The following is a 143048-nucleotide window of genomic DNA, read 5'->3' as shown; positions in this document are numbered from 1 at the left end:
TCCTTTTGTTAGGATCATAGATTTGGAGCTGGTAAGGACCTTAAGAGACCATCAAGTATGATGTCCTCAGATGAGGAAACTGAGGCAGAGAGTCAATGACCTGTCCAACACCACATAGCTAGAAATGCCTGAGGCAGGTTTCAAACACATTTTCCTAGCTCCAAGGACAATCCCTCTATCAGCTGCTCTACTTTATCTGACTATAGTTTTCATTTTTTAAAAACTTATTGTTAATTTATGGAATAAAACAAGCATTTCCATAACACGGTATAGTAGAAAAGATGATTGCCCATGAAACTACAAATCTACTATGCATAACTTGCTATTCCTTTCAAATATACAACAAAATCACTATGTAAATTTCTTTTTTTTCCTCTTTTCTTCCCTACCCCCCTTTCATTTTATCTTTTGTCATTTCCTAATATGCCCTACCCCTGTCTGTTTCAAGTCACCTTTCCCTTGTAGCAACAACAATAACAAAAAAGTGAAAAACTCACCTGAAATCAATTCCAGCTGTGGTCTAGTGAGCTCGATTCGGAGTCAGAAGGTCTAGGTTCGAGCCCTCCCTTTCTTCTTCTTACGAGGTGTGTAAACTTAGGCAAACCACTCTTAGGAGCTATGGGATAGTAGAAAAGGCACCAGATTTGGAACTAGAAAACCCAGGCCCCAAAACAGGCTCTCCTATATACGATGCGACTTTGAGCAAGTCATTTAACCAACCTGGCCTTAGTTTCCACATCTGTAAAAGGGGTTAGACTAGGTCATGTCTAAGCTCCCTTCCAGATCTAGATCTGTGATCCTTGAGCCTGTGGATCTGTTTTTTCAACTGTTAAGAAATAAAAAGGCAGGGCAGCTAGGTGGCGCAGTGTATAGAGCTCTGGCCTTGGAGTCAGGAGGGCCTGAGTTCAAATGCGGCCTCAGACACTTGACACTTACTAGCTGTGTGACCCTGGGCAAGTCACTTCAACCTGATTGTCTCACCAAAAGAAAAGAAAAGAAAAGAAAAGAAATAAAAAGGGACAGCAAGGAGTCTGGGGAGGAACCTTATTATGTTGAAATAAAATATTATTATGAGGATTCACTGAGGTAATAGGGTAGGAAAGTCACTTTTACTGGGTGTCAGTTGTTATCACCATGGGGTTATCAGCCTAAACATTTTCCTATTCAGGGTCAACCCTCTGGCACGATAGAGAAAGACAGAAATTTCTCCTTCCTTCCTTTTCTGTACTCAGCCTGTTCTACTCCTGCCTCCAGGGTCTATCTTAAGTTCTTCCTGGGCTTGCCTCGGCCCAGCATTAATATTTCTCTCTTACGACTCAGACTGTTAAAGGTTCAAGGTGTGGCTGCACTATAGCCAGAGCCTCTCCTCAGGAAAGTCTTCAAGACTCGTAGGAGAGACTCTAACGATGAAATATTCAGGTACTCTGCCAGACAGTGAGGGAGATTTTGTGGGACAAAGACTTCCTGGTACTCCTTAAAACACATGATGTAGATAGCTCTATATGCAGTGCAGCAGAAAAACTACATCATATCTAAACAAAATAGTTTGTGGACTATAGCAAAAGGGCTTACAGAGGCTGAGTTACCATTTTGCCATATGTCCCCTCTAAGCTTGAGAACACTTTCTTTACCCTGGACACTCTCTCTCTCTCTCTCTCTCTCTCTCTCTCTCTCTCTCTCTCTCTCTCTCTCTCTCTCTCTCTCTCCTCCCCCGTGTGTGTGTATGTGACTGATTTTGAGAGGATGTTTTGTACCAACTATTCTTACCAACTTAGTAAATACCCTTTTCTAAAAATTAGTTGAGTCTGGCTAACTGATATCAGCAAATAATCATGGTTGGAGGGGATATACTGGTGGGGGTTCATGAGTTATGGGGGTGGGAGAGGTGGGGGAACCAATCTTCAACTCTTCAGAGCTAGCCTTAGATCCCCTGAGGGAAGATGCAACAGCCATGTTCTGGTGACCCAGCCTGCCAGTGTGAATGTGGCCTGGGAGAGTAGTTTCTGATCTTCTCTAAATCTTCAGCAGCTGTGGCTAAAGCACCACAGATGTGGCTCCCAGGCCACGTTGCCACAGTAGTTGCTTCCTGAGATGATGGTTGTGGATCAGGACCAGGACTCTGCCAGGTGCTGCCACTGTAAGCCCACGGATGGCAGTTGGTGGCATTAAGGAGGATGGGCCCCTCTGTCACAATGATCATTCTTCTCACTGACGGCTGTGCAGCCTGGGCTGGAAGCAGGGCCAGAGGTCTGGAGACCACTGTCATTCCCAAGGCTCTTGGATGCAGCGTCTTTGGTCAGAGGGGAGGTGTTGACTGAGGTTTTAACTTGCCTGGCCTGAGCTGCCTCCCATCTCTCCCTCCACATGACTCGGTGCTTTAACCAAGCTGGCTGGAATGCCCCACAGGTAGATTTGGAGAAGGGAAGGGAGTTGTTTCTCCCTCTTCTCCCATTAGAACGTGAGTTTTCATTTTTGTCTTGTAGCCTAGCAATGCACCTTGCTCCAAATACCAGAGAACAATACCAGAGATTTAGAGCTGGCAGGATGCCTAGTCCAACACCCTCATCCTAGAGGTGAGGAAGCTGGGCCCCAGAGAGGTGAAAGGACATACAGGTAGTAAGTGGCCAGGCCAGGTGTGGCTCCTTAATGCCTTTCAAATCAAGTCCAAACCACTCTGATTGGCATTTTCTTTTTTTTTGGAGGCAATTGGGGTTAAGTGACTTGCCCAGGGTCACACAGCTAGTAAACGTCTGAGGCTGGATAATAACTCAGATCCTCCTGATTCCAGGGCCAGAGCTCTATCCACTTCACCACCTAGTTGCCCCTTCTGATTGGCATTTAAAGCTCTTTACAGCCTGCCTCCAACCTACCTTTCCACGGCTATTATACATGCAATGAGGGCTGATTCATGCACTTATCATGAAGTATCATTGTGGGACTAAAAGGGAAGCAGAGTTGACACCTCTGGCCTCTTTTCCCCTCCCCCTTCTTTAAGGGAGACTTCAATAATTCCTGCCAGGAATGGAAGCAGGAGGTGGAGGCCAGAGGCCATTCTGTTCTCCTCAGAGGGAGGGGATGTTGGGCTAGAATCATATCTGTCTGCTCCCTTACCTATTGTTAGAATGGGTGACGGGATTTTCAGTTTCAAGCTAACTTCTGACTAAGGTTTAATTATTGGGGAAAGCAGGAAGACCCATGATTTCTATCCAAGCATTGACTCCTTTCCCAGCAAACATCAGTTCCACAATGTACGCGCCTAGTAGGTAGCCAAGAAACCCATTTATCCAAATTATAGCAAAACCAAAATCAGAGAAAGTGTACATGGGGAAATATGTACCAGACAATACAGAATGAAGAGCTCTCCCATTGGGAACAATGTCATTCAGCCCAGCCGAAAGAAAGCCTCCAATCTCACTCAAGCAGAAATTCCTAGTGTCCGGTGTAGTGAGCTGGGGATATGGACACAAGGGAGACTAACAGAGTCTTTTCCTTCAGCAAACGGACATGGCGTCGGCCTCATCCATCTTCTCTCCTGAAGCTGAACATCAGCAGTGCATGAATCCTGAAGATTACTCAAAAGACTGGAGCCTCTCCTCTTCCCGTCTAGACAACTCCACCCAGGTGCTCACACAGGTGTAGAGCATCGATCTCCGCCAGGGCAGAGAGTCCTATACCAGCGCACTTTGGGACTTGGGTTACCTCCATTATTCCCCTTTTCAATAAATCTGTCCTTCCTCCAGTTGCTGACACACAACATTATTCCCCATGCCTGGAATGCACTATCCCCCGCTCTCCCCTCCAAAGGTCTTTAAGTAGAGCTCACTGAGAGTAGGAAGTGTCCCATTCTTTGTATTCACTTCCCAGCGCTTAGTATGGTTCCTGGAATACAGTAGGTGTTTAATAAATGCTTGCCAGTTGATTGATTATAGTGAGAATTCCTTTTGGATATGGATTGGACTAGATAGCCACCAAGATTCCTTCTGACTCTTAAACATTCCATGACTCTGTGGTTCCTAGAATCTGTAGCTTCCTTCAAGGCTGAGCTCAAGAATGACCTCTGACATGAGACCTCTCCTGATTGTTTCCAGCTGCTAGTGCCTCCCACTGAAATTATGATAGACAGACAGAGACAGACACACAGACAGATAGATAGATAGATAGATAGATAGATAGATAGATAGATAGATAGATAGATAGATAGATAGATAGATAGATGGATGGATAGGTAGACAGGTAGATGGATAGATGGATGGATAGATGGATGAGTGAATGAACAGATAGAGATAGAGATATATACACATATGTGTATATATATATTGCATATACTGATATATGTACATGTTTCTCCTATAGAATCTCATTTCCTTCAGGACAGGAACTATCTGACTTTTATAGCTCCTTTCCATAATTCATAGATGATGCTATACTTCTAGTAGATGTTTAATGAATTCTGTTTGAATGAATTGAGCTCCACTGGCCTGGATGTGGAGAGCCCAGGATTTTTAGGGGAGTCTCGATAGGGACAAGAACAGGAACTGGATTTGGGATTTCATTAGGAACTCCCAGGTGAGAAAATTCCTTCTACCAGTGTAGGTTGGCATCTACTCTGCAACTTATGGTATTAGGAAATTGCCTGGAGTTCTGAGAAGGAAAGTGACTTGCCCAGGGTCATGCAACCAGGATATGTCAGGCATTGGACTTGAGTCCAGATTTCCTGGTTTGGGGGGAGTCTCTATACCTACCCCAGCGATCATCTCCAATGCTCTGGGGAGAAGAGAGGGGTCTTTTGGACCTTGAGATGCCCAGTCCAGGGGCTGACCCCCTGTCCAAATAGCCCAGAGCTCTGCCGTCACAGTCCCTGGGTCAGGGCATTTGACCCCTGAGATCCCCAGTTCTCTGCATTTTTGGGAAATTGGCTAAAAGGCTAGCTGATGGATGGAGAGACCAAACCAAACCATAGCAAAAGTACATGGGAGAAAAAATGGTTAAGCATGCCTACAGAAGCTCCCAGCAGCCAAGGCATTAATTATCCCCGCCACGCTAAGCCAGTGGCAGTGACGTACTTAGGCTTGTTTTTTTTTAAGCCCACAGCTCTGCTGTGAAAAACCAAATTTTCCATGTGAAGTTGAGTGGGAGACACTGAATCCAGTGACTGTGTTTCTGGGACCAGATCTTCAGGCCAAGATGCTTAGCTGAGATGTTAAAGAAAACCTGAATTTGGCTAATTTGGATTGTTCAGGGCCTTTGACTGGAGTGAGGAGAGTATGGACTTGGAGTCAGCTTGGGTTTGAATCCTAGCTCTGACCCTTGGGCAGATCATTTCACCTCTCAATCTCCCCATCTGGAAAATGGGGAGAATAATCCTTGGGCTACTTATCCTATAGGGCTATTGTGATGAAAGGCAGAGGAGTACAGTGGAAAGGGGGCAGCTAGGTGGCACTGGAGTGGTTAGAGACCTGGGCCTGGAATCAGGAAGACCTGAGTTCAAATTCAGCCTCAGACATATACTAGCTGTGTGACCTTGGTCAAGTCACTTAACCCTGTTTACCTCAATTTCTTCATCTGTAAAATGAGCTGGAGAAGGAAATGGCAAAGCACTCCCAGTATCTTTGCCAGGAAAACCCCAAATGGGGTCAGAAGAGTCAAACCTGACCAAATACAGTGGAAAGAGGAACTGGAGTCAGAAGATCTGAGTTTGAATCTGGTTTTGCCACTTACTGTGTGATTCGGGCAAGTCCCTGTGCTTCAGTTTTTTCATCTGTAGAATGAGGATTTCTGAGGTTTCTTTGCACTTCTCCCTCTAACATCTTATGATCACTAGTTTGTGACCTTGAGCAAATCACATAATGTCTCTAACTTCAGTTTTCTCAAATGTAAAATGTTGGGGTTGGGGAGGCAGCTAGGTGGTGTAGTAGATAGAGTTCCAGCCTTGGAGTCAGGAGGACCCGAGTTCAAATCTTGCCTCAGACACTTAACACTTACTAGCTGTGTGACCTTGGACAAGTCACTTAACCTCAACTGCCTCACCAAAGATAGATAGATAGATAGATAGATAGATAGATAGATAGATAGATATAGATAGATAGATAAACCATTTGAAAAAAAATTCAAATGTAAAATGGGGGTATTGGACCAGGTGGCCCTTGAGATGCCTTCCAGACCTAGATTTATAAGTCTATGATGTCTGAAGTCCTTTCCACTTCTAAAACTAGAATCTTAGGAAATCCCTCTTTTAAAAAAAGATAGTTTACTGATGCCTTTTGTCTTCATGTTATAGTTATTTCCCAGAGTGCTCCAGATGGAACCCACCCTTGTGACAATGGAAAAAAATAAGCCAAAATGTCCAATACAGAGACTATGTCTGACATTGTATAGAATAGAAAGTTGGATAGGGTGACCCAGGTCAGATTGAAGCACTTTATTGGGTCTATTTGCTTAATTTTTTCTCTTTGTCAGGATGGGGATCGGGGAGAAGAAGGGGTCAGAATAGAATCCAAAACAAGCCTTCTTCACCTTCTTTGTGTCATGGACCCCTCTGTTTGTCTGGTGAAGCCCTTCTCAGAAAGATTTTTTGTCCACATTCATAATGGAAAGAAATACTCAATTTCAGTTAGAGGTTAGTGAAAATTAAGGTGTCATTTTTGTTCATATCTAAGGTCACAGATGCCCTGAAATCTATGAGGAGGGGGAGGTCTGTTGACATCAGGTTAAGAATTTTTGATCTAAAAAGAAGAGCCCTCACACAGACACTTTTCCTGCCCCAGAAATAGCTGTGACAAAAATATAAATGGTTCTGATAAAACTTTTTAAAAATTATTTTTAATGAGGGGTTTGGAATCAGTAATGCCTAAGGTCCCTTCAGCTCTCAATCTGTGATCCTACGGTCCTTTGGATGAAAATGTCCCCCTTCTGTGGAATACCCAAGTCATGATTTCTTCCTTTAAAACTTGCTGACTGGGACAGCTTTTTGGTAAGGCAGCAGAGGGAGTGAAGTTAGTCACTTTTGGTTAACTCTGGAAAAAGAATTCTGGGATGTCAGAGCAAATCTGGGTCAAAGGAAGACCTGGCAGGTGGAGGATGGGGGAGTGGGGAGTGTGCCCTGGGTTATCACTTTTCCAGTCTGTGCCTGATCTTCCTTAACCTGGACAGTTGAGTCCTGAGTAACATTAGGTTGGTGTGATGCCAATCTTCAATGATCTCAAAGCACTCTGAGGGCAGAGCTCACCTCAGTATGAAAGGGAGTGGGGGCCGAGGGAAAGGGTCATCTTCTATATTTTACAAAGGATGTAAATGAAGGCCTTAGAGGAATAATAATAATGTTAGACCGTGGTTTGCAGTGAGCCAGTGACTTACCCCTAGAGATCTCCAGATGACCTTCATGAAGGCTAGGTCAGTCCCTCTGACCCACTGTCAGGGGCTCAGGTCGCAGCTGCTCCCAGGCCTCCTTTGGAAAGAGGCAAAAAATGGAGATGGTCACCACCCCTCTTTTCCCCACAGTGCTCTGGACACATGCTCTATCATCCTCCAAGGGAATCTGGCCAACTTAGGGATGAATAATATAATGTCCCCTTCAGCACAGCCTTTCCCCAAGTTCTACCATCTCTTTCTCTCTGAATGTGAAAGAGTAATGCCTGCCATAACAGCAAACATCGGCCTTTCAGATCCCTCTGGAATGGCGCTACATAAGGGCCATGTTGTTATTGTTGGGCTTACGCCACCATCCTTATCATCTCAAAGGCATCGGAGGAGAGATGAGCAGGATGAGAACCATTAAGAGGAGGACGAGTCTGGGAATTGGAAGACCTGGGGTTGGGCCTCAGCCCTGCCTCCAACCCTGTGTGACCTTGGACTAATCCCTCCCCTTCTCTAAGCATCTTTTTCTTCTTCTGGAAATTTAGGATTTGGGCAAAGATCACAGGATCCAGGATCTGGGCCTCACAGGCCATCCAACCAAATGCTCTCACTTTACAGATTAGGAAGCTGAGGCTCACTAAAGTGAAGTCACTTAAGGCCCTGGGATCATAGCTTCAGGTCAGAAAAGGGCTCAAAGGCCACCTGGTCCAGTCCCTTCATTTTACCAGGCAGTGATGTGCTGTCACAAAGGTAGGAATTGTCAGGAGCAAGATTTGAACCAGGTCCTCTGCCTCTACAACCAGGGCCCTTGTCCCTGTATCACTGAGCTCCCTTCTGCCTCTGACACTTTTGAGTTCATAAATATAAGATGGAAAACTGGGGGAAGATTTTATAACCCAAGAGAGGAAACAAATAATCCAGGCTGCCAAAAGGGATAGGCATAGTGCAAGAGAGGGAAAGTCAATCAACTGGGGAGTCGATAAACATGTGTTGAGTACCTACTATGTGCCAGGCACTATTATAAAGCTACCTGAAGAGCCCTTCAAGGACATACCACACGCTTCATTAATGGCCATTTGGGTAGAGCCAGAGTGACTCCAACGCACTATATGGAAAGATGAAGAAGTTGGAGGATGGAAAAAAATCCATTTTAACCAAAGTATTTTGATTATCTTCCCCCTCCCTCCCCACTCAAATCCTCCTCTGAGGCCTCTTCCTTTCATGAAGGTCAGCCTGGGTTCTGGAAGGCAAAATTGACAGAACGCTAACTCGGGGAAGTCCAGAAAGGCTTAGCATAGGGGCCCAGTGACAGATGTCTGTTGACCAAGGACAGTTGTAGTTAAGTGCAGAAGGGCTCATCACCAGATTATCCACAGGGTGAAGATCTAACTATGGCAAGGCTACTCAGTCCCAGGAGGGTTGCAATCTGTATTGGTAGAGAGAGTACCCATACTGAGAAGATCATAAATTCTTAAAGTTTGGTGGTTAGATACGGTTTGGTGCAAGGTCCAGTTTTGAGGTCAAAATGGGACCTTCCTGACCCTATTGAAGCTGAGTAGTTTAGCATATTTTTTCCTTTTCTTTCCTAAATATTGCTAATTTTATTTTTTAAATGTTGCTAATGAAATTACCAACAGTCATCTGGAAAAAATGCTCAAAATCACATACGGTTGGGAAAATGCAAATTAAAACAACTCCGCAGTATCATCTCACAGCCATCAAATTGTCAAAGAAGGGGAAAGATGAAAAAAATTCACCAGTATTGGCGTGGTGGGAAGACAGACACACTCATACACTCAGTGAGCAGTGCGCATTTAGTCCCAGCCATTGGAGAGTACAAGAAAAATTATAAACAAAAAATTATAAAATAATAAAATTCTATATAAAAATTATTTTAAAAATTATAATAAGTAATTCCAATCATTCCACTTTGGAGTGGAAACTGTTTGTTTGTCTTGCCCATCCTTTGATTTTGTTGCTATTGGGAGCTCCCAGTAAGGATCCATGATCTTGGACAAGTCCTCAGTTTCCTCATCTGTAAAATGAAGGGTTGAACTAGATGTCCTCCAAAGTCTTTTCTAGATCTAAGTTTATGTGTGACCTGAGCAAGTCACATAACTGTGCCTCAGTTTCCTCATCTATAAAATAAGGAAATTGAGCTAACAAGATGACTTCTAAGGTCCCTTCCAGCTCCAGAGCTATAAGCCCATGAACATTATCTACCAAGGCAGACAGGTAGTTCTGCAATTAGAGAACTGGGGAGTGGGTATGGTTGTGGGAGAAGGAGCGGGGAGGCGGCATTGAGAGATTCACCTGATTATATCAAGGGAGAGACTCAGACCCAAAGCTCTCTGTCTACTCCATCCCACAGGTTCCCAAAGAGGGACCTGGAGGTCACTGGAAGGGTCTAGTGGGGGAGGTAGCAGCCTTTGGTGCAATTGGAAGGCATTGAATAAAAGTAAGGGAGCGGTGGAAGCATAAAGAAAGAAGAAAAGAGAAGAAAATTTTGAAAAACCATTTGTACATGTTTCATTTGTGTGTAACAGAGTTAAAGTCTTAGTAATTACACTATTTTCCAAATAAAAACACAAAATGCAAGTTATTAACAGATCAGCGGTCAAGTCTTCAGACAGGTCTTAACAAGCAAGTGCTTGGCATGGTCAGCAAGTCTGGCATGCATGGGCGGGCATATGTTCCTGCGATGACTTGTTTACAATACTCTACGGTTACATGATGCAATATTGCATCATCAAAGTTTCACTGCAGGAAAAAACAAATTTACAATAAATTGCTAACTTTAAGATGAGTCATTTAAAAAATGTTTATTTTTTTTAAATGACACAATTTTTAAAAAATCATTAAAGATATAGAGCACCGGCCCTGAAGTCAGGAGGACCTGAGTTCAAATCTAGTGTGACCCTGGGCAAATCACTTAACCCCAATTGCCTAAAAAAAAAAAGCAAAAAAAAAATCATTAAAGAGTTTAAAAAAGTAGATTTCCAGGGGCACTGAGGAATTATTTTTTTGAAAAGGGGGCGGTAGGCCGAATAAGTTTGGGAACCTCTGGTCTACACTACATCAGCATTGCTTATCAAGAATGCAAAAAAGATTACTGGTAATAGAAGATCCATCTGTCTAAAAATAGAGTAACACTTTGGATAATAACAGTGTTAGAAATCAACTTTGTATGTAACGGTACCAACCGTGGTATCTGAATGCAGTTAAATATGACTTTGCCACAAGCAGAGACAAGAATTCAAAATAACGTGGAAAGAGAGGCATGAAATGGGCAGAAGGAAGAAAGAGGAGCACGGAACGATGACTACAACCTGATAAATAAAATCAACTCAGGTTGAATGCAAAAGGGAACAAGGATGGCTACTACAATAACTTGCAAAGTTTCATCGGTTACAGTCAGTTACAATCACTCCGTTACAGTGCTTTGGGCAACAATTTTGGGGATCTTTCGGATCGCAGAGATAGAACCGGAACGAACCCTGGAGATCATGCCATGGAGTGGTTCTCAGTGGACTCACAATGATGTCTAAGTGGGGGAGGGGTGGGGTGGCAATAAAAACTCTTGAATGGCACCTTAAGCAATAAATAATTGCAGAATATTGGGAGTAGTACATCAAATCAGGTCAGCTAGTGATGCAACGGAGAGAGTGTTGGGGCCAGGAGTCAGGAAGACTCATCTTCCTAATTTCAAATCTGGCCTCAGATACATACTAGCTGTGTGACCCTGGGCAAATCACTTCACCCTGTTTGTCTCAGTTTCCTCACCTGTCAAGTAAGCTGGAGAAGGAAATGGCAAACCACTCCAGTATCTCTGCCAAGAAAACCCTAAATTGGGTCATGGAAAGTCGAATTATACACTAGGTAGGAATCAAGGGGAAAAATAAAAGGTCGCCAGTGCCTTTAGACATTGTTTTCTGTTCAGTCGTGTCCAACTCTTTGTGATCCCATTTGGGGTTTTCTTGGCTAAGATACTGGAGTGGTTTGCCCTTTCCTTCTCCAGTCCATTTGACAGATGAAGAAACTGAGGCAAACAGGGCTAAGTGACTTGTCCAGGGTCACACAGCTAGTAAGTATCTGAGGCTGGATTTGAACTCAGGCCTTCTGGACTCCAGACCTGGTGCTCTATCCACTGTATCAAATGTTAAAAAGTGTCAGTTTGCTGTTCTTTCTTTAGAGCCATTTTTTTTTCAGGTATTTGGAGGGATTTGGGGGAGGGCTCAAGCAAGTCGCTGCTTTTATTCCACCATCTTGGCTCTGCCCCTGAGAAAGAAATTTCTTCTGTTCTGTCTTAATCACTAAATAATTGCATCCATTTCAGTCATGCTACAAGGTTTAAAACACTATCATGGCAACATGGGGAGGTTAGAAGCACAAGTATCACCCCCCAAATACAGATGAGGAAACTGAGGCTTAATCAATGAGTCAATAAGTATTTTTTTTTGTCTAGGCAATGGGGTTAAGTGACTTGCCCACAGTCATACAGCTAGTAAGTGTTATGTGTCTGAATTCAGATTTGAACTCAGGTCCTCCTGAATTCAGCACTGGTGCTCTAACCACTGTGCCACCTAGCTGCTCCCAATAAGCATTTCTTAGACACCTACTGCATACCAGGCAAATTCAAGGAGATAACAGGATAAAAATGAAACAATACCTGACCCTGAGGAATTTACAGTCTAGCCAGGGGAGACAGCCCGGTTACTTATAAGAAAATATAAAACACAGACTTGGGGGGGAAGACACGAGCAGATAGGGGGTCAGGAAAGGCTTCAAATATGGTTGCTTCAGCCACTTGAAGGAAAGAAGAGAACACAACAGGTGGATGTGAGAAGGAAGCACATTTGACCCGTGCAAAATTAAGATAAATGAGGTAAGTTGCTTGGGCCCATCTAGTCAGTAAGCGTCAAAGGGGAGATTCAAAATCTGGTCTCTTGGCAATCCAGGACTTGTTCTTTTATGCCTCACCCACAGGCAGCTAGGTGGTGCAGTGGATAGAGCGCTGGGCCTAGAATCTGGAAGACCTAAATTCAAATTCAGCCTCAGACACTTACTATCTGTGGGACCCTGGGGTAGTCACTGAGCCAGTCTCTGCCTCAGTTTCCTCATCTGTCAAATGAACTGGAGAAGGAAATGGCAAACCACTCCAGTATCTTTGCCAAGAAAATCCCAAATGGGGCCACAGAGTCAGACACAACTGAAATAACTGAACAGTATGTGCCGATCTATCTGCAGGGTAGCTCCCAAAAGGCCACACGCTAAACATTTACAGCTGGGTTTTCTCGGGATCCCAGATCTAGAGTTAGAAGTGACCTCAGAGGCCATCTAGTCCAACCTCCTCATTTTACAGATAAGGAAACTGAGGCCCAGCAGGGGAAGAGACTTGCCCAAGGTCTCAAGAAATGCCACAGACAGGTGGGTATGGCTATGTACAATACAGCGGCAAGCATGCATTGATCTCCGGTTGTCAAATAACTGTGGGAAGCACTCTCGGTGTTTCTAGGAGAAATCGAGGGAGGCTTTCCCAGACCAGAACAAACCGTGTTGTGTGTGTATGGGTGTGGCCTACAGAGAGCACAAATGCAGAGAAAACGACCTCTTTGCCAATCCTCAGCCGCCTCCAGAAGCCATCCGAGGGCTCGTGCCTGACGATAGAGTGCAGCCTTCAGCACATCACCGCCTCTTCCACCCTGGCTCAGCACTCTGTCAGGCTGTCCCTCGAGGGGCAGCCTGATTGGGGCCCAGACAAGAAATGGATGCGTGTTTTACACCGTGTTTTCTCCACATGCTCCATTCTGGCACCATCTCCCTCCAAGCCAGCGATCGATCAATCTGACAGTAATCCTCCCAACTGCCCCTCCCCTCCTCCAGTCTGACACTCATACCTTGAACTCTGAGCCCCTTCACACTTTTCTTTCTCTTGTTCTATGGCAGAACAGACGCCTGGGTCTGGGGAGGACTTCTGAATCTTTCTAATCCAACCCCATCATTTACAAATAAATGAACTGAGGCCAAGTGAGGATTGATTCATGGGCCTCTAGGACCAGAGCTAGAAGGGATCTCGGAAGTCCTCTTGCCCACCACGGTTTACAAAGGAAGAAGCTGAGGACCAGGGAAATTAGGTGACTTACCCAGGAGCACACAAGTAAGAAATCTCAGAAGCAGCATTTGAACCCAGGTCGTCTCCCTTCCCACCACAGCCTCTCCTTACCCTGGCTATCTTGGCTAGCCACAAAATGGAGAGGCCCAAGTTGAACCAAACTCTATGGATGAAAGAAACAGAGAGAGAGATGGGATGGAGAGGATCTGGGATAAGTCTACCTCTGAGCTGGTTGACCTTGACACTGCCCAAAACTTAACAGCTGCGTTTTTGAAGGGACCATTTGTTCTGTTACGACTGATTGTTTGTGACCCCATTTGGGGTTTTCTTGGCAAAAATACTGGAATGGTTTGCTGTTTCCTTCTCCTGCTGAAAGAATCATAACTCCCTCATTTTACAGATAAGGAAACTGAGACCCGGAGAAATAAAATGACTTGCCCCCAGGTCACAGTGAAAATAAGGGCCAGAGGAAAAGTCAAAGCCTGCTTCTCTGACTTGGAAGCCAGCGCCCTTTCCACTGTGAGCAAAAGAATGTGTAAGCATGCCTGGCTGGGGGAAGATTTGTGTGAGGGGAGATGGAAGGAATCATGAATGTCTCAGGGAACAGCTATAACCTGTCATGTATCGTTCATAGATTGCTTCACATGTGCTCAGTTCCCCTACTAGACCATAAGCTTCTCAGGACAAAATCTGGACCCATCTTCTCTTATCGACCCCAGCTGTGGCTCTCAAAGGCCTGGACACAAGAGATGCAGAGGAAAGACTCAACTGTATACCCAGTATAAGGCAAATGGGGCTTTGTACTAGGGTGCCTACATCTGGGGGCAAGGATGGGGAGACACTTCCTTTCCAGGGTGGGGGAATAGTTCACTTCTTCCTCATAGTGTCTATTGTCAATGAATTTTGCTTAGTGGCTTTCTACTGGTTTGCACCACTATTTGATTCAACCAAGCCCAGGACACTCCCTTTCACCCTCTCCAGAGATCACCTTCTTCCCATCCCCAAGGAAGTTAAGGGTGGACTTTGAAGGGGATGGACCACTTCTTTTCTAGATTGTAGAACCATAAATGTAGAAGTGGAAGGGTCCTTAAAGGAGGAATCCAACTGTTCTCCATGCTAGCACCCCTCTGCCCATTTCCCCTATCCCCCACAGGTGGATTTTTCCCAACCATAAAAATTCATAGGTATATGCCTCAATGGTTCATAATTCATTGGTTCTGGAGTCAAAGTTTCTGGATTCAAGTGTCAACTCTGCCATTTACTTTCGATGTGACCTTGGGCCCTCCCAGGGTCATACACAATTATGGCTCCTTGGATGACTGACCACTTCTGGGTCTCAGTTTTCCCATCTGTAAAATGGAGCAGCTGGACCCTCTGACCCCCTTTCAACTCTAGCTTCATAAACCTAGCAAAACTAAGTGGGATTCTTTCAGGGATAAGCACCCTTCATTGGGGGGAATGGGACAATTTCCCCCGTCTCTAGGTGGAAGGCAATCTATCTTCTCCCACTTTCCTGTGGTGGAGGTGGGAACGAAAGTGCCCTGAGTCTTTCAGAAATGCTGCCCTGGCCCCAGCATCCTCAGGCCTTGCTCAGTCCACTTGAGGGCTATCCCAAACCCCCAGTTTTACTAGCATGGCACTCCTTCCTTTCACAGAACTTTCCTCACCCCAAGAAGTCAGGGGGTTGAGTCTGAGGTCCAGCCAACACTCCCACTCCCTGGGGCCTGCTGTCCTGTCAGCAATCGGACTTGCCAGTTAGTGATCCGACTGCGCGGATGTCCATCCAGCTGAGGCAGGTTTCTAACAGACAGCTGTTGAGGCTGCTGGGTGGCAGCAGAGGCTGGGGTGTCTATCAGGGCTCTAGCAAAGCACATCCCTGGGGCTGGGGGGAGCAGTACCCACAGGCTCCCGTGACAGATTTTCCCCAGGAGAGCTCGACATTAGAGGCAGTATCTGCTCCTTAATGACATTCCGGCTCCAGCTTATTTTTTAAACTCAATTTTCCAGCTGGACTGAGGGAGCCAAGAGGTCAAGAGCCTGCTCAAGGTCATACCCAGTGATGGATCCTTATTACCGTCCATTTCCACTGAGCTCTGTGAGGGCCAGAAGGATGAGAGGGGAGATTTGGGCAAAGAAACCGCCTGCCAAAAACCTCCGGCCCGGGACTAATCATCTGGGACTAAAGGGACTCTGAGGGGGCATCTCCACTCTGTTTTACAGAAAGATAAATCAAGGCAAGAAAGGTCCCATACAGAGCAAACCGAAGAAGCACGAACTAGAGGAATGACTGAACAAATTAGTATCTATGAAGGTAAGGGAACATGACAATGCTGTCTGAAATGACAAACTGAGGGATTCAGAGAAGCGGGAGAAAAAGGAGCAGAAGTGGCTTGGCCCAGTGAGAAAAGCCCTAGGTTTGGAGTAAAAACCTGAGTTCAAATCCTGCTCTGCCACTTCCTGACTATGTGACCCTGGATGAGTCACTAAAACTCCTTGGGCTTCACTTTCCTCATCTGTAAAATGGGGAAGTTGCAATGCGTGACCTGTAAGGTCCCTTCTAATGCTGTCTGCAATCCTGAGATCTATGATAAGACTTGTATGTGGAGAGAGTGCTGGGGTTGGAGTCCTGAAGAACTATGTTCAAATCCAACCTCAGACACTTCCGAGCTCTGTGATCCTGGGCGAGCCACTTAACCTCATTTAGCCTCAGTTTACTCATCTGTAAAATGGGGGAAATAATAGCACTTATTTCACAGTGTTAATGTGAAAATCAAATGATTGAGATATATATATATATACATATATATACATATATATACATACTTACACATACACACACACACATAGAGAGAGAGAGAGAGAGAGAGAGAGAGAGATAAGAGAAAAGGGGAGAAAGAAAAGAAAGCGCAGAGGGCAGCTAGATAGTGCAGTGGTTAGAGCACCACCCTAGAGTCAGGAAGACCTGGATTCAAATCCGGCCTCAGACACTTACTAGCTAGCTGTGTGACCCTGGGCAAGTCACTTAATTGTCATTGCCTCCAAAAAAAAAAAAACCTACAAAAAGAAAAGAGAGAGCAGAGAGAAAAGAAAAAAAGAAAGGAAGGAAAAAGAGAGAGCTCACGCTTTTCAAAACTTTATGTCCCAGCTATTATTATATGAAGTAACCTGTACATGCTAGCTAATATTATATGAACTAATAGAGTAGAGAAAAGTAGCCCTAAAGGAGATACTCTATAATCAGCAAGTGAAGACAAAGCAAAAATGCAAAACTCAGACCAGAAGCAATGACGTGACTGGTTGCAGATGACAGACGTTGGAAGCCACTTTTTTTTTCTTGGGAGAGAGGTGGCAGGCGGGGACAGAAATGCATGTACTCTTGTCAGTCAGTCACTGTATCAAACATTTTTGTTTTAATTGAAGGGTTATCGTCATAAGGAAAAGTACTATGGCAGTGAGGGGGATTATGGAAAAGTAATTAAGGTATAAGAAACAAGGTGTATTTTTCAAACAAGTCAAAGATTGCTATAATTGGGGAGAGGCTAGCACTGGATATCACCCAGAGCTGGAATTCCTGATGGATTTATATCACAGAGTAAAAAACATGTCAGTGAGAGCAAGGTTTGCAAAGAAGCAGCAGAGTTCATGGGACAGGCTTACTGCCCCAGGATATTGAGGCCCTATCCCAACACACGATTTACTCTACAAGCTGGGGGGCTTGCCCACCAAGAGTTAAATCCATTTGGCCCCTTGTGAAGACTCTCTGGCCCGTTTCCTGTTTCCTTTTGCATTGACTCTCTCCCCCCACCACTGCCCTGCACCCTTCATCTCCAAAGAGGCCAGGGCCCCCTCTCTGTTTCCTTGCTGATTCCTCTCCGTTGCCCAGTAATTCATCCCAGATGTTGGTCACCTCATTCTAGCCGCCTTCTTCCTCACAACAGGAAGACACACCAGGTCCAAAGCCCCTTCAACATTGTCCCAGAGGTTCGGCATCTAATGTCCTCAAGATGCACTTTCCGTGTCTCCTCTCTCTAAAGCAACAGCAGAATTCTACTGCAGCAATCCCACCCACCCAGCTAGACCCATTCTCCTTAGCCCCAGATGGTCTGTCAAAAAGAAGAAAGCACCGACTTGCTCTGTGTCTAACAGATTTTCCAACCAAGAACATTCTTTCCCAGGAAAGCGTCTGCCTTTTAGTAGAGACGCCGCAATCCAGCCTTGGAATGCCATCCCTGAGAAAATGTATACATCTTGAGTGGAATATAAATAGAGCTGGCCTTGAGGATGCTGACCCAGGATGCCAGATTTGGGAGTTTGGCCAAGCTCTGCTCTGAATGTGCTGGGTGATGGGGCCGAAGTCTCAGATCTTCATCTTCCCTATTTGAACTCTTCAGACCCTCTCCTTCCATCCCAATAGAGGGGGAGGCCAAGTTTCACCTATGAGCCAGCTGGAACAAGCTAGAACCAAGGATTCGTAAGGAGGATGACCACAGCAATTGAGAATTTTTGGCAGAGCAGAAAGAGCCCTGAATCTGGGGATTTGGAATCCTGGCATCACCTGTTGCCTCAGTTTCCTCATCTGTAAATACAGGTAATAATCCTTGTACCTCTCACTTCACAGAGGTGTCGGGAGAAAGGTGAGGGGGACAACTTCAACTATATTCCACCTCTTGTCTCCTTGATGGTGATCTGAGTTCAAATCTGGCCTCAGACACTAGCTGTGTGACCCTGAGCAAGTCAACCCTGTTTGCCTCAGTTTCCTCATCTGTCAAATGAGCTGGAGAAGGAAATGGCAAACCACTCCAATATCTCTGCCAAGAAAATCCCAAATGGGGTCACAAAGCAGGAAATGATTGAACAACAATTATATTACATAAATATGTATTTATACATACCAATACATATAGACACACACAAATACATACACATACATATATAAGAGGTGATATGGCATAATGGACAGAGACTGCCTGGGAGTCAAGAAGATTTATGTGTCACATGTGGTGGTACGTACTAGCTGTGTGACCCTGGGCAAATCACTCCAACTCCCAGGAAGCCTCCTAAGATTATAAATTACAGAAGATCTGTATCCATGGAGGCAGTTTCCACACTGGTGAAATCCCAAGTCTGAACCCTCGTTATCACACCTTCCTCATAGGGCTGTTATGAAAAATAGATGGGATAACAGAGTGTAGAATGTTTTGAAACCATCTATAAACTACAGAGGGGCATAGATCTAAAGGTGGCAGGCTCTTCAGAAGCCATCTAACCCAACTCCATCATTTTACAGATGAGGAAACTGAGGCCAGAGGAGGTTAAATGACTTTTGAGGCATCTAGGTGGCTCAATGGATAGAGGACTGGTCCTGGAATCTGGAAGACCCAAGTTCAAATTCAGCCTCAGATACTTACTAGCTAAGTGACCCTGGGTAAGTCATGTAACCACTATCTACCTCAGTTTCCTCATCTGTTAAAATGAGGATCATAATAGCATCAACCTTACGAAGCTGATGTGAGGATCAAATGAGATAATATTTGTGAAGCGTTTTATAAATGCTGCCAATTATTAATGCGTGCTCAAGGTGACACAAGCTGAACATGTTACAGACAGGATTTGAAAGCCAGTGCTCTGTTCACTGCTGCACGTTAGCAAAGCACCATCCCCCTCAGCCTCATCACCCTGGGCGTTTTCATGGGTTGACACCCTCTGAATGGCCTGGCTCGAGGAGAGAGACTAGGGTAAAGACAACCTCCGATCATGAGACTCTGATGCTGACACGGACGTGGAAATTGATGCCTGGTTTCCTATCTCCCATCCTTTAGGCCTCCAGCTCAGAAAGACAAGGGAGCGCACAGTCAGACCCTCTCACTTGCCGGGTCCAGCCTCAGCGCCTTTGAAATATCACCCAGGAGGTAACAGCAACCAAAGCACTAAATTGTCTGTGGTCCCTGCAGACAGCCGAGGGTTTCCTCCCTTCCTGGCTCCAATAGAGAAGTTCATATTTAATTCATGAAAATTGAGGCCCTGGGAGGCCTCAGCACAAACTGGAAGTAAATATTTAGGGGGGGAGGGAGAGGAATGTTTGACTAGAAGTAGGTTATAAACTGATCTACGATGGGGATCTGAAGAAAAACATTCCACCCCCTCCAGCTCTTTTATAGGAAGAGGATCCTGGGCTGGGGTGCTGCCAGGAGGCAGGCGCCAGGATGCAAGTGTGAATGTATTGGATGCCAGAGGAAACTGACTTCACCTGTCCGAGTAGCCCTCACCTCCCGTGGCTAAAATGCCCTCATCCCCTCATAGTGTATTTTACAACAAATCTCTAAGATGTATGGCATTGTCTCTGCTTGCTAACCCTACCCTCCCTCCACCTGTTGGAGTGCCTTCCTTGGGGCCCCCATCTCCCTGCACAAAAGTGATGTCTCTCTCCCCTCAGCTCCCTTAGCAGCTTGTCTGCTCTCTCTCATGCAGCTACTTATTTTGTTTTGCCATAGAGAGATAGCTAGAAAGATAGATGGGTGTCTAGATAAAGGGCAGGTGAGCAGATAGATGATTGATAGATAAATGGATAGATGATAGATCTGATAGATAGAGGGCAAGTAAGAAGGAAGAAAAGAAAGAAGAAAGGAAAGAAAGATAGATAATAGAGGGCAGACAAATAGAAAGGAAGAAAGAAAAAAGAAGGAAAAGAGGGAAAGAAAGAAGGAAGAGTGAAAGACAGATAAATAGATAATAGAGGGCAGGTAAATAGAAAGATAGATGATAGATTAGAAGGCAGACAAGTAGAAAGGAAGGAAAGAAGAAAAAAGGAAGGAAGGAAGGAAGGAAGGAAGGAGGTAATAGAGGACAGGTAAGTAGAAAGATGATAGCTAACAGAAGGCAGACAAGTAGAGAGGAAGGAAACGAGAAAGAGTAAGAAAGATAGATAGATAATAGAGGACAGGTAAATAGAATGATAGATGATAGTTAATAGAGAACAGACAAGAAGAAGGAAAGAAAGGAAGGAAGAAAGGAAGAAAGAAAGAAAGAAAGAAAGAAAGAAAGAAAGAAAGAAAGAAAGAAAGAAAGAAAGAAAGAAAGAAAGAAAGAGGAAGGGAAGAAGGAAGAAAGGAAGGAAAGAAGAAAGGAAAGAAAGATAGATAATAGAAGGCAGACAAATAGAAAGGAAGAAAGAAAAAAGAAGGAAAAGAGGGAAAGAAAGAAGGAAGAGTGAAAGAAAGATAAATAGATAATAGAGGGCAGGTAAATAGAAAGATAGATGATAGATTAGAAGGCAGACAAGTAGAAAGGAAGGAAGGAAGAAAAAAGAAAGGAAGGAAGGAAGGAAGGAAGGAAGGAAGGAAGGAAGGAAGGAAGGAAGGAAGGAAGGAAATAGAGGGCAGGTAAGTAGAAAGATGATAGCTAACAGAAGGCAGACAAGTAGAGAGGAAGGAAAGGAGAAAGAGAAAGAAAGATAGATAGATAATAGAGGGCAGGTAAATAGAATGATAGATGATAGTTAATAGATAGAGAGCAGGCAAGAAGAAGGAAAGAAAGGAAGGAAGAGAGAAAGAAAGAAAGAAAGAAAGAAAGAAAGAAAGAAAGAAAGAAAGAAAGAAAGAAAGAAAGAAAGAAAGAAAGAAGGAAGGAATAGAGAAAGGAAGGAAGGAAAGAAAGGTGAAACATCTGTGAAGTACCTTCTCTGTATCACGCACTGTACTAATTACTAAGTTCTGGGGATACAAAGCAAGCAGGTAGAGACGGTCGCCATTCTCAAAGACTTATATTCTAATAGAACAAAACGATGTCTAACAGATCTGACAAGGGGGTGTGAGTAGGATCACACTGCTGGTGAGGAGGCGGACAAGTCCAGAGAGTGAAGAGTGTAGCTGGGACTGAAGCGAACATCGCCTGGGTGACTCATTTAGTGGTGCTCTTCGCCACCATCCTTATTATTGATAGAGACTCACTAACGAGGAGAAGGGGCTTTAAGGGAGAGGCGTCTCCAGGGTGGGAAGGAGGGTAGTGAGTGGATGGAAAAATCTGGAGAACAAGGGCTGAAGCCAGGACATTTGGCCACGTGTTTTACGAATAGCGCATGTCTCTCTTGCTTGCATGACATGGTCCCCTTGCCATCTGCCCTACTGCAGCTCCCTGAGCCACAGAACTGCCAAAGAGTGTGCCCTGAGGCAGTTACTCCACTTAGATGTGGAACTCATGGGAGCATAGATTTAGAGCTGCAGGGGACCTTACTTGAGTCTAACTCTCTCATTTTAAGAAGAGAAACTGAGGCCCAAGAGGCCTCAAGTCATAAAGGTAGGATCTGAACCCAGAGCCTCTGATCACAAAGCCACCACAGCTGTGGCTGGGCTGCCCTGATGGATGAGTGAGTGAGTGCAGCAAGGAGTCGGCGATCTCTCACCAGCCTCCCTATCGCATCCAGCCATCCATACCAACCACCTACTCACCATCTACTCTAGTAGGGCACCGCTCCCCTCCACCATTTTCCTACTTCTGCTTTGTTCGTTGTGGTTCAATTGTTCCCACTGTGTCTGACTCTCCATGACCCCATTTGGGGTTTTCTTAGCAGAGATACTGGAATGCTTTGCCATTTCCTTCTCCAGCCTGTTTTACGGATGAGGAAACTGAGGCAAATGGGATGAAGGGACTTGCCCAAGGTCACACAGCTAGTAAGGGTCTGAGGCCAGATTTGAATGCAAATTAATCTTTTTGTTTCTCTTTGAGAATGAGGGTTTTTAAAATTAATTTATTTTTAGTTTTCAACATTCACTTCCATAAGATTTTGAGTTCCAAATTTTCTCCCCATCTCTTCCCTCCTCCTACCCCAAGATGGGGTGCAATCTGATATAGGCTCTACATATACATTCATAATGAACCTATTTTCACATTTGTCATGTTGTAAAGAAGAATTAGAACCAATGGGAGAAACCACAAGAAAGAAGAAACAAAGAAAAAAAAAGAGATCAAATAATGTGCTTTGCTCGGCATTCAGATTCCATAGTTCTTTCTCTGGATGTGGATAGCATTTTCCATCATGAGACATTTGGAGATGTCTTAGATCCTTGCTTTGCTGAGAAGGGTTAAGTCTATCAACATTAGTCATCACACAATGTGGCTTTTACTGTGTACAACATTTTCCTGGCTCTGCTCACTTCACTCAGCATCAGACCATACAAGTCTTTCTAGGTTTTTCTGAAGTCTGCCTGCTCATCATTTCTTATGGAAAAATACCATTCCATCACATTCATATACCACAACTTGTTCAGCCATTCCCCAATTGGTGGGCATCCTCTAAATTTCCAATTCTTTGCCACCACAAAAAGAGCCGCTATAAATATTTTTGTACATATGGGTCCTTTTCCCATTTGTATGATCCCTTTGGGATACAGCTCTAGAATTGCTATGCTGGGTCAAAGGCTATGCACATTTTTGTAGCCCTTTGGGCATAGTTCCAAATTGCTCTCTGGAATGGTTGGATCAGTTCACAACTCCACCAACAATGCATTATTGTTGTTCCAATTTTCCTACATCTTCTCTAGCATTTATTCTTTTCTTTTCTTTTTTTTTTTGTCATGTTAGCCAATCTGATAGGTGTGATGTGGTACCTCAGAGATATTTTGTTTTGCATTTCTCTAATCAATAGTGATTTACAGCATTTTCTCATATGACTACAGTTAGCTTTAATTTCTTCATTTGAAAACTGCCTGTTCATATCCTTTGACCATTTATCAATTGGGGAATGACTTGTATTTTTATAAATTTGACTCAGTTCTCTATATATTTTAGAAATGAGGCCTTTATCAAAGGCACTGGTTGTAAAAATTCTTTCCCAGTTTTCTGCTTCCCTCCTAATCTTAATTGCATTGACTTTGTGCAAAAGCCTTTCAATTTAATGTAATCAAAGTTATCCATTTTGCATTTCATAATGTTCTCTATCTCCTGTTTGGTCATAAATTCTTCTGTTCTCCATAAATCTGACAGGTAAACTATTCCTTGGTCTCCCAGTTTGCTTATAGTATCAGCCTTTATATCTAAATCGTGTACCCATTTTGACTTTATTTTGGTATAGGGTGTGAGATTTGGGTCTATGCCTAGTCTCTGCTATACTTTTTTTCCAGTTTTCCCAGCAGTTTTTGTCAAACAGTGAGTTCTTATCCAGAAGCTGGAGTCTTTGGGTTTATCAAACAGTAGATTACTGTAGCCATGGACTGTTGTGTCTTGTGTACCTAACCTATTCCACCGATCCACCACTCTATTTCTTAGCCAGTACCAAGCAGCTTTGATGATTGCTGCTTTATGATTCAGCTTAAGATCTGGTACGCTAGGCCACCCTCCCCTGCATTTCTTTTCATTAATTCCCTTGATAGTCTGGACCTTTTGTTCTTCCAGATGAATTTTGTTATTATTTTTCTAGCTCCATAAAATAATTTTTGATAGTCTGATTGGTATGGCACTGAATAAGTAAATTAATTTAAGTAGAATTGTCATTTTTATTATATTAGCTCGACCCACCCAGATGAGTCTTCCTGATTCCAGGCCCAGCCTCTTTCCACTGTTGCCTACCACTTAGCACTAAATAAATGCTTTCCGCTCATCATTAGCTAGCAGTTATGCAGCCCTTCGGGGTTTGCAAGGGCACTTTACATACATCATCTCATTTGATCCTCATAACCTGTGGGGTGGGTACTATTAGCTAGGAAGTGTCCCAGGCAAGATTTGAACTCTGGTCTTCCTGAAGCCCTCCTGCTCTCTATCTAGCTGTCCTGTTCATTCATTCATTCCTTAAATGCTCCAGGAGAGAAGGGAATTTTTTCTATTTAACTTTGTAAACAATCATCTATGCACAAAGGTCTTGTCTTTCACTAACTTCTCTATTTAAAAAATTTTCCTCTTGTCATCAAAGGATGTTTCAACTCCTGATTCATCCCATCATTTAAGGCCCTTCATAATCAGACTCCGGCCCCCCTTCCTAGATTTATCCCTTACTGCTCCTTTCATGTGTTGTCAACCAGCTAAATTGGATTACTCTGTCCCCTTTCCTCATCCAGCCATCCCCTACAACAAGACCCTTTATCCTCAATATCCTCCACGTCTGGAAGAACCTCTCTCCCTTCTTTCACTTCCTTTGTGGTCCAGCTCAGCAGATTCCTTCTCCATGAAACCTTCCTTCCCTCCCCTGCCTCCCTATTACCCTCCCTGTAAGTGGCAATGATCCCTCCCAGCTCCAGATCTGTGACCCTTTGATACTAACTCTGTGACCCCAATTGAGCAAATCACTCCCTAGTCCTTGTTTTCCCATTCTATAAAATGAGAGGTGGACAGGACTGGCCTCCAAGGTCCCTTCCACTCTGGACCTATGGTCCTGTGAGCTCTGATCACCTGATAAGTTAAGGAGTTTGGTGTGTTACTTTAGAGGCAATCCCCGAAAGTTTCCAAGAAGGGGAGCGCTGTGCTCAGACCTTGACATCAGGAAGATGATTGTGGCAGCTGTTTTGAAGGATGGAACAGAAAGGAGAGGCTGGAGGCAGAGAGGCCAGCTAAGGGGCAAGAGGTAAAGAAGATCCCAACGAGAGTGATGACTGAGTAAGAAGGGACGAGCCGTTTAAATGAGCAAGACTCAGCAACAGAGGGAATGTGGGGATGGAGGCAGAGGGAAGGGTTAAGGTTGACTTGCAGGGTCTAAGATTTAGTGCCAAAAGACCTTGGAAGCATCTTATCCAGCTACCCCCATCACCTTCATTTAACCCGATGAGGAAACTGAGGCCCAGAGAAGTAACTCGGCCAAGGTCATGCAGCTAAGAAGCTTCAGAGGCTCAATTTGAGCCCAGGTCCCCTGCCTCCATTCTTTCTACCATTCCATGACCTCTCAGGTGTGGCTGAGAAAGTTATAGACCTGGATGACTAGGAGTATGGTTGAGCCCCCAGTGGAAATAGAGACATTTATGGGAGAAGATAATAAGTTCAATTTTGGACCTCCTTCCAAGAGATACCCAACAGGCACTTGGGTGACTCAGGACCAGGGCCCAGGAGAGATGAGGGCAACGTGTTGTAGACCTGGAGTCACCTGCAAAGGGATGATCATTCAATGAATACACGGGCTGAGATGAAATCAGGAAGTGAGAAGGTATAAAGAGAAAAGAGCAAAGCACCTCGGCCAGAGCCTGGTGGGGTAGTCCGTGCTAGGGGAGGCAGTGTGGGACAATGGGTTCAAATCTCACCAACAATGCTCAAGCTGCCTGTGTGGCCTTGGGCAAATCACTTCCCTGACCCTCAGTGTTCTTCATTTATAAAATGAGAGAGTTAGACTAGATGACCTCGTTGGCCCCTTCCCCCTCTGAGTTTAGATCCTACCTATGGGTGGGAAGAGGAGGAGACAGCAGAGCAACAAATAGTAGGCAGGCGGAAACAGAATTGCTGGAGACTAGGGCCCCAGAAGCTCAGGAAGGAGAAGGTTTGTGAATCGCAGCGAGGAGAAGTCATCTGAGTTAGCGTTTGGGAGCGCAGTGGGAGCCTTCGAGGGAGGACTACCCAGATGTGCCCATCCCAGACCTCTGGGACTCAGAAATGAATAGGTAGGGGGTGAGCAAGCGGAGACAGCCAGTGTAGAAGGCCGTTTCCTCGGTGAAGAGAGGAGCTAGGGGAGGGTTAGCTGGAGGGGACGGCAGGGTCGAGGGAGCATAATTACAGATGGGGCCAAAGCCAGTAAGCTGTCTGATTACCTTCGAAGCCATCGTGAGGAAGAGCAAGATTCTGTGCTATTCTAATTTCTGCAGCAGACCAAGTATCAGAAAAGTATATGTAAAATGAATGTTTGTAAATCCACTGGAATTTGAAACGTATTAAAACAGCCTGATATTTAAGGAAGTCTTTCTTTTTTTGAACCAGAGCTTTAATCTATAAAGCAAGCCATCACCACGACCCCTAACTTACATATTTTTGGTGCAAATCCAAATTTCCAGTACAACGACACCTCCGCCCTTGTCTTTGTGTTACCAGGAGGTGGCTAGGCAGAGCAGTGGATAGATCCCTTGGCTGGAAGTCATGAACACCTGAATTCCAAATCTGGCCTCAGACACTGATTAGCTGCGTGACCCTGGGCAAGTCACATAACCTGTCTGCCTCAGTTTACTCAACTATAAAATGGGAATTCATAATAGCACATTTCCCAGGATTGCTGTGAGGATCAGATGAGATAATGTCTGTAAAGTGCTTAGCACAGTGCCTGGCACACAGTAGGTGCTTACTATCTCCTGGTTCCCTTCCTCTTTCCTCCTCCAACCCAGCGTCTGGCACACACTAGGCACTTAATAAATGTTGTTGGTTGACTGATTGAGGGCAGAAACTATTTTTATTTTTGTATCACCAGCATAGTGCCCAGCACACATAATTGCATAATAATTGCTTGTTGTTTGAGGAGGAAGAGAATACTAATCAAGAAGGTCAGGAGACACTTCTCAGAGCAGGTGACACTAGGTTGATTTATGGTGTTGCAAAGCCGCCTGGGGCATGGAGAGATTACACAGCTAGTATGGCTAAAAGGCAGGATTCGAACCCAGGTCTTTCTTGTGCCAAGGGCTAGTCCTCTATACCATGCCATCTATCTCTCCCTTTCCAGTTTTATTATCTCTGAAACTCACAGTTAATAAGGTCCAGAGGATGAGGACCAAGTGTTACCCATCTTTTCATTCCCCAAGCCCCATGCCCCCAAGATGGTGCCTGGAAAGTAACAGTAGTCACTCTTGATCTCCTGTTGAGCAAATGAATAAAGAGTGCGCGCACCAAAGCCAACAATCTGTGGACAAGGGAGAGACGAACAAAATGTAACATGGTACATGGGTATAATGGAATATATGAAGAAACAATGGGGGCAGCTAGGTGGTGCAATGGATAGAGCACCAGCCCTGGAGTCAGGAGGACCTGAGGTTCAAATCTGGCCTCAGATACATAACACTAGTTATGTGACTCTGGGCAAGTCACTTAACCCCAATTGCCTTAAAAAGAGAGACAGACAGACAGACAGACAGACAGACAGACAGACAGACAGAAAAGGAGACAATGAATAGGAAGACAACAGAAAAGCATGGGAAAGCTTATATGAACAGATGCTGAGGAAAAGAGGCAGACCCAGGGAAAGAGGAAACATGTCAACAGCAAGGACAATATAAGGAAGCTAAAGGGTTTGTAACTGTCATGATCAATCCTGACCTGGAAAAGAGGGGGACACATCTCTGTCCTTTCAATGGAGAGAGAGAGGTGGGTGGTTATGGCTTTGGACTATCACTTGTGCTGTTGGCTGGTTTTTGCTAAAATAAATTTTTGAAAGATTTTTGGTTCAAGGGAAGGCTGGGGGGAGGACTATATTCCAAAACGAACTTGATATCACAACAGTGTTATTCCCCGATAGATAAATGCTCAAAAGATATAGAGGCAGTTCTCAAGCGAAGAAATCCTAGTTATTAATAACCATATGAAAAAGTACTCTGAAATCACTAATACTTAAATGTAAATTCAAGTAGTGGTGAAGTCCCACCTGATACTGGTTAAATTAGCAACAGCAAAAAGGGAAATAAAGTTGTTGGGGTGGGGCTTTGGGGAAAACAAGCATATTAATGTACTGTTAATGGAGATGTGAATTAATCCAACACTCTGAAAAGTAGTTTGGAACTCTGCCCCAAAAGGTGGCTAAAGGCAACCCAGTGCTACTGTTAAGAGGCCGATACCCACAAGAGACCAAAGAAAGGAGAAGAGAACCCATCTGGAAAGATGTCTTTATAGCAGCTCTTTTTGTTAACAGCAAAGAACTGGGAAGTAGGTGCCCGTCAGCGGGAGAATGGCTGAACAAATTACTTCACATGAATGTGATAGAACACTGCGATGCCATAAGAAATGATGAAAGGCATGGCTTCTGAGAAACCTAGGAAGACCTTTATGAACTGACGCAAAGTAAGGTAAATGAGCAGAACCAGGAGAATCAATTCGACAGTGACAACGACATTGTAAAGAAAAGCACCTTTGAAACTCCGAGCCGGGCAACAGCTAATCACAGCTTGAAACAACAGTAATGATGTCATAACACTCAAGTCCCGTCAGAGGGATTTGAACCCAGACCCTCTTCTTGCAGAGCCAATGCTCTGACCGTATTGCTTCCCTTACTACTTTACCATCTTAAGGTGCAGAATGAGATCTGTGTTTTCAGACACAGCCGGCGGGGAAATCTGTGTGACTTGACTACACATATTTGTGACAAGGGTTTGGGCTTTTCTTTGTTTTCAATTTGGAGCAGAGTGGGGTGGCAGTGGAGAGAAGCCAGCAATAAGGGTCCCTGTCCCACCTTCCCAAAAAAGGAAGAAAAGGAAAAGAAAGAAAACCAGGAGAAAAGCAGAAGGCCAGATGGAAACAGACAAACAGCTTTGAAAAGCTTTGAAAGCCTTGTTAAGTCAACAAGCATTTATTAAGTGCCTGCTGTATGCCAGGCACTGTGCTAAACACTAGTTGAATTTATGATATACTTAGAACGAAAAGCAAGATGTGTATAATAGAGATTCACCCTCTCATATACAATCTCTTTTTTCCCATTCTACTCTGTATGTGGAAATGCTCATTTTATTTGGTGTTGGCTCAGTTCAGAATAGTTTCTTCAAAAATATGTAAATAAAGGAACTGAGTCTGTGGCTTTTGCTTAACTATTCCAAGGGAAGGCTCCCTGGGAGAGTTGGGGAAGGGGGTACAGAATAGTGAGAAATGAGTGTTATGTCAAAACAAAAGGCTCCAATAAAAATGTTGTGTATATATGTTGTTTTTTAGTCAATTAGTTGTGTCTGATTTGTGACCCTATTTGGGATTTTCTTGGCAAAGATACTGGAGTGGTTTGCCATTTTCTTTTCCAGCTCATTTTACAGATGAGGAAAGTGAGGCAAACAGGAGTAAATGACTTTCCCAGGGTCACACAGCTAATAAGTGTCTGAGGCTGGATTTGAACTTGGGTCTTCCTGACTCCAGGCCCAAGGCTCTATCGACTAAGCCACCTAGCTACCCCTGTGAGTATATGAGTGTGTGTGTGTGTGTGTGTGTGTGTGTGTGTGTGTGTGTGTGTGTGTATAAATACACATGGCACCTAGGTGGTTCAGTGGATAGAACGCTGGGCTTGGGTTCAGGAAGACTTGTCCTTCTGAGTTTAAATCTGGCCTTAGACACTTCCTAGCTGTGTGACCCTGGGCAAGTCACTCAGCCCTGTCTGCCTCAGTCTCCTCATCTATAGAATGAGCTGGAGAAGGACATGACAAACCACTGCAGGATCTCTGCCAAGAAAACCCCAGATGGGGTCAGACATGACTGAAAATGACTCGGCAACACATGCACATACATGTATATGCACATGTATGTGTAGACATGTGTATATGTTTGTGTGTATGTGTGTGTATGTGTATATACGAATATGTGGAAGGTCAGCAAATGTGGACTTCTGCAACCCAAGACAGGCAGGGGTTTCTACTAGGAGAACTCTCCACAGAAAATGCCTTACACCTCCAGAGAGGCATCCTGGAAAGAGCAATGAATGAGGGAGCAACGGCTCTAGGGACCTGGGTTCGAATCCCAGCTCTGGTGCTCTCAGGGATGAAGTCACTTGCTCAGGGTCATGCAACCCATATGCGGCAGAAGAAAAGAGATTTGAACCCGGGTTTCTTTTACTTGGAGGGTGTCTCTCTATCCATTATACTGGGTATGCAAAGTCAATACCAAGGAATGGACGGTGAGAGGGTGTCACTGGCAGGAGATGGTACCTCAGCTGAGCCTTAAAAATAGCTTAGGGGGGCAGCTAGGTGGTGAAGTGGATAGAGCACTAGCCCTGGAATCAGGAGGACCTGAGTTCAAATCTGGCCTCAGACACTTACTAGCTGTGTGATCCTGGGCAAGTCACTTAACCCCAATTGCCTAAAAAAAAAAAAGCTTAGGGGTCTAGGACGTGGAGGTGACAAGGGAGAGGATTCCCAGTACGGGAGACACCTTTGCACAGATACAGAATTAGAATAAGGAATACTGTGTGCTGGGAGCAAGCCAGCCAGTTTGCATGGAATCTAAAATACATGGGGGAGAGTAACGCATGAGCAGCCTGCAAGATCAGAACCAGATTGTGTGGGGCATGAAATGACAAGCAGAGGAATGTGCGTGTCACCTGCGAGGCAACAGACAGTCACTGAGGTTCAGAAGGAGCAGGGCGTTCGAAGGCCAGACCTGGTGGGTAGAGCAGAGGAGAGGTGGAACCCAGGCCTCTGCTGCATCCAAGCCCAAGGCTTCCTTGGCCCCCCGCCCCAGTCTTGCTGCCTCTGAAGCCCACTGCCCCCTCAGGCTCTCATCCCTTGCCCTTCCCTTCCCTTCCCTCCCTAGTCATCTTTCGTTCACTGTCTCCATTTCACCCTCCTACACATACTCACCACTCAATTTCCCCTCCTGGCTTCCATCCAGTACATTTTGCTTTGTAGGACAACACAGTCCAGACCAGTCTTGTCTCCCCTGGGGCCGTTATCCAGCTGCTCACCTCGCCATCTTCTTCCCCTCCATCCTGCCCCCTCTGGGGCACAGGGCCTCCAAAGACCATGCCAAGATTTGGAACTCACCACATTATAGCTGTAGAGCTGGAAGGACACCTTACCCATTTTACAGACAAGGAAGGCGAGGCGCAGAGGGGTTGAGTGACTCACCTAGAGTCCCACGTTTGGTACGTGTGAGGCAGGATTCCGGGGCTGGTCCATCTGGCTGCCTTATCTTCCCCCATACTTGACTCTCTTTTGAACCCCTCAATTTATCGAAGGCTCTGCCTCCCAGATGAAATTTCAGAGTTATCTGACTCCTCCCTCTTCCTCATTCTTCCCATTCCATCACTTGTCAAGGCCATGTGGTTCAGAGGAAGGGGCAAGCTGGTTCTCAAGTCAGAAGACCCAGGTTCAAAGCCTGCCTCTGACGCCTGCTGAGCAATCATGTGACCTCCCTAGGTCTTGGTTTCATGATTTACAAAAATGACCCGGGAGCCTATGATCCTACAGGTGCTTTCACAAGCCTTGTATCTGGAGGAAATTTTCAGCTTTTCTTGTTGCCCCCACTCTGGAAGTCCAGCGTGGTCACTGACTGCTGCCCTGAGATCAGCACCTTACATGGCGAGCCCACCATCCACACATAAGACAACAGGAGAAAATAAGAAAGCGGTAGATAACATAGGAGTCTCTGAATGAGAAAGTATTGATCCCGAAGATGAGGGGAAAACCTCTAGGGCCTCTTGTAGAATCCCTAGCTGTTACTGTTTGTCCTTTGTTTTTGAAGAGGACCAAAGCCATCCCGGGGTGGTGGCTTGACTCGTGAGTGAATTGGATTTAAATGAGTATGAATAGTATGGCAGCGGGAGGTTCTCTCTCTGTCTCTCTCTGTCTCTCTGTCTCTCCCTCCCTTTCTCTCTCTCTCTCTCTCTCTCCTTTCCTCTCTCCTCACTCTCCTTTCCCCTCTCTTTCTCCCTCTGTCTTGCTCCCTCTCTCTCCCTCTTCTTCTCCCCCAACTCTTTACTACTCTATCTTCAGAAGGCTTTCTAGCACTGCCACTCAGTGCCTCAGTTTCTCAGTCCAGGCTCGGGCAAGTCTGATGCTAGCCCTCCAGTCTTTGATGCCATCTCCCTACTGCAAGATGAGGGCACACACACACACAGAAACACACCCAGACATACACACACAGAGACACACACATACACACAGAGACACAGACACACAAACACATGCACGCGCACACACACACACACACACACACACACACACACACAACATGCCCTCTGGAGTCTTTCACTGATGCCCTGTTGCCTTCCCCCTCCTCCACAGGCCTGTCTTCCTCCCCACCATCTTCAGTGTCTCCTAGGGAGCAGCCCAACCCATCAGTAAGTATGTCCCTTGGGGCAAACACACCCCATTTTCTCCAGTTAATCAAATGGGAAACATCTCAGCACTAGCTGCGCTTTGACAATAAAATCTCCCACATCTGAACCTTCCTCTCTCGACTTTCTTTACCAGCCACCCTGTTCAGACCCTCAGTCCTTCTTACCTAACCTATGGCACACGACCCCCTCCCCAACACTGCTGCCTCTAGATCCCCTTTGGCCTGGTCTGTGAGCTTGTTTGTTTTTTAACATTTTGATAACTGTATTTCAACAGCTTTAGTCAGCTGTGCTTTCTGTTGTTACAGCCAAAGAAATGGAAGCTGGATGGTTGTAGTCTCAGTGGATTTTGAGACCCATGAGCAAGCGTTGATTTTAAGTGAAATGAAATAAAATTTAAATTTAAATCCCCCTTTTAATTTGTTGTTGTTCAGTCATTTCAGTCGTGTTTAATTCTTCGTGACCCCATTTGGGGTTTTGTTGACAAAGATACTGCAGTGGTTTGTCATTTCCTTCTCCAGCTCATTTTACAGATGAGGAAACTGAGGCAAACAGGGTGACGTGACTCACCCAGGGTCACACAGCTATGAAGCGTCTGAGGTAGATTTGAGCTCAGGAAGATGAGTCTTCCTGACTCCAAGCCCGGCTCTTTAACCACTTTGCCACCTACCTACACAGTGGGGGAGACAATACACCTACAAATGTATACCAAGCTAGCTATATACAGGCTAAACAGTAAACAATTATGAGACAGAAGGCCCAAGAATTAAGAAGGATTGAGGAAGTCTTCCTGTAGAAGACAGGATTTTAGCTGGGACTTTGAGGAAACAAGGCTTCGTTTGCCCCTTGCAAAGGGTGAGCCCTTTGTAGATTTGAGTGGTACCTTGGGTAAAACTTGGTACTTTGTAAAGGATGTGAAGTATGAGCAGCTCATTGGCATATAACAAAGCCAGGAAATCTGCTGAACCCCTAGACTCGGCTTGAACTTGCCTGAAGAGCACACAACTCCCTTAGACTTTCCCCTAGCCACTCATTTGCATTGACAAACGAGAGCTTAGAGTTTAAAACATGAGAACCCTGAACCCTGGAACCATTTGGTGATTATTGGGTAAATAGCTATTGCCTACTTATAGCTTAGCCTTCAGAGATAAAGATGTGCGAAACCTGTTGGCAGCCACCATAGCCCTGTTCCACGAAGAGGGAAGACTGAGCCTAAAGGTCTCTAGCCTTGAAGGTGACAAGCTTTAGATCCCCACTCTTTCTGAAAGAATTCAGCAGCTCCCCAGCCACAGCTTTCAGCAGAACCTGAAGCTAGAGGTGGTGGAGATTCCAGCTGCCCATTCAAGCCCATTCACATAGGTCCAAGCTGAAGCAGGACTCACAGAGGAATGCAGCTCCTCAAGAGATGTGAAGAAGACCCGCAGGTCATCTAGAGAAAGGGAGGGCGTTAAGCCGTGTGCAGCTGGGAAATTCAGAAGCCTGGGCAGCTGCCACAAAGTGTGGGGCCAGGACTCATCAAGCAGTGCTGTTTGGGGCTTATCCAGCATGAATCAGGATAGATGCTGCGTGTTTATGTCACCTTCCCTTACAGACCTCAGGGAGGTAATTCTGCATCGCCTCGCCTCGTTCCCCTAGAATTCCCTCCTGGAAGACAAACCTTTCCCTCGGGACACGAGAATTTATCTTTATAAATAAAATACTCACCGCAAGCCTTTACTAGTCTGGATATACTTACTAGAAATACGATTGTTGTTCGTCCCTAATTTTCAAAGAGGACCAGTGAAATGTGATAGGGAAGAAGCGATTGAGGGAGAGAGAGATCTAGCAGAGATCTCTCCCAGGCGGAGAGACAAAACAGGCAGAGAACAAGAGAAAGACAGACGAGATCTAACGCTGAAATGCTATTGCCAGAACTCTTTCTCTGACTGGGGGCTTATAGCTAAGATAAAGAGAATTATATATCATTTGATATAACTTCTCAGAGCTGAGGAAGAATATTTATATTCTGCATCCCAGCTAGGTGATGAATTGCAGTAGCATGAGGGAGGAAAAAAATAGAACTAGTTGAATGAATGGGTGGAAGGACGGATGTAGAGTTGCCTGAGGTTCTGATAAGTTAGATGACTTGCCAGCAGTCACAAAGTCATCAGCTGTGGGAAGTGAGACATGAGCCTAAGTCTTTCTGATTCCAGGTCCAGCCCTCTCTCCACTATAACACTCCCTCTCAATAATAAATAAAAGATACTTGAGAAGAGAAATAGTCCCAACAATCAAGGGGATCAGCTAAGGTTTCCTGTAAGCAACTGTGTGGAGCCCTGAAGGAAGCTAGGATTCCCAAGAGTATTTCTAAGAACACTTGGGAAGCCTCTGAATATAGAAAACTCAATTTGTAACATCATAGAGGGGTTAAAGCCAGAGCCAGAGAGCTCAGGGTTTGACCACCTTCTAGTGCTTTGTCCAACCAGATTCAGTCAAAGGACCTGGGTTTGAATCTTGAATTTGCTAGTTATGACTGGTGTGACTTTAGAAAGGTCAGCTCCCCTCTTTGGACCTCCGTTTCCTCATCTGTAAAATGCATAGGCTGGAGTAAATGTTTTTTAAGGTTCTTTCCAACTGACGGTGTTTTATGCATTTGGGGACATACTGGCCCGTGTCAAAGAATGCTGGGACTGTGATTCCTTCTTGACTTCCTGCTCTCCCAGAGGAGGATGACCCGGGTCAGGCTCTCTCCCTGCAAAGGTCTTTGCAGTGCCGCAGGCCTGCTTCAGGACTCTCTGGGCTGCCCACTCCCAGAGGCGGACAGGCAGGCAGGAAGAGAGGAAAGCAGAGGGGCCTGCAGCCTATTTCTGTGCCTTGTCTGCCCCTTTAGACTGTGAACCCCCAGGGCAGGGATCATTTTGTTTGTTTTTTTATTTTCTTCGTACCCCCAGCACTTAGCAGGTGTACCAGGCATACAGTAAGCATCAAAAGAATAATAACAATAATAATAATGATGCTTGTTGATGACAGAAGGGCAGCAGACAGACAGAAAAGAATCTGATGGACACAGGACGGCAGATAGGCTGCAGGGTAGGCTGTGTGTGTGTGCGTGTGTGTGTGTGTGTGTGTGTGTGTGTGTGTGTGCGTGTGTGTGTGTGTGTGTGTGTTATCTAAAAATAAATAGAAACAAGGGGAATTTTTTTTCAAAACTAAATCAAATTTTTTTGTTTTTATTTCACCTTAATTTCTCTCCATATACATCCATGTCCCTGCAGTCCCAGAGAACCATCCCTTATAACAAAGAATTTTTAAAAAGAGATTAAAAAGCAGTTTAGCAGACTGCACCAACAATGAAGTGATCCATACCCGTAGCAACACGTGGCCTCGTTTACCTTTTACACACACACACACACACACAGAGCCTAATTTCCCCTCCCTGCTCTCCCTCCTCCCTCCCTTCTGTTTCCTTTCTCTTCCTGGTCCCGGCTCCTCTGTTCTCCACTGCGCATGTGCACAAGGAGGAGGGGCCTGCGCCTTGGGCGCGCACGCTCTGTCGTCCGGGAGGGGGCGGGGCACGTCGGGTGACATCACCACGCCGGCACAGGCCGGTGGCGGGAAGGGGCCTGAGTGGTAATGGAGGTGGAGGCGAACGGAGCTGCCCCGGCCTCGGCCACGGGCTCGGCCTCAGCCACGGGCTCGGCTCCGGGCAAGGCCCCCGGAACTCACTACGAGCTGCCCTGGTGAGCGAAGGCCGGGCCGGGGGGTGGGGGCCCTCGGGAAGAGGGAGCGAGCATCCACCAGTCAATCAGCAAACACGCATTGATTAGGCGCCCTTCCTATGCACAGCTGTGGGCGGGGCCCTGGGGACTTAACTCTGAACTCCACGCCCTTGTGCGGAATGCTCAATCATGCAAGAAAAATGGGAGGGAGGGGCAGTCAGGAAAGGCTTCTTGTAGGGGGCTGCCCTGGAGGACCGCGGGGATTTTACGGGGTGGTGTGGGGAGGACGGCATTCCAGGCAGGGGGCCAAGGCTTGGAGATGGCTGCCGCTCTGCAAGGAGGGCCACGGCGGATCGAGGCGGGGTGTGGGGAGGGAGAGCCCTCAGAGCCCAGGGGGGGCCGGAACACCCTAGCTCTGGAGCTGGGAGGGACTTCAGAGCCCATCTAGCCCATTTGACAGATGAGGAAACTGAGGCCGAGAGGGAGGAGACTGGCAAGGCCCTCCAGCTAGTGGGGGTGGGGGTGTTTGCCCCTGAAAACGTCATTTCTGGCACCTTTGCACATACTGGTCTGCGTGCGTTTCCGGTCCGAGTGTAAGCTCCCGGAGGGCAGGGACAGTCTTCTGCCTGTGTTCGTATCCCCAGAGCTCGGTACGGCCCCTGGCACACAGTAGGTGTCGGATGAACGTTCATTACCAGTGACCACCTACCGTGTGCCAGGGGCCGTGCCGAGCACTTCGCAGGGATCTCTCAGTCGGGCTTTGGGATGAGAGCGGGACGTGGACGCTGCCATCATTCCCATCCTACCGATGAGGCAGACGGAGGTGAAGTGACTTGCCCGGGGTCCCCAGCTAGTGTTTGAGGTGCCGTTCTTATCCCCGTCTTACAGATGAACGTGTCAGACTTAAAACCCGCTTCCAGCCAGCTCCTTGCTTTGTAAGGGCGGGCTGAGAAGTCAGAAGACCTGGCTTCAAGTGCCTTTGTGCGACCTTGGGCTAGTCAGAGAACCTCTTGGACCTCGGTTTCCTCATCTGTAAAATAGGGGGATTGGACAGATGAGGTGCTTTCCTTCTGGCTGTGAGTGGGAACGTGAGAGCGTGTGATAATTTTTCTTGTATTTCTGGGCAGGGTGGAAAAATACAGGCCCATGAAACTGCATGAAATTGTGGGGAATGAAGACACCGTGAGCCGCCTGGAGGTGAGGCACACGAGGGAGGGCCTCGAGGCTGCAGACCTTGACCCACTGGAAGGGGCCAGGCGGTGGGGGAGGGGGCAGTTGGATGAAGGCGTCCTCCCTTCTGGTTACAAGAGTGTGCTCTTCCAGAGGGTTCACCAGGACCCTGGGTGGGAGTCACGAAGCCACAGCCTCGAGCTGGATGTCTAAGGAAGAACTCAGCCCTCTGGCCTCAGGGTGTCTGGGGGCTCCCCTCACAGCTGAGCATTCAGACCCACGTGGCTTCTTGGGGGGAGATTCCTGTTTGAGAGATGGAACAAGATAAGCTCTGGGGTGCCTTTGAACTCTTAAGATTCTCTTTAAAGACGCCATTGCCATCGTCAATCAGCCAGTCGAGGAGCATTTTTCTATTTACTATTTTATTTTTTCCTCAATTACATGTACAAACAATTTGTAACATTTATTTTAAAAAATTTTTAAGTTCCAAATTCTCCACCTCCCTCCTTCCCCTCTGCTCCTCATTGAGAAGGAAAGCAATTTGATATAGGCTATATGTGTGCAGTCCCATGAAACATTCCACGTTAGTCATTTTGTGAAAGAAAACACAGACAAAAAAAAAGAAAGTGACAGAAAGCACTCCATCAGTGCTCTCTCTGGAGGGGGACAGCGTTGTTCGGCATTCAGATTTGTCTTGGGTCGTCGAATTGCTGAGAAGAGCCACGTCGCTCACAGCTGATCATGGCACAGTGTTGCTGTCGCTGTGTGCAGTGTGCCCCTGGTTCTGTTCCCTTCACCTTTCATTGGTTCCTGTAAGTCTCTCCAGGTTTACTAGAAATCCGCCTGCTCGTGTTTCTTGTGGCCCAGCTGTATTCCATCACAAGCACGTACACAAGCTTGTTCAGCTGTTCCCCAGTCGATGGGCATCCCCTCAATTCCCAGTTCTTTGCCACGAGCATTTTTAAGTGCCAAGTGCTGTACTTAGGTGCTGGGGATCCGAAGACGAGGTCAGGTCATGTCAACAACCGTTTATTTGCACTAATGGGTTTTTGTGAATGACTTTTTTTTTACATATATATACATAAACCATTGCTGATTTATCTTCTGTAAGATTTTTTCCCCATTCACCTGCTTCCCTTCTTATCTTAGGTGCATTGATGTTGTCTGTGCAGAAGCTTTTCAGTCTCATGTAATCAGATCTCTCTTATGGTCTGTGGCTGCCTCTACCCCTGTTTGGTTGGAAATGCATCTGCCCCCAACCCCAAGCATTTATTAAGCCGCCTACTGTGTGCCCTCGTTCACTCGGGAATGCTGACTTGGTGCCGAGGAGGTCCTGGGGTGGATGGGGTCGGGAGGATGGGCTCAGCCCCTGACTCTTGGGAATCTGTACCCTAACTGGCTTAATTCTGTTTTTTCCCCATAGGTCTTTGCAAGGGAAGGGAATGTGCCCAATATTATCATTTCTGTAAGTACATACTTCTGGGCCTCTTCAGTCTCATTTTCCGTTAAATGAAGCCGAGAAAGCCCCATAGGAGTCCGTGGGCATTTATTGAGCACTTGCTGTGTGCTGGCTAAGCCCCGGGCATTCAATGACAGGCAAAGCTGAGGGCTGTGTTTAGGGAACCTAGGTTCTGGTGGGTGAGACAGCATGGGGGTAACTGAAGAGAGGGTGTGATCCCCCGAGGGGAACTCTGGCAACTGGGTGGGGGGGTGCTCGGAGATTCTGGCAGAAAGTGGGATTGGAGCTGAGCTAGGAGGAGGCCAGAAGGGAGAGTGTTCTAGGAGTGTGGGAAGAGCCCCGGGGTTCTCATTCTGACCCAACCACTCAGGGAGAGGGGCAAGAGGCAGTGAGGCAAGTCATTGCCCTGGACCTCAGTTTCCTCATCTGGAAAGTGGGGGAGTACCCTGCAGTACTTCCTGCCCTGGGTCACCTGTGAGGCCCTGCACTGGGTTGTGACCTGGAACGTCCAGTGGGCACGTAAGCAACCTTGGAGTGGCCCTCAGGAAGGACAAAGGGAAGGGGTGGGGTCCTTCTCATGCCTGAAGTGCTCACGGGAGTCTGTTTCTAGGGTCCACCAGGAACTGGCAAAACGACCAGCATTCTGTGCTTGGCGAGGGCTTTGCTGGGCCCCTCTCTGAAGGATGCCATTCTGGAGCTGAATGCCTCCAACGACAGGTAGGTCCCGGCCCCTGGGCAGTGCCAAGGGTCGGCACCCTGGCACGTGTGGCTTTATAATTTTTTTTTTTGGCTGTGCAATGGGGTTAAGCGACTTGCCCAGGGTCACACAGCTAGTAAGTGTTATGTGTCTGAGGCCAGATGTGAACTCAGGTCCTCCTGACTCCGGGGCCAGTGCTGTATCCACTGCGCCACCTAGCTGCCCCGTAGCTTTACTCTTTAGACTTACACTTCGCTTATTTGCCCCCCCCTTTTGTGTTTGCCTCCTAGTTACTTTATAGGAATTAATAAAAGTAAAGGATTGTAAAATGTGGGCCTGTGGAACCCAGACTGTCCTTTTTTGGTATTGCAAATTTACTTTATTTTCAATTCATAGAACAAAATAAGCATTTCCTTAACACTACCATAAAAAAGATGATTGCACATGAAACTGCAAATCTGCCATGTACGCCTTGCTGTTCCCTCTAAATACACAGCAAAGTTATCGTGCAGATTTCTTTTTTTTTTCCTTTTCTTCTCCTTCTCCTCGCCCCGCCCCAGAGACAGCTCCCATTAGACACAAGCAGGCACATGTACGTGAAACCCCTCTGTGCACTCTTCTGTTCCTCCGTTCGTTCTCTGGATGCAGACTGCGTCTCTTTCCTCTGCCCTTTATTTTTAATGGCTTCACCGCCCAAAGTTGGCGTTCCCGTGTATGCAGTGTTTTCTTGGTTCTGCTCACTTTGCTCTTCATTTCGTGCAAGCCTTTCCATGTTTTTCGAAGATGGTTGACCTCATCACTTCTTACTGAGCGGTGGGATTCCATCATAATCACACGCCACAGCTTGTCCGGCTGTTCCCCAGTTGATGGGATCCCTGCAGTTTCCAGTTCTCTGCCACCACAGAGAGCTGCTGTAAACGTCCCATTCACATTCAGAGTTATCATTACTATTTGTGACTTTCCCTCCCGTCTCGTTTTTACTCACTGTTTTCTTTCTCAGCCTCTCTTTTTACCGTATCCTTGTTACCGTATCTTCTCCCCCATCCTCCTGCACAAAGGGCCTTTATTTCATGAGAACCATCAGCATACACACTCCACACGGTACACGTGTTTCCTAATTTCCTTCGTGGGTAGTCATGGCATTTGGAGCTAGCAGGACCCCAGAGGTCCCCCAGGACAGGGGGTCTTCACCCTGGTTGTGTGCTGGACCCCTTTGGCAGTATCTGGTAAAGCCTGTGGACCCCTTCCCAGTCAAGTTTTTAAATGCGTCAAATCCATGGGATTACAAAGGAGACCAACTATATTGAAATAACAGTGGTCAAAATAGTTTTAAAAACAAGTTCATGGAGCCCACGTTAAGAACCCCCAGTGTATCCAACCCCTGCCCCTTTCTTTTACTGATGAGGAAACTAAGGCCTGGAGAGAGAAGGCCTCTTGGTCACTAACTGGAAAGAGCTCCTGCCTTCATCCTTCTGGATCTGGACGCTTTTGTGTCACAGATGAAAACGGCCCTTTGTAGGAAGTGCCCCCATGAAGTCCTTTGCTTGGAGCTCCTTCACTGGGTTCGGGAAGCTGAGGGCGGGGCTGTTGTGGCGACAACCTGGGATCCGGAGGCCTCCGGTCAAGCGTGCCGGCCTTGTTGCTGGCCAGCCTCAGTTTCCTCAGCCTGAGTGTGGGGACCAGAGTGATCTCGGGAGGGTCAGTGGAGGAGGCGCTTTGTGTGGTGTCCTCCTGGCGAGTCGGTCATGGCTGCTCCTGAGGGGCTCGGGACTCGCCTCTGGAAGGCCGAACGACTTGGCTTTGTCTTTCCAGGGGCATTGACGTTGTGAGGAATAGGATCAAGCTGTTTGCCCAGCAGAAGGTCACCCTCCCCAAAGGCCGGCACAAGATCATCGTCCTTGACGAGGCGGACAGGTGGGATGACGGGAGCTGTGCGCGGGATGGCATCTGACCTCGGTCACCGCGTCTTTTTGGGGGGTGGGGACGGGAAGCCAGCCTCTGCCCTCTTGGGGGATCTGCATCCCACATCTTTGGAAATCTGTTTAGCAGAGCCTGGGCCTTAACCCTTATTTTGGTTGATGGCGCCGTCGTTTGTTAGATGACTCATGAATATTTTTGTGGGTTTGTGCGTGAGTGTGCCAGCCGCCTCGGCCTGATGAAGTCTAAAAGAGGCTTCACGTGCCGGCTCGTGAGTGAGCGCGGCTGGCCACCCGCCGGCTGGCCCCCAGTTTTCATGGGTGGGCAGCCCCCCATTGCGCGGCTGGGCCACCAGTAGACAGCCTCCGGGGTTGTATCTCTTGGAGGAGCGGGAGGAAGGACCGAGGAGTGGCCGTGAATGTGAATGGCACTGGACACAGTTGGCCGGGTGGGATTGCTCCTCATGGGGTCCTTCGAGAAAGCTTTAGGCCAGGGCTGCTGAGCTGGGGTCTGGGGATGGGGGTCCTGGAACTCTGATGGGGCAGAAAGTGGTGTCTTTATTTTCATTAGCCTCTAATGGAAATTTAGCATTTCTCTTTTGTTTACTGATGGAGGCAGCAGATGTCCTTCTGAGAAGGGGGCCAGGGGCTTCACCAGACTGGTTAAGAAGCCCAGCCTTAGGCATCCCCGTTCTCCTTCCACTTAACATCGTTTCAGTGTCTGGGGAGGTGAGCTCACTCCTCTGACTCACCGTCCAGGCCCTCAGACCATCTGGAGATCCAGAGCTACAGGGAGGCATCTCGTCCAGCCCCTGCACTGTACAGATGAGGAAACTGAGGCCTGGGGCAGGAGGCGGTGAAGGCCTTACTTGGCTCCTGTGGCTAATTTTGCATTTGCCCAGGATCCCGGAGGAGGCTCGGCCCTCGGCTCCTCTGTTCCCAAGTTGAGGTCACGTGGCCTCTGGGAAGGAGGAGCAGCCCCATCCCCTTTGTTCCGGGTGCCAGATGACACACTGAGTGTTTTCTCCTTCCTAGCATGACCGATGGAGCCCAGCAAGCCCTAAGGAGGACGATGGAGATCTATTCCAAGACGACCCGCTTTGCCCTCGCGTGTAACGCCTCAGACAAAATCATAGGTAAGGATGGGCACCTCTGGCCACAGATGGAGAAGTGGAAGGAGCTGACTGGTCCCGAGACCCCCCACCCCTCCTGCCACTAACACATAAGGAAACTGAGGCCCAGAGGAATGAAGGGACTTGCCCAGGGTCACGTGGATAGTACGTGTCTGCAGCTGATCAGGGAAGCAGATTAGGTTTACAGTGTACAAAAGCAAGCACAGTAGCCTACTGTTTGATAAACCCAAAGCTCTCATCTGTTGGAGAGCTCACTGGTCACCAGAACCCTGGGGAAACTAGAAAGGGCCAGACTGAGGGAGACGAGAGCGATGTCTTTCCCTGCACACCGCGAGAAGCTCTAAATGGGTACGAGATTTAGACGTTTAGCACGACGTCATAAACAGACTAGAAGATCGTGGAATAAATGACCCGTCAGACCTAGAGATAGGGGAAGAGTTCATGACCAGACAGGAGACAGGTTCGCAGGAGGTAAAATGGATAATTTTCTATGCATAGGATTTATATATGTAAAAGTAAATATAAAATTAAAATTGTATATATAAAATTTTAAAGAAGTTTTTGTACAAATAAAACCGGTTCAGCTAAAATGAGAAGAGAATCAGGTAATTGAGGGGAAAAAAAATCTTTCCAGTGAGTTTCTCTGATAAGGTCCCATTTCTGAGATATATAGGGAATTGATTTAGATTTACAAGAAAAAATCCATTTCCCAATTGATAAAGAGTCAAAGATATGAACATTTTTCAGAGGAAGAATTCCAAGCTGTTCCTAGCCAAATGAAAAAATGCTCTGAATCCCTAATTAGAAAAATGCATATTAAACAACTGAGGTACCCCCTCCTACCCATGAGATGGGCTGATATGACAAATTTGGAGGATGTTGGTGGAGTTGTGAGCTGGTCCAACCATTCTGGAGAGCAATTTGGAACTATGCCCAAAGAGTTATAAAACTGGGTATACCCTTTGACTTAGCGATACCACTGTTAGGTCAGAACTCCAAAAAGATCATAAAAATGGGGAAAGGACCTAAAAATATTCATAGCAGCTCTTTTTGTGGTGGCAGAGAATTGGAAGTTGAGAGGATGCCCATCAGCTGGGGAATGGCCGAGCAAGTTGTATATGAATGTGATGGAATACTGTTGTGCTATAAGAAATGATGAGCAGGTAGACTTCAGAAAAACCTGGGAAGTCTTACATGGTCTGATGTGAAGTGAAGGGAGCAGAGCCAGGAGAATAGTTTAGATAATAACAACAGCAGTATTATAAATACAACAACTTTGGAAGACTTGGGATTTGTCAAGGCAGTGAGCAGCCGCGCTGCCCACCTCCTGACAGAGATGATGGACTCAGAGACGGCCGCTAGGTGGCGCCAGAGTGCACAGAGCCCTGGCCTGGAGTCGGAAAGACCTGAGTTGAAGTCCAGCTGGACACTCACCAGCTGTGTGGCCCTGAGCAAGTTACTTTACCCTATTTTCCTCCGTTTCCTCATCTGTAAAATAGGGATAATAACGGCAACTACTTCCCAGGGTTGTTGTGAGGCTCAAATGAAATAATGCTTAGAAAGTGCTCGGCACAGTGCCTGGCCTGTAGTGGTGACTTTTTCTCTTCCTTTTTTACCCCTCCCCTTCCCAACCTCCATTTTGGGTGTGGACAATGCAGGAATTAATTTCGTTTAACTATAACTGCTTGTAGCAGGGTTTGTTTTTCCAGCTTAATGGATGGGAGGGAGAGAGGGAAGGTAGATTTTCATTGAAAAAAATAAAATGTAATCTAAAGTACACACGTGGAGCTGGCTAGCTCAGAGGGGAAGGCGCTCGGAGCTAGAGCCCTGGGAAAGGCCTTCGATAGCGGGCGCCTTTTGGACTGTCCCGGAGGAAGCCGGACTGTTAGCCGTGGAGGTGAGGTGGGAGAGCATGGGCGAGGATCTGCAGGTGGTGGATTGAGGAGGCTGTAGAGGGGTGCCAGGGTGTGTGCTACACGCTGCCCTGAGCAGACACTTCAGAGGATTCAAGCGAGGCAGGTTTTGGGTGGGCAGAGACGGCAGAAGGGAAGGACATAAAAAGCACCAAGCTGGTGCCAGGAAAGCCCGGGTTCACATCCCACCTCTGACACTCACTGGCTATGTGACTCTGGGCTGTCATTACTGTTGTCCAGGGTCCGCTGAGAGGCTCCTTCCAGGCCCTGTCCTGCCGTGAGCAGGGAGCAGGCAGAGGCGGGGCTGCCGAGTAGGGGGAGACCCCACGGTGGAGCTCTGGGCTGGGAGGGAGCTCAGGGCGAGGCCTCCAACAGTAGAGTCACCGCCCTGCAAGGCAGGGTGTTTGGGAGGGCCCCCTGATGTGCAGGGTGGATTTGGGGGCAGGGAAGGGATGGCTGAGAGTCTGATGGGAATCCAGGGTGAGGTCGCGGGCGGGTCCGGCCAAGTCAACTAAGGGCTCGTCATTTTTAGACGTTTGAGTTTGACCAGAACATTCTCTCTCCCTTTCCCAATGTAATCCAACCTTGTCCTGGGGTCAGCCTTTCATGTGGCTTATTGGTCAGTGCTTGTGAAATGCCCCCTGGGCTCATTCATTCATTCATTTGTTCATTCCCCAGACATTACCTAAGGGCTGATGAGCGGGGCTGCCGTGCTGGGGCCCCAGGAGGAAGGGGCAGAGCCGCAGCCCCCCAGTAACGCCCCGTCCCCTCCTGTCACTCTCAGAGCCGATTCAGTCCCGATGCGCCGTCCTTCGGTACACGAAGCTGACCGATGCCCAGGTGCTGGCGAGGTTGATGACCATCATTGAGAAGGAGAAAGTGGAGTACACCGATGACGGGCTGGAGGCCATCATCTTCACAGCCCAGGGAGACATGCGGCAGGTGCGAGAGAGGGCACTTCCCTGGCCGCCTGCCGCCGGGCGGGGGAGGAGGACCGGAGCTGGGTTTGGTGGTGGGCCCAGAGGGAAGCACATTCAGCCCGGAATTTGAGAAGGGTCCTCGGGGAGAGCACTGATCTCAGATGACCTTCTCAGCAGGGTCCCCTCCCTTCCCCCACAGGCTCTGAACAACTTACAATCCACCTATTCTGGGTTTGGCTTCATTAACAGTGAGAACGTATTCAAGGTAAGATGGCCTTGTCTGGGGGGAGCTGTTGCTCCCTCCCCTCGGCTCGCCTTTCTAGGGGCCCTTCACAGAAACATCCTGTGGGAGCTCCCAATGGCACACTCGCGTTTCCCTTCCGCAGTGATGAAAGTGCAGAGAATTTGCCCTATCTCTGCTCACTCTCTTCTTCTCCCTACCTTTGGCTGTCGCAGACTTGGGGAACTGAGAAAGCTATCGCTCAGGGAGATCAGCTTCCCCATGGGAAATGAGGACGCTGCCACCAACCAGGGGCCAGGCTGGCCCCAGCCAAGAATGAGTTTTACATTTTGATTGAGTTGTATTGTATTTCCAAGTGAATCTTAAAAAAGCCATTCGTAGCTCGTGGGCTGCATCTGGGCCCTGATCTGAATCCTGCCAGCCCTCTTGTGGGGACGGGAATAGATCCCCTGTCCATCAGGGGGCCTGAGGGACAGACAGACAGCTGCCCCTGCTCAGGTTGTGGAGCCCCACATGAGCATCCTCTGAGGAGTTTGGAGGGGGCAGAGATTCTCACCAAGTTAATTATGTCGTCCTGACAGTTTCCTGGGGTAGGGGCTGCTTCTCATTAGACCCGAGGGTCGGCTATTCTCAGAGGGCAGAGGCGAGGAAGTGGGGTCAGCATTGGCCTCGGGCTTCTAGGGCAGAGACTGGAGGGAGCTGAGGCCCTGTCGAGTCTGACCCCTTCATTTGACAGGTGAGGAAACTGAGGCCCAGGAAGGTGGACCAGTTGTTCAGAGGCCATACGGGCAGTAAGAGGCCCAGTTTTCTGGCCTGTGGCCAACTCGGTTCAACTGGGCTGGGCCTCCCTTGTTCAGGGGCTACTCACCTCATGTGCTTTCCTGGGGGTCAGCTCCGCTCACTGGCTGCTCGCCTTCCCAAGCCCTGGGTCACGCTCTGCCCCTTCCCAGCCATCATCTCCCCCAGCTGCCCTTAGCATTCTGTCCTGAGCCAGGCCGGGGCTGTCTGGTTAGCGCTGCAGGGCCCGCGGTCTCCCTTGGCATCTCTCTTGGCATGTTTGTCTTAATTCAGGGGTTCCCGTGCTTAGGATTCAGCAGGGGTGTGGCCCAGCAGGAAGCACACTACTTGCTCTGGAGGCAGAAGCCCTAGGTTCAAATCTTGCCATAGATAACTAACTTTGAGACCCTGGGCAAGTCACTTAACCTCTGTTTGCCTCCGTTTCTTCACCTGTAAAATGGGATTGGTAACAGCCCCTACGTCCCAGGGTTGTCGTGAGGATCAGACGAGAAAAGAGACTGAAAGCGCTGTGCAGGCTGTAGAAGGCTGCCTGAGCGCTGAGATTATTATTGTTCAGTCCTACCTGTGACGACGCTTACCACCCATGTGACCCTGTGCAGCACAGACACCCTCGGTGGGCCTCGGGCTCCCAGGCTCCAGGATGGGGATGTTGATGACACCCACCTCACAAGGTGGCTGTGAGGACCCAATAGGACAGCTCCCGCCCCCATGCGTCATAGCTATGTGGCCTGGGCAAGTCTGTTAGCCTCTCCAGGCCTCGGTTTCCTCATCTGTAAAATGGGGGGGATGACTCTAGACCACCCTTGAGGGTCCTTCCAGCCCTCGATCTGTGAGCCATGAGCCTATGGTTTCCTTCTGGTCAAGAAATGCTCAATTATGTTGAACGAGCTTTCTCACCTCTGTCGGTGATGCCTGTTAAGGCTTGGTGGTGGTGATTGCGTCTGCATTTGCCTCGGGATTAGATGAAAAGGGAAGTAGAGATGGGTGCATTGGCGGCCCACGGGGAGCTGCCCCGGGGCCCTGCCCGGCCAGAGTGTATCTGAAGCCTCCTCTCTGCTATGGGCCCCTCTGCTTCTCTCTGGCACAGGTTTGTGACGAGCCCCACCCCCTCCTGGTGAAAGAGATGCTGCAGCATTGCGTGAGTGCCGACATCGATGAGGCCTACAAGGTTTGACCCCCTCCCCCCCTCCTTCCCCTTGGGTGCCCTTTCCCCAGAAACATTGCCGGGCCGGGGCTGGAAGGCCCTTTGTGGCTGAGGATGATGAGGGCCAGCCGGGAATCTGATTGATTAAAGCCCGTCAGGCCTTGGCTGGAAGGTGATGGGGAAGCATGGTGTTCCTTGTCTGGATGGGAATAGGTACCGGGGAAATGTGCCATGTGTCACTGCCTGCAAGGTGCACTTGGGTGCCACGCTTGGCTCCTCCTGTCCAGGGAGGCTCGGGCGCTCCCGGAAGCCCCCAGCGGCCCGTGTCTCTTCTGTGCCCAGATCCTTGCCCACCTTTGGCATCTCGGCTACTCCCCAGAAGACGTCATCGGCAACATTTTCCGTGTGTGTAAAACCTTCCAGATGCCCGAGTATCTGAAGCTGGAGTTTATCAAGGTCAGTGGGAATCTAAAAGGGCCAGGGTGTCCATCTCATTGTAGGGATGTTAAAGGGGCCTGAGAACGGGAATCAGCAGGACCCCCACCCTCCAGGGCCAGCAGAGCAGCTCTTCCTCCTTCTGTCCTCCCCCCACATGGGGGGATCAGTCTGAAGTGGAGGGGATATGGGTGTTGGGCCCGGAGTTGGAAAAACTTGTGCAATTTCTTGGTTATTTTTGCTGAAATTTTCCCCACTTTTTGGTTCTTTATTGTGAGGGACAGTTCTTTGGGCAGGGCAGAGGGGAGAAATGAGAGACAGCCACATAGATTTAGTCTTTTTAGGACCTTTGTGTTTGTGACCCATCTCATCACTAAGGGATTCATAGTTTGGGCTGCCATGGCCTCTGATACTTTCCCCCAATTCTGTGTGACCCAGGGCTCAAACTAGAGTGCTGAGCTCCTCGAGGTTATGGGGCAGGGAAGCTCCCTTCCTCTTGTAGGACCCCCTTTCTGGTTGGGGTCTCTCCACACATGGCCTGGGCTCTTGTAGACCTGCTGGGATCATGTTAGGAGGTAGGTGGAGCTCTGAAAAAGCGTAGCCTGCCATGCTCAGGGGGTCTAACCGCCTGTCACTCTGAGATGGGTGAGTAGAGGCACCTGCTTTTAGGGCAAAGAGGGCGGTGAGAGCGGCCGCTGACAAGGCGGGAATGGGCTTGGTCTTTCAGGAGATTGGATACACGCATATGAAAATAGCGGATGGTGTGAACTCCCTGCTGCAGATGGCGGGCCTCCTCGCCAAGCTCTGCCACAAGACCCTGCTGCCCACAGCCAGCTAGAGAGCGAGTCTGGAAACCCACGTGTGGCGGGCACTGCCTCGGCCTAGGCAGCCTCCATGGGTCTGGGACCGCGTCCTCCCTGGCTCTCATCGGGAAAAACTGGCTTAGGATTTTAACTTCGTGGCGGGATCTGGGCCTCCTCTTGCTGTTAGAATTTTGGCCGCATAGTTCGGGAGACAAGTACGCAGTGTTTGCCCCAAAGGGATGTTAACCTTGAACTTGACCAGCCCTGATGATGACCAGCAGCGTGGCTTCCCCCCCCACCCCCGTTTCTGTTGGAATGTTGAAAATAAAATATCAGAATTTGGAGCATCTTGTCGTTAGAAATGCTTTTCTTAAATAGAGACTTCCCTTCTGCACACCCTCACCCGCTTCCACAGACTTTGTGGGCCCTGACCAGTGGTATTCCTCCTCTCTATCCTCAGAAAGCCCAGATGGGCCGGTGCAGAGTGTAAGGTACCAGGCCAGCATAACAGACCCCACGATCCAGAGAGAACGTCCGGCTAACTCCTCAGAGAGGCTGAGGAACCTGGCTAGGGCCACACAGCACTTAGGGACAGAGCATCACCCCAACCCAAGTCTTCTGACTTGAAAATAGTTTCTTTATCTCTGCTTTCACAGGACACATTTGCTTTTCATGTGCTGTTTTTTCAGCTGCCTGAATGCCAATGCATCCCCCTTTTTAAGTGCTGGACCCTTCCAGAAGGGCAGTGGCCTAAAATGTTTGTCCTTCCCAGTAAGGAAGAGGTACCAGCCTTCAGCAGAGAGACTGCTAGCCCATTCCCCACGCTGGGGAAATGCCAGACTCTCCTGGGAATAAGGCGTTCAAGCATTAATGCCTCGTAGGTGCTTAAAAAATATTTCTTGTTGAATTGAGTTGAGAAGCAAAGACAGGACGGGTTAGCCCCTGGGGTCCCAGTCCTCCCTGCCCCGCTGTGTGACCTTGGGTCAGTCCCTGCCCTTCCCCGTAAAATGGAGGGTTGGATCTGTTCTCAAAGGTCCCCTCCATTGTTGACGTTTTCTGAGGTTTCGGTTACCTAAAAGTAATCACGCAATGTGTAGAAAATCTTCAGCTTCCGCCTTGTTCAGTGTGAAGAAAGGTCAGATTGCTCATCAGCGTCTGCTCTTTCTGACCTACTTAGGTGCATCTTGCCCTGTGCGAGGTTAAGCCTGACTGATGACCTCAGCTTTGCTACCAGAGGAAGGATGCTGGAGGCGCGTCCACAGGCGTGCACCCAGGCCACAAGTGCAGCTGGAAATTGGGGGGAAGGGGCTGGGGACATCCCTTCGCCACCTCTTAGCCTCTCTTCCATGCCCCCCCTCAACATTTTGTCCCCCATCAGGACATGTGGCTATTTCGAACTCTGGGTGGGTGCTCTAGGGCAGCCCAAGAGGGTCAGGGCCTCGTCCAGAAGGCAGGACAGAAGCCCACTGAGCGCCTCTACTTACCCTTCCCAGAGTGACAGGCCGTCGAGCGCGTGGTCCCCCCCTGCACAAACAGGGCCCTCACCATGACATGGGGACAAGTGGTCAGCCTCTAATCCCCACGTGGTGGAGCCTGCCTGATGGGTGCATCCCCTCCGGGCTTCCTCAGCAGTGGCTTTGGGGTGATTAGTGCAGGCCACTTAGCCCACTTTCTGACCAGACAGGTAGGAAGGTGGAGGTTGCCTGGGGGAAGTTCTGAGAAATGAGATCTGAACTAAAAATGCCAGGCCAGACAACAGTCCTGCTCTCTCTGTCCGGGACCGGTAAGGGGCCCCGGGCCTGGGGTCCTTGTGTTTCAGGCCTGGTGTCGGGCACTGGTGGCGAAGGGCGTTGGCCACTTTTAATTTGTTATCTTTGTGACCTAAGGAGTCATTTAATCTTTGAGCCTCACTTTTCTCGTCTGTAAAATGGGGATATTTTTGCTATTGCCTACCGTATAGATGTGTGATTTTTTAAAAAATTTACATCTGTGTGTACAGACACACACACACACACACACACACACACTTGTTGGGAGAATCCGATGTGATTACATTTGTAAAAGATGATGCTAGCATCCATACAGCACCTCCTACGTGTCAGGCACCATGCTAAGTGGTTTGCAACCATTTCATTTGCTCCTCACAACAGTCCCAGGAGGGAAGTGCCATTATTATCCCCATTTTACAGATGAGTCAACTCGAGGCAGGCAGCGGTGAAGTGACTTACCCAGGTCATACAGCCAGGAAGTGTCTCAGGCTGGATTTGAACTCGGGTCTTCCTGATTTCAGGCCCCACGCCCTATCCACTAAGCCATCCCCCCCCCACACACACACACGCTCTCCTTACATCTCCCAGAATCCTCTCTTCCTTAAAGACGTGGCTGAAGCACTCACCACTCCCCCACCCTGTCCCATCCCCCTTACTGCCTCCCTCCCCAGCCACCTGGAGGTTCCCTCCACCCTGTGCACCCTCACGTGGCCGTCTCTCCCCTTAGAGTGTGACCTCCATGAGAGCTTTTGGGGGCTTTTGTTGTCCGGGTGACCCTGGTACAGCGCTGCCTCGGGGCTCCATTGACGCATAAGCTCGTTTCCCCCATATGCCTGCCCCTGAAGTCCCCCAAAGCCTCCCCAGGCCTGGAGGACACCCCGGTTCCTGAGGGGTTGGCCGGGGAGCGCAGTCTCTAGCTGGAAAAGCCGTGGACGGTGGGTCCATGGTCTGGGGATCTAGCCGGCCACGTACAGGGAGCCTCATCCGTGGAGCATTGGCCAGCGAAGGATGAAATGTTTTCGCCAGGCTGTGCGCTGGGGCTTGGAGGGGTGGTGATCTCTGTCAGTGGAGACGTTCCCACACCCACAGAAGCCTGGATTCTTGGAGTAACAAATCTGTCTATGAATGGGGTGAAGGCCTGACCATTCCCAATGAAACAAATGAAGTTATGGCTTAGCACCCAAACCGTTTATTGTGAGAGTTTAGTTGGGAGAGAGGGGACCCAAAGACATGCCATCTTTTGTCCCTGGTTGTGGCTTTTCCCATTCGGACGCTTCCCACTGGGCCACAGTTTCCCCTTCTGTAAAGTGAGTGGATCGGGCTGTGTGCCTCCTTTAAGAAGGTCCCTGTCAACTCTAGCTTTAGGCTCTAGTGATTTGTCCAGTGACCCACACGTTCTGCTGACCGTTTCTGCTTGGTATGCTTCACCCCACTCCAACCCCAGCCTGGAAGAAGGGGCTTCTCCACCACAGCCTGGCCCACTCTGGGTGCCCCCTGATTCCTCCTGCCAAACGAAGGGAGAGGCAAAGGACGCCTTTTCAAGTTCCATTTCTCCATTCCTCCAGAAGCGACAGGGACTATGTCCAGTCCTCAGTCTGGAGGATTCCTTGACGTCGGCTCAAGGGATTTTGTCCAGTGCCCAAAGGGGCCATGGAGGGAGTGGTGGAAAGTGCAGCTGACCAGCAGTCCGAAGGTGCCAGCCTTCTCCCTGAACCTCGCAGGTGGAGGATCGGTGACGGTCTGTGACCACCTGCCCTGCTGAGTGACTGTGGTGCCCCAAGGCCCGGTGAAGCACCTGGCACTCGGGTCGGTCTCAATAAATGTTCACTGATTGCCAGAAGTCACGTGGGTAGGTAGTGAGTCGCCAGTACTCTGATCATAGTTAATATATTAGATATGACGGGAATGTAATGCTTTATGAAAATACAGAGCCGGCTCCATCAATGACAACATCCAAGAGCTCTGCCCTCGGGATGCAGACCCCAAGAGCCAAAGAAGGGTCTTGGTGTCTGCCTTCACATTTATCATCGAATCATATTCAGAGCTAAAAAGGATCTTAGAGGCCGTTCAGTCCAACCCCCCATTTTACAGAAGAGAAAACTGAGGCCCAGTGAGTGTAAGACACCTGCCCAAAGGCACACAGGTAAGTAAGCAATAGGGGTGGGATTTGAACCCAGGCCCTTTGACTCCTTCAACTATACATGCTGTGAATAGAGCTTCTTTCTGATAGGTAGCAAGCAAGACAGAACTGTGGACAATGAGAGAGCAGTCCTTGGCCCTAGATGGGGGAGATTTCATGCTCCTTCCTTCACCTGAAGGAGCCTTCCCAACCCATCGAGGTCAAATTGCCTGGACAGTAGGGCCCTGGGTTCTTTCCACACCAGAAGCCAAGTGTCTTAGTGCTGTCATATGCCAATCTCAGGGGCCAAGTGTTGAGTTTCACTTTGACCAACTGGAGTCACTCCAGGAAGAAGGATGGGAAGGGGAGTGGCCTGTGGGTCAGGTTTTGAGGAAGATCCTTCCTCTGGGAGGTGACTTGGATGGGATCAGTGGGGCAGGTCTTCCGTGGGTGGGTCGGCAGGCTTCCTTCTGCTCCTCAGCCTGGCTACCTTCAACCAAGAGGAAAAGACAGATCTGCTCATGGAGGAAACAGAAAGGTGAAACGCCTGAATTCCCACTAGAGTTACAGAACGGTCCACACCCGGGACGATACGATACGCTAGGGAGGTAAAGGGATGAGAATGAAATACCCGTCTGGACAAAAACCATCCCAGAAGCATTGCTTGCCATTAAAAAAAACCCAGAACCTACAACCAAGGGATGATAGCGTCCAGTCTAAAACAAATTCTAGTTTAAGGACTGTTTTTCTGGATCAAACCTGTGATGTCATTGGTATGGGGAACTCCCACTGAGGAAGCTACTTCTGCCAATGCAGCCCCTGCCCTGTAACTTACGGTCTTCGTGCATTGCCTGGGAGTGCTGAGGGTGTAAGTGACTAGTCCAAGGTCACTCAGTCAGTATATGACAAACATGAAGAATACAAAGAAATGTGGAAAGATAATAATAATATCTAGCGTTGATATAACACTCCCAGCATATGAGATATGTAGCAAAGCTTTGCAAAGCTCTTTACCCATGTGGAATAAAGAAAGCAAGGCTGGGGGGATGATGTAGCATTGGATTACAACTGTGTAAATAGTCTAATTGAGGCAGGCAGAGGGAATTTCCATGCCAGGAGGTCTGCACCCAATGCTATCACAAGTATCTCCCTCCCCTCAAAATCTGACTCAAAAGAGTCATGAGAGATAAGCACATTAGAAACCTTTCAGACCATGGGGTATGAGCAATGATTATCACTCATCAGACCTCTGTTTACCTTCTTACTGCATGAGGCCCACCTCTCCATTCACATAATCTGGCTCACTGGAGTCGTCCTCTGGGCTTCCTGTAGGAGAGGGTAGGTCCAGGTTAGAGACCTTTTGGGTGGTAATCCCATCTAGCCTTGAGATGGGGGCAGTTAGGTGGCACAGTGGATAGAGTGTTGGTCTGGGAGTCAGGAAGACACCTTCTTGAGTTCAAATGTGGCCTCTGACATTTACTAGTTGTGTGACCCTGGACAAGTCACTTAACCCTGTGTATCTCAGTTTCCTCATCTCTAAAACGAGCTGGGGAAGGCAATGGCAAACCACTCCGGTATCTTTGCCGAGGAAACCCCAGATGGGGTCATGAAGAGCTGAGCAGGACTGAAAAATGATTGAACAGCAACAGCCTTGAGATAGGATGGCTAGGTCCTCCAGGGGTGTCACTGGAGATTCTGGTCCCAAGGCGAGTAAAAAGGCAGAGGGGGCTTCTCCCTACCCTTCGTTACTTGTAGGGCAATAATAATCCCCTTCCCCACAAACTTCCTACAAGGTCGAGGCTGCTCCGGCACCTTTTCCAGGCCTGGCCTGTGCACCTTCCTTCCCTCCCCCTCTTAAAAAAATCGCAGCTTCCTTTACCTTAGGACTTGCTGCCTTCTGGAGGCCTTTCCTGACCCGTCCTCACATCACCTGTGGACATGGTCTGTGTCCCTCCCTAATAGACTGTAAGAGCCTCGAGGGCAGCTATTTCTTTGGTTTTTATCAGTGTACCCCCAGAGCACGAACATAGTAAGCATCTAATAAATGCTTGTTGAATTCAACTGAATTGTACTAGTGGAAGATGGGAAGGAGGCGGTGGACAGGCAGACTCCCTCAGCCCCACCTCTGCTTGTTGGAATCCAGGTCAGCTTAGGTGACGCCTCCTACAGGAAGCCTTCATCCCTTCTAGCTAATAGTGCCTTTCTCCCCCAAATTGATTTCCTCTATCCTTCTATGTGTAGATGTTGTCTCAACCAGAACACGGGCTCTTTTCGGGCAGGCACAGTGACTGGCACATACTGGGGGACTGATGAATGTGTACTGATTAACATTCCAGGTCGCTCTCCATCGCTTGGCTTTCACAACTCAAGCCAGTTGGAGGGATTTAGCTGAAGTGGAAGCCAGGCGAAGATGCAGGGTATTCTGTTGTTTAGTTAATTAGGCAGGACTGACTCCTCCTGAGCCCATTTGGGACTTTCCTGGCAAATATACTGGAGTGGTTTGCCATTTCCTTCTCCAGCTCATTTTACAGATGAGGAAACTGAGGCAGAGTTAAGGGACTTGCCCAGGCTTACACAGCTAGTAAGTGTCCGAGGCCACATTTGAACTCAGGTCCTCCCGACTCTAGGGCCTGCACTCTGTCCACTGCGCCACCAGCTGCCCCCGGGTAGGGCCTGTAAAGATCACTCCCCAAGGCGGAAGGGAGCCAGGGCCATAACCCTTCACTAGGCACTTCTCGCTCTGACCCCCAAACACCAAGTCCAGGACACATACTTTCCCCCCTTATCGATTGTCTCCACTGCTCGATCGATGCCGAGTTCTGATAATCCGCAGACTCTTCCACAGCTGAAGGACAAAGCAGAGAGAGGGTTGCAGGAGGAAGCCAGTGACTTCGGGGCGCCCCTTCCCCGAGCTGAGCCCCCACAGCCTCGATGCTCCCTCTCTCAGAGGACCAGCCCGGATAAATTCGCCGGGGAGTGAATTAGAAGAACCCAGCTCAAGCAGAGAGGCTACGGGATGGAGAGGGATGACTCCGCTGCCTCGATGGAGGGGAAGGAGCGCAGACTGCTTACATTTACGCAGCGCTTCAAGGTTTTCAAAGCCCTCGACATATTTTATCTCATTTAACCCTCCTGGGCCTCAGTCTCCTCATCTGTAAAATGAGCAGGTTGTTCTAGCTGGCCTCTGCAGTCCCTTCCAGCTCTGGACCTACGGATGAGCCCCTGAAGGACAGACAATCCTTGTCCTGCCGACCTCACAAATAAGACCTTCAAGTCAGTCTTAAAGACGTGCAGAAAAGGGAAGCCGCTCCTGTCAGCTTTCCTCCTCCAGAAACCAAACCAGCCACGCCCTCCACCCAGCTTGAAATCCAGCTAAAAGCCTGGCCCGCGGCTTCTTGCCTTTGCCCTCGTCCACGGGTGTGCAGATCAGAATATTCTCGTAGGAAATCGTATCATCGTCATCGTCTGCAAGAGAGGACAGAGGAAAGGCAGTGGCGATCGGGTGGTTTCTGAAGAGGGCTCTGGTGTCATTGCTACCTTCTCTACTCCTCTCATGGCTCATTTCTCTTCCTTCAAGCCCACCTCCTCCAGATGCCTTCCCTGATTACCCCCTCAGTCGTCTGGTTTCTCTGTGTGTCCTCTATGCTTGTGGTCCTGCGTAGTCTTCAAATCGGTCACTGTACTAGGTACTAAGAGACACTAGAGATACAAAGATAGACATAAATCTCCCCCCGCCCTCAAGGATTTTATACGCTATTGGGAGAGACAAGTAACCTATAGGGAAAGCCTGAACATGTGCCAAAAAACCAAAACCAAAACACAAGGTCATTTTGGGAGGGAGAGGAGAGGAGGGTGAAATCAGGAAGGCTTCCTGTAGAAGGTGTAGCTAAGCCTTGAAGGAAACCAGGGATTCCCAGAGGCAGAGGTGAGGAAAGCATGCATTCCAGGTATGGGACACAGCCAGTGCAAAAGCCCATAGGTGGGAGATGGTGTCCTGGGTGCAGAACACTGCAAAGAGAAACTCAAAAACTGGAGCATGTTTAGAAGGGGAATGACTAGAACAGGGAAGCCAGGTCATGTGGGACATAGGCTTAGGAAAACTAGGTTACTAAAGGATGAGTTGAAGGAGCTGGGGGTGGTTAGCCTTGAGGACAAGTAGAAGGACACCGTAGTTCTGTGCAAGTATTTGAGAGGGTGTCTTCTGGAAGACATCTTCACCTGGATGCCCAATGGACAAGTCCAAAATGGAATTCATTACATTTTTTTTTTTATTATTTTGGAAGTAATCGGGGTTAAGTGACTTGTCCAGGGTCACACAGCTAGTAAGTGTCTGAGGTCAAATTTGAGCTGGGTCAGTGCACTGCACCACCTAGCTGTCTGGAATTCATTACATTTCCCACTACTGCCACCATCCAACCGTCCTCCAAACTGCCCATTTCTGTCTAGGGCATGACCACCCTCCCAGTCACCCTTGACTCGTTCCTCATCCTCATTCCCACTTCCAATCTGTATGCCACCTCCAAAGCATCCATCCCCTTCCCCCCACCTCTCTCCTTACACAGCCATACCCTAGTCCAGACCTCACCATCTCACTCCTAGCCTAGTTTGTTAACCTCTTCATTAGGCTCCCTGCTTCCAGACTCTCCGCATCTCCAGTCCCTCCTCTTCTCAGCCACCAAATCAATATTCCTTTTTTTTCTTCAAGCTTTTACAACTGAATATTTATTTTAAAGCTAGAATCACAAATATATCCATACCTGGAATGAAGTCTCTCTGCATTAGAATGTAAATTCCTTGAGGGCAGGGATTCATTTGCTTTTCTCTTTATATCTCCAGCCCTTAGTACAAAGCCTGGTATGCAGTAGGTAATTAATAAATGCTGCTTGGTTGTGCTATCTACCTTAGTAGCCATGAGAAAAGTACTTTGTAAACCTTAGGTACTGCATAAATACAAATTGCTCATTATTGTAAGTGGAGGGACCTTCAGACCTCTTTCTCTGAGATGGCACTCACATACCATCTTCTGCATCAAGCCTCTCCTGATCTCTCCCAATCTTGTATTTAACCATTTTGTAAATATCTGTATTTATTACCTTCATATTTATGTTGTATGTATTTTCATTTGTACTCATTGTCTCCCTCATTAGGATAAAAGTTCTTTCCTAGGAAGTTATTCTATTCTGTATACTCACATCTCCGGAACCTAGCAGTCTGGCATACAGTAGGTGCTTAATAAATACTTGTTGATAAATTGATTGATTAATCTAGTTCTAGCTAGACTAACCGGCTCCTCCTCCTTACCCATACCCAGTTGTTCCCACCTTCCTGTCTGGGATTTCCTTCCCCATCTTCTTTGCCCTTTGAAGTCCCGACATCCTTTGAGGTCTAGCTGAAAAGTCCCCAGTCCGGTGATTCCTCTCCTCCCAGTTCCCCAGTTCATGCCCACATCTGGAGTCCTCCCTACCTTTCAGTTGCCTCTGGAACTGCACAAAGTTGTAATAATCTGTCGCAACGGGATCTCTGGAGAAGAAAAAACCACAACACAGAGACCCATGTAAAAGATGCTGCCCTCCCTGAGTGATCATCCTGGGAGCTGTCCTTTCCTGCTGAGGTGTGAGGCTGGCAGGAGGTCAAGGTCAACCTTTCTGGACCTCCTTGCCACCCCCCCGGTTGTTTTTCTTTAAATGCTATTTGAGGTTGTCTATCTTGCCTTCCACCCCCTCACCCCTCCCACAGTGTCTATGATGTCAATAATTTCCATCAGCTCAAAAGGCAATTTTTAATTTAATTTTTTTCAATTTCTAACCACAATTCACGAAAACAGGGCTATTCTCTCTTGGCTCACTAGTTGGGGATATGGGCTCACAGCCTCCTGCCCTCCCCTCACCCCCAACCTCAGCTTAGGTTATAAAATCATCAGATGTCAGAGATGTAAGGGAAGAGAGATGAAGATAGAGAGGAATAGAAAGACAGACAGATGTCCATGAAGGAAGGAGGGTCAGGGGAAACAATATACATGATGACTATAACTGTGTAACTGGAAAGAGTAACCACATAATAATAAAAAATGAACATTGTGAACTTGTAAAGAACAAGGTTGGCCCCAAGGAGAGAGACTGGGGTGGGGCTGTGGGGGGCAAGGGCACACGTGTGGAACATTGCAGATACTGTCAGGTTTTTTTTCCATGCATCACTTGGTTTTGCTGAATTTTTTTTCTCCCCCTTTTTCTAAAAAAAATTCTTTGTTCCAATAGATGGAAGGGGGGTAGGTAAACAGATAGAAGAGAGAGAGAGAGAGAGAGAGAGAGAGAGAGAGAGAGAGAGAGAGAGAGAGATGATAGAGAGATAGATATAACTGTATTTCAATGTTGGTTTTTTATCATCTCATGAGTTTTATTTTGTGCATTTACAACCAGGATTCTGAGGAGTCTGAGGGCTTCACCAGACTTCCTAAGGGGTCAGTAACACCAAAATGGTGTTAAAAAAAAACCCCTCTGGACTAGAGACTCCCTCCCTGAGGGCAAGGACTGCATCTCCCCCATTATAACTGGGATCTTCCCAAATGCAGGTACTTCCATCGCCTCCTTGCTCCCCAGTACCTAGTCTGGGCTCTGTCCTCTGGAGTCCACTGGACAACCTGCCTGGAATTCCTCCCTTCCTTTGAAATTCAATATACTTTGCACTTGCTTATCTAACTGTTTATTCCTCCCCCCACCCTGAATTAGATCAGAAATGTTGAGCCTCTTTTGAAGGCTCGGAAGGCAGGTGGAACCCAAGGACAGGCAGGAGCCCCATCTCCTGAGACATAAATATTCCATAGTTCAGAGAAAGTTTAGAGCTGGGCTGTTTCCATCAGACTGACTTCCCCACCTCTTTCTCTGAGAAGGGACCCTCTGTTCCCACTCCCCATTTTTCTACCCCTGTATATTTGGATAAAGAAAGCCAACATACAGGAGGTACCATGACGAGGAAAAATCAACTTACACATAGGCTGGTTCAGATTCTCTTCTACTTCCTGCAAGGACAAGGATTTGATTAGAAAATTAGGATTGGTCTCCCCCGAATTCCCCCTCCTAATCTTTATTGATTTCCTCCATTTCTGTAGTGGCTAGAAAGCCAGCTGCAGAGCCAGGAAGAGCTGGGTTCAAGTCCTGTCTCTGACACATTGACTGTGTGACCCTGGGTGAGTCACTCCAGGTTCTTAGCAGCCCCCTCAGACAATAAGTTTAGAGGGGGTGCTGACCTGCAAAAGGAGGAGTTTCTTCACCTGGGAATTTCTTGCACCATCGAAATCACAAGCCTAGTCCCGATTCCTAACCTATGTTTTTCATTACCTTTGTTTGTAAATATATCCTTTCCTGTCCCCTCCCAGTCAGTCATGCCTTAACAAAGAGTTTTAAAATAATAATAGCTAGCATTTATACATTGCTTTAAGTTTGCAAAACGCTTTACAAATATTATCTCATTTGATCCTTACCATTACACTGAGAGTTAGGTGCTATTATTATTCCCATTTTACAGATGAGGAAACTGAGGCAAACATACTTGCCCATGGTCAGCTAGTAAGTGTCTGGGGTTGGATTTGAACTTAGGTCTCCCTGACTCCAGATAGCATTCTATCACCACCTAGCTGCAATTCAGTAAAACTACATGACACAATCCGACAGTAGATTTATATAATGTTACATACCCATAGTCCTCCACCTCCACAAAGAAGAGAGAGGTGAATTTTCTTATCCTTTCTTTCAGACACAAGCTTAGACATTGTAATTACATAGCATTTAGCTTGGTAAAATCCTCTTTTTAATCATACCATTCCCCTGCTCAAAAAAACGGTGTCTCTCTGCAGTCTAGGGAATCTAGCTGACTCCTCCTCCTTCCTCCATTTTATAGATGAGGAAATGGAGGCCCATGCAGGTTAAGGATTTGCCCGTGGTCTCGAGGCCAATTAAGAGTCATAAGACCCTTAGATTGTGAGCTCTTAGGACTGGGACTCTCTTTTGCCTCTTTCTAAATTCCCAGCGATTAGCACAGTGCCTGGCACATGTTTATTGATCAACTGGGAGAGAATCTGAACTCAGGTCTTTCTGATTACAAGTCCACTATACCACACTTTCTTTCAAATTCCCCTACTTGGCATTCAAGGCCCTCTGCAATTTAGCCCTAACCCGACTTTTCCATTCCTTCTTAAACCCATCATTGCTCCAGCTAGCCAGGTCCTAACATGGCATGCTCATTCCTGATCCCAAGCTAGTCTCTGCTGCAAAATGCCAGACCTACTATCCTCAGCTGAACCAACCAATCTCAGTATTCTGTGACTCTCGGAGCTCCTAAAGGTCCCCAGCTCAGGTGGACAGTGTTTCAGAAATGTACCGACTTTGGAGTTAAGATTGGTCTTCCTATGAAGGGTAAAAGGGCTGGAGGAATACATCTCTACTGTCCAGTAACCAGTGATCCAAGATCCTAGATCTGGTGCTAGAAGGGACCTCCGTGGCCAGGTAGACCACCCCTAAGGGTGGCTGCTTCCCATAGGTCCTCGGGTGTCCTGTGGGTGGCTACTTCTAAATCTAGTTCATGAGCCCCCACCGGTGTGCTTCCCATTAACAATCAGATGAGCAAACTGAAGCCCAGAGTCACACAGCTGGCAAGTGTCTGCAGCTGGATGGGACCCTAGGTCTTTCTGACTCCAGGCCCAGTAGGCTATTTATACGACATGTCATTCATTTAACCAGAGGAGACTAAAGGACCTGGTTAAGAAGATAAGGTCTTACATATGTAGATGTGGCCTACTATGGGACTTACTTAGATTAACTACACATGTTTTTTCAATTGATAAACATTTATTAAACACCTACTATGTGCCAGGCACTGTGTTAAGGGGTCAAAGTCAAGTCCCTGCCCTCAAGGAGCTTACACTCTAATAGATCTAATGTATTTGTTATGAGGGTTTTATTTTTCCTTGTTGTTGTTCAATGAAGAAAGGCAAATGCTTATTAACTGGAAACATAATATGATTAAAGTTTTTTTAAAAAGAAGGTCGTGTATGATCTTAGACAAGTCCCTCAGTTTCTTATCTGGAAAATGAGGAGGCTGGAGTAGATCACCTCCCAGGTCCTTTGCACCTTTAGATTTGAGATCCAGGTTGGAATCCCAGCCCTTATACATACTACTTGTGTGGCCTTGGGTCAGTCACTTCCTGTCTATGGCCTCAGTTTCCTCATCTGCAGAATGGGGGGTTTGGACCAGATGCTCCTGAGACCCCCTTCTGGCTCTGGGTCTATGTTCCTATTGGTCTGTGAACAATCTTGTGTAGTATCAGTTTTCTAGCTGAGGAAATTGAGGTTCCAAGTAGTGACGTGATGTATCCATCATGGCATAGCTACTCCATCTGGAAAGGTGCAGATCAAGAGTTTGGGATGGGAGGAGGTAAAAGACCATAGGATCCTGTATTTAGAGCTGGAACGTCATCCAGTTCAACCTACTCATTTTACAGTTGAGGAAACTGAGGCCCAGTTGTGTGTAGTCAGCATAGTCAGAATTTGAACCCAACTCCCTAATTCTGAATCAGTGCTGTTTGTATTAGACCACAAAAAAACGGGCTTCCTTCCTAGAGCAGACTTTTTGGCAGGCTGACTTACCTTTCCTGAGGTTCTGATACCTGGGGGTGTCAGGATCTGAAAGAAACCAGAAAGTATCGATATGGGATCTGATGCTGTCTGGTCCCAGGGTTATAGACCCTTATCCTCAATGGGCATTCCAGACTCCCTGGGTGCCCAAGATAGGTCCCAGGCCCTGGCCTCCTAAGGGGACCTTGGCCAATTCGTTCCAAGCTGGAAGAGCAGGGCCACCATCTTTAGGCATAATTTGTGGGAAAAGCATGAGCCAGACCCTCAGGCAGGGCCAACCTCAGCCACCCTTGGAGAGGGCAGCCGAGTCAGAGCCCCATCAGTCTCAGAGTGGCCAAAGGCTGGGGTCTTCCTCAATGTTGCCTTCATGGCTCAGCTTCCCTGGCTTCCTTTCTGGGTTGACAGCTGCCTGTGATTTCAGGGACCCAGGAAGGATCTCCCTGCCTCCCCAAGTCTCTCCTCCCACCTGTTGCCTGACATCCCCCTTGATGGGGACAAAGATTTCTCATCACCAGGGAGGGCTTGTCCTTGGGATACCAGCTCTCCTGAGAGAGGGATCCTCACTAGCATTGAGGTCTATAGAAGGGGTGGATATCAGAGCCTTTCTCCAGAGCACAGTTTGATGTGGGGGTGGGGAGTTAGACAAGATGACCTTGGAAGACTTCTTAGTCCAGTAGAAAGAACCCTAGCTTTAGAGTCAGAGGAACTGGGTTCAAATCCTGCTTCTGATTACACTACCTGTGTGATGTTGGACAAATCACCTAACCTCTCTGTGCCTCAGTTTCCTCATCTGTAAAATTAAGAGGTTGGAGTAAATGACCTCTGAGGTCCCTTCTAATTCTGAATGTCTACAGTTCTTAATAATAGGAATTCTTAATCTAAGGGTCCATAAATATATGTATTTTAATAACTGTATTTCAGTAAAATTGGCTTCCTTTATAATCCTGTGCATTTTGTTTTAGGAGTTTAAAAACATTCTGGGAAGGCATTAATAGACTGAAGAGCTACCAGAAAGGTTCAGGAACCCTACTTTTAAAAGCATGGGAGGGAGTGTTGGGGGAAGGGAGCGTTCAGCCACCAGGGGGAGGAAAAGGACAGGGAAGTGGGAGGCTGGGGTCTTCAAAGCTTCACAGTTTTGCAAAAAACCAGCAATGTCTGGTGAGAGGAGTGGGGGTGGCATAGATTGAGGAAGGGACACATGTCACTATTCACAGTGGAACCAGCGAAAATTCATCACCAACTCATGACCTTTTAATAAGAGACGATGTTTCCACAAAGGACCCAGCAGACTATCTCTCCTGAGGAAGAAATGGGACAGAGGGGGATTGGGAGAGGGGCAGAAAGTTGGGAATACAAGCTGGGCAGAGAGGGGTCTTTGTCCCCGTGCAAAGGTCTCTGGGCTGGAAAGTTTGGAGACCCACTATCCTAACCAAGCTGAGTAGGTCCTAGTTTTGACTTCCTTATGGGGGTCCTCAGGGAGCCTCAGTCCAGTCTGAGGTAGCTAGATGAGACAACAGATAGAACTCAGGGCCTGGAGTTAGGAAGACTTGAATTCAAATCCTACCTCAGACACTACTAGCCATCTAACCCTGGGCAAGTGACATAACCTCTGTCTGCCTCAGTTTCCTCATCTGTAAAATGGAGACGCTCATAATAGCATTTACCTCCCAGGGTTGTCATGAAGAACAAATGAGATATTTGTAAAGGAACTTAGCACACAGTAGGCACTACATAACTGTTAGCTATTATTTCTATCTTGGGAGAGTGCCTCTCTCTCCCTGCATTCCCCACAGTAGGCTCAGGGGAGCAGCCAGGCTGAGGCTGGTGAGCAGGAGTCTTGGGGAGCCCCTGTCTCATTACAGTCTGGTTTTATCTCCCTCACTTCACACCCTTACTTGTGAGAGAAGAGATAATCTCCACTCTGGCTGTGGCCACTGCGGGACCCCACCCAGGTTAGAGTTTCAGGCCCTCAGAAAGGTGTCAGGGTCACAGTGAGGAGAAGAAGTGTTATGTCTAGGACCTGCATGCCATTACCAACATACCACCTGCATACGTGATTTAATGCTCTTAGAAAGGTGCCTCCTTCCAACTTGCCCACCCCCACCCTCAAATCTCTCCTCCCTCTGGTCAGATGCTGAACCTGAAATTCCACCATTCATTTCGGCATTCCCTTGGCCCCTGAAGTCTGCATTGTTGGAAGGCAGGGCAAGGAACACCAAAGAAATGAAGAGATGTGGTGTTGGAAAGAATGGTGGCCTCCTAGGAGTCAAGAGAGCCCTCTTCTAATCTCTGACGTTCTTTGATAACTTAGTTTGTGACCTTGGGCGAGTGACCCCTCCCTGGCCCTCAGAGCTAGCAGGACTGTATGCTCTCCAAGGCCCTTTCCAAGCCTTCAATTCTAATGTGATGGGGGCAGGGGGAGCTTTCCAGTAGGTGCCCATCAATTACACATAGGTCTTTATCATACCATTATAGCTCTAGAGCAGAAGGGACTCAGAAGCCATCTAGTCCAACCCATCATTTTTAAAGGGGGAAACTGAGGTCAGGGGAGGGGTGTGTGAAGTGATTTGTCCAAGGTCAGATAGGAAATAAGTAGCAGAATCAGGATTTGAACCCAGACCCTCTAACTCCTGACCTAGTGATCTTTCAACCGTGATGCCTGTCTAGCTGGCAGAATGAATGAACTCTCCTAAGGAAAAACCAAACCAAACCCAACCCAGGAACAGACAGATTTACAAGTGAATTCCACCAAACATTTAAAGAACAATTCATTCCACTACTACATAAAAATGTAGTTTGAAAAAAACTAGGTAAAGAAGGTGTCCTACCAAATTCCTTTTATGACACCAATATGACTTTGATACTTAAACCAGGGAGAGTCAAAACAGAAAAAGAAAACAATAATCCGGGGCAGCTAGATGGCACAATGGATAGAGCTCTGGCCTTGGAATCAAGAGGACCTGAGTTCAAATCTGGCCTCAGACACTGGACACATACTAGCTGTGTGACCCTGGGCAAATCACTTAACCCTGATTGCTTCACTAAAAATAAAAACAAAAACAAAAAAAAACAAAGAAAACTATAAACCAACTGCTGTAGTGAATATTGATACAAAAATTTTAAATACTGGCAAGGAGATTACGGCAATATATCACAAAGACCATATACTATGACCAGGCAGGAATTCAGTGCTGGTTCAATATTAGGAAAACTATAAGCATAATTTGCTATATTAATAACAAAACTAACAAAAATCATATGATAACTTTAATAAGTGCAGAAAAAGTTTTCGACAAAACATAAAACCCCCAACACTGTTTTAGAAAAAAATACTAGAAGGCACAGGAATAAAAAGAGCTTTCCTTAAAATGATAGGTAGCTTCTATCTAAAACCAACATCAAGAATTAGCTGTAATGGGGTCAGCTAGAAGCCTTTCTAATAACATCAGGGGTGAAACAAGGATGTCGATGGCCACCATTATTATTTAATATTGTACTAGAAATGCTTGCTATGAGAATAAGAAAGAAAAAGAAATGGAAGGAATAATCGTAATCAACGAGGAAACAAAATTATCACCTTTTGCAGGTGAAGTTATGATTTATTTAAAAACCCTTGGACAGTCAACTAAAAATGTAACTGAAATCATTAACTACCTCAGCAGAGTTTCAGGATATAAAATAAATTCGCATAAATAATCAGCATTTCTATATACTACCAACAAAACCCAACAAGAAGAGATAAAAAGAGAAATTGCATTTAAAATAACAATAGACAGTGGGAAAAAAATACTTAATAGTCTGCCAACACACAACTCATAGGAACTATGGGAACACAATTATAAAACACTCTTCACATAAAGATAGATCTGAATACTTGGAGAAATGAATATTGCTTGTAAGGAGGCCAAGCCAATATAATAAAAATGACAATATTCTGTAGCTGGTAGATGGAGAAGTAGAATAAACTGAGCGTATGCATCCCTAGGGCAGAGGCGACACCCTGACGAAATCCCCTATGGGAGGACCCTGGGCTGTGCTCGAGGTGATGGAGGGAGGAGCATATACTTCTCCTAGTCTGAACAAGACCTCAGGTTGCTATCAAGTCCCAACCCAGAGAATCTCAGAGGCCAGCAGGTTCACCCTGCACAAGAAACCCCCCTTCAATCTCAACTGCACGAGGGGGTCATGCAGCTTAGGCTCCCACCCCTCCAGAGGCGGCTCACCCCCTTTAGCACGGCTCTCATAGCTGGGGAGATTTTCAAGACAACAAACCTCGTTCTTCCCCTGGGGCCTAATTGCTCGATTCCCAAGACTTCTCTTCAAGTACTTAAGCACAGACCTTGCGTTCCCATTAATACTTCTCTTTCCTCTAAATAACCCTGGTTCCTTCAGCCCAGTTCAGAGGGAATGAACTCAGAGCCTTAGATCCATTTATCAATTCCTGCTCTCCAGGGATAATAGGATTAAGCTTTAAGGCTCTCAAAGTGCTTTATCTCAAATTGTATTATCTCATTTGATTTGATTTGTATAGCAACCAGGGGAGGTAGGTGGTGTTATTAGTATCCCCATTTTGAAGGCAGACAGAGGTTAAGTGACTTGCCCAGGGTCATACAGCTAGGTACCCTAAGGAAGGACCCCAATGCAGGTCTTCCTCGCTCCTAACCATTTTTTACACTTCTCAGACACCTCCAAATCCTGCCTATCTGGCTCTCAGGCCGTGATCCCCACCTTCTCCTTACTGACAACAGGGACTTTATTCCCTGGAATCCCTGGGCTCTAAGAGATAAGCTTTCACTTTATCTGGGCCAGACTGTGGTCTCCACCTTAGTTCCTAATGTTCTAACTCTATCTGGAGCCCCCACCCACATTCCAGCTGCTTTCTTCCTAAACTGTCCCTTCTCCATTTGAATAAAAGTTCTTCGAGGGCAGGGACCAGCTTGCTGCACCTGGCACCTCATTGTTTCTTCTTGTTTGTCCTTCGTTCTCCAGGAGGACCATGACATCAGGAAGGTGACGCCTGGCACCTGGCACATGGTACAGCTTAATAAATGCTTGACCTATCTGTCTGTCTGCCCATCCGTCCATCTGTCAACCTGTCTAGCCCTCTAGTATTATTATTATTATTACAAGATTCAGAACTGCAAGGGACCTTAGAGGCCAACCTTTTCATTTTACAGATGAAGAAACTGAATGGGGCAGCTAGGTGGCGCAGCGGATAGAGCACCAGCCCTGAAATCGGGAGGACCTGAATTCAAATTTGACTTCTGACATGAGCTGTGTGACCCTGGACAAGTCACTTAACCCTGATGAAAGAAAGAAAGAAAGAAAGAAACTGAGGTGCTCCACAGCATCATCTAGATTTGAATTGGGGGGCAGCTAGGTGGTGCAGTAGATAGAGCACCGCTCTGAAGTTAGGAAGACCTGAGTTCAAATCCGGCATCAGACCAAACACTTGACACTTACTAGCTGTGTGACCCTGGGCAAGTCACTTAACCCCATTTGCCTAAAAAATAATAAAAATAAAAAAACCTGCCTGTAGATTTGAATTGGTAGGTATGTTGGGTGCTATCTCATCCAAGCCTTTCATTGTACAGATGGCAAAGCTGAAGCCCAGAGAAGGCAGTCAGTCAATAAAAATGTACTGGCACTGACATGTGCCAGGCACTGTGCTAACAGCTAGTCCACAGGATTCAGAGTTGAAAGGGGCCTTCAAGGCTAATCTAGTCCAACTCTCTCTCTTTTACAGATGAGGAAACTGAGGCCCAGGTTGTCGAAGCGATTTGCCCACAGCCGCACCTGCAGGTTCTGAACCTATCTTAACTAAGGAGTACTTCTTGGTGGGATCCAGGCTCTGAATTCCCACCGCAGGCCCCTGCTCCCCCGAGGTGGCTCCTCCGGCCTCTCCAGGCCTCCCACCCTCTGGGAATGACCCTGGGCTGCCCATCCTCGGGGTTGGCCTTAGGCACATTGGAGGTCTGGGGCAGGGAAGGGAAGTCACACACTTACCTTCTGCACCAGCCATGGAGTACAGCCATTTGTCCTTCCTGCAAACAAGGACATCCCAGCTCACACCTCTGCAGTCAAGGTGTTTGAAAGAGGCAGCTTTGAGTGGTGGACGAAGAGGAAGCCATGGATGGCTAGAGCCCAGAGAGATGCCAAGGGGGGGGAGGGGCCCAAAGAAGCTTGGGGTGGGTCCAGAGGAGAAACCCCTCTGAGCACTGAGACTGATGAAGCAGAACGTTTTTAAAGGCGACACCACAGGGGGGTTAACAGGTACATGGCCAGCAGAGTGTTGGAAAGAGGAGGCGTGATCCTGTTCATTGAGTCATGCCTTTGCTTAGAGACAAAATCTGCTTACTAACCGTGTGACCTTGGGCAAGTCTGAGCCTCTTCGAGCCTCATTTTCCTTCTCTGCAACATGAAGGGGCTGGACTAGATGCCCTCTGATGTCCATTCTAGCTCTATGACTAAGGGTCAAGGACTGGCTAAGGGGCACTGGGACAATTCATTCATTCCTAAATTCACTCCCCAAATTCCATTCATAGAATTAATAATCGATGGAGACCATTAATTAAACATTTCCTAAGTTCTTACTAAAGACAAGATACTGTGCTAGGTGCTAGTAGAGGGAGATTAGGGAAGATCTAATCTAGTAGGAGAAGTGCTAACAATAAATAATAATAATAACTAATGATATTTATATAGCCCTTTAAGGTGTGCAAAGCTCTGAACATCTATGATCTTATTTAGATTTGGAGTCAGAGGACCTGGGTTCAAATCCTGCCTCTCCTACTTATTCCTATGTGACTTTGGGTAAGCCACTTAACCTTTATGGGCCTCAGTTTCACCCTTTGTACAGTGAGCAGATGGGACTAGATGGCCGCTGAGATCCATTCCATCTGTGATCCTTGGATCTCATGTTCCTTTCAGAGAAGACAATTACACATTAACTCTAATTAATACAAAGCAGAGGGAGGGCGATACAGCCAGTACTCCAGGCAGTCAGAGGAGGGAGAGGCCACTCTCAGCTGGGGGACCAAGGAAGGCTCTGCGGAGTGGACATCGAAGCCAGGACTATGGACTTCACGTTTTTTTTGAGAACGACATTAAAGGCACAGGAAGCCACAGGCTACCTCTCTCCTACCTTGACCCAGGGCATTGAACGGTGGAATACTCAGCCATCTCTGGGACCATGCCTGCTACTGTTTTGAGAGATGGAACAAGAGAGGCGGAGGTTAGTTAGCGAGTCATGGGGCAGCCCCTGTTGACCTCAGCCCAGGTCCTTCTCAGAAGACCGGATGGCAGCCCTATCCATCCAACTATGTTGTTCTGCTGAATTTGTCATTCTCTGACCAACCCCTCCCTGCGAACCACAAAATGTCAGCCCAGAATAATAATTTGTGCTCTGGGCTTTACAAACCAAATTTCTTATGACTACACTGTGAAGTCCATTGTATCATCACGCCCATCTTACATAAGGGGGAGATTGACCCGCAGAATGTCACAGCCATCAAGTGTCTAAGGTGAAATGTAAACCCACGGCTCTTTGTCTTGTTGACTCTCTGGATCCTAGGAAAGCAGGATGGCTAAAGCCCCCCCAGAAAGATGGGGCCATCTCCAGCTTATCCTTCCTGTGGTGACCCCAGTGGTTTCACCAAATGAGATGAGATGAGTCATGGCACCCATGTTCAAGCTGGCTCTCCCCTTCCTTCAACCACCGTCCCCCTTCTCCCTCCCCCCAACCCTACACCCCAAGACACCTCCCACCCCCACCCTCCTGCAATCAGGCAGGCTCCTTCCTCTGTGTACTTACTAGAAAAGGCCCGGGCAACTGTAAAACTTTGTCGTCCTTCATCCCTGAAAAACATGTGGAAGAATTTGACGAGCAGGCATGAAGGGAAGGGCAGGAGAGGATAAGACCAGGAGCAGGGATGAAGCCAAGAGTTAGAGGGAGGGGAAGATCTGGGAAGAGGGACTGGGAGCAGAGGAGAAGTTGATGGAGAGAAAGGACAGAGAAGAGGGAGACAAAGAAGAGAAAGAACTGATAAATGGAGAGGAAGCTCAGAGGTGAAAGACACAGAAGGTGAAAGAGACAGAGAGGGGAGATGGATGAAAAAGAGGGAAAGAGGGGATAGGAGAGGAAGGATAGGGAAGAAGGAGGGAGGGATGGATGGATGGACAGGAAAGACAGCAGAGACAGAAAGGAGGGATGGATGGGGAGGAAAGGAACAGGGAGGAGGGATAGGTGAAGCGAAAGGACAGGGAAGAGGGATGGGTGGATGGATGGATGGATGGATGGACGGGCAGGAAGCACAGAGAGCAGAGACAGAAAGAGGGCTCCATGGGGTGGAAGGAACAGGGAGGAGGGATAAGTGAAGAGAAAGGACACAAGGGAGGGATGAATAGAGAAGAAAACATGTAAGCTCCTTGGGGGCATAGATTGTTTCACTTCCATTTTTGAATCCCAGGCTAAGCACAGTGCCTGGCAAACAGAAGAGCCTCAATAAAAGCTTTGTCGTTGACTGCACTGGCTACACAACTTTTTAGTCTCTACCCACTGGCCCCCCACCCTGCCCATCAGGATTCTTAGTCCATTCATTTCCAAGCACTTTTACTATTATATGGATGGATGTTTCTGAGTTCCTTAGTCTTATGATTCTGCTTTTCCCAATTTGCCTTAATTAAAGGTAATTTATTAATGAACAAACGTCTTTCTAAATTTCCTTATCTTCCTTGTGCTTGGCAGTCTGGATGGCATCAGAGCATTCCATTATAGTCATGTGTTTCAGCATTCCCCTGTGTTGGCTGTCTAGATCACATTCCAGCCCAATGCACCCATGGAAATCTCTGAGCAGAGAGCTAGCTTCCTTCGCTCATTTGCTTTTTTTTTTTTAAAGTGAGGCAATTGGAGTTAAGTGACTTACCCAGAGTCACACAGCTAGTAAGTGTTATGTGTCTGAGGTTGGAATTGAACTCAGGTCCTCCTGACTCCAGGGCCGGTGCTCTCCCCACTGTGCCACCTCACAGCCCCTCATTTGCATTTTAACAACTTCAGATGATATTTCTGATAATGGAATTCATGGTCAGAATGCAGGCTTTTTGTCACTTTCCCTGTTTAACTCCAGAATCCTTTCCAAAAAGATTCTAGAAATTTGCCATTTTACTAGCAGTGAATGCTGTACATGACGGTATCTCTAGAACCTACCCAGCATTTCCTTCTACATATTCTCTGATTTATAATTGCCACTGAATCTGACCTCATCACCCCCCACCTAAGTTATTCCAAATTAGCGACATTTATCTGGACCTTTTGGTGACAAGTGGACTGCCATTTCCTCCTGTCAGGGGCAGCCCAGAGATTTCACTGGCTCTGTCATGGTCTCACATTTTATTTGTTCTATCCAAGGGCACCTCAGGGCTATGACGCAACATAAACTACCAGAACTGAAGATCTAGATAGACAGCCAAGGGCTAGAATGAGTCACTCCTTAGGTCCAAACCACCTCCCAGACAGGAAATGACCGTCTTCGGCATTCCAGATTTCAAATATTCCTTTACCAAGGGCCCCCAGTCTTTCAATAGAAAGAGGAAGAGGATCAGGGCCAGGGGCTGCAAGGTCTCACTCACATCTCCTGACGGCAATCATCACGCAAGGCACTGAGATTCTCACTTCTTTCTTGTAGTCCAGAATGTCAATATTAGGGTTAATCTTCCTCCTCTCCCCTTGGGTCTCCTCTCCTCTTTCTTCCCCTCATCTCTCTTCTTCCCTCACCTCTCCTTCTCTTCTCCTCTCCCCTCCTCTTCTCTCCTTCCTCCCCTCCCTCCTCTCTCCTCTTTTCTCCTCTCCCCTCTTCTCTTCTCCTCTCCCTCCTTCTTTCTCTCCCCATTCCCCTTTCTCCTTTTAGCTATAACATTATCACCCACATCTGTATCATATATACCTATATCTAGATATCTAGAGAGGCCATGTAGTATAGTGGATAGAGAGCCAGCCGTACCTCCAGGAAGACCTGGATTCAAGTCCGTTTCAGACCATACTGCTGTGTGTCCCTGAGCAAATCACTCGACCTCTCAATGCTCTAGCGGGCTAAGACTCTAAGTTGCAGAAAAGGGGCCAACCTGCATTGGTGGAAGGAGTTTCCCCACTCCTCTCCTCTGTTTCCTCATTCCTCTGTCTCACTTCTTCCTCTCTCCTCCCCCACTCCCTGGTCCTATCTCTCATCTTCATCAGCTCTTCTCCCAGCATGTTTTCCACTTTTTCCTTCCACAGTGGTTCTCAGAACCAGGCCAGTGAAGCAACAGCAAACCTCGGCTGGGGTGGGGGTGGGGCTTCCTTTATCTTGACATGTAATTGTGGTTTTTCAGTTGCAGAAGGAAATGAGAGCGGGCAGGGCAGCAGATGTGCCTGGACGCTGGCTCCCAGGGCTGTTCCCCTGATCACGCACTCCCACAGAGACTTGCAGCCACGAGGACATTCGCCGGATGGACGGCAGATCCGATGGGGTTTGCTTTTTCCCTTACTGCTGTGTCTTAGGACCGCAGGATCACAGATCTAACGCCAGAGAGGACTTGAGAGGTTGCCTGGGGTTCTGGGGTCTGGGAACATTTTTTTTTTTATTATTGCTATCTGTGTTTCAGTAAAGTATATTTGCTGCCATAAGGGTCCATGGCACAAAAGAGGTTCAGATCCTCTGATCCAGTCCAACCCTCCCATTTTTCAGAAGGGGGAAGCAGGATCCAGAGAGGTTTAATGAAGGCTCAAGGCCACATAGGTAGTAAGTGTTAGAAACAGAATTCAAACTCAGGTCCTCTGGTTTCCAGTTTACCATTCCCAACTTCGTTTCTCCATAGTCTCCTAGTCTGCATTAGGATTTCAATTTAGTCTTTTACTGTTAGATGGTGTTTACATACACAGTTGGGTTTTGTTTTTGTTTCTGTTTCCTATGGGGGTTTTTGAGTTTTTTGGGGGTTGGTTTTTTTTTTTGGTGGGGAGGAGGGTGTACATTTCAGTAGAAAGTAAATTGGCCAGAACTTAATTAACAGATTTTTCTTCTGCACTGGCCAGAGGCAAGATTTTGTTAAAAAGAAATGGAGGAAGGGGCAGCTAGTGCAGTGGAGAGAGCTCCGGCCCTGGAGTCAGGAAGACCTGAGTTCAAATCTGGCTTCAGACACTTGACACTTTCTAGCCTTGTGAGCCTGGGCAAGTCACTTAACCTTGGTTGCCTCTCTCCCCAACCCCCCCCCAAAAAAAAAAGAAATGGGGAGAAGGGAATGGAATGTCCTGAGGTCAACACACAGCCAGTCTTGTCTGCCTCCACAGCCCTGACCCCTGAACATAAAGGTTGGCCCTGAATGTCATAGCTCAGAGGATCTGGGCTTGCCTGATGGGACAGGGAGGCAGGTCGGGGGACAGACCCAGAGAAGTGCCAGGAGTGGGCGTGAAGGTGTTACCAAGAAATCTGTTTGAATGGTGCAAGTTAAGGGGTTGAGAGAACCAAGGGAACAAAAGTCCACAGGCAGGTTCAGTGGCCTCAGAGACGCCAGCCTCATGACAAATACAGCAGGAAGAACGTTGATGGGAGTCCTAGGAGCTGGGTGCCGATCCCGGCTCTGACACTCAACTGTGTGGCTTTGGGCAAGTCACTCCTAGGCCTCAGTTTTCCCATTTATAAAATGGAGCGGGTTGGACCACACAACTCTATGATTCCATGCCTTCCGACCTTTTCCATATTTAGACCTCTGCTCTGTATCCCTTCTTATCAACTCAATTCAATAAACTTTTATTGAGTATCTATAATACCAATCTCAGATATTTACTGTTTGTGTGACCTTGGGCAAGTCACCACCACCACCTTAGCCTCAGTTTCTTTTTTGTAAAATGAGGGGCTTGGACTAGCTGGTTGCTGAGGTTCCTTCCATCTCCAGATCTATGCTCCTAAAATGTGATCAGACCAGGGCAGAATACAGCACTCTGTGGAGTGTGCAAGCACCAAAGAAAGAGGCTTGGAATCTGCATTCCAAGCCCACCTTTCCCACACAATGCTGGCAGTGATAACAAGAGTGAATTCTTGGCCAGGCACGAGCTGGGCTGGATGGTCTCTGAAACCTTATCTAACTCTGAGATTCTGTGACCCATCCTTCCTCTTAAGGAGGCACCCTGGCTGCCAGGGACAAGGCCTGTGTGTGTGTGCCAATGATGGGCTGAATGGACTGACTCTGAGGTGTGGAGTTTGGAGTCCCAGCATGCTCCTTGGGTCCACAGCCTTCTCAGGGAACTAGGCACTGTCTGCAACACCCCAGGGGGTCGAGCACTTGTCATTGAGAGCTTTCTGCGCAGGGAGCAGTGACCAGTGGAACACAGGGTCGCTTGGCCTTGAGACAGAGCTCTGGCTGGAAAGCCACAGGGTTGACAACTGGTGCATAGCAGGTGCTTAACAAATGTTTGCTGATTGATTGATAATCGTAGCAGAAGCATCACAGCCCATCCCAGTGGATTCTCCTTCTGGTAAAGAAGTGGGCTACTCAGGAGGAATAGTCACCCTGGCCTGGATCTAGGTTCAAATCCTTACTATATGCTTATACTACATGTCACTGCCCTCTCTGAGACAGTTTCTTGCTTTGTAAAACAAGCAGTTGTTTTACAACCAGATGACCTTTGAGGTCTCTTACAGTTCTAGACCTATACCCTATGGCTTTTCCAGCTCCACGATCCCAATTATGTGACCATAGGCAGTCTTTCAACCTCTCTGTTCCTCAGTTTCCCCATCTGTAAAATGAGGATATTGAATTAGATGACCTCCAAGTTCCCTTCCAGTTCCAGCACCATGTTCTGACTGGGTGACCTTGGGCAAATCCTTTTACCCTCATGGGCCTCATTTTCCCCATCTGTAAAATGAAAGGGTCAGACTAGATGGTCTGTGAGGTCCCTCCCAGCTCCTGTGACCCGATGACCTGCTGCTTGTTCAGGTTCGGGGTTCACTGATGATGCTGGCTGCAGATTTTAGAGCTTGGAGTGGGTGCTAAAGATGGTAGCACTAAGTGTGGAAGACTCTGTGGAGTCAGTGAGTTGGGGCAGGATGTGGTGTGGGGGGTCACTGGTCTAGGATGCTCAAGAGTAAGCCTAGGAGCATCTTCCTTCGTCCAGAAGGGGAGACCTGGGCTAACAAAAGCTGGGAGAAATATAGCGGGGAAACACTCCTGGGTGTCTTAAGAGTATTAGTGTAGACCTGCCCACATCGCATACAGATACACAGTGGATCTGGATATATACAAACGTGCAGTAGAGTGGGAAGGGACTTCAGAGGTCATGTCATTTAACCCTCTCATTTTACAGATGAGGAAACTGAGGCCCAGAGAAGTTAAGAAGGTAAGGGTCGGGAGGAAGCGTATCATGGTGGTTAGAGCTCTGGACTTGGAGTCAAAAAGATCTGAATTTGACCGTCTCAGACACTTACTAGCTATGAGGCCCCGGGCAAGTCATTCCATCTCCCCTTATCCTCAGTTTCCTCACCTGTAAAATGAGGGTAGGGCAGCCATGAGGCGCAGTGAATAGTGTGCCAGACCTGGAGTCAGACCGACTCATCTTCCTAAGTTCAAATCTGGCCTCAGACACTTACTAACCGTGTGACCCTGGGCAAGTCACTTCACCCTGATTGCCTCAGTTTCCTCATCTGTAAAATGATCTGGAGAAGAAAATGGCCAACCATTCCAGTATCTTTGCCAGGAAAACCCCAAAGGGGGTCACAAGGAGTTTGATATCACTGAAATGACTGAACAACAATTACCAACAAAATGGGGATAATAATACCACCTACTTCACAAAGTTGTTGTGAGAACCACACACATACACACACACACACACACATACACACACACACACACACACACACACACACACATACACATTTATATATTACTTACATAGCCAACCGTAAGATGCTATTGAAATGTTAGCCATCAAGGGCCTCATCCGTGGTCACCCAGGCTGTGCGTGGCACAGCTGGGGACTGATACACAAAAAATGCATGGCCACCCATGGATGCAGAAGCCCGTGGGGGAAAGATGGATCAGCTGCGGCCAGTGCCATGCCGTGGCCCCAGCAGGCACTCAGAGTAGGGTCAGTGAGCGGGAAGGGGACTTACCTCTGCTCATAAAAGATCTGCTTGGACCTTCGTGTACCTGGAAGAATAAATTCCACATTAGGAGAAGAAAAGGTGCCTTGGGAGTCTAGCAGCAAAGGGAGGCCTGGCCCAGAGGGCTCCTCCCAAAGAGCAGGCTTCTTGAGAGAGGCCTCAGCCCTGAGGCCCCAAGGCCAAGCTATAGGGTAGGACATTGGTCAAAGAGGGCTCCAGATGGGACATGTGAGGTAGAAAGGTGGTCCCTAAGACAAAGACCCCAAAGTGCGTATCCTAAAGGCACTGAGTGGAGAGAATTTAGAATCAAGGGACCTGGGTTCAAAACCCGAGTTAGCTGCTTACTACAGGTCCTTTCATTTCTCTGGGCCTCAGTTTCCTACTTTGCTAAAGCAAAGGGTTGGACTGGGTGGTCTCTCCCACTTTCCATGCAATGGAAAGGAGGAGAACCTTAGTTAAGGTCACTGAGTCCTACCCAGTATGGTGCCTGGTATACAGTAAGCACTTAATAATTGTTTGATTCACTAACTTACTGGCTCCCCCTATCATTTTATAGGAGAGAAAGCTGAGCCCCATAGTAGATAGCGAGGGTTATAAGATCCCAGAATCTGAGAATTGGAAGGGAGCTTAGTAGCCAACCAGTCTAATTCATTCCCAGAAAGGAATCCCCACCATAACATGCCATATGGCCCTCCAGACTCTGCTTAAAGGAAAGTCTAGCCTTCGAGCTGGACCTTAGAGGCAGCTAGGGTTGCAGTGAATAGAGCGCTGGACCTGGAGTCAGGAAAACCTGAGTTCAAATCCAGCCTCAAATACTTACTAGCTGTGTGACCCTGGGCAAGTCATTTAGCCTCTCTTTGCCTCAGTTTCCTTATCTGTAAAATGGGGATAATGAAAGCCCCTACTTCCCAGGGTTGTTGTGAAGATCAAATGAGATAATATGTCTATATAACTATAATTGTTATTATTATTCCTGGGCCAAAGGACCTCTAACTCTTCCCCTCATCCTCCTTGCAGAAGCCCTTGGCTTAAAAAAAAAAAAAGCCCATGGCTCCACCGGGGAGGACTAGAGAGGAAAGGAGACACTCATTCCCTTTGAGGAGACAGTTGGCAGAGCAGGTTTGTCCAGGGGCAAAGGGCAGGGACATAGAGCTAGGACCTGACTAGGGGGAGCCTGGGGGACTTGGGTGCCTTACCTAAGCGAGGGCACCACACGCACATGCCCACCACAGCCCCGAGTAGCAGAAGGGTGACTCCGGCCCCAAGCAGCTCGGCATGGTCCATGTCTCTGGCAGTCTTCTGCCTGCAATATGAGCCCAGAAGGCTCAGTGACCTGAGGAAGTGAAGGAGCCCCCTGCTCCCTTCCTGGGGCTGGGAGGGCCTTCACAGCTCCCACTTCTGTAGGAAGCCTTCTCCTACTGGGATTCCCATGCTCTCCTCCAAAACGCCATAGATGGTCTCTGCTTCTCTGGCACTCCAGACTACCCCCCTGCCTCTGACAGCTTCCATCACATTTAAGGAGTCCGCACCTCGCAGTCTAGCACAGATAAACCATTCTGTGAGGAAGACCCAGGTTCTCTGATAGAGCCTGCCTGTGTTACCCCGGGCAAATCACTGAACCTCACTCTGTCCCAAGCAACTCTGATGTTCTAAGTTGCAGAATTCAGGGGGTCGCAGGTTGAAAGCTGAAAAGGCCCCTTCCCTCATTTTACAGTTGAGGAAACTGAGGCCTGGAAAGGTGAAATGTCAGGATAATAGGCTCATACATAACCTCTGAAGGAAGAGCCTTCAGAGGCCTTCTATTCAACCCCCCTCATTCTACAGATGAAGAAACAGATCAGGTTAAGTAACCCTCCAATTTGAAATGAGATACTGAGCTGCATCGGCAGAGAGAGTTTCTTTGCAGGAGTTCCCTACCCCAAAGAAATCATAAGTTTGGACCAAACAATTTAAATTTTTTTTCCTCTTGTAATAGTTTCAGTCAGGGTTGTGTGTCCCCAAAGAGAGCTGGAAGGCAAGGACCTAAGCACCTCCTCTCTTGTCTCCTCCATTTTCTTCTGTTCTCTCTCTGCTCACTCCTTTGCCAACTATATACATATACATGCATATATGTATATGTATATACGTGTGTGTGTGTGTGTGTGTGTGTGTGTGTGTATACCTCCTGTTATAGTCACTGTCACCTCTCCACCAATGATGAACAAACCAACATTCCTAGCCATGCTCTTTCTCTTGAGCTCTAGCATGGTGTAGGTAGAGGTCTGTCCCTCTGGAGTAATGGAGACCTGGGTTCAAATCCTGTCTTAGACTCTTATTAGCTGTATGACCTAGGTCAAACAATTCAACTTCTATGCACCTCAGTTTATTCAATTATAAAATGAGAACAATAATAGTACCTATTGTTATGAGGATTGTTGTAAACCTCTCTGCTGACCTCCATTGTCGAATCTCCAACTGCCATCTCTAACCAGATGTCCCATAGACATCTTAAACTCAATATGCCCCAGGCTGAACTCATCTTTCTTCTCCAAATCTTCCTCCTTCCTAATTTCCTTATTATATTTAAGGGTATCACCATCCTTCTAGTTCCTCAGGCTCCCAGCCTAGGTGTCAGCCTGGATGCCTCACTATTTCTCACCCTCCTGTATCCAATCTGTTGCCAAGGCCTATCAATTTCACCTCTGCAGCATCTCTTGTAGATTTCACCTCTGCAGCATCTTTGTGGATTTCATCTCTGCAGCATCTCTGGTGGATTTCACCTCTGCAGCATCTCTTGCAGATTTCACTTCCACAGTATCTCTTGTAGTTTTCACCTCTGCAGCATTTTTCCAATATACCCCCTTCTCTCCTCTGACACTGCCCCCACCGTAGTCCAGGCCCTCATTACCTCATGCCTAGATTACTGCAATAGCTGCTGGTGGGGGAGTGTCTGCCTGCCTCAAGTCTCCCCTCATTCCAACCCATCCTCCATTTAGCTGCCAAACTAATCCTACCAAATTGCAGGGCCACACATGCCACACATCTACTCAATAAATTCCAGTGGCTTCCTATCACTTCTAGGATCAAATATAAAAATCATGCTTTTCCAATCATCTTACATGTTATGCCTCAATGCATACTCTTCAATCCAGTGACACCAGCCTCCTGCTGCCCTTCAAACAAGAGCCTCCATCTCTCAACTCTACATTTTCTCTGGCTGTCCTCCATGCCTGGAAGTCTCTCCCTCCTCATCTCCACCTCCTGGCTTCCTTCAAGTCTCAGCTAAGATCTCACCTTCCACAAGAAGCCTTTTTTGATCCCCTTCATGCTAGGGTCTCCCCTCTGTTGAGCTCCAATTTATCCTGTCTGTGGCTGGTTTGTAAACAGTTGTTGGCATGTTGTCTCCCCTATTAGACTGTGAGCTCCTGTCATTTGCCTTTCTTTGTATCCTCAGCTCCTAGCTCAGTGCCTGGCACACAGTAGGTGCTTAGTAAAAGTTTACTGACTGACTAAATTCCAACTGCTATGATCACAGGACACCTCTGCCTGGATATCTACTGAATACTCACATTTGACATCCCAAACCAGCTTCACCACTTTTCCTCTCCAAACTTGCCCCTCTTTCTGCCTTCTCTGTTTCTGTTCCTTTTTTTTTCATATTACTCCCCTGCACTTGTAGCCTAGTCAAACTGGCTTCCTTGCTGTTCCATTTCCCACCTCCATGTCTTTGCATTGGTCCTCCTCTGTGCCTGGAAGGTACTTCCTCATCACGTCCACCTCTTAGCGACCTTTGTTTTCTTTGAAGCTCTGCTCCCACAGCACTTTCTCCAGGAAGCCTTTTGTCAGTGACCTCCCTGCCCCAATACTTTTTCCATGCATTTCTCTTATATATTATATATGTCTATATATTAATTTCTGTATGCGTTGTTGTCCATGTTAGAATGTAAGCTCCCTGAGGGCAGGAACTGCTTCATTTTAATATGTTGACATCTATCACAGTGCCAGGCTTAATAAATGCTTATTAATTGGCTTACTTACTGATTTGTCTCTCATCTTCAAAACCTTGACATTCTCTCAGGCTCTTCCCCCATAAATAATTAGATGACAAGTGTAGATGAGTCTACCCCCTCCACCATTCCAACTTCTTTTGTCTGTTCCCACTGGTGAAGGAACAAGCCCTTTCCACCTCCCTGCTGACAACCTTCATTGCACCCTCCCCTGCGACAGACTGCTACGGAAGCCTTCTATACACAAAAAATAATGAAATAGTCCCTGCCGTCGGGGAGCTTACATTCTAACAGAGGTGACAGCACATACATAAATTAATACGTAGGCACATATAACATGTAAGAGAAATACATGGGAAAATGGGCCGGCCCCCGTTGGCTCTCTCCCTGCCTCCGATCTAATCTCTTGCCAGACAGTTTCCGTTCCATCATTCTTTTCATTCAAAACCTCTCAGTGGTGACTTCTTGTCTCCCAAGTCCAAGTCAAACTCCCCGCCTGGCAAGCAAAGCCTCCCACTACCTGTCATTGCTCTTTTCATACAGTTCCCTCCTATGCACTCTATGCTCCAGCCAAACTGGACTTCTCACCCTCTCCTGGCCACAACCTATACTTTCCTCCCTTTAGACCTTCAGATTAATACTACCTGTGCCTCAAATGCCTCCCCTCCTCCAACTCCTTGGCGTGGTGAATCCTTACTCATCCTTTAAGCCTCAACTCAAATGCTACCTCCTTCAGGCAGCCTTCCACGATAACCACCACTAAGAATGACTCCATCTTATGGGTAGAAAGGGAGATATGTCCAACAATCAGAATTCACTATTCTACCTTTCTCCTGTATTATTTTGCATTATAGTTAACTTGTGTGTTTGTATGTGTGAGAGAGACAGAGAGAGACATGGAGACACAGAAGGAGAGACAGAGAAGGAGAAAAAGAGAAAGAGAGAGATCCCTTTACTAGACTGGAAGCTTCCTGAAGGCAAGGATTAAGCTTTAGCTAAATGTGGTATCTCCCCCAGTGTTCAGGGATTCGGTATGGAACTGAAAAATCTCTATGAGATATGTGAGCATCTAAGCAGGGCCTCGAAACACAATTAGGATTCCCATGGGCAGAGAAGGGGCCAGGAGCATTCTAGGCTTGGAGAACGGCATTAGGAAGAGCCCACAGGTGGGAAAGTGTAGGAGGTTTTCAGTAAGCAGTGGGTTTGACTTGGAGTGTTGGTATGGGGGCGGGGGGAGGTATATAAAACGCTCTGGAGCTGGAAGGGAAGGACCTCAGGGGCTATCCAGTCTAACCTTCTCATTTTATAGATAGGCAAACTGAGGCCCAGGAAGATGAATAGACTTGCCCAATATCACATAAGCAGTAGGTATCAGGAATGGGATTTGAAATCAGATCTTCTGACTCTGGGATCAAGGCTTTTCCGTTACACTCTAGTAACGATAAATGAGGCTAGAAAGGTAGGTTAGGACCAGTTTGTGAGGGACCTCGAATGCTTGACTAAAGAGTTTGAAAAGATTTATCCACCTTTTACGAGTAGATGATCAAAAAATGTATTCTTTGGTCACATTGGGGGTGAGGGAGTAAAGAAGGAAGCTTGTCTAAGGTGGGCAAGGGGAACAGAGAAGGCTCAAGGACACATTCAGAAATCTTTCTCTTATTCTACTAAATCAGCAAATAATCTTTTAAGATCTAACGCCTTAATGCTGCAGCTTGCAGCAGACAGAGAGGGGATGGACTCCCTCTAGCACAGAATGAGGCAAACCTTTTTTGAACATAGCTTATGAGGGAATTTGTTTGGTTTGACTCTATAGCATATTTGATACAGAGGCTTAAGAAAAAATCATTTTTTGTTCACTGAAAATTTTTGGAATCTTTTTTTAAAAAATCTTGAAAAAAAAATCTAAATCCTACCAAGCTTCTTCCTTCTCAATATCCTTACTTTTGGGGAGGTGAAGGTTATAAGTCATTCACACTTTGATGTGAACTTCTTTAATCAGATGAGTCACACTGAGGGGATGGGAGTGAAGGGAGGGATTTGGGAATACTCTAAGGGGAGTGTCAGAGAGGGCAGCAGTAGGAAAGCGGGAAGGAGTCAAGACAAATGATAATTCCAGTTCCTCCGTCCTCCCACATCATGCATTATCATCACGGCATGACTAGGATTTCAGAGCTGAAAAGGGGCCACTCCTTTCATTTTACAGAGGTGGAATCTTGGAGCAGGAAAGTGACTTGTTCCCATGCAGAAAAGCTACTCAGCTGTAGAGTCAACTTTTAGAGAGAGCACCGTAAAAAACACAATAAAATCTTCCTGATTCAGACCTTATCAATTTGACATTTGTGATTATTACAGCAGGCAAGACCTACGCGTAAGTCCTTCAATTAATTGGTTAACAACTGCTAATTAAGCAGGTTAACCAAATTGCAGGGAGATTATTTACTCTACTTAAAAAACAAAAAACAAAAAACCTTCCAGTAAAAAGTCTTCCAGCTACTTTAGTGCAATTTATCAGCACACACAAGCTCTATCTGCTAATTATAAATAATTCTTCTCTATTCATTAGAGCAGGCCCAGGACTCTATTTGACCACCTGGAAGATATTCGATGAAGGAAACAGCACTTCCTGTCGAACCAATATAGAATTCTTATTTTTTACTCCCCATTTGTTGATTCAGTTCAATTCAACATTTATTAGGCACCTACTGTATGATATGATCTGTGATAGACATTGGGACTCCAAAGATTAAAAGAAGAGAGAATCTTTGTCCTTAAGAAGCTTACATGCAGCACCCTCAGCGAGTTCTCTTCCCTCTTCCTCAGGGAGGGTCTTTGCTCAGTCTCCAGACCTGTCTTCCTTGGCCCGCCTTCACTCCCAACTGAATTTATCTTTAAAAATTGACGTTAGGATTCTTTTGAACCTAGGTCATTTTTGGTGAAGCTGGCCCCAACGTAACATCCATGGACCTCATACAGATAAAAACTTCCCATCTATCCCCTGGGCTCTAGTCCCACCACTCCAGCTGACTACTGGACATTTCCCTTGGATGTTGCATAGACACTCCCAACACAACCCGTCCAAAACACAATGTATGATATTTCCTTTTCCCTGAAGGCCATCCTTCTTCCTAACTTCCCTGCTTCTGTATGTTCTTTTAATTGATGAGGAGCTTGACTCCCTGCCCCCACTCTCCCTCCAGCCATGGCATGTTTATGTATGTGTAACGATAATAACTAGCATTTAGATAACACTTTGAAAGTTCCAAAAACCCTGTACATATGTGATCTCATTTGGTCCTCATCATGACCCTATGATGATTTATCTGCATTTCACAGAGACAGAGACAGATTCAACGATTTGCCCTGGGTCACACAGCTAGTGAATGTCTGAGACAGGATTTAAATTCAGATCTTCTCTATTCCAAATCCAGCTCTCTGTGCCCCGGGCTACCTAGCTGCCTGTTGCATGTGTGTGTATAATATACATACTACATATATATGTCTATATACATATATACACGTACATATATACAATGTTTATGTGATATATATAAATGTGTATGCACATATACATAAGCACACAGTTGTGTATAATATGTACTATATATTTACATATATGAACAACGTTTGTGTGATAAAGATACATGTATATACACACATACATAAGCACATACACGTGTACAAGAAGAGAATTTATACTTTTCATATTAATCCATATGATATGTGTAATGAATATCATATGGATTAATATGAAAAGTATAAATTCTCTTCTCGTGTATGATATACACCATATATTTACATATACATACATATGCACGATGTTTGTGTAATAACATAAGCACCTACATATGCATATACTTTAGTAGAGTGTAAGCTCTATGAGGGTAGGGGTCTCTTTTTTTTGGCTAGGCAATGGGGTTAAGTGACTTGCCCAGAGGCACACAGCTAGTAAGTGGTTTGTATCTGAGGCTGGATTTGAACTCAGGTCCTCCTGACTCCAGGGCTGGTGCTCTAGCCACTGTGCCACCGAGCTGCCTCTGGGGTCTCTTTGTGTATCTAGCATCTAGCACAGTACCTGGTATGGTAGTTGATTAATAAATGCTTGTTGATGTATTGATTCATTCATTGAGTTCCTCCTAATCTGTAACCAAATGAAAGCATACCATGCTGAGAGCCAGGAAACTCAGGGCAGAGGCTTGTTTCGGTCCACAAATCACTGTGTGACCTGAGACAAGACACATCCCCTCTCTGGGCATCAGCTTCCCCTTCAGTAAAAACAATGGATTGCATTCAGTGATCTCTATATTGTCTCCCAGTATGGACGTTCCATATTCTGCGATTTTGAACTGATCCAATGTTTCTTCCGCCCCAATCTTTCCCCCGTCCCCCATTCTCCATAAACCAGCCCACCTGAAGGGCTGCAAAATGCCCTCATGCCCCTTACCCCTTCTGTGGGTAGCACGGCCTCACTGCTGGGCTTTAGAGCTGCTGGGGGAAGGCAATGGGAGCCAGGCAGCCTTAGGCAAAATTGTCAAGTCTCTCTTTGGGACCTTCTATTTTGGTGCCAGCTTCCTATGCCCCTCCTACGCTCCCGAGTCTCCTGTTTCTGATAACCCCAGCACTCATTGCCCTGGAAGGCTTGCTGGTTGCCCAAATCCCTCATTTGTAATCTCATCCCGGGCTGCTTTCGTAGAATCCAGAGCTAAACGGCCTCTAGACACCATCCTGTTCAGTGGTTCTCAGCTAGGGATTCAAGGATCCCAAAGGCATCAGAGGCTCTGTGAACTTAACTGCAAGTTTGGGGTTTTAAAATTTTGAATAACTCTTTCAATGTAATTGGTTTCCTTTGTAATACCCTGTGTTTTATGAATTTAAGACCCTTACTCTGAGAAGGGGTCCATAGGCTTCCTGACTGCTGCCAAAGGGGTCTGCCCAGGATACAAGAAAGATTCCCGGCACTAATCCAAATCCTCCTTTTGTGGAAGAGAGAAGTGACCCAGGACATACAAGTGCCCAGGGGCAGAGTCAGGATTGGAACCCAGAACTGCTTGCTCCATAACCTGCCTTTTTTCTGGATCAAGTGCTGTCTCTCATGCTGATGGTCCAGCATTTCAAAATTGCCTCCCACCTCCAACTCGCAAACTCCTTTGATGTCAGGAAATTAGTCTGATTAAATGAAGCTTCAGTAGGTGCATTTTGTCTCTCAAATCTTGACCACCTGCAGCCCCACCTCACCCAGAGGCTAGCTAGATGCAGAAGTGTCAACACAAAAGCTTTTTACTGGTGCTTGTCTAGTCTCTGGAAGACACGACTGGATCTCTAAGTGAGCCCAAGAATCACCATTCTAGGACAGTCAAGAGATCTCCTTTCTCCTTCCCCAGAAGCAAATGGAGCCATCACAACCTCCAGCTGACAACCTAGCCCCTCTCAGCCATTTGGAAGTGAGGAGACAACCTGGGGCCAGCTTAAAATGGGCGGGGACTAGGTGATCCATAAAATCTGGCAGGGAGCAGGGAGTGCTTGACACCTTCCTTTGGGGCCAGGTAAGGCCCACGCAAACCAGATCAAAACAGTGACCCATTTAATTTGCTTGAAGCCCTTTCTCATCCACGTACCACATACCTACAAGGCAGCCAAAGCAGGGGTTATTAATCTTTTCACAGAAGTGACTTACCCAAGGTCTCACATTTCCAAAACTGGAAGCCAAAGGAGGGCAGACACTTTGTTGCTGATTACAAAGTAGGACAAAGTTCATGAGCCACCCAGCCCCTTCCAGTCTTTTAAAGTACAGCCCTCAGGCTGATTTGTATGCACCATGGCTGGCATGATGGCAGCAAAGAAGAGTGGAAAGGAATTTCTACTCTGACTTAAAGAGAAAATTCAAGTGCCCTGAGACAAAAAAATAAAAAAGAGTTGAAAAACGTACAACCACCAGCGTGCTTTGTCGTTTTCTTCTCCAGCTCATCATACAGATGATGAAACTGAGGCAAAGAGGATTGAGTGATGGCTGAACTAGGGACCACATGACTGGACAAGGGCCAATGCCCCACTTTTTAAAGAGGGGAAGAGAGAAGAAACTGCAGGCTATAAGCCACTGAACTTAACATTGATTCCAGGAAAAAAAATTCTCAGACATTTAAAAAGAGATGTGAGCACTTAGGAAGGGAAGTAAATCATCAAAAGTCAGCATTGCTTCATCAAGGAGAGCGCATACAAGACTAATTACACTTCCTTTTCGGAGAGGGTAGCTAGACTGAGAATGGAGGCTTCCTGGCCTCTCAGAATGCTAAGCTACGACGCAGGAAAGACACAGGCTCACATCCTACCTCTGACACCTAATAGAGAAAGATACCTAACTTCTATGTGTCTTGGCAACTGTCCAAGACCGCGATGAGTTAAAAGAGCACATTTCCACGCCAGGAGTGCTTCACACTGGAGAATTAGATCCCTCACAAATGTGCATACCTAGACTGGTATCCAGGGAATGCTATTGATGCAGTTTATATATTGAGGGTAATCAAGGGAACCCCCTGATATACTGGACTGGAGCACTTTCCATGGATCTGAGCCCATACCCTGGCCCTTTCTGGTGGGCACCAGAGGTAAACTACAGACCACTTGAGCAGAAGGAGGTATTAGATGAAGAATTTGGGAAACAGATCATAAACTTGGCAGAGGAGGAAGATCTTGTAGTAATGGGGGTGGTTTCAACTCTCTGGGCATCTACTAGCAGAGCAGTTGAAAAATTTGTGATTCCCTCTGAATGATCATTTTATTCTCCACAAAGGAGAAGAAATGACAAAAGGAAACCCAACTCTGGAAATGACTTTGACTAACGGAAAGATTTGTTACTGAAGTAGGGAAGGGAGTAACTACTCATTAAGCCATGGGCCAGACACTGTGCCACGAGTTTTACAAATATCGCATTTGATCCTCACAACAACCCTGGGAAGCAGGTGTTAATTTAATCCTTGTCTTAGAGCTGAGGAAATGGTAAGTGCAATACTCTAACCCCTCACCCCCATGCAAGTTAGGCTAGTGCTTCCTTAAAAGGCATTGAAATCATTCTCCAGATGGTTCAGATCCGACCTCAGACATTTAACAGAGGTGTGACTCTGGGTAAGTCACTTGACTTCTGTCTGCCTTGTTTTCCTCAACTATAAAACGGGGATAATAGCATTTACTTCCCAGGGTTGTTTTGAGGACCAAATGAGATAGTATTCATAAAGTGCTTCGCGTTTACAGTGCCTGGTACATAGTAGGGTGTTTAATAAATACTTGTTTCTTCCTTTCACACCCTGAGGTGTGCATCTGGATATTACGGTTTGAACGTCTTGAGGGTAGCTCAAATTTAAGCATCATCTTCAAGCCTATAAGGCCTCTTTTTGTCCCGTCAACCCAAAAAAATATGCCCTAATGGTAGGAATGCAGGCACCATGGAGTGACAGTTTTGTGGGAAAGAGAGCCTTCCTTTCTGGCTTTTCTAATTGGATTCTCAGTGCTAGGCACACTGTGTGGCACTTAATCAATGGTTTCCTGTTCCACTTCATTCAAATATACAGGTGGCCTCCTATTCTGCTAGCTGAGAAAAAGCCTGCTCCCTTCTTCCCCAGCTAGCACTGGCTTAGCCTCACAGGGCATCTAAAGGCTTCCCATCTACTTCCCTCCTCCTGGACCCCTTGTAAGAACTGAGTGAGTCAGAAGGTGGTGTTCCAGGATGCACAGTTTTTTCCAAGTAGCATGACATTTGGGAGGGCTGAGTAAGTCGTGGAAGAACATTAAACTCAGCCTGTGTACTTTTTCCAAGTTAAATTTAGGCTAAAAAAAAAAAGGAGTTTTTGTTATACTGCCTGCCCTCTTACTCATCTTTATATCTTCCACAGAGAGAGCTTAATAAATGTTTGGTCAATAATGAATAGATGTCGTGGGGGGAGTAATAGATTTTTCTAGCACTTTGAAGGCAAGGCGGGGGAGGAAGGAAGGCTGTTGAGACTGCAATAACCCAAGACTGTAGACCTAATTTTGGAAGGGAATTCATAGGCCATCTCATCTGAGCTTGCCTTTTTGAAGAGGAGGAAACAGGCCTGTGGAAAGTTAAATGACTTGACCAAGGTTACATAGGTAAAAAGTAACAGTCAGGTTTTGAACCCTGGTCCTCTGATCCCAAATCAATTTATCAACACGTATCTCCTAGCTGTTTCATATTTACCATGTTGAATTATCTTGTATATACTTCCTCTCCTCTCCTCTTTCCTCCCCACCCCTCCCATTTTTTACCCTTCTCTCCTCTACTTTTTCTTTCTCTCCTCTCTCTCCTCTTCTGTCCCTTCTCCCTTTTCTCCTGTCCTCTCCTCTCTTCCCCACTCCCTCTTCCTCCTTTTTCCTCCCACTCTGTTTTCTCTCCCTCTCCTCCTCTCCCTCCCCGCTCCATCTTTCCTTCCTTCTCTCTCTCTCTCTCTCTCTCTCTCTCTCTCTCCCCATTACCTCCTCCATCACCTCCTCCATCTTCTTCCTCTACCCCTCTCCTTGGAGGAAGAAACAAAATCCCAGAAAAGGAAAATGTCTTGTACAAAGTTACAGAGCAAATTAGTGGTACAACCAAAACTCAGACTCAATCCTCTTATCTGCTGGTGCAGTACCCACATGACTGCCCTGTGTCACTCTGCAATATTATACACAACTCTTAGAAAACACATTTCCCCCAACCCTATCCGTGAGGGAGACCTAAAGCAGAGCTGGTGATGGCAAAAAGGGGGTGGGGAAGAGGAGGTGATAGATTTCCAGTACATTGCCTACATCTGTCCTCTTCCTTCTGTTAGTCAATTTTCTCCACCCTGTCTTTTCTTCTCTCTCTTCCCAGCTATTTCTACAAGGCACTGTCGGCCACCCTTAAATCTAGAACCTGTTACAAAAGAGTTGATTCATGAATACCTAGAAAAGCAAGCGATGCTAAGAGCCTGACTTCTTTTTCAGTAGGTCATGTATTAGTCATGCCAGAATAACCTCACCTAGAGGTCATAGAAGATGCTGCAGGTAGAGTCTACCCAAATTTTAGCAAAGTATTTGATCAAGTCTTTCTAGCCTTGTGGAAAAGATGGAGACACGGACGTCTCCATTCCATGGAGGAGAGGGTGACGATAGTATGATTAGGTGGATCTGAAAATGGGTGAATGGCTACAGTCAAAGGATGTTCATGAATGGTGCCTGATTGCTCACAGCCTCTCCAGCAATTGTCATTCTTCCTTTTTGTCATATTTGTCATATTTATCAATCTGACAGGTGTGAAGTAGAACCCAGAGTTGCTTTAAATTGTGTTTTTCTAATTATCAGTTATTTTTTCCCTATCTGTTTATTGGCTCCATCCCCTCTGCCTAGAGACATACTCAGGTGTTCCCTATCCTTGGAAAACTTCCTGTTTACTCTGCTATTACATCTTGCTACCATCTTGTATTTCTCTGCCCTCTCACTGCTGAACTAATAGAAAGATTAGTCTACCTTGCTGCCTACACTTCCTAACCTGTCACTTGACCCTTGAAACTCTTGTAAATCATTTAATTTCACTCAGACCTTAGTTTCTTCACTTGCTAAATGGGGGTATATGTAATACTTACTTAAATAAGTTGTTGTAAGGATAGAATGAGAAAATATACATAAAACACTTTAAATGTTATAGAAATAGCCAGCTGCTATAATTAGCATCATTACAATTAATAATTAATTAGTTATAATGAATATTCACCAATAAAAATTTATTATATTTATAGAATGCCCAGGGAAGGCAGCCTGAACTTTTCTCCTTCTTCCTGTCTAGCTTAGCTCTTCTTTGAGGCAGCATTACTCAGACCCAAAGTGGCCACTACCTTGATGACATCCCTTTTTTTGAGAGAGAGAAGCCCATGTGGCCAGTGAACCCATGGAACTCCATTGCCACGCGGGCGTTTGCAGAAGCTAGTTCTCTCTGCTCTGCCCCTTTCAGATGTGGCGCGTAGGGCCCCTTAAACCACTGCCATCACGATTCTCCTCAGAGCACCTGGTCTGTGGTTTCTATGGTCTTTCTTATGATGCGCACAAGCCCATGTTTGCTCCTTAGAATTTCATAGCCGACACCAACCTTCCTCCCTGGGGAATGTAACTGACTCGCTATTGCTTGCTAGAGAATCTGCTGGTGCATAGACAGTTACACATAGCTATATTAATAATTAAGGCCTTTTCCTCCTTGTTAGGGTCTTTACTCTGCCTCCCCTGTAGAATCTGACTTCCAGCTTCATCACTCAACTGCAAGTGGCCTCTCCAAAGTTCCCATTGGCCTCTCCACTGCCAACTTGTGGCTTTTTCTCCATCCTCATCCTCCTGGATGTCATTGCAGAATTTGCCACCATTGATCCTTCCGGGCACTCTCTCTTCACTAGGTTTGCCTGACACTGTGCTCCCCTGGTGTTCCTCTCACGTGTCTGACTGAGCTTTCTCAGTCCATTTTGCTCTTTCTTCATCCATATCACTCCTACTAGGTGTGAGTGCCCCCCAGGGCTCTATCCTGGGCTGTCTTCTCTTCGTTTTTTTTTTTCTCTTGGTGATCCGTTATTATCTCTCATAAATTAGAAATTAGAAATCTCCCTTGCTCAGTTATCTCTGTGCAACGATTCCCAGATCTGCGCATCCAGCCCTCGTCTCTCCGATGAACTACACAATCATTTGATTCTGGGATTGCTCAAACAGGATGTCATGCAGGCCTCAAAAATTCAGGATGTCCTTAACAGATGTCACTATTTCTGCCTCTCTGCCCAAGTCTTCTTCCCTCCCCAAACTTCCTATTTCTAGTGTTTCCTCATCCTCCTGCTCACTTGACCCAAGAATCCAATCTGTTGTTTCTACTCTCATAACAGCTCTTCTACATCCCTTTCTCTTGACAAATACAACTACGACCCTATTCTAGGCCTCCATCACCTCTTGCTTGGACTACTACAATAAATTTCAGGTTGGTCATCCTGACTCAACTCTCTCCCCACTCCAGTCCATCTTTCATTTGGCTGCCAACACCCTGGGGTGACTGGGCCGCCCCCAGCTCAATGAGCCCTATGGCTCCCTACTACCTCCAGAATCAGTTTGGAATGTAAAGCTCTTCATACCTTTGTCCCTTCCTATCTTTCTAGTCTTTATATACTCTAAGATCTAGCTCAGGTTGCCCATCCCCAAATTCTAGCTGAACTGGTCTAGTGGTTTTTCTCACCCAACACTCATCTCCCATCTCCAGGCCTGTGCATTGGCTGTCCCACCTGCCTGCATTTCCACCTCTTAATTTCCCCATCTTCCTTCAACACTCAATTTGTGAAGGCCTTTCCTATCCCCCCACAGTTGCTTTGCCTTCCCCTTTCAAACTGCCTTCCGCCTACTCGTGTATCTAGTTATTTACATGCTATTGTCCCATAAGAATGTAAGCTTCTTGAGGGCAGGACCTGCTTTTTTACCTTTCTTTGTATTGCCAGTGTTTGGCACGGTGCCTGGCCCACACTTAGATGCATCCCTGGACAAACTAAAATCTGGCTTTGGCACCTCCACACTCTCCTATCACTCATTCTTGCCTTTAGCTCCTCCGAGGCCTTTGCTGACTGTATAGAAATCTCCGTTAGGCACTTCGGTCCTTTGCATGGGCTTCCTCCCTTTCCCTCTCCCTCTCGTGAAGGTTGCTACCCAATAATCGCTCACATTGCCCGATAGTCACTCATTTGGAGAGGTGTTGACTGCCCAATGTGGGAACTCATGCAGGGAGAGCCTTCAGCTGCAGGGCATGGTGTGCAGCAGCGATGAGGCCTCTGTGTGAAGCACCCCATGGAGAGAATTTGGGGATTTACAAATTCTCTAGAGAAGGAAACATGCAAAACAGGAAGCATCCAAAACAGAGGTGACCGAGGGGTGGGGATCAATCTCTCTCCTTGAGGTTGTAGGTCAGGACTTGATGGAGGGGAGGTATTTTGTCTGAATCACAAGGAGGAGGAGGGAATTTGGAACCCACATGCCTGGACACCCTGGAGGACGCCCATCGCAAGGAGGGCGGGTGTAGGGAGAAAAAGGCTGCAGAAGACACCAGACAAGACCACAAAGTGGGCCATGTTTTGTCAATCCCCCTGGGAAACCAAAATAGCAGAAAGGGAAGTGGGCAGTTTTTGTATGAGCTAAATTAACAGAGAGAACATGAAAGCCCAGAGTGGAACAGGCTGGAGGCAGGGCAGGGCTCAGCCCACAGCTTGGGGAGGGACCATGGGGGTGGTCTCTCAGCCAGCACCTGCATCAGCCTGACCTTCTGGAGTCAAGTGAGCCACCCAAGGCTGAGTGTTACATGTGTCAGAACAGGAAGGGCTCTCACCCACTTCAAATGCTTCCTTTTACAGAGATGGAAACTGAGGACCAGATAAGGAAAGTGACTTATCCAAGATCATCCAGTTAGAAATAGTCAGGACCCCAGTCCAATGTTTTTTCTACTATATCATGCTACCTCTGAATTTGTTTCTTTTTAATGCTGTGACCTTAAAGTAAAGTGAGTCCCAGAGAAAGCTTCCAAAATAGTGAATCTGCCCCACTGGGCTTACAAATGGGTTTGACAGCCTCCCCTCGCACAGTCTCATGGACAGTCCCACTGGTCCAAGGCCTGGGATCCATAAACTTACTTTGTCCCCCCAATATCCTGATAAATTCATGTCAATATAATTGGTTTCCTCTGTCATCCTATGTATCCTGTGTCCTCTTTGAGAACGGACAACAGTCAGCCAGTCAATGCATTTTATGCATTTAAAAACATGATTCTGAGAAGGGGTCCACAGCCCCCTCCCCAAAGTGAAGCATCCCTGCACTCTAATCCCCTCAGAAACAAGGTCTGGGTGGGATCTCTAATGGCTGCTGATGCACTCAACCCAGCAGACCCCTCAGTCCAAACACAGCCAAATATGGGCCAGGAGGTAACAGCAGCTGTATAAACAGAGCCTGGGAAGCCAAGGTGGCAGGTCACCCCTTACTCCCCACCAATCTTTATCTTGGAATTCCTGAAAAGTAGCACACACCTCTCCTTCACATCAGAAGCAGAACTTCGTCCTAGACAGAGAATGCTGGGGCACCATCTTTGGAGCCTCCACACCATCCTGTTACCCCGATCTAGATACTCAATCCATCATAAACATTAATTAGGTGCCTACTGTGTGCCAGGCACTATACTAAGTACTGGGAATACAAAAAGGGACAGAAGACAGTCCCTGCCCTCAAGGAGCTTACAATCTAATGGGGGTATAACAAACAAATACATACAGTCAAGCTACAAACAGGATAAATAGAAAGTAATTAGAAGTAATTAAAAAGAGGGAAGACATTGAAATTAGGAGGGTTTTGGGAAGGCTTCTTAGAGAAGGTGTAATTTTAGTTGGGACTTAAAGGAAGCCAGGAAGGAGAGGGAGAACATTCCAGGCGTGGAATCCAAGCCAAAGAAATGGCCAGGAGCCTAGGGATGGAGGGTTTTGTTTATGGAACAGCCAGGAGGCCAGAGTCACTAGATCAAAGAGGATGTGTTGGTAAGTAAGATGTAAGAAGACTGGAAAGGTAGGAGGCTGCCAGGTTACGAAGGGCTTTGAATATCAAACAGGGCATTTGGCATTTAATCCTGAGGGCAACAGGGAACCACTGGAGTTTACTGAGTAAGGGGGTGACACGGTTGGGCCGGAGCTTTAGGAAAATCATGTTAGTGCGTGGAGGGAGGATGGAGTGGAGTGGGAGAGGCCCGAGGCAGGCAGCCACCCGCAGCTGTTAATGCACTACTCCAGGCATGAGGTGATGAAGGTCTGCACTGTAGGGGCGGCACAATCAGAGGAGAGGAGGGGGCGTATTGGAGAGGGCTGCAAAGGAGAAGTGGAAGGGCCTTGGCCACAGCATGGATGTGGGAGGTGACAGACAGAGTCCAGGATGACTGAGGTTCGTGAGCCTGGGGACCAGGAGGAAGGTGTTGCCTGAAACAGTGATCAAGAAGGTAGGAGCAGGGAGGGTTTGGGGGGAAAGATCATGAGATCCGTTTTGGATGCGGCGAGTTTAAAATGTCTACTGGACGTCTAGTTCCAGATGTCTGAACAGCAGCTGGGAATGCAAGATTGGAGTTCCGCAGAGAGACTGGAGCAGGAAAGGTAGATCTGAGAATTATTGAAGGCTCACTGGCTCCCTTGGTAGGTTCTGATTGGGTTGGCCTTTTTCAAAGCCCCTCATAGCCCAGCCCCTCTTACCTTGGCAGTCTTCTTACCCCTTACTCTCCAGCACATACTCTCCAATCCAGCGACTCTGGTCTCCTGGCTGTTCTACAAACAGGACCCTTCATCTCTTAGCTCTGGGTAATTTTTCTGTCTGTCCCCCCTCCCTGAAATGTTCTCCTTCCTCCCATCGACATACTGACATTCCTGGCTTCCTTTTAGTTTAGCTAAAATCCCACCTTCTACAGGAAGCCTTCCCCAACCCCTCTTACTGCTTAAAAAAAAAAGTGCCTTTTCTCTATTAATTATTTCCCATTTACTCCTGTGGGCTTTCTTTAACATATAGCTTTCTTCTGTGTGACCCTGGGCAAGTCACTTAACCCCAGTTGCCTAAAAACAAAACAAAACAAAAAAACACATATAGTTTCTTTTCTTAAATCCTATATTTAGCGGCATTAGACTGTAAGCTTCTTGAGGGCAGGGACCGTCTTTTGCCTCTTTTTGTATCCCCAGCACTCAGCACAGTGCCTGGTCCATAGCAAGCACTTAATAAATGTTTATTCATTGTTTCAAGCCAGGTATTATGGCATAATGTCATATGTTTATGTTGTTTTCAATACTTTGGTGATTTAAGCAGCCATACTTTCATCAGGGTGAATACTAACTCGGTTTAGAGAAGTAGATTGCATTCTCTTCTATAGCCAAGATGGCGCATCAGAGTATAGCCCTTAGCATCTGTCTGGGCTGGACCTCAGCTGACCGACCCTGAATTCTAAACCTTTTGGCTTAGTGGGATCTGACAGAGCTCCTGCTCTGCTTTGAGAACCCAGAAACCCCTCCATGCCATAGTGAGGAGATGGATAGAGGGAGACATCAAATGTAGTCAGAGGTCCTGGGTTCGAAAGTTGGCACTGTGCCACTTACTGTCACTAAGTCACTTTGTGTCTCTGCTTCTTGCTCTGACAAATGAAGGAACTGGATAGTGGCCTCTGAGGTCCCGTCCACCTTGAAAGCTAGAGTGTTTTTGCATGTCTGACAGGTACCCCCTTTACTAACGCTGTCAGCAGATTATAGATTTAGTCAAGTCTACAAGCTTTTATTAAGTACCTACTGTGTACAGCTGGGTGCTGGGGCTTCAAAGAGAGGTAAAAAAAACAAATCTTGGAAGGAGCACATTCTCCCTGACACACGAGAGTTCAGCTCGACCCTTACTAGCTGTGTGACTATGGGCCTTCATCTCTCCAGGCCTCAGTTTCTGCATCTACATGAGGGTAATTCTACTCATGCTATCTCTTCCTTCCCCAGGGCTGCTGGGTCCTATGATGGGGGAGGCTAGCAGGCCTGGCGCGCTACGGTCGATGGGGTCACAAAGAGTCAGACTCGACTGAACATCTGAACCAAGACAGTACCGGCCCATGAAAACACCAGATAGGATCGTCTCTTTCTTTTTTTCTTTCCTAAACCAGTGTTGTAAAAATTGGAACTTGGGACCTGGTCCCCTTATCTAGCCTTTTTCACTCATCACATTGATAAGAGTGCTAACTACCTAAATTGCTTCTAGCTACGTGGTGGTGGTGGCTTAACTAATCTCCCCAGCAGACTCACTCAGTGGCTATGGCCTGGCCTTCAAAAGGACGAATGAAGAAAAGGGTCTACAATACCATAACCTGCAAGAGCAGTCTGGCCCCACCGTCCAAGGGCTGTCTCTGGTTCACGCGAGGCTCCCACTGCCTATGGTTTTGATTAGATGTGAATTCTAATCCTTTTGGCAGGTTTAGGACCTCTGACTCCATTTGAGGTGTCCCTCCCTCTCTCCCTCCATCTCCTCCCTATGGCATGGAGGGGTTTCTGGGTTCTCAAGACACAGCCTCAGCTCTGTCAGATCCCAAGTCCGGTCAGAATCTCCAGGGAGCTTGCTGAGGCAGCCTACTTATAATTTCATGTTCCCTATCCAGAGGAGGCCCCCGGGATCATTTTTAGAGACCTTCCCTCCTTTTTAGAGACTTCCTGACCCCACTGGTGATGTGACAGCTGCCACAGCTGTACCTTGGTCTGAAAACTCTAAGCCTGGGCCCACGGGGGCTCTAGGTCTTTGACTAGAGAGAGCACATCGCACTGGGGTCCCCCCACTGTATGGTGCCCCATAGGACAGTAGGGGTAAGAGAGCCTGCATGCAGTGTCCCTGGTAAACTGCCAGTACTCAGAGAAAGAGAAAAAAAAGTGCCCACAACACACTTTAAAGTATAACCTGTGTTATCCACATTTTCTCCACCACTTCCTTAAGTCTAGATACAGGGGTGGGGAACAGGGGATACAGGGATCCTTAAGTGAGGACCTAGAAGGTCACAGGTGGCCTCGGGGCTGCAGGTTCCCACCCCCCATATCTAGACGATCAACAGAACGATAAATCATGCCCCGATCTGTAGCACTTACTGCCTCCAGCTAGCCGGTTTGAGCTGCCTCCAGCATATCCTGACTGTATCTTTCAGTACCTTCCTATCCTGAGTATCAGTAAACCAGCCTCACCCGCCTTGGTGTCCTGGCACGCATTTCACCCAAACTCTGCCCTAGGCTCTCATGACAGAGACCTGGAGAACTCCAAGCTAAGCCTCGTGGGGCTTCGTGCCAGATAAAATGGCAGACGAGGGCTGGTGGATCTTCTTCCTGGAGGGCACCACCATCTTCCCGGTCACCCCGTTTGTCACCTCAGAGTTATCCTTTACTCCTCCATCTCCCTCACCACCCCCCAGACCCAGTTAGTTGACAAATTTTGCCAGTTCTTTTTCCCCAACATCTATCTCCTTGCTACTACCCTGGGGTCCAGAGCCTTCACCTCCCCTCTCCTTTGGGCTCTGGTAATGACCTCCTAACCGGTCTCCCTGGCTCAACTCTTGCCTTTCTCTTCACAGCCGCCAAAATGACTTCCTTAAGTATAAATCTGACCAGGTCACTGCCCAGCTCAACAGACTCCAGGGGGGTCAAGTATGAAGTGCGCTTGGCGTTTAAAGCCCTTCACGCCGTGGCGCGAGCCTGCTTGTCCAGACTTACATACTTGAATCCCCTCCCCACGTTCCGGGGTCCAGCCAAGCTGGCCTCACTCATCTCCTTCCTCTGCGACTCTGAACTGGCCATCACCCATCCCTGTCATGTCCCTACCTCATCTCTGCCTCTCCTTAACTCCCTTCAGAGCTCGAAACACGACCTGTTACAGATCTGATCGATCTGGCTGCATGACCTTAGGCCAAATCAGGCACTTTTCTAAGCCCCTAAATTGTGGAAAGACCGCTGACCTGCACTGGTCACCGGAGCATAATTCCAGACCCAGTCCCTACCCTGAGCTATGTAAATGCTGTCTCTCCAGATAGAATGTAAGCCCCTGAGGGCAGGGCCTCTTTTACTTTTGTATTTGTGCCCCTGGACCTAGCAGAGAGTAGGCTTATCGCCTGGTAGAAGCACAGCACTTCAGAGATCTGAGTGGCCTTGGGCGCTGCTCCTTGTACAGACGATAAGACTGAGGCACCCCTGGGTAAGTGATTTGCCCAAGGTTACACAGAGGGCAGGGTTGGAATCTCCCATGCCGGGCCATCCCCTGCTTTTGCCCCTGTAGCAGGGCTGATCCGCCATGGAACAGGATGGTGCCCTGGCAGGCTCTTCCGTTCCTGCTTGCTGCCCCTGGGTAGCAGCTGCTTTGGCTGCTCTTTCCAACAAGTGTGGAGGCTCCTGCAGGGAGCAGTATTGAGGCAGGGGTCTGGATGGCTCCTGGCAGCCCTGGCACCCCAGCCCTGCCTTACTACTGCCACCCATCTCCCCCCTGCCCCTGGGAGAAGAGCCGAGAGTCGTGCAAGGCCCTGGGAAGGCCCGGCTGCTGGGGCAAGCCCCCCCCGCCTCTGCAGGCCCCTCTCTCTCCTGGGCAGCACTTACCTCGGAACCTGCCAGCTGCCTTCACTCCGGGAGGCCCATGGCTCTCTGCTCTCTCTGTTGTCACTAACACAGAAGGATGGCAGGCAGTCTGCTGGCTTCCTGTCACCATCTGAATCACTCCCCTCAAACATCCGCCCCTCCACCGGACCGGCTAGCTGGGAGATGAACGAGGGCAGAGACACAGAGACATCGGAAGGGGGAGACATTCAGAGGCCAAGAAACGTGAAGCAGACCCCAAAGAGCGGAGAAGCAGAGACAAAAATAGAGTCTCTGGGGAGAGAGACACAGAGAAGGGGGGAAGAGACAGAAACAGAAAGGGGAAGAGCTAAAAAAAGGGAGACCGAGACAGAAAAATAGAAGAGAGACAGACAGAGGGCAGGGAGAGGAGACAGAGAGAGAAACTTCCAGATGCCTCAATCTGGTTTAGCTGGGATGCCCTGGAAAGTCCCTTCTTGCTTGTCACCATCTTCCTCCATTCCTGGGCTCCCAGGATGCACCGTGAGCTCGCAGGGTCTTTGCCTCCTCGTAGGCCCAGGTCCTCAGGCTCAGAATGTTCTGTGGGAAGAGTCCTGGAGACCTGGGTTCTAGTCCTGCGTTGCCACCAAGGAAGAAGCAAGTGCCTAGGTGGTCTGCCCTGCCCTCAGGAAGCTCATAATCTGGTCAAGAAGGGACTCATATAGGAGAGACAAATAGCAGATGAGGCAATATGGTACGACTTTGGAGAAAGAGGAGAGATGAGGGGGCCCCTGTCCTCTCACCTCTGACCCTAACCTAAGGATCCCCGGCCTTGTCCTCTACCCTTGTGATATATTCTGAAGACTCCTCATCAGCCCTCTTCTGTGTGACCTCCTCCTCTCAACGTGTCTCCGTTAAAATTGCATCTTTTTGAGAGCAAAGCCCACTCAGCCTTCAGCAAAATGCTTGCCCTATAGCAAGTACTTAGTAGGTGCTTTTCTAACTAACAAGCATTTATTTCATCTCTTTTCCACCTTTCCCCAGTTAAAAAATGCAAAACAAAAAACAAACCCTTGTGACTAATATGCTTAGTCAGGCAGGACAAATTCTCCTATTGGCCGTGTCCAAAAGTATCTACCCCCTCCTGGAGCCCATCACCTCTCTAATCAGGCAGTACGCTTCATCATTCATTTATTCATTCATTAATAATTGAGTCCAATTATTACTCATTTTACCAAGGAGGACACTCAGGCCCAGAGAGGAGCAGTCCAAGGTCACCCGGCAAGGATAGGCCCAGCTTTTTCTATTACAACTCAGTGCCTTCCCAGGGGCTCCTCCAGAGCGGCAGGCCGTGGCCTGCCCAGCAGGGAAAGGAAGATGCCCTCCACTGCCTGGCAGATAGCCACACAAATTCAACAAAGAGGCACTTGTGCGTATGTTGGAGCAGGGGCCAGACCTTGTGAGAGGGCCCAAGACAGTAATATCCCAAGATCTAGAACTGGATAGGACCTTCGAGGTCATTTTGCCCATCAAATCAGGAAGTCAGGCCCAGAGAGGTCGACTTGCCAAGGTCACACAACGTCGCACCAAAAACTCATGGCACCGCATTGCTTCCCTCGTTGTGGATGAGACTTGACCAGCTGAGGGGAAGGTCAGAGCCTCCTCACTCACATCCTGGCCTGGCTGATCCTGTGCTCATTTGTTCCCCCGGAGACTCTGTTTTAGAACACTCGCTTCACAAAATATCTGTTTTTACCACTCGTGCCCACAGCAGGCCCAAATCCTCCGAGGCGGCCAATCCTCTTCCCTTCTCAAAACCAGAATGCCGTCTTTCATGGGGCATTTAGAAGGTGACCCAGCACAGACATCAACCAGAACTGAGATTTTAGGCTTGACCCAAATAAAACCGCACGGTTGACTGCCCAGAACTGCAACGGCTAGTGATGAGTGGAAACCACTCCAACCCAGGCCTCTCCTTCCTTCTTCCTGGACACGGGGTCCTGAGAGTGGTGGGCCCTCAGCGGACCACCAGCTGCCTATAGATTTGGCCAGCAAGATGAAAGTTTGTTACCATCCCTGGGCTTTTTATTTCCATAAAAAGAGGGCTTAGCAGTGACATGAATAACAACTAAAAATAGCTAACATTTATGTAGCACCTACTAGGCGCCAGTGGCTATGCTAGGGCCTTTACGCATAGTATCTCATTTGATCCTCATGGCAACCCTGGCAGGCAGGTAACTGAGGCAAACTGAGGTTAAGTGGCTTGCCCAGGGGTGCCTGGAGGCCACATGTGGCTTTCTAAGTCCTTGGGTGTAGCCTTTTGACGGAGTCCAAGTTCTACAGAACAAAGCCTTTTATTAAGGGGGATTTGTTCTGTGAAGTTTAGATTCAGTCAAAGGGCTGCACGTGAGCACCTAGAAGGCCACATGTGCACAGCCTGGGGCTGTAGGTTCCCTATCCCTGGTCTTGCCCAAGGTCACATAGCTAGTAAGTGCCTGAGGCTGGATTTGAACTCAGGTCTTCCTGACTCCAGGACCAGTGTTCTATCTACTTTGCCACCTTGGTTGCCTCAGAAAGTCCTTCATTTAATAGACGAGGAAAGTGAGGCCCAAGAGGAGAGACTTCCCAAGGCCACACTTGTCGTAAGTGGGAAGAGCCAGGACTGGTATCCAGATTTCTGATTCAGTCCAGCCTCAGTCCTCCCACTGTACCCCACCATCTCCTCCAATCCTTTCCCGTTTGCTCCACTGAGGCCCAAATTCCAAACTCTCAGACTCACCAAGGGGTTAGGAAGCGGGGGTGGGGGGTGGTGGTGGTGGTGGTGGAATTTCCATTTCCCAGAACAGCTGGTCCCTGGTGTGGGCTCAGAAAAGGAAAGAGAAAGGCAGAAGAAAGTGGGCAGGAAACCAGGCTTGGACCTGCCCAGGAGAAGGTGAGCAGAGGCTTATGGTCCATGCCACTCATCTCTACGCAGCCTCCATCCCCATCGCTCTGGGGATGAGGAGACATGTCCAAAAAGTAAGGCAGGGACTTTCCACAGCCCTTTTTTTTTTTTCATGTTATAAACTTAACAAGCACCAATAAACTTGAACATTTCTATATACAAAGAACAGAAAAGAGAATTTATATATGGAACTGAAATATATATGGTTCTTAAAGTACATATTAAATTTAAAATAGTAGTAACAACATTGTCCTATGTTCCCTGTTGCACAGTTTTGCTTCTGTGTATTTTTGTTTCATAACAATCCTCCCTCTCTTCCTTCCTTTCCCCTTTCCTTCCTTCCCTCCTTCCATCCCTCCCTCCTTTCAAACCAGTTCTGCCAATTCACTGAGAGAAATGATTATTAAGAACCAATTATGGGGTTTATCCAGGCTTTTTCTCTGTCCTATTTCCTTGTTCGAAGCCCACCTTTTGAAGGACCTTACTGACCTCCGCCAAAAACCTACCCCACCTAGACCATCTTATCCAGGTGAATTCCCATCCTCCCTGTTCTCCTCAGGTTTGGGTGGGATACATTCTTTGATTAGATAGCCCAAGGCTGGGCTATTTAGAGGACACATCTCCCAGCCCTTCACTAGAATGGTTCCATCCCTCATTGTAATAGTCATTCTTCTCATCAACTGTTAAACCAGTCAGAGTTGATCACCACCCTCAGGAACACCCACTCTTCCGAGGGCATGTAGGCCACCGCCATGATTCATCCTTGGTCCAAGACTGAGACAGCCAAGTGACCATCCTTTTTATCAATAAAATGTTAGCATTATTAATAAAATGATTAATTACCCAGAAAATACGTCTTTTGAGCCTTTCCTGGTCACATCACTGAGAGTCTTGGGGCCCCGGTTTATCACCTGCCAACGTTATGGGCTTGAAAGGGGGCTGGGCCCCTTCCCACTGCTGCCACCTGGTGGTACAAAATGATAACACCAGAAAGCAGTTGGATGTACTGTATACTGTTGTTGATTGCTTTGGGAGACCCTATTTCCCAAGGAACTTGGCAGGTGAGAGTGTCAGGGACTCTTTGCTCACATCCTGCTCTGCTTGACTATGTGGTCAGTTGTTTTTAAGTCATTAAGACCAGGCAGGAGACTGGAGCCTCCATTTTGGAACCTGGACTCTGTAGTCAGAGAACAGGAAATCTATTTTATTCTATTCCATCCCTCATCACAAGCATTTATATTTAAATATATTTTTGTGGCTATCTGTCGCTTTTACATCACCCAGATTTATCCCTATATCTTCCCCCTTCCAGCTCCTGAAAGAGCTGTTTTTTTGTTTTTCGTTTTTAAAGAGGAAGAGAAGAAACATCAGCAAAATCAATTAATGTACTACAAAACATGGTTGATTTCTGTTATCAATGCTCTCCCAGGCCGCACTCACTTTTGCAGACTGAACCCCCAGAGGGCAGCTACTATGACTCTGAAGGGTTCTAGGGGTAGCCCTGAGGGATCAGGGGTAGTATTTCTGGTACTACAGCTTGTGAATGCCCACCGGGGTGCTGTCAATCACTTATTCAGAATTAGCTTTTACAAAGGCATATTTACTAACGTGGCATATAGTGAAAACAGTTGGTATACAACATCCCCCCTCACATTTGTGACACACTCCACCACAAGTATACACAGAGACCAGGGGAAAGTGGACTTGAGCTCAGAGCACTTTTGGGCAAGAGGGTAAAGAAAGTCTTTTTGATGGAGTGAGTCCTCCATATGCTCCCCTTTGGGATGGTATAGCTTTTCTGCTGGGTTCTTCGTAGAATCCTCCAAGATCTTTCCTCAATAGTTTTTCGTTGGCTTTGGATGCAGATACTGCCCAACGTCAGCTACACTAGGACATCAGTTCTTCTGACCCTCTAGTCAAGTGGGGGTGGTGAGTGTTTGAGGCTGGATTTGAACTCAGGAAGATGAGCCTTTCTGATTCCAGTCTGGGCACTCTATTCGCTGCCCCACCTTGATCCATGATCCTATTATCTATTAAAAAAAAACCTCAAAGCCAGTTTATTACTGTAACAGCCAACTCCATTCTAGCTTTAATACCTTCTGATATGGGTCTTGTGATTTTATCATGCCCTGTGGCCCCGTGACTGCCTTCATACATTCTTTTTATCATACTTAGCGAGAGATTAGAGAGCTGGACTAAATTATCTCTAGACTCTCACCCTGAATCATGCTATTTAAAGATGGCACCAGGACAGGAAGAAGGTCCATTTAGCTCAAGTAGAGAGCTTCTCCAGCTGGCACGGGATGGTGAATTTTTAAGGGAAGAGGAAACGTCCCAGATTCTCACTGCTATTTAGGAAAAGTCCTCGGGTCCTCACTCAGAGCCTGAGACGACTTGCCTCGGAAGGCCTGCATTCAAGACTCAGAGCCTTGCTTAGTCTGTGAAATGAAGATCCCATTGTACTATCCCTCCTCTTAGGCAAGATGGGAGATTCCAACGAGATGGGCATGGAAGCCGTTTGCAAAATGCAAATGATGTTTCAATGGAAGTCACTGCTGTCATCTGGTTTCTTGGGACCATCACTACCTCTGGAATCAGAATCAGAAGACATGGGCTTGAAGCCCGCCTCAGATACTACTTGAGTAATGCTCGCCAAGATACACATGATCTCCCTGGGTCTCAGTTTCCACATCTGCAAAATTAGACTAAATGATGTTTTTTTTTTTTTTTGGCTAGGCAATGGGGTTAAGTGACTTGCCCAAGGATTTTAAGTGACTTGCCCAGGGTAAATGATATCTAAGATTCCTTCCAGCTGTGCAATTATGATCTTGATGAAGAGGCTGAGGATTGCTTAACTGATTGTTAAAGGATTAGAAACACAGCTAACAGGCAGGATACAGAAAAACTACAAAAACCTGACAAAAGACCTCAAGCCACATAAAGTCAGTCAGTCAATAAGACTTTATTAAGTGCCTACTACGAGTCAGGCACTGTGCTAAGGGTTGGGGGATACAATGAAAGGTGAAAACTCCATGCCCACATCCTAAAGAAGGGTGGGGCATGTAAATAACTATGTACATAAGAAGATTCATACAGAGGGAAGGCACTAACCTAGGGACAAACCATCACAGGCTTTGAAAGCAACAAGAGACCATCGTGGTCACAGCTATGCAGACCCCAATCATGTCACAGAACCCTGAGACACCAGCAAAAGTTACTGCCATTTTCTCTATCTCTTAATGGGCAGTAAAGAATGAAAACTGTTTTAGAACAAGGACAAGATGAAAAACATCAAAATAAAAGTCTTGGTGCTTAAAACAGCTAAGCTTTATCTGAAGAAAAAAACCAAAGAAACAAGAAGTATGTGAACCTTTTGCCTTCAGCCACATAAATAAATGGGCTGGTAATTGTTTTTTCTTCCTTTTAAATATAACTTACCTTCGAAGAAAGGCAGTTAGTGTAGGAACCAATTCTATTCCCCAAATTAAATACCCAAGAGCCCTCTACTGTTGGAATACTATACTTTATTGTTTTTAATACAGTGATACAAATTATACAGGTTGGTTACAGAAGAGAAATCAGCAGTAGGTTATAGAATGAGGTACGTTAACTACTTATTTTGGTTCAATTAATTCCAACGTCCACAAAAGGAAGGTTCTAAGAAGCTAGGAATACACACGCAAAAGCCTGCCAGCCTCACATAGTGAGAAACAAAGGATGCCTACTCCTATGCCAGACAGAAACTTCACGACTGGTCTTCGGTTTGGGCTGAAGCCAAATGTCTTTCAACAACCACCCTAGAATCTTAGGGATTCTAAAGGGGTGAAATGTCATGTGGCAGCAAGGGACCGGATTTGCAATCAGACCACTCGGGGTTGGGTCTTAGCTCTGCCACCTGTGACCTTGGGGAAAAAAAAATCAATTACTCTCCGGCCATTGGACTCGGCTGGCCATCTAAGCCGCTGGAGCTCATCTACCTCTGAGTCTATGATCCCATTCAACTGGCTGACACCATTCAGAAAAGAAAAATGCTCCAAGATCCTTGGGGGCCCTGGCAGCTTTCTCCCATCTACCCACCAGTCCCTTTTCATCATTCAGAGAAGTTATTTCTGTGCATCAAAGTAAATGTATGGAGGGAGGGATTCTCTAAAGTCTGGCTCACGGCTGTGGGAATGTGTGGACAGACCCAACAACACATATAACACTTCTAAGTCCTGAGGATCATGCTCATCTGTTTCTGTTACGGCCCTGACTACGAACCTAAAGAATGCATATGTGATTTCTGGGCCCAGGGTAACTTTCCCAACAGTCCTTTGTTAAATAGGGAGTTGGAGTAAGGGAGGAGAGACAGGGCGTAGTCCTGGGTTCAAGTGTTCCTCTGATATAAAAGGGCAGTGTGACACTAGTGGTGGTTGGAGCAGATGGGTGGGTACTTTAACCTCAGTGCCCCTGGGCAACTTTCTTAAGACTCCAGAGCAGATGCCAGTCTTCACTGGTATAGTTTTCTCCCTGGAGAGATTCTTATGACAATGTAATCGCAGGTCCAGATTTCCCCACTACCACCATCAAAAAAAGAAAAAAGCATCCAATTTCAAAGGGAAGTGTCAATGCCAAACTGCAGAGGGCCTTTAAAGAAGTTAGAAACTGCACAAGGCACAAAATTCAGCCCTATCATGCTACAAATTCAGCAGCTATCAAAGTGAAGGGAAAAAACAAAAACAACTCAACTAAGAAAAAATCCACCTTCTTTCTAGCCAGGGAGTCCGGGATTCTCCAGTTTCTCTCCATTGCTATTGCTTCTCTCCAGATCTTGTTCACTGACCTTGAGGTTTAACTAGTCCCAAGGAAGAAATTGCCAAAGGACTTTCTGTACCTTTTCCACCCCCGGGGAGGCCCAAGTGCTAACAAGCTGGAAGAGCCCAACTGGTCTTCTACAAGGATCCACACGAGCACCTGGAATTCCTCCTTCCTTACCATGCATATGTATCAAACACTTCCTTCTTCCCCCTCCTCCCATCTGTGCTCCACCCCAGCGCAGACCTTCCACAGGGCCAAGCTGCTTTTGGAAGACAACACTCACTTTTAGGTGGACTCTTTAGCCATGGGTCAAGAAGGAGCTTCTAAGAACTTCCTGCTAGAAACTGGAATTCAAGTCTGTCACTGCTCCAGAAAAACACAGCCAAAAGGCAAATACTCAAAGAGTGAAGTGACTAGGGTAGCTCTTAGGAGATGATGGGGATTTCAGTCAGGCAGACAGGGCCAGTGTCAAGTTCCTAAGATTTATTCAAAGAACTTCAACCAACAGTGACGCTTCACCTTCAGCTCTAGAGTGGCAGATCAGAACGAAGGGGCAACAATCTATAATTTAATCCATTGCTATTATTGGAGATGTTGGGGGGAGGGGAACACGTGCATGAAACAGCCTAAGAACTTTCATCTTCACCCCAAGATTTTGATAGCTGTGCCAAGAACATCCTCGTCACTTCTCAATGTCAAAATCTGAGTAGAAATCAATATCCTTTAGTTTATAAGCAACAGGTTTCATGAGCCAGAAACTACCTGCAGGCTTCCTTTATTAAAATCTTGTATAGGCATTCCCTATACTCAGGTACTGAGAAACAGAAGTCAGAGGGAAGCCATTTCCCTGGAGCTGGGGAAGAGCTTCAGGCTCATTCTCAGATATTAAGGAATCCTGGAAGACTGGGCTACACGAGGCTCTCAGCCTATATGACTTCTGGACCAAGTGCTCCTCACTACCTCTCAAGTTCCACAGTGGACATGTAATTCCTCAGCTTTTTCTAAAACTCTCTCCCACTTACTACAGTAACCATACAAAACAGTTTTAGGGTATCAGACCCTGGTTCCTAAGTAGCTGGCATTTCATCTTTCGAGGGCGGCTGCTTGTTTTCCGGTACTAACATTCTGACTCCTGGGACCAAACCCTTCCATCCAGTCTAAGGGGCAAAGGGCTGCTTCAAGCTGCATGTACTATTGTGACCACAGGCAGTTTCCGTCTTCTCTCTGGACCTCATTTTCCATCCCTGTCAAACAAGGGGGAGCTAAGATCAGATGACCCCTGAGATTGCTTTCCAGCTCAGTCTAGGATCTTGTTAGAAAACAGAACCTACATCAAGGAAAGAAGCTCTCTCCAGATCAGGTATGTTCATTATGAGCCTTGAACTTGATTGAAAGGCTGACACATCTTATAACTAAAGGGAATTGAAAGTTTTTGCCTTAAGAATGACCAGGCAATCAAGTTGAAAGGGTCTGCTTCCCCTTATTTAAAAAACAAAACACTTTTCAGTAGGGTACAGTCATTCAAAGGGGATAGAAAACTTTTCACCTTCCCAGGAAAGCAAAATCAAAGATCGGCAGTGGTAAAAAGGGTGGTGGGGGAATCTGACAACTGGTTAGACAAATCCCTCCAGGAAGTGAACCAAATGAAATCTTGTGCCAGGTCCCTTCCTGCTCTGAGCCCGAGGCCTATCAACTTTTAGTGTTCTTCTAAGCATCTTTGTAGGAGAGGCGCCTTCTAGGTGCATCACCCGCTTTCCACTAGGCCTCCCAGCTAGAAGGCGATTTCTCAAGTTTTCCTGTACCTGACATTTGAGCAAGGCTTAATGTTCTCTATAGTCTCTGCTAGGTGTGTATGTATATGTATCATATATAGAGATAGAGATATATAGATAGAAGGGCCCTTCCACGAGGTCCATCAACTTGCAACCAGTTGCAAACAATCAGACCAATCACTAAGTCCGACTCTGAACATCCCAGCTAAGGCAGATTTGAAATTTCTTCCTAGCACGAAAATTTCTCAGATAAAAAATCATTGCTCCCCCTTCTCCCCATCTACCCCGTTCTACCTCCATTTTCTAGCCCAAAGCTACTGCCAGATTACACCTGAAGGTTATGCTTCTGTCTGGTAGAAACAGCTTCTTTTCCAACTTCAGAAAAAAGAGAGGGTAGACAAAAAGCCAAAATGAGATGTTTGCTCCGATTTAGTTGCTAGCTTTTTAATTCATTTCTCATTAAGTTTTCCGCCATTTTCCAACATCAAAGTAAGAATCACAACAAATGTCATAAACCATTTAAACTGGACCTTCTCTTTCAACTAAAAACTAGGTAACAGAAGTTTTAGCAATAATCCATGGTTTGCAGCTGAAACACTGAGGGAGACTTATAAATAAAGACCGCATTAAAATATTACTTAAGGTTTTCTTTTATTTAAAAGATCATTCACAAAATACCATATCCATAAATTTACTTTCTGTCACGAAGCAGAATGGCTGAAGTGTTTGGAATTCCATTCTCACATTTAAAATGCAACTGGATTAACCAGAAGTTGGGGCCTTTGTTGCTGTTCTTAATCTTTTCCACATTGAAGATGTAAGCAGGTCATCGGAAAGCATCCGTTTTGATTACAACCACATAATGCATGTCTTTCTTAGATTACCTGTTGGTGTTACACAAATGGTTTCTTATCTTAGGAGCAGAGCATGACAGGTGGAAGGAAGGAAGCAGGGAGGAGGGGGAGGAGGAAGGGTCCTGTAAATTGCTGTAACTTGGAAACAAGGATAGACGGAAGTGGAGCCAGGAAATCAGGAGGCAACAATGCGCCGTCTGAGTGGACTGAGCTAAGAGGCCACGGTTCCCAAGAAACCCTGACTCTGCTGGCTTCCTTTAGCTACTGGGATGCCCAACCTAAGCTTTGACTTTTATTCTCCCGAACATTTTGCCACTGGAAAGCAAACTCTCCCCCGATGAGCCTTCAGGTTCTAAGAGGTACAGGTCTTCAACTTTAGTGCTAGCCACGAGATGTTTCAAGGTTCCTGACGAATCTCAGTGAGACACATCGCCAGATCCTAGGGTCGGCTCTCCTGACCCATTTTAAAAAATGATGACAGGGAGTATAGCATCTCACTATCGACTATTTACACTTGGGGACAAAGAAATACTGGGGCTAGATGCCAAACACGTGGCCAAAGGCAGTAAGTTTTACACTCCTTCCAACACAACACAAAATCAACTTCATCTGTATAAACCTGCATTTAAAGGTTACTTACTGAACATGTAAAACTTAAAAAAAAAAAGTGTAATTTTTTAAAAAGCAAAGACTCAATGAGCATTTTTTAAATGTTCAAATAGGCATAGATCTGCACCGCTGTGCAAGCCCCCAAAGCACCTCATCCCCAATGAGATAAAACCAGATAGAAGTCTGCAACAGTTCAACAAACACAACCCTCTAATGTGCCTAATAAAAGGAGCTCCCTAGTAAGGATTTAGGTTTGGGCAGATCTACAACTGACAGACCTGTGGGAGTGAAGCCAATTAATTCTCTAGGGTAATAATCCCCATTCTCCCCATTTTATACAGACATATACTTTTAAATTTGATCCTATTCTGCCCTCATTACATCTGTTCATGGAAAGGAACTGGGGAGTGAGAGGGAAAGAAAACTGCCTGTGAACTGGTTGGAAGGACTACACCAGTGTTTGCTCCCTCGCCTTGGAGAGGGCACCCAATTCTACATGTAAGTCAACAGACGGTCCAACCTGTTGGGGAGTTTTTTCCTATTTGCTTCTTTGGAGCCACAGCAACCCAGAACCAAACATGCAGGTCAGAAGAGAAGTGAGGAAAATCCAAAGGAAACAATACTGGAGTTTTAACAAAGTCTAACCAGTGTTTCTAAAGTAAAACAGAGAAAGCTAAGGAGGGAAATGGAGCAGCACCTCATCCCTGGGAACTCCCACCCTCGCTGACAATGACAGCCTTCACTCATCTGCAAGAAACCATGCGCTGCGAAAACGAAGAGGAAAACAGGGAGGGGAAAGGTGGGAAGGGAGGGGGCCAAGGTGGTGGGGAAAAAAACAGCACAAAACAGGCACTAGATACAGCAAAGCCAAGAACGTACTAAAAACCACTTGTTAACAGCTGACATGCATTCACAAGCTCTGTGTTTTCAGTTTCAAGAAAGGAGGAGGACAAATGTCAGGTGGCAGGAACGGTAACTGCAGGGTTGACGTCCAGAGTAATGAACTCTGCTGCTGTCTTGCTCAATCACTCTCCCCCCATTCCCTCCCAACCTCGAGCTCATTCTTGCTCTTTGTGAACCACTTCCTCTCGGGGCCTGGCTCCACCGAAGATAGCCGAGTTGGGATTGGCTACTTGATTGAGGGGGGTAGCAACTGTTCGAGGCTTAAGCTGAAGACGGGGCCTCTGTGCTCTTTCCTCTGGAAAAATAAATACAACAGCATTTATAAAGCATGAGTCCCCTGCCAGGACATGACAACCACAATGACAGCCTGGTGCCAGATCACTTCACTGACAGCAAAACTACAGATCCCGAGATGGCTCCATGGGAGCAACCAATAGGCAGGTGCTTCTCCCATTAAAGGGCACACTCAAATCTGACTAGGGTGTGACAATTCTTTTAAGAGCTTCGGGTCTTAGGAAGAGCTAGTTCTTGCACATGCCATGGTCTGCCACCTGCACACCAGCATTATACCTTCTGTTGGTTCTCTGAAATCCATCGAAGAGCCCCGAAGAGGTGGTCCATCTCTAAAGCGACTCCCCATTGGGGGACCGCCCGTTCGCCGGTCTCCTGGGCGACTGCCTCCACCTCTGCCTCCCAAGAAGTCATCCTTGAAGCCTGGACAAGGGAGAAATGAAACATCAAACAGCTGCTCAGATCCAGCACATCCTCCGTGCATCTTTATAGTCAAGCTTCTGTGTTACTAAAGTGCATCCAGGGATTTGAGGACCTGTGAATGGCCTAGAGAAATCCCAGGGAAGGAAACAAAACTGCCTCTGCCTATGCAGGTCAGCACACTCCTGGTAACCGGTTATCTTAAAAGAGCTGCCTAGAGCAGTGGGGTCAACCTCAAACACAAACAGATCCCTACAGGCTGCATGTTGACTTAGAAAAGCACAAATGAACAGTATCCATGTTGTATCATATTTTTACTTATCTGGTTAAAACATTTCCCAGTTGCATTTTAATCAGCAGCCCAAGGGCCTAGAGCCCAGAAAAGGTTAAGCCACTTGCCTCAGATCCCAAAGCCACCAAGGATGTGTGAGAAGTGGGCTCTCTATCCACCAGGCCAGAGTACCCATGTAGAGCCAAAACAGTCTAATATTAGATCTCTAGGGAACTTCATCTAAGTGATATCTCCAGAAGCTAGAACTTTGGATTTCTCTACTTAAGCTGCTGCAGTAAAATAACCAATTTGAAGCTTCTTCCAATTAGTGACTACTCCACCTGCCTTCACACATCTGTGAGCAAAGGGAAAGTGACAAAGGTGCCCTGAAAGACGGGTGCAAATCTCCTAAGAGCCCTTGCCTGCCCTCCCTGAGCTTATGGCAGCGACAACAGGGATAGGAGAGGCCCCAAGCAGGGCTTATGCTGTTTCAACATGGAGAAACCTCAAAGGAAAGGGAATCTAGAAAACGGACTGGGAAAAAGTTAACAGCAAAATTAAAAGCTTCACCACAAATCCTCAAGTGACATTCCCTCTATACACAGCAAAACCTTGGAAACCATTCTCTAGTTGAATAAGCTTATGGATCAGGCAAACCCCTTTCTTTTGATCAGAAATGTGCGGAAACAACGTAAAAGCCGCTGCCACAAAGCGCTGTGTTTCTAGGTTTCTCATTTAAAACAACAACAACAACAACAACAAACCAGCTGCTCTGCAGATCAAGTGCAGCCCCTGGCATGTTCTGCCCACAAAACGCCTTCTGTTAAGAAAGTCACAGAACTAACGTGGAGACGCTGCATCACACCCTTCACTTCACTTTCAGAAAAAACTGTTATTGTCAGGACAGTTTTGAGGACGTTTGAGTGGGACTCAAATTTCTTCTATCAGTCAGACATTAAGTGCTCCTATATGAAAGACGTGTCATGAGACCTAAAATGCTCCTGGAGCCCTCCCGTCGACATACAGGAGGACCAAACGTTGTTTAAAAAATTATTTTCTAGGTAGCCTGAAATTGGCACGTCTTTAATCTTCAGCAAAAATAACTCAGGAAACATGGTATTAAAGTAATATGGCTAATTCTCTTAAAAGTCACCAGCACACCACCAAAGGAGTCCGCTTCAGGGGTTAAACACTGAGGAGCCAGTCCTGCCAGTTGGGAGAGGGGCAGCTGGAGTGAGAACACGAGCCTCTTCCCCTGAAGATCTTTTGGGCTGTGAACAGATGCAGTGCTGATGGACAGCTCCAAGAAGCCAGGCACAGCCTCCTTCACAAGCAAAGATTTTGAAAACCACAGGCCAGAGAGCTTCCCTTCCCTTTCTGGTATGATTTTATAATGTACTATTTTAAAGGTCCTCCATGAGAACACCTGTCTAGAAAGAGAAGCAGTGACCACAAAAGTGTGCAGATTCAGCAAGAACAGCTCGTCGTGTGATTTTTTTTTGGACAGTCTGTTGCTCAGTTGTTTCAGTCAGGTCTGACTTTTCATGACCCTTCTTGGGGTCTTCTTGGCAAAGATACTGTAATGGTTTGTCATTTCCTTCTCCAGCTCATTTTACAGATGAGGAAACTGAGGCTAATAGGGTGAAGTGACTTGCTCAGGGTCACATAAGTAGTAAGAGTCTGAGGCTGGATCTGAATTCAGGTCTTCCTGACTCCAGGCCAGGAACTCTATCTATAGCACCATCCAGTTGCCCTGATGGACAGTTACTCTACAAGAAAACCAAGGGAATGCAGTAGTTCAGTTTTCTACAACACTTTTCCCAAAGGGGCGGCTAGGTGGCGTAGTGGATTGAACACTGGCCCTGGAGTCAGGAGGACCTGAGTTCAAATGCAGCCTCGGACACATAACATTCACTAGCTGAGTAATCACTTAACCCCAATCGCCTCACAAAACAAAAACAAAACAAAAAAAACCTTTCCCCAAGGACATGCTTTCCTCTGGGAAACAAGACTGGTGTGGTTTAGACATCACTAGTGCAGTCAGATGGTTCTGGAACTTGGAAGGTCTACAGTGGAGTGCCTGAGGAATCTGTGCTTGGCCCAACACCATGGAACACTTTCATTAATGACAAGAATAAAAGTGTGAAAGGATGTTTAGTAAATGTTCAGAAGAAACAAAGCAAAAAGGTCTGCCTAGCTGATACAAGAAATGACAGAATATCTACCAAGGTATCAGAGGTGGAATCTAAAAGGATGGAATTTAATGACTACATGTAAAGTCTTAGATTAGGGGGAAAAAAAAGGCTTCACTTGTTGGGGAAGAAGGAGATGGTAACAAAGCCGATAACTAAATCCGGCAGGCCTGAAGGCACATCACTTCAGAGACAAGTGTGACCACACTGGCAGTCAGAAAGGTAGAAGTCATCCTCTGCTGCCCACTGGGAGGCACAGTGTCCAGGAACAGGACGGAGATGGGCCTGTTATCTTTTCGGCCATATGTGGGGCATTGTGCTCATTCTGGGGCACACCACATTTTAGGAAAGACACCCACAAGGTGGAAAGTTTCCAGAATGGTGATGACTGGAGAATTTGCTTTATGACCTGGGGGGCATTTCTGCTGCAGCTGCCACTGAAGAGGCAAGCCACTCTGAACTATTCCTGAGCAGCTGCACTGGCAGAAAAGCTTTGGCACATGGTTATTACATTACTCTGTGTTTTTGTGAATAAGCTCACTTGTGATTGGTAGGGATTATGGGAGGGAGGGGAGAAGGGTTTAATCCGTGAAATTATTCAGCCCTGTATGAAGTGGAGATGGATGGATTTATTTAAAAACAAAACAATTTGGCTAACTGCCTCCTCAGCACTAGAAAGGAGCCAGCGTCAGGTGCTTGCTCTGGATGGGTTTTGAGAAAGACCTCAGTCGTGGCAGCATGGGACATCATTCTCCCCACTCTCACCTCAAGGAACCAATGCCAGGGGCCAGCCACTGAATGACAAGACACTCACAGGAGCAATGGACATAAATAAAGGTACCAGGGTAAGTGTAAGAATTTAAATCTAATACCAGAATTAAAGTCATCCCGGGAATCCCATCCGCCTCTAGATTCTCGAGAGCCACCCATTCCTGAGGAGAGACAAAGAGAAAACGGATGAGAAGAGCTAACTAAACAAACTATTGTTTGCCCTAAATGAGTGCTGACCAGAAAACTTTAAAACTGGGAAGAAACCAGCCAATAAAGAAAACAGCTGGAACCAAGCACTGGCTGATCATTCCAAGGACCAAGCTTGGCCATTCACTTCCGACTCCCAGGACGTGAGTGAGTGCTCTTCCTTCCCTTCTTTGAAGACTTGGGGGTGATGGGGTAAGAGCCCTGCATCAAAACCATCAGACTCAGGAGTTGTGGTCGTTAGTTTTGCTGAACTGTCTTATTATGTGGTCCACATCTGGAAACAAAGGAAGGGATGAAGGAGCTACCCCAGGCTTGGCTAGCCTGGTCCTCAGGCCATGCCCAAACTTTAAGCCTTTCTTGACTGGTAGGACTGTCAGGGTGAACCTGCTTGCAGGCAGGTTCTGTGGGATGGCCTCCACCCCTGGAGACTGGTCAGGTAAGGGCCGAGATTTTTGGCATCTCTCACCTGCTTCACTACCTGTGGGCTGAGCTGACCTCTCCCCATGCTCCAGAGTAACCTGCACAGCCCTATCGGACTCACGCCTACCCTCTGCCCTGATTGGAGGATAGGGCCATAAATGCCAAACTTCTATTTAAGGAGAGAGCCCAGCTGCACTGCATGTGGACTTCCTCCCCAGCACTGTCTTCCTCCGAAGACTGCGTGCTCTCTGAGGGAAGAGCCTTCTTCTTTGTATTTGTATCCCTAGTGGTTAGCACACTGCCTGGCACAGCTGTTGCTGTTTAGTCGCTTTCAGCCACGTGTGACTCTTCATGACTCCTTGGGGTTTTCTTGGCAAAGATACTGGACTGCTCTGCCAATTTCTTTTCCAGCTCATTTGACAGATGAGGACACTGAGGCAAACAGGGTTAGGTGACTTGCCCAGGTCACCCAGCTGGTATTTGAGGCCTTCAGGTCTTCCTGACTCCAGGCCGTCACTCTATTCTCTGCACCATCTAGCTGCCCTACAGCGTCTGGCACACAGCAGGCACTTAATATTTACTGACAGAGCAAAAACGGCTTTAATCCCTCCTGTATATTACAGGAGCTCGTTAATCAGCATCGAAATGCCTCAATAGCAAACTGCACACATCCTGACTCAGCGCAATACCAGTTAAGCTTTTACAATTAGTTTTTAAAGAATCACCTCTGTCATCTGGTCCACCTTTCCTGAATCCAAAGCCACCTTTATCTTGTTTTCTACCTTCGGCAATGTCCACTCGAAGTGATCGATCACCCAACAGCTGGTGATGAAGAAAAATAGTGTAAGTAAACCACAAGAAAAAGTACTACAAAACTAAATTGGCAGAAGTTAATCTGAAAATATACTTACCGCACCATCATAGGTCAAAGCTTCCTTAAGGGAATCCACCTCATCGAATTCTACATAGCAAAATCCTGTAAGAGAAATCCCCAGTTCATACTAGTATTCGTAGGTTAACAGTAGGAGAGGTAAGCTTTCCTCTTTTCAACCTAGGAGGACTTAAAACCCAGCCCCATGTGAGCAGACTGCTTTCCTCCACTTGTAATATTGACTTCAAATCGTTAAAGTATCACATTTTCACACGGCTAATATGGAAATGTTTTGTATGACTTCACACGCATAACAGCTATCACTCTGCTTGCTTTCTCAATGGCTGGGAGAGAGGCAAGAGGAAAAGAATTCGAAACTCAGAACATTTTCTTAAAATGGATGTTAAAAATAAATAAATTTATAAGGTTTAAATTTTTTAAAAAAGATTAAAAATGCAAAAAAAAGTATTACATTTTCACATGTTGACAGCTGTAGCACTATTATGTCTAGACTTAATTATTTGGGACACAATATTCCAACTTTAAGAATAAGACCAGAAAGAGTGGCTTATTTTAGGTTGAGATTGTGTTTGCCAGTAGAAACTGAAGTCTTGGCTGGCAAAAGAGAATAAAAACTGATATAACCTCAGAATATGGAGCTAGAAAAATACTAAAAAGTTTATCAATGAGAATCCCCCACACCTTGATGAGAAAGGTCAATTCATCACTTTCCAACCCTCTGTTTGATTGTGATATGAGTAGTAACTTAGGGGAGGCAAGAGGGAAATCAGAAGGACCCAAAGACTGGAACAGAAGCAGCCTGGAAGAGGAATCTGACTCCACAAACTGAAGTCAAGGGATCCAGCTGTCTCCAGAGTCTTGGCAAACAGAGCAAGAACATTCCTCCCCCATAACCAGCCCCGGCCCCCATGTCAAGGCACCTTCCATGAGCTTGGCTTCCTTACTCTACCTCTAATCATTCCAAGTTCTAATGGATTATTCTCTTTCATAGCTTGATCACTTCTAGAGTTAAAATTTTGAGAAAATATTACCTCAAAAAATGAACGCCAAGTGACAGTTATTTTTGTCATTGCAGAGAATTAGAAATAATCTACATGCCCAATAGTAGGAAAATGGCTGAATTATGGGTTCGAATCCTGCCTCTGACACATACTGGTGGTGTGACCAGTGGAAATCACTCAAGCTAAGCCTCAGATTTCTTTCCTGTACAATGATTAAAACAAACAAACAAAGCCTCCAACCTGGCTAGTGTCCATCTCCCAGGGCTGCCGGGAGACTCAAATGAGACAGTGCTTTGCAAACCTTAAAATGCACTGTCAGTGGCAGCTGATGCTTTTCTACTTTCCATCTCCACAGCTCTATACATGGCTGTCAGCTTGTGACCCCAAAAATAAATAAATTACAACCTGTCACCTGTAATCATTCACTTCTTGGCCACCTTGGAGGAAGCACATTAATAAACTGGAGAATGACCAGAGGTGAGCAACCAGACTGGGTGGTTCAGAGGAAGGCACAGACAGGTCTCTTCGAGGATAGGAGGGGCTGTGGGCTATAAGAGAGAAGACTCGTTCTGCTTGGTCACTGAGGGAAAAATGAGGAGCTGTAGGTGGAAGCTGAAGAGAGACACACAAGAGACTGACTCAAAGGAAAACTTCCTGGCAATGAGAGTCTTTCCGCCAAGGCTGGTTAACCAGTCGTCGGTGGTTCTGTTCAGGCCTGGCCTAACTTCTGCTGGCTTGGTCCCCGTTCATGAGGCACCACAGGAGGAGTCCAGATGGGGCAGCACCCCCCAAGTGAGGCCCAGTTCAACAAGCACATGCCTTGTGCCTAGTGTGGGCCAGTACCAGACCAGACCCGGCCCTCAAAGAGCTTCCACTCTACCAGGGATAGGTAGGGCGAGCACGTGCACAGACGAAGTAAACAAGGGAACTGCACCGTGAAGCACAAACTAAACACAGGGAGGTGGCGGGCCCTTCAGTTCAGCCCAGAAACCCCTCTAAGCATGGTGAGGGCACAGGGGTAGCTAATGGCACAAAAGCAATCGTGCTCTGTCGGGCTGCAATGTTGAGTACATGAAATAAATCTGCCAGTACAGGCACAAGTCCGATTACGAAAGGCTATAAACACAGCAGAGGAATATTTTATCCTGCAGACGGCAGGCAGGCACTTGAGCTTCTTGAGCAAGGGAGTGATACAGTGTTTTAGGAATACTGATGTCGCAGCTGGGGGAGGATGTTCTGGTGGTGTTATAACGGCCTGTGAGAAGGGAGAAGCAATGAAAAGGAGGAGAGGTAAGGACGCAGACTCAATGCGTCTGTGTGAGGCCTGGGTGTCGGGCTCAGGAGCACCTGCTTCCAACAGCCACCTAGATATCTTCCCCAGAGAGCCGGATATCAACGGGGAGAATCTCAGAGTCAGATTTTAGCTCAACATAAACAGGCACAGCTCCCTGACAATCCGGACCACCCAAAGGGGATGGCTGCCTCGTTAGGTACCAGTGCCCTCTCACAGGGTGGGGCACAGTATTCAAAGAGGATTACCGCTTTCGGTAAAGGCTGACCTTTGGGCCCCCATGATACCAACATGATGCTTTTTTATCTATGCAGATGTGTATAAACTATGCAAACTATTCTGAATATAACTCTAAAATGATTATAAATATTGATCCACATATGATATATAATGATGCACCATACAAATACTGATAACAGCAAGCATCAGTGCAAGTCAAGAAGCATTGCTTAACAGGAGAATGAGTCACTAGCCAGGCACACACCAGACAGAGCAAGAGAAGTTGAAGAGAATCTCAGGGCAGAGACACTACTGAGTGAGGGTCAGAGGTCCAGGAAAGGCTTCCTGGGGAAGATGGCATCTGAGCTGAGTCTTCAAGGAACCCAAGAAATCGAAGATGAAAAGGTGAGGAGGGAGAGCACGCCAGACCCAAGGGCCTCAAGAGGGTGCTTTTAATGAAATAGAGGAATGTCAACGCATAAAATGCCTTAATTTTTCGGACTTTATCCAAGTGTTCACCAAGATCTTCTGTCTATCCATTCATTTCCTAAGCATCTTTCTGGACTTTTTTTTTTTTTTGCTCCTCACACCGATTTATTTATTGCTGAATTCCATGATGTCTATAGACTAGAATTCAGACGTACTGCTCCCTGTGTTTGCAGGGTTGCCGGCTATAAAGGTCTTTGAGCAGATACTGATTTGGGTTTGGAAAATGCTCTTAGGATAACCTGCTAAAAAGGGAAATATCAACGCCTGTCCCTTCCCAATATCCTGTTTTCATGGCTGTGCATTCAGGAACAACCTGTTAAGTTCTCCTTCAACTCAGGGCACCAATGGTTATGTATTGGACAGCACTCACCTGACTTTTTCCCATTCTGGCTTCTCTTAAACCAACCCTACAGTTAATGTGCTGCTTTCTCTGTCCCAAAGACCCCAACCTTAGGGCTGCAAAGGAGCTCAGACTTAGACCTTGAAGCTGGAGTGGGCTTAAGATGAACACAACTGGAGGATCCTAGTGGCAAGGTCTAAATTGCATCATTTTTCTAAAAAGTTCCACTCTAAAAAGTGTTGATTTATTTAAGATTGCCACACAGGTCAAACTTGGGGCAGATACCATGACTATAAATGAAAATTTCTTTTTACAAATACTCAAATAGCTGCATTCATTGAAGGTCCTCAAATGAAACCACACAGTATGCAAAGCATACAGCCGTAGTCAAAGGAACAAAACATACTGTCAGGCTTAGAGAACTCTGGCTGACCCGAAATAAACTTTCCAGATCACTTCACAAAGACGTCACCAACAGACTACATTTGTGCTTCTTGGTACTCACCTTTAAATTTATCCGTTTCTTTATCCCTGACTAGCCGCACACTCCTTACGCTGAGATCCTTGAAGATCGCATCTATGTCTCCCTGAACAGTATTGAAAGGCAGATTTCCTACATAGGCCGTGTAAGGGGGCTCTGTCGGCAGCTCCTTCTGACTCCGGGAACCATGGCCGCCAGCACTACCACGGGACCTAGGAAAGAGCAAATACAAGTCAAGCAAGATGTTTGCTCTGGCCTACCGAGCCGGGGTCAGGAATTGTAACTTCTATTCTGTCCAGCTAACCCCCTAAGGGATTCAGAGCTGAATGGAGGCTTGGGTCACCTAGCCCTTCCTCACTGAGGTCCCCAATGTGAAGTGACTTGTGCAGGGTAATGGCTAGTAAGTGTCTGAGGTAAGATTGGCTCAAGTCTTTTGAAGTCTACTATCCTGGCCACTCTTCCAGCTTGGCGATCATCTTGAAACCCATTCTCTTTGAATCTGGCATCTCTCCACTCCCCCAATTAAAGAAGAACCCAGTGACTTAAAATGAAGATTCTACCACTCAGCCTTTCTCCTGTTACTTGTTACTGTGAAAGGTTAACCAAAATATATTCTGTAAATTTACTTATTTGGGAGGCAAATTAAATATAGCACAATACCTTTCCCTGACCAACAAAAACTTAATTCTTCAACGCTCACAAAAATAGTACTATAAAATTCGTATCTAGGCACGTATTCTACCTCAACCTTATTAGCTTTTACTAACAAACCCTGGCACAGAGCAGTAATTAAAGACTGATTAAAGGTGAAAGGCTTCGGTTTAGTGGGCTGCTGCTCAGCTCTCCCTGTTGTCTGACAACTAGCTCAGGGGCTGGAGGAATGATCTTATTTTCCTTCTCTAACAGTCTGTACGTTAATTTCTTTTTTTGGATACTGGGAAAAATACATAAAAATCTTGGAAAAAAAAGAAAAGCGCCTGCCCTTGTTTCAAGACTTAGTGCTAGGGGTTTTTTTTTAGCCTCATCGGGGGCAGGATCACTGGAGTTTCAGAGAGTTCTCCTATTCTGGTGGTCACTGAGTTGGGGGCCACTAACCTAGCTCAGTCTGACCCCAGGGGGCAGAACCAGGAACAAAGACAATGCACGAAGTAAAAGCCTCCCCAGAAGGAGGGCAAACACCACCCCCACTTAAAGCAAAGACTGACCACTTCTCGAGGTGCTTTGATACACAGAGAAGAGAGGGATATATTCAGAAATGATATGCAAGTGGTACTGATGAAAACAGGATAAAAAACTTTTAAAGACTAGAAATTTTGAGCACTGTGACTCTATTTTTCATACATACAACAGAAAAAGAAATCCAAAGCCTGGCATATCAAGTAGGTTAAGTTCGGGTGAATGAGCACACACTCAATGAGGAATACTTCCCAACAGGGGCCCAGGAAGCCTGAGAAACACAAACCCAACACACCACACTGCTGTCATTAAAAACAAAAAACCAGGCCCTGCTTCCATCTACTTACTATTTCCACACTTGCTCTTCCAGGCTCCCTCAGCATCCTCCCACTACCCCAAAGGCCAAAAACACCTAGAACACCTCAGCAAAAGGAACTCTGAAGTGTCGGTAATTAGAGTTCAGCATCAAACCTGTGATTCTGTACTTGGCCAGGGCTGCTCCTTAAATGAAACACACAGCTCTCTTCACCGAGTGGGTGTAACTCAAAGCCAAAGAGTCTAAGATACAACATCAAGCTTTTATTCTGAAGGCATAATAGCCACTTAGGCCTCAATCAAGTGCAATCAGTGGGGAGAGTCACAAAGATATCTGATAATACACACTAATGTAGTTTAGGAACCTTACAGTGACACACAGGTACACACATACAGATATAGACACAATCTGTATTTGTGTGGAATTTTATGGTTCCTGAAGTGCTTTAATAGGCATCATCTCTCCTGATCTTCACAACAGCCCATTAAAGGACATGCTATCAAGGCTATTAAACTGATGAGAAAACCAAGGGAAAGAAAGGCCAGTGAGCTGTGGGCCCGTGACATGCCACGGTTATTCAATATCGAGCCAACATTCAAACCCAGAGCGCCAGTCAGCACTCTAGCCATTCTACCATGGTGCCTTGCAGCCTTTAAACAAATCTTTAAAAAATTCCTGGTTTAGGAAGCTTCCACTGAACACAGCTCCCCTCGCAAGCAGCTCAGTGCTTGTTTTGTCCCTTCTGGTCTTTCGAGGGTTCTGAGGGGCACTGAGGCTAACAGGGTCACTAAGACAGGCCATATCAAAGATGGGCCTCAAACTCAAGTCTGACTTGTTTTAGTTGGCTCCCACTGGGTGAGGCTACCTCTCACTTCCTACCAGGTTCATCTATACAAAAGACTTAATAGGCCAATATAATCCTGCCCCCTATGGGTACTGCCTTTTTCACAAATGAGATGGGAGAATTCGGTGTCTTTCTCTGGATTTCTGATTTCCCTGATCTAAAGGAAGACTGTGTACAGATGTCGTGTCTTCCTGACTAGGCCTCAAATGCCTAAGTTTAACAGCTGAATACATTAGAGACTATGGATTCTTAACCTTTTTTGGTGTCATGGCCATACTTAGGATTACAAAAGAAACCAATGATAATGAAATAGTTATCAAAATTGCAAATCATCTTGTTTGCCTCAAAGGCTGGCATAGCATCTGATTAAACTTAATGGTTTTCATCAACTTATATGCTAAAATGATTTCAAATTTATTAATTGGAATGTCTAAACTATACTTATAAAATTTTACAAGCAAAGAATTTTCAAATGCAACTGGGAGATCCTAACTAAACATTTTAGATCTGTTAAGGCTGGTTAAAAAAAAAAGTACTTTACCATACAACTTTTGTCCCAACAGTCACTGCCACCACCCTGAGTTTCCATGGCATCAAACTTTCTAGAAATCGTACACCTGAATATAGCTTCAAAATTTACATGAAAGGATGAATGTATGTAGTTGTGAATCTAAACCCATGATTTAATTTAAAATACCCCCACCATAAAAAAAACAACCAACCAACCCCTCTAACTTCTAATGAGCAACAATATTCTCCAAATGCCAACCTATACCACAGGGGCCATGATGCTTCAGGACATGAAATCAGCTGAGAACTTTTCAGCAGTCTATCTGAAATAAAGATTCAACTAAAGGCATTATAAACAAACGAAAATAAATTTGTCAAAGAAATCCTATATCAGTTCTCAACCCTACTGTTGACAAAGAAAAAAACCAGCTTAATATATACAAGGACAAATTAATTTCCAACAGCAGACAGCTACAACAGTTTTTCATGATTTCAGAGTGTGGCAAATTCATTTCTGCTAAAAACGTCTTGAGATTTCCTTTCAAGTAGGAAGGCATTCTTTACTGTGAACAACAACCGGCTTTTAACAAGAACACTCTAGACAGCACTGATTTAAAATTGTGCAAATCCCTACATAGAAAGTGTAACTTTTGTGATATGCCAAGGCAAGCACACACCATAAAATTTACAAAACAAAACCCAAAACTACTTCAGTTTCTGTTCTTAGGTGATGCAGGTATTGCCTTCATCCCAGGAGATACAGGCATTTCCTTCACAATTAACACCACTCATTAACATGCCACAGCTTCACATTCTGCTAACCCTTATACAGCTTTCTATCAGTGTGAAGATGCACACAATGTAAGGGGAAAAAAAAACATTCTGAAATATTTTTGCATGCACAGGAACATTAGCTGGCTTTTTTTTTTCTCCAAAAAAGAAAATGGTCCCATTTCAAACAATGTGTGGAAAGGCAGTTAGGCAGTAGTAAGGAAACACCCCTGAGGCCCGCACTCCTGTTGTATTGATTTCTATTAAGGATAATTCTGAAAGACAAACTCCCAGTTGCCTATGTTTTCATCAAAGGGCACCAACTGTTTGGAAACTAACACTGGCTAAATAAAAAGATCTTATAAAGGGTTGACTTCTGGTTCTGTGGCCTCAGGTCAGTTCCCCAATCTCTCTGGACCGAGTGAAAAGGGCTCCTGACTGAGTGCCTGCTCTACAGATGATCCTGATGAAGCCCTCCAATGCCTTGGGGGCCACCTTCTTGTTCCAATGGTTGGATCCAATTATCTGCACATTACTGGCTGATCCACTTCCCTTCCTGGTTAGAGGTGCCCTTGATGTCTTAGTTGGTTTCTTGTGTGACATCGACATGTTGCCACCCATTTCTCTCTTCCATGTCTCATCTTTCCACTGCCTTTTGGAGCGCGCCACCTGCAAGTGACTCTTTTGAGACCGTGGCGTTCCATAGTTTGCAACAACATAGAATCAATGGGAGAAAACAGGAATTAAAAGAGAGGGCTGTGCAGAAACAAGCAGCTTAAAACCACTAAAAGCACTATCTGATGTCCCAGCATCACCCAGACTTCTCTCTGGGCATCTGTGGCTCCCTTGCCTATGTGCACTGCCAATCCAGGACACACATACATGGATTAATTCAATGGGCACCTGCCAGTTACGTGTTATCGGGCCAACAAAGGCTTGTGCTCCAGTTGTTTTTTTTTTTAGGCAATTGGGGTTAAGTGACTTGCCCAGGGTCACACAGCTAGTAAGTGTCAAGTGTTTGGTCTGAGGCCGGATTTGAACTCAGGTCCTCCTGACTTTAGGACCGGTGCTCTATTCACTGCACCACCTAGCTGCCCCTTCCAGTTTGTTTTTGATGTGGATGGTGCCACCTCTCCTCTGAATCACTGCTGATTTCAAGATGACAGACTCATTCCAGGGCTCAATGTAATTTATCATCTACAAATAAGAACATTTGGATATTTCCTGGCACATGTTAAGCCAGGTGCTTAATACTTTTTTCTTTTAACCAGCAAGGAATCTGTGGAGACTGCCTTTCATGACACTGCTGAAGGCCTATGGTAAGTAAAACTCTGTTGTCCATTTCCCTGCTTTCTACGTCTCTGTATGGCGGGGCTAATATCACCTCCAAAGTCACATATATGTCAGACTTCTGTATAATTTTAACACACACGGGAGACACCTTTAGGAATGATTGTTCTTGTCCACTCTGCCAAACACATTCTCAAAAACCAACACACACACACACACACACACACACACACACACACACTATGGGATGTTATGTTCCCTATAACTGCCAATTGTATAAATGCAAATGTGTAGTCTGATGAGCACTCTCAGAATGGAGTGCTCCCCCTTCTGTTCTCAGTAATAATTTCTCTGGTGAGTGGACTATTGTTATAGATTTTAGATAAGAACACTGAGTAGCTGTTGATGTCCTGTGAGTCACATTTTTAAGGGGGAGATTCACATAAAATTATTATTCTTCTTTCCTTTGAATCTTTGCCTCTGAGATACCTAGAGAGCCAAGTCCTAAGCGCAGATCTTTCCTGTGTGCCTGGCCAGGTCCAGGAATGGCCCCGCTGTCACTGGAAACGTCACCCCTCCTCTTCACACAGCGTGTCAGAAATGGGCACCGGCTCCCTGAGGGTGCCACGATTCAGCTTCAGTTCTGTGTTGTCTTCATTCTTCCTCCTCCTCCATTTAGCTCACAAATGAGCTTATAACTCTAAACACCCTCAATGACCACTGGGAAAAGCAGTTTCTCGGCTCATTTTGGCTGTGGTGCTGAGGAAGCCCTTCCTTTAAATCAAGTCCGCTGCCCTGTGAAATTTTACAGAGATTTTACAGTGTTCAATCCAGCCATGAATACTGGTTTACCAGCTGCAGTTTTAATCTGTCACCTAGGCCCAACAATGAATGGGGGAGACACCACTGGAGGAACAGAACACCATCCACATGGACAAGCAAATAATGAATTAAACCAGAAGATATAAACCAGGAACACTCCAGCTCAAGGAACACATAGACTAAAAATCAGAGGTAGAGGAGTCCTTAGTAAGGTTGGTTTCTTCCTGTGTCAAAGAACAAGAACAACTGCTTCACAGTAAGTTACAGCTGACAATTTCCGCAGTCAAAATAAGCACACCAGAGCACCAAGGATTACCCACCTATATACCACCACCCCTTTCAGAAAACAAAGTACAGAAGTCATATGAATTTGGCGAAACCCTCCAAACTGAGGAATACGTTTTGTTCGATCCTTGGTGACTTGAATAAAAGTCAAAAAACAGTGCTGGAAAACATGGTTTGGGTTTAAAAATTGAAATACCAAAGGTTCATGGACAAAAAGATGTCTCCATGACATGAAATGTCCTAATGCTTGAGGGCACAACCCATTTCCTGCTTCATAAACTTTGCATAAAGGCAGGTATTATTTCTGCAAACTCAAACATAATTCATCATTTATGTTAATAACCTCTAATATAATAAATGACTATCCCCACATTTTAACTCCAGGTTTTCTAGGAAAGTCACTGTGTTTGTGTATATAAACTTTAAGAGTCAGGCAAGTTTCGTGAAACTCCCTCAAATAAGATGTAACAGTTAACAGTACCATGGTCATCCCAATACTTCGAGTGCTCTTCCCAAGGATGCACTGGCTTCACTTCTGTCAATTAAAAGAAACACAATTTTTAATATTCTCTGAATTGCACCTCACAGGTTTTTTACTGTAAAGTACTTACGATATAACCTAAGTCAATAAAATCTCGGGAACTTTTTCAAGTCAAGCTGGTACAGGAAACCACTAATGAAAAAGCTTTTGAACCAATGGAGTTTCAATATATTTAATAGCCAGAATCTAAGTCATTCAGAATTAAAACGACTGCACAAGACACAAACAGAATAGCTTCTAAGAAAAAAAAAACTGGAATTCAACCTGAAGATTTCAAGGTATTAAAAGAACAGATTAAAAAAAAAATCTGTCCCAAAAGTATTCGTTTCACTGTTAATAAGTCCTTTTAAAAAGCTGCCCTACAACACTATAGATTTTACCAGCCTGCTGAAATCCTCTCTAAACCCACAAAATTTCTTAACAGTCCAATGCATCCTCAATCCTACAAGTAATGGTTAGGATAGCATCGACCCTTTCCTTCTTCCTGCTGGTAGCTTCCAAAACAGTTTTGCTGCTATTAGCACAAACCACTGGGTATGTGAGTGAATGCGTGACAATGGTCTTGTCTAGTCAAGAGAGGAAAAAAAGGATAAAGCATTTATCACATTATGTTATATATTATTATAATGCATAGCAAGCATTGTGGAGAGAGAGAGAGTGAGAGTGAGAGAGAGTGAGAGAGGGAGTGTGTGTGTGTGTGTGTGTGTGTGTGGTGTGTGTGTTTATGTGTTTGGGGGGGGGAGCGGAGGAAATGAGCGAGTTGTAATAAAAGACAAACCAGAAAGAGATTGCCCTTGCTCTTACAGCGTTTCCATTCTGATGGGGGAAAACCACACACAAAATGGAGCAGGGTGGCGGAAGGACCAGGGGCCAAAGTCAAGAAGCCTAGAGACTTGGGAATGGAGCTGGGAGAGAAGTGACTATGGACAGCCCAGCCTCTTCATGAAATAGTGACCATGGGCAGGAACTCAACAAAGAGAAGAGGAGCCAGAGGGTAGAGGAATCCTCAGGACGGGAAGGCTGTGGGCTCAAAGTTGGAAGAGTCAGGAGGACAAGGAAGTGAGCTGATGTCAGCTGAGGCTGGGAGCGGGACCTGAAGCAGGCAGCACATTTGGGTCAAGTTCCAAAGTAATGCAAGCACTCCTAGCTCCAGCTCCATACACATCATTCTGCAAATGGCAATCACCTTACTAGAGAACCACAATCCATGTCCCCCCCCAATCACCTAATTCTTCTTAGCCACCCTAACTTTACTCGCAAGGGTAAAAGAATGCTGGCTGTGCTCAATACAACAAGGCTGATAATAGCAAGAGATAATTTACAGAGGTAGATGGCATATCAAACAATAGAGCTAGCACTTAACAGAACTCAAAAGACAATAAAATTTATCTTAAGAGGTATAGAATCTCAAGGGAAATAATTTTTAAAAGGGTAAAAAAATAAAGAAGCAATAGCATTTCTAGACCTCAGATTATATTATAAAGTGATCATCAAAATGTTGCTATAAATTTCAAGGAAATGTATTACAAGGAATGCAAAGCTGTTAAATACCTTTCTGAACAAGAGCCTCTGAGATAGCATTATGCTCCATCAAATTAGGCGCTTTTTCATAATCAACAAACAGAAGCACCGGAAACTAGTATTCTCTACATTTTTCATACAAATGCAAAGATAGTAAAGCTGTGGTCCACTACAGAATACTGCTTCTTAAAGCCAGCCTCTTTACCCAATACCCTCAACCAAGGATATATTCCATTGGTGAGGAAATGAGTCTCAAAATTTTGTGTAGACGAGAAAATTGGCGTTTGGGTTGGCAGAGGTTGAGGTTTTTAGCTTCTCTCTCTCCCCTCACCCCTGTCCTTTATTGAGAAGACCCAAGGCTTTTTCCTCCACTTTCTGAATTGATCCTCCAATAATCCCCTTGTATTGCACTGCTCCTGGCATAGATCTTGCAGGGCACTCAGTCTGCTCTAGCCATTTTCCCCATCACTGTCCAGTTACAGTCCAAGTGTGGTGGTTCCACTACCCTTGGTGGCAACAAATTTGTCATAAAAATCGTTGTGGAGATTTTCTATTTTCTTCTGTTTGCTGTCCTACTTCCACTTTTGTCCTTAAATACCCTAGGGATGACACTGCTCTCTTGCCAAGCTTTCTTTATTTAGGCAGGATTTAAGTTCCAACACACCTCTGTATTTTATGAGGTTGACAATACTGATAATCCTACATCATCCTTCTCTATAAAATTTTACAGCTGAGTTTATATTCTAGGCTGGCTTTCCTTTGCTTGGCAGAAATAACCCCGTTCACCAACTCTTTGATCACAAATATCAGACAAGGAATAAAGAGGGAGATGCACAATTTCCAAAGGTGTTCACTACAGTGGTAGAGGAGACACAGTGCAGTCCAGGTTGAAGACGGATTACCTGTGAACAGCGAGGCCTCCCAGATTATCTTGTTTTCAGATGATACTATGCTGGTTGCAACGGGCCTGGAAACACTGTAAAGCCTCCTGAAAGACAGCTGTAAACACTCAAAAGTGCTTGCCCAGACCATTCACACAGGAAAAGATCAAGTAGATGAAAAATGCTGATTGGTCAGATTGGATATTGAATATATATAACATATCTGAGACAGACAGCTATATAACAGACAAGATGGATCTAAAATTAAAGAGGACAGTGAGCTGGACTGCCTTCAGGAAATTACAAAGCTCCTTTAACGACACCCCTCCCCGACACACACCAACTTCCCCAGGAAACCAAGACATCTTTTTAATATCAACATCCTACTGCTGTATGGCTGAGACACGGAACCCAAAGATTCTGAAAAACTGAAAATAAACAGAGGGCAATGGAGAGGCACAAAGTGGGCATGGGCAGGTTGTACCATGTAACTACTAAGGAACTTCAAAGAACGAGAAAAAAATATCATCGAGGAAAAGTATGATATGAATAGAAGGTGGTGAGGGCCAAGCTCCCTACTGATAACATGGTGATTAGCAGGACAAAATAGGGGAAGCCTCCAGCATGGGGAGTGGACCCCATTATGACTTATGAGGATGTTGAGCAGCTGCATCCTAGGAGGGAACATTCAAATCAATGAGGTCACATCTGAATAATCATCAAGACTATCTGGCATTTATTAAAAGACAGAAAGGCAGATCAGCATAAAGAATAAATAAATACCACCTCAAGAACTCAGGGTTCAAAAAGCCCAAGAATATAAGTTGCTTGGGGAAAACTGGAAAACAATTTGGCAGAAGTTAGGTTTTAAGCCAACATCTTATGCTATGTACCTCAATAAGCTCAAAATAGATATACTTACCACATACCTGAGAGAAGGTCAGACTATAAAAATTCAAACAAAAGATAGAAGTAATCATGAAAGATAAACTAGATAATTTTATTCCATTAAGTTGAAAAAGTATTTTCACAGACAAAATCTATGCAACTGGGGTATGAGCTATCAGCTAGGAAAGCTTTGCATCACATTTTTCTGCTAAGGCTATCATATCCAATGTAAATAGGAAAATAACAAATATAAAACCATTGGGTCTCATCAGTGGTCAGAGGTAATGAAGAAAAATTTCTCAAAAGAATTACGAACTATTAACAATCATATGAAAAATTGCTCCAAATCAAATAAGAAATGTCTGGGAACTGATACAGAATGACTGAGCAGAACCAGTAGAATTTATACAAATTTATCACGTTAATAAGAATTTATATAACAACAACATCACTGAAAAAAAGACTTAAAAACTCTGACCAATGCAATGATCAGCCATGATTCCAGAGGACTGACGAATAACCCACTTCCAGGGATCAGGCATGTGGTACAGTAGATAGAGCACCAGCCCTGGAATCAGGAGGACCTGAGTTCAAAGCTTCAAACACTTACTAGCTAGCTGTGTGACCCTGGGCAAGTCACTTAACCCCCACTGCCTCAAAAAAAAATAATCTGCTTCCTGACAGGGAGGCAATGGACTAAAATATGAAAAATGAGATATTCTGGTATATAGACAATATGGAGTTTTGTTTTGCCTTTTTTTGGGGCGGGGGGAGCAAAAATAGAGAGGAAATAAAATAAATCCTTGTTGGATGAAAAAAATGTTAATTAAAAAACCAAAAGGAGAAAAGCAAAATCAAAAACAATTGAAGTAAAACTGGCAAAATATGAAATTATTTTACATTGTAGAATGACAGGTACACTAATACACTGCTGTGGATCTGTGATTTGCCCCAACCATTTGAAAGCAAGTTGGAATTTCATTTTTAAAAAGTGGCTAAACTATGCCCAAAGGGCTGTCAAACTGTGCAATACCAGTTTGATCCAGCAATACTACTACTAGGTATGTATCCCAAAGATACAAGGGAAAAGAAAGACCCACAGGTACAAAAATATTCACAGCAGCTCTTTTTATGGTGGCCAAGTATTAAAAGCTGAGGGAAAGCCTATCAATTGGGGAATGGCTGAACAAGGTGTGGTATATGAATGTAATGGAATACTACTGTATAAGTAATGGTGAGCAAGTGGGTTACTGAAAAACCCAGCAAGACTGGCATGAACTGATGGTGAGTGAAGTGAGCAGAACCAGAACACTGTACACAGTAACAGCAACACTATGCGATGACCATCTGTGATAGACTTAGCTCTTCTCAGCAATGCAACGATCTAAGACAACTCCAAAAGACTCATGATGGAAAATGCTGTCCACATCCAGAGAAAGATCTATGGAGTCTGAATGCACAGGGAAACATACTATTTTCTCTCTTTTTTTTGGTTTTTTCTTTCTTGTGGTTTTTCCCTTTTGCTCTGATTCTTCTTCCACAACATGACCAATATGGAAATATGTTTAATATGATTATACACATATAGCCTATATCAGATTGCATGCCATCTTGAGAAGTGGGGAAAATTTAGAACTCAAAATCTTACGAAAGTAAATGCTGAAAACTAAAAACAAATTTTTTAAAAAGTGGCTAAAACATCCACGTCTTTGAACCAAAAATTCCACTGCAAGGTATACACCGTAAAGAGGTTAAAGAAAGCTCTCATATACACCAAAATATTAAGAACAGTTTTTTTGTGGTAACAAAGAATGAGAAATAAAGTAAATGTCCCATCGACTGGCGAATGGCTAGCTGTGGTACACAAGAATAACAGAATATTACCACGCTATAAGAAATGATGACTATTAAAAATTCAGAGAAGCACAGGAAAACATTTATATTAACTGATGCACTGAAGTCAGAACCTAAAAAGAAAACAATGGCTACAATGTAATTTCAAAGGAGAAAAAAAACGAAACTGCAAGCCACGTAATTATAATGACCATGCTTAATTCTGGAGATTGAGGAAAAGACACCTCTCTCCCCTTTTTGCAGAGGTGGGGGAGAAAGGGGAGGGATTACAGTCTGGATATTGTATTTACCATCAGAGGCGCCTGATGTGTTGGTTAGTTTCACTGAAACGATCCCCATAATCTTTTTTTTTTAATTATTTGTTATAAAGGAAGGCTTTCCGGGTGGGAATAGAGTTAGAAATGAAGATGCCAAAGAGATTAATGAAATACTTTTTTTTAAAAATTAAGTACCTGGAGGACATGGATTGGTAATGTTTTTATTCCCTGCACTCAGCACAGTTCCTTGTGCATAGCAGGTAGTTAATAAACATTTACTGAATTTAAGTGTTGGACATATCAGTCTGCTATATTAAAAATAAGGGAAGAGAATGAGGATTTATTAAGCACCTAGTATGTTCCAGGCACTATGCTAAGCACATTATAAATATTATTTCATTTGAGTCTCACAACCACCTTGGGAAGTAGGTGTTTTTATTTTATCTATTTTTTCATTTGAGGGAACTTAGCCATAGAGAGGTTAGATGACACAGCTAGTAATATGTGAACTCAGTTCTTCCAGACTCCAGGCCTAGGGCTCTAGCCCTGTTCTCCCTCACTGCCATGTATACTAAAGGGAGAATCGGTCACATCCTCCCACAAGGAAAGTATGCCTTTGCTAGATGTTTAAGGAGAATAAAGATGATAGCTAGCATTTACACGGGCCTTTGAGGTTTGCACGGTACTTTATATATGTTATTTCATTTTCTCCTCAAACAACCTGTGAGGTTGTCACTAGTTCATCACATACAAATTAAATCATTTCTGAGTGGTGACCCCTGGAGATCTCTTCCCATCTTTCTCATCTTCGTTAAGAATGTCGTAAAGGAGATTGATGCTTCAGCTGAGAGCCGGGCAAAGTGAATCAATCCTTTCCATTTCAGACCATTTCACGCAAGCACGGTTTTTAATGGTGAATTAGAATCTACCTCCCCCCAAACTATGAAGCACTGTCATTTTGACCTTCAGCCCTATAAAAATATTCAACGCAAGAAAACATACCTTTTGTAGGATGAATTATTTTCAAATACCTGTAGATGTTATTGAGATTAAGAATAATTTAAAAGTATTATTGAATTTGTAACAGTTTTCTGTCATTTACTTCATATATAACTACACAATACTGGAACATCCACTAAGCAGGTCTGCACACTAAGAGATATGTAGGATTAAAAGCCATTCCCAATAGACAGGTGGTCAAAGGACAAAAACAAAGAGTTCTCAAAAGAATTGTTAACTACTGACAACCACATAAAAGAATGCTCGGAATCACTAATTAGAGATATGTAAATCAAAATAGCCCAGATGTTTCACCCTACACCCTGCAAATGGGCAAAGATGACAAAAGATGGTAAGTTAACAAGGGAGTAGTGAGAAGACTGGCAGAGTAACACATTGTTAGTCGAGCTATGAATCAGTGCAACCATTCTGGAAAGCAATTGGGAATTATGCAAATAAAATGACTAAAATGTCCAATCCCTTTTGACCTATTAGATTTCACTAACACAATCTGTTTAGCCATTTTCCTGTTGATGATGTGAGCCACCTCCCCAGCTACTCTATTTCCACAAAAACTGCTGCTATAGGGGGCAGCTAGGTGGCGCAGTGGATACAGCACTGGCCCTAGACTCAGGAGGACTTGAGTTCATGGCCCCTAAAGAGAGACCAGATATTCCCACCCTTTTGCATAAGTAGAAGGTGTTACACAGGGATAGAATATTTTCAAACCTTTTGGACACATTGACTGGGTATGCTGCTCCCCTCCTTCTGCTTTTACTTTTAAAAAAATGTTAAATGGCGTATAATTGTTTACATGGTTAATATAAAATATCTTGGTAATTTACTGTTGTATGGGATGGCTCTTTGGGAAAGGAGAAGAGATACTGGGAGAAATTCTGGTGATTTAAGAATTATACATATATAAAGATGGTCTGCAGAATTTGACATGAAAAGGCGTCTTTAGGAGTCAGTGAGCTAGGTTAAGCTCACTTTTATCTACTGAAAATATTCAATAGTACAAACAATCATAAATCTAAACAGGTTGACACAAAACACAATACACGTAGCTCATTTAGGTCTCATAACTGCCAGGAGGCAGGCACTGGAAATCAAAGCCCACTTTACAGATGAAGCTGAGGCATGCTGGGTGAATGATTCCACCAAATGACCAAGCTGGTAAATAAGCAGCACAGACACATGAGCCAGACCCTCCTGCTTCCAGATTCAGTGTCTGCCTACAGCACACACTTATGTTTGGGCTGGGCGTGACCTGTGTACGTTAGCAGATGACTGAACTCAGCTAGAAATATTCCACAATACTTTATATCTTGGAATTCACAGGGCTTAAAAAAAAAGCCTGGTGAAACTTACCCAAAGGAAAGGAGAAAATCAGAACATAAATATATATATATATATTAGATTATTATGATATATATATATATATATATATATATATATATATATATATTAGATTATTATGATACACTGTAGAAGCAAAACTATAAACTAAGGCAATACTTTCTTCCTGCCTAGATCAACCAAGAAACATTTATTAAGTGCCTATTGTGTGCTGGGTACCATGTTAGGTCCTATGGATACTCCCTCCCCCCCCAAAAGAAAATCCCTGCCCTCAAGAAACTGGTATTCTACTGGGGCATAACTAACACACATCAATATGTACAAAATAAAAGGTAATTTGGGGAAGAGGGCACTAGAACATGGGGGAAGGGGGAAGAGACAGATGTGGAAAGGCATTTCATCTGTATTGCAATAATCTCTGAAAAATGTTCTCTCAGTACCTTGTTTTCCTTATTTGCAAAATAAGGGCAATTTTCTTCTAAGGATGTTTAAATATGACTATAAAAACATTTTATGAATATGGACTGTTATATGAATATTTAACAACAACAATAAAGTTTTTACAAGTATAACTAAATAACACTTACAGCTACATCCCTAATGAAGGCCAGGACTGATACTTGGGGCAAAATAAATCAGACAACACGTGACTACAGTGACAAGTTTGGACTGTTCAAACCCAATCCAGGCAGTCAGTATAAACTAGATGCTCCAGATTAGAGGATCACCTCCCCAACACAACCACCCCCTTCGCCCCTTTACCCTGTGCAAAAAGCTTACATATTGAAGCTTTTAAGAAATGCCACTTTCTTGATCTGTAAAATGAGGAGCTTTGATCAAATGCCCTGAGGTCCCTTCTTGGTCTAGATCTAGGAGATGATGAACAATAAGAAAAAGAGTCAATAACAAATTTCATCTTTAAGGGAACCACTTCCCAGTTTCCAGAGATCCAGGGGCCACAACAAAAACATTTAATTTCTAATAAACAAGTCATCCTTTATGATTCAACCATTTATTGAGGACCCTGGGCTAGGAGCAGTCCCCTCCCACAAGGAACTTTAGCCTAGTTGGTAAGGCAAAACACACAAAAAGATGCCAAAAGAAAACTATCTTATGAAGCAGCATCAAGTGTAAGTATAAGAGGAGTCCAAGAAGATCTAATGTAGGAAGTCAGACCTCAGACAAGGAAGCTTGAAAGAGGCAAAAAGACTAAGCCTTGCTAGGGTCATAGTGGGTAGAACAGGAAATAAAGTTAGGAGGACAGACTGTGGAACTTTAATTAAAAAGCTTAAGAGGAGCTTTGACTTTCAAGTGTAGGTTTAAGAATCAGGTGTTCATAGGTGGGAGACCCATGATGCAGGAAGGGATGTTAAAAAAAAATCACAAATAATTTATTAATACTTAAAGCAAGTTTCTCGTGAAGTTTTCTAATCCAATTTAGATCATGATAAAAGCTCTACTCTGAGTGGCTAATGCAGTGAGAACGAGATGGAACAAAATGCTGATTTCACTGATAAAATATACAGTGTAAATAAACAACTAAATAAATGACATTCTTCAATAATCCGCTGTAGTTCTAGAAAATAAACCTTTTGTTCACTAGCTGGTAACCTAACAGCAGGAGTTCTTGACTCGAAATTTTTACAAATATGTTGACAACTGTTATCAAACAAAACTTTACAACTGTTTTACAAAAAAAAAAAGTTAACAGTTGAATTTCCTGTAACTGACTTCCTTTATATATCCTCAATTAAAATGATTCTGACAAGGGGTGCATCGACTTCACCAGCCGATACCATAAGGGTCCACGACACAAAAAAGGTTAAGAGTCCTTTATGTAGAGGTAGAGAGGCATCATGGCCGTTCTCATCATCTAAAAAGTCTGATTAGTCTTCATTTGTCCACAGCACTAGGTATACATTTAATTACGGGAGGCTCCTGGCCCCAGAAGTGTCCAAACTAGGGCTCGTATATTAGAGTTTGCATCACATGTGCACCACACACATCGCTGTCTCCTAGAAAGCAGGTGCCATCCACTTATCTCAGTACTGGATCTGGAGCCTGTACCCGGGATGCTGCACGTAGCAGGGGTCTAATAAATGTTTCTGGAGTAAACTGATATTAATACAAAGAAAAACATACCACACCGAGAACTTAGTGATCAGATAACAAACAAGAATGTTTACATTATACACAAAGCCCAGAAAGTGTATGATAGGAGCCTCTGATAAATGTGGAGAATCCTTAACAGGTCTGTGTTTAAGTTAAGGGAAGTTTTCCCACAAAAAAAGGACGAGATTCCTTAGAAATGTTGAAAATTTCCAGTCAAATCATCATTAAGTTAACAAAGTAAAACAATCCCAATTTATCTGTGAAAGCAGATAAAGCCAAATGAGCAAAAGACTATTTATATAGAAAGTCCAGGTCTTAAAAACTATTTTCCTTAAAGAGTAATTGAATCATTTTTGAAACTCAGATTATGAATTTTCATTCTACAGCCTGAGTTGTTTCTAAAATATCCCCCCCCCCAAAAAATCATGTGATTGTACAAAGGGGAAAGGAGTCTCTCGGGAGGTCATCTGAAATTACTAGCTGAACAGCAATAAAGTCAGTCTGGAAGCGTACTCTTAGCCACCACCTGATACTTCCGGACTTGCTTTTGTTTTCTACTACTTAGACTTGTGACTCAACCACAAGCATTTCAGTCTCATTTGCCAGTTCATCTAGGGCTTGGACTGGATCTCTCAAGTTCCTTCCAACACTACGGGATTATGAATTTAACTACAGTACAGATAATATTCCATCACTTCAATTCAAGATAAAACATTGTTGAAACTCCTAGGTGTGCAAACAATAGACACAAGCAGGCAGCACTTGACTGTCCAGTCCCCATCCATTCCCAGGGTACTCTCCAGTGGCCCCTCCTACTTCCTGTAGGATCAAGTGTCAAGTTCTCTGGCAAGTAAAGCCCTTTGCAACTTGGCCCTTTTTAGCTCTCCTGGTCTCTTCTGGCTGCTTCCTCCAAACTGATGCTTGTCTCTTGACTCCAGGGCTAGAAAGACTCGACCCTCCCCCACCTTCCCCCCTCTAAAACCACCTTCAGCTTCCTATGCATTTTTGTTTGTACCCAATTATTGACATGTCGTCTCCCCCATAAAACACCAGCTCCTTGGGATAGGGCCTGGTTTGTCTTAGCACCCCTAGTGTTTAGCACAGTGCCTGGCACATAAGTGCTGAGCAACTGCAGTAAATGATACCTGGCTCTGCTCTTAGGCGGTATCTCCACCAGAAATGATCTTCTGGAAGTTTTCTGAACCTTTGGGGGGTTCCTTTTATTCCCTATTTTATTCCATCCCCTGTCTACGTCTACTCAAGTAAATTCTAATGACTAGTTCCAAAGAGGAATTTGGGGATTTAGAAAATCTCAGGTGAGATGGGAATACCTGAATTATTTCAAAAAATATTTAGTATTCCCCATAATGACACTTGTTTACTACTCATTATAAAAGAAAAAGTCCCACCCAAGGCTTTAGTGATACAACAACAGACAGGTGAAGACACCCTTCTTTACTGTTCAGGTGGGAGGAGGGAAGATGTTCGTGGCCGAGTGAGGAAAGGGCCAAAGAGAACTACTCAATGTCTCAGTACCTATGCCAACTTCTTCCATTCCTATAGTCACACAAAGAAGAAGCCAATCAGGTTCTGGGCAGAAGGACACTGTACTGTACCACCAATTCATCGCACTCACGATAGTGATTTGCTACTTCACCATCTAACACCTACTTAAGCACACATGGCAGATCGTGGCTTAGGCTTTTCCTTACAATTATAGATGCCAATTATTTCTACCAGCTGACCTATAACCTTTGTCATTATTTCTTGGGAGCTAAAACTTAAAAAGCTTAAGACCCCACATATTCCAAGTTTAATTAATCTTCCATCAAATCCAAAGTTATGATTTCTTCTAAATGCATCAAGCTTGAACATGACTGAGTTAACCCTGCATCACTGAACGTTGCACTGAATTACTAGGCAATTTCTGGCATTTAACATTCTAGTACCCTCAGTTCCCATGACTGTAAGTCTTTCTATTTTCAAGGCTAACATGCTTTGCTAATACTAAGCATCCACCAAGCTCTGGTCCTACCACAGCCCATTTATATAAATGTAGCATTCCTTACTAACCCCATACCTCACCCCCAAAACGGGGGGGGGGGGGAAGGAGGAACAGAAACAAAGAGATTTATCCAAGTTACAATATAGGCACTCAAAATTTCATATGTTGATTTATTTAGGATTTGCTCATCAATCTCCTGCAAAAAAAAATAAGACCATCACTTCTCTTTCTGGCAGCTGGTCAATATGCTTTCCAAATTTCTTCACGTTCCTCCTAAAAGGGATAGTGTAATAAATTTTAACAGTACACCCAAAAACCCAAAAAACAGTAAACTGACAACAGCTCAGGTAAAAGATTTGCCAGGAGTGGGTGGAGGGGATGGGCAACAGGATGCCAGTGAAATATTCCATACTCAGTCGCTCCACCCATTCCCTGCCCCTCCCCCAAAATTGAGAGAAAGGGGGTGTGTGTTTACATTTTGCTACAGTGCAAATCTTATAAAGAATGTAGTAAGCCTGACTCTGCCCAGGTGATAAAGTCTCCAATTCCTCCAGATGAAGCACACTCAATCTAGGTTTCTCATTTGCACTCAAGGCACACACTAAGCTCCACTGGGGCCAGGGAAATGGTGTTTTATCTTTGTATCTCAGCACCCAGCTGAGTGCCTTGCACATAGTAGGTACAACAATATTTTCTAAATTAACCCAGTCCTTCATGATACATACCATGGAGACAGCACAAATAGGCAACGCGCAAAGCTAGTTTAAATATACGCTCCCCAATGAACAACAGCTGTTATATTCTACCAGTCTACAATAATTTCAATCATACTAGAGACCATTTCTTGGAATAAAATGTAAATTACTTCTTCATTATATACTTTATGAGTTCATTACATACTTTGTGTTTAGCTTTCTCTGAATCTTCCACCCTATCTTCAAGCCCACGGCTACAGAAGTTTTAGGAAATTAATCCACAGGTTCATTTAATTCTTTAGCTATGAAATCAATTTGTAACTTCATAGAGGTACATCTAATAAGAGATGAGGATATCATAAAAAGACGCATTCTGGACTCCAAATTAGGGGATGGAAGAAATATACTACTCTATCCTCAACCCTCATTTTCTTGTCTCCACCTATGCAACTGAGCATCCTTTGAACTGACGAGCTGAAACGGAAATAATTAACACATTTGATTTAAAGTAGCATTTTAAAGGATTTTTTTTGCTTGTGAAGTTGCAAAGTAACTAGTCTTTTTCAAACTACAAAACCACCTGAATGCATAAGAATTATATTATTCTTGGACAGAAAGGGGAAAATGCTCGAAAAACTAAGAGTCCTCTCATAGAATCACAGATCTAGAACCAGAGGAAGCCTAAGACATCACCTAGATCAACTCCCTCCCTTTTACGGATGGGGAAATATATTAGGCATAGGGATGTTGTGACTTGCCCTCAGCCACAGGCTAGGAAGCATCTGAGGTGGAATTTGGGCCCAGGTCTTTCCTCCAAAGCTAAAATCTTTCCACTTTAGGATAGGGTTTAAGTGGTCCTTTTAGATGGTACAGTAACCCAAACTGGCCGTATAGACCCACTTTATTCTAAATTCAACTATACATGCTCTAAGGAAGGAAAAACCAAGCTACTTCCCATGTTATCACTATAATTCATATTGAATGATGTACAAAAAGCTGCTACCTGAAAAACCTGCCAAAGGCAAGATGATTAATGTTATTCAAAGTGTAATTCTTATTAAATAGGGTCCCACGCACTCGCCAATCAAGACCTCGTGCTATAGAATCACACACGTATTTCTGGCTAATTAGTATCATTTGTGCACGTACAAAAAGAATCCTTTCGGCCTCAGCTGTTCTCGGGCCAGTGCATTAACACCGACAACTTTTCATTCAGCAAAGATACCTTTTTTGGGGGGGCCCCCCGCGGAAAACGGGGTGTTGTTAATGTAACTCAGCAGATTAAACAATGAAGTGGATGCCTTTATTAGCTACTGTTGTTATTACCTAGCAAAGTAACAAACCCTCCATACCCTTAAGAGAAATAACAATGTTCATACCCTAACTTGTAAAAACAGTTATGAAGTAACCAATAATTACAACAACAAAAAAACCCAATGTGGTTTCCTCCAGTTAATAAGTGACATTTTTATTGACCAGGGAACGGAGCTATTTTCTGTGAGCCACCCCCTCCTCCAAAGCACCCTATCCCCCCATTTGACTAAAGTCGGAGGGAGGGTCGGGTCAATTCAGTTCCCCCTCCCATTCAGGTCGAAAGCTACTGCTCGCCCTTTCCTCAGTCCTTCCTCTGCCCGGGATGCTCTCGGGGTGGGGGGCTCCCCCAAGTCGGTAAGCGACAAGCCCCCCTTTCCCCTTGGAGGCGGGGGAGAAAAAGATCCCGGGGGCAGAGGGAGAAGGAAGGAGGGAGGGGAGAGGAAAGGACAGGAGAAGAAAAGAGAGTGAAAGAAAGGGGGGAAAGCGAGGGGAAGGAGGAAGAAAAGAAGGGAGGGAGGCCCGGGGGGAGAAAGGCCGGACAAGGCCCTGGAGCCGGGGAGGCGCAGGAGCACCCCACCCCCACCCCGCGCCCCGGCCTTAGCCCGGCGCAGGATAGAGGGTCGGGGCCGGGCCGGCCGCGGGCCAGGATGCAGACGGGCCGGCCTGGGCCCGCTGCCCGAGCCACCGCCTCGGCCGCCCCCACCCCCACCCCCGCGCTCCGCTCGCCGCCGCCCGGGCCGCGCTGCAGCTCCCGGCGGACCGGGCCAGGCCGCGGCCTCCTCCTCCTTTCCTCCCGCGCTCGCCCGCCCGGCCCGGCCTCCCTCCGCACACACGCCGCCCACCGTGGGGCGGGAAGCCTCCTCGCCTCGGCCCGGCCCGCCCTCGGCCCTCGGCCCCGGCCCAGACCGCCTCCCCGGGCCCGGGGGGTCGAGGGGCCTCCTCCTCCTGTGGCGCCGCCGCCGCCTCACCCTCTGCCTCCGCCGAAGCTGCTGTAGGCCCGATCGTCGTAGGTATCGAAGTCCGCCATTTGCCGTCTCCGCTCCGAGAGGAACCAGGGCGAGCGAGGAAGGACCCCGCAATATAACTCCCCCCGCCCCGCCCCGCGGCCGGGGCTGCCCGCCGCGCTGCCTGATCGCAAACCGTCCGCACGCAGGCACGCAGGCACGCACGCAGCCGCGGCAGCAGCACGGGGCGCACGCGCGCGCGCACGTACGCACGTACGCCCGCCCGCCACGCCACGCCGCGCCGCCACGCCGCGCCCGCCGCCCTGCGGCTCGGCTGGGCTGGGCTGTGCTGGGCTCGGGCCGATTCCCTCCCCCCCCCCTTCTCCGCCCTGGCTCCTCAGGCGGCTTCTGCGCGTCCCCCGCCCTGGCCCCATTGTGTGCTGGCCGGCCTCCCTCCGACAGCGCCCCCGCCTGCCCAGGGGACCTAGTGCTCCGCCCGCCGCCCGCCGCCCGCCTCGCGGCCGGGGCTGTCACTCCCCCGGAGAATCGGGCGGAGCCCGGGGGCGCGAGTTCGAATCCCTCCTCCGGGGCTCCCCTTCCCCAACCCTCCGGGCCTCTCTTTCCCTTTCGGGAAAAGGAAAAGACGGCACCGCTCCTCTTTTCTATTCCGAGGTGACTGGCGTGGTGTTCGGAGCATCTCACTGAAAATGTCGTTTTTACCCCATTTTCATCTACCCCTGGATCCCTGGCCATGAGCCCACGAGCCCTCTCACCGACTAATGGGGAGAGGGAGCGATGGAACTGACCTGCAGCTTTCAGTTGGCGCCTACTGTGTGCCTGCCCGCGCTGGGACCCCAGAGGCCACCTAGCCCACACCCCTCTCTTTACAGTTGAGGACACAAACGCCTGAGGTCGCTCAGAGGCGAGATTTGAATTCAAGTCCTCCGACTCTCAAGTCCACTCTCTTTACACTCTGACACGTGTCGGTCAGTTTCAAGGAACAGCTCACTTGTCAAAGAGGGGGAGGGGAAGCGTGTGTTTGGACGCGAAAGTGGAGTGGAAAGAGTGTCAATGCAGTCGTGAAGGTGTCCTTAACAGTGCACCGATGTTGTTAAAAAAAAAAGTGCCAATACACCGATGTTGTTAAAAAGGGTCAATACACCGACGCTGTAAAACTGCCGATACACCAATTTTCGAGAAAACTGGATGATCTCTAAAAAGTCCTCCATAGCTCTAAACTGGACCTTTCTTGTTCTCAGATTGCCTGACCAGCCTCCCTTTATTCAGGACTTCTGCAGGATCCTAGCTAAAAGGGACTTGTTGGAGACCATCCAGTCCTCTTCAGGGGGTGCAAATTGAAATCAGCCCAAACGCTGAAAATATTTGCCCGAGGTCACAAAGCTCATAAGTGTCTGAACCATTGTCCTAAAAGAGGTCTTGAATTTTTGTGTTTTTTTTTCCTGATTGATTTTCCCCTCCCCTTTTTATTTTTATTCTTGGTACAAAAGAAAGATAGCTCCAAAAAAAAAAAGTCCATGTCCAGAGAGAGAACTGATGGAACTCTTCGTACCTTTTTCACTTTATTTTTCTTGGCTTTTTATCCAGTGTGTTTTCTTTTACAACATGACTAATATGGAAATCTGTTTTGCATAACTTCACACGTATGATCGATATCATATTGCTTACTTTCTCAAGGGGTAGGAGGGACAGAGAGAATTCAGAACTTAATTTTTAAAAAATAAAAGTTAAATTTAAGAAATGTAATCTGAAAATATTTAACGAAATAAAAAAATATTTTTAAAGGTACAAGGGAAAGCTCAGTGAGTAGTGGGAGGGAGGAGGGGATATGAAAACAAAAGATTTCAATAACAGTATCTTGGAAGAAATTTTAAAGCAACAATTTGGAGAAGATGTCTATGATCCCATTTTCATCCTTCCTTTTCTTCACCAGCTTCGCCTCCTTCAGAGCTTTAGCATTCCTGACACTAGGATGGTAGGTTTAGAATTGAAAGGGAACTCAGAAGCCATATTTAGCTCAACTCCTTCATTTTACAGATGAGGAAACTGAGTCTCAAGGACA

The 143048-nt window shown here is 46.2% G+C and overlaps 3 protein-coding genes across 9 annotated transcripts; 1 reads left to right on the top strand and 2 right to left on the bottom strand.

Annotated features, from left to right (window-relative positions):
- Positions 1-35929: 35929 nt before the first annotated feature.
- RFC2 (replication factor C subunit 2) lies at positions 35930-49046 on the top strand. Its single transcript, XM_021005753.2, has 11 exons — positions 35930-36091; positions 37198-37267; positions 38664-38705; positions 39310-39416; positions 41209-41310; positions 42348-42448; positions 45143-45300; positions 45478-45543; positions 47405-47485; positions 47804-47917; positions 48624-49046. The coding sequence occupies exons 1-11, from the start codon at positions 35985-35987 to the stop codon at positions 48732-48734; spliced, it is 1059 nt and encodes a 352-aa protein (XP_020861412.1). The 5' UTR covers positions 35930-35984; the 3' UTR covers positions 48735-49046.
- A 2595-nt stretch (positions 49047-51641) lies between these two features.
- On the bottom strand, positions 51642-98899 carry LAT2 (linker for activation of T cells family member 2). 6 transcript variants are annotated; one of them, XM_078154716.1, is made up of 13 exons: positions 98466-98899; positions 77542-77648; positions 76355-76391; positions 70027-70070; positions 69358-69415; positions 68220-68257; positions 62226-62261; positions 59572-59602; positions 58052-58107; positions 55987-56052; positions 55361-55432; positions 53845-53913; positions 51642-53102 (listed from the first exon to the last, which is right to left on the bottom strand). In XM_078154716.1, exons 1-12 carry the CDS (start codon positions 98669-98671, stop codon positions 53849-53851), a joined length of 816 nt encoding a protein of 271 aa, XP_078010842.1. In that variant the 5' UTR covers positions 98672-98899; the 3' UTR covers positions 51642-53102; positions 53845-53848. The 6 variants fall into 6 exon arrangements, with proteins under 6 accessions (XP_078010842.1, XP_020861293.1, XP_078010843.1 ...); XM_021005634.2 differs by having other exon boundaries at positions 51642-53077; positions 98466-98890; XM_078154717.1 differs by lacking the exon at positions 98466-98899 and adding an exon at positions 94581-94652 and having other exon boundaries at positions 51642-53077.
- Positions 98900-108565: 9666 nt separating this feature from the next.
- Positions 108566-141101, bottom strand: EIF4H (eukaryotic translation initiation factor 4H). 2 transcript variants are annotated; one of them, XM_021005573.2, is made up of 7 exons: positions 140993-141101; positions 119609-119796; positions 115783-115847; positions 115597-115693; positions 114346-114405; positions 110870-111013; positions 108566-110594 (listed from the first exon to the last, which is right to left on the bottom strand). In XM_021005573.2, exons 1-7 carry the CDS (start codon positions 141049-141051, stop codon positions 110455-110457), a joined length of 753 nt encoding a protein of 250 aa, XP_020861232.1. In that variant the 5' UTR covers positions 141052-141101; the 3' UTR covers positions 108566-110454. The 2 variants fall into 2 exon arrangements, with proteins under 2 accessions (XP_020861232.1, XP_020861233.1); XM_021005574.2 differs by lacking the exon at positions 114346-114405.
- Between the last annotated feature and the right edge of the window lie 1947 nt (positions 141102-143048).

This window comes from Phascolarctos cinereus, unplaced genomic scaffold (assembly GCF_003287225.1).
Source record: "Phascolarctos cinereus isolate Bilbo 61053 unplaced genomic scaffold, phaCin_HiC Scaffold_5;HRSCAF=322, whole genome shotgun sequence".
Taxonomy (NCBI): Eukaryota; Metazoa; Chordata; class Mammalia; order Diprotodontia; family Phascolarctidae; genus Phascolarctos; species Phascolarctos cinereus.
This window is presented reverse-complemented; position numbering and strand designations above follow the sequence as displayed.

Excerpts from the sequence above, each read along its gene's own strand:
- RFC2 (XM_021005753.2), top strand. The coding sequence starts at position 35,985 with ATGGAGGTGGAGGCGAACGGAGCTGCCCCGGCCTCGGCCACGGGCTCG. Across the intron at positions 41,311-42,347 it reads GTCCTTGACGAGGCGGACAG|CATGACCGATGGAGCCCAGC; the intron begins GTGGGATGACGG and ends TCTCCTTCCTAG. Across the intron at positions 45,544-47,404 it reads ACAGTGAGAACGTATTCAAG|GTTTGTGACGAGCCCCACCC; the intron begins GTAAGATGGCCT and ends TCTCTGGCACAG.
- LAT2 (XM_078154716.1), bottom strand. The coding sequence starts at position 98,671 with ATGTCTCCCCCTTCCGATGTCTCTGTGTCTCTGCCCTCGTTCATCTCC. Across the intron at positions 77,649-98,465 it reads GGCAGCTGGCAGGTTCCGAG|GCAGAAGACTGCCAGAGACA; the intron begins GTAAGTGCTGCC and ends CTCATATTGCAG. Across the intron at positions 62,262-68,219 it reads CTCCATGGCTGGTGCAGAAG|ATCCTGACACCCCCAGGTAT; the intron begins GTAAGTGTGTGA and ends GGTTTCTTTCAG.
- EIF4H (XM_021005573.2), bottom strand. The coding sequence starts at position 141,051 with ATGGCGGACTTCGATACCTACGACGATCGGGCCTACAGCAGCTTCGGC. Across the intron at positions 115,848-119,608 it reads AGAAACGGATAAATTTAAAG|GATTTTGCTATGTAGAATTC; the intron begins GTGAGTACCAAG and ends TTTCTCTTACAG. Across the intron at positions 111,014-114,345 it reads CCGGGATGACTTTAATTCTG|GCTTCAAGGATGACTTCTTG; the intron begins GTATTAGATTTA and ends TCCCTTGTCCAG.